Source organism: Pseudonaja textilis, chromosome 1 (genome assembly GCF_049901715.1).
Source record: "Pseudonaja textilis isolate UNSWEBS1 chromosome 1, rPseTex1.2, whole genome shotgun sequence".
Lineage (NCBI taxonomy): Eukaryota > Metazoa > Chordata > Lepidosauria > Squamata > Elapidae > Pseudonaja > Pseudonaja textilis.
This window is the reverse complement of record NC_141990.1, coordinates 37,526,171-37,629,523: the sequence shown is the minus strand read 5'-3', so window position 1 is coordinate 37,629,523 and position 103,353 is coordinate 37,526,171. Positions and strand designations below refer to the sequence as shown.

Genomic DNA, 103,353 nt, shown 5'->3' with positions numbered 1-103,353 from the left:
TCTTATGATCTAAATACTTTTTATTTCGAGATACTTAAATTATAAACTTTTCTATTATACAATATTCTGGGTAAATGATTAAATGGTATCTTAAGCTACTCTTAAGAGACGAACTGCTCTTTTAGAGATAGGTCAATCAAGAATTATGCTACATTTTTCACATTAAAAATGGATAACGGAAGGAGATGTCTATTGATGAGCTGATGAATATTTGGAGACATGGAAAGTTTCCTATAGAACCAGTTCATATAGGAGCACTGAATAACCATCTTGAATGCTTGATTTAAAGATGGTATAGAACCAAATCTATATAACATGTACTTTTACACACTGTAGCTTTTGTATAGCATGCAAGGTAAATTCTGCCTGAAGTTTAGTTGCCAAAAGTTGTGATAACCCACAATTCTCTAAGATTTTGCATTAACATTTCATAACCAATAAACTAGCATGGATATAAATGCAATGGTAGGAAGCCCTTACTTCTGCATAATGGGAGTAAATAAATGTTGGCAAATTTATTTGTCTTTGAATAACTCATTTCTTTTTGAAAAGTTTGCGAAAGGAACTGCGAAAGCTCCTTTTTTGTTCTTGCCGTGGTGGATGACTGCTGAAAGATGTTTGCTCATTGTCATCTCTGCAAGAGAATCGGATATCTTCTAAATGCATATCCTGAAAAAGGAAAAAATATATTCTCATTCTGTGGAACAAAAGCAGTAGAGAAAATAAACCTCTGTAGCAAAGCTTTAATGTTTGTTCTGAGACTTATGAAGTAAGAGTAGGAAACTTTTATAAATGCTAACCAATCACAGTTCCCAGGAGCCCACTTGGCACAGTGAAGACTGCTACACATCACAAGAAACCAATATTTGGGGGGAATGTGAGGATTTGGATAAGATGGGCTGAAGAACATTTTGTTACAGACTAGTGTAACTGCAATTGTCAATGCTCCTAAAAAAGGTCATAGGAACCAAATCCATTTTAAAGACTAGGAATTGCTTCTCAAAAGTCCTTCCTGCATTTCTAGCAGGAAGGCAGGCAAGAATCAGCCAGGTCCAAAGGCCTGCACTACCCTGGAATTATTACTTAATAGTTCCTTGATAGTTAATAGTTATTACTAATAATAGTTACTACTATTCATCTTTATAATCTAATCATCTGGTTTAGAAAGGCTCGCCTCACTGTCACAGTAAATACCTGGCTCAGCAGCAAGGAGCATCTAAGCTAAGGCAAATGACTTTTTTTCAAGGCATGGCTGATATTTGTAGCAGGCTGCAAAATCAATCTTAAAGCGGCAAATCTTTAAAAGAGTCTACCTAAAATTGAACAGTACAACTAATTTGCAGCCATCTCATGAATCCTTAATTCTTTTTAATGCTAATTCTCGGTTGTCATGGTGTCCTAGTCTGTATTCAAGACACATACCGATATAAATTGGCCAATCGTATTTTCTCATCCTACATTATGTGCATTCAATCATGGTTAACTTTGTCATGACGATGCAAACCATTAGATTAAGTCACTAAACCACAGTTTATCATGTATAAGGGTGTTGTGTGAAGTACTCCCTCCATTACTGTCCGTACCATTCAAAAAATTAGAAACATTCTTTAATTTGGCATCATTTTAAAATAAACTTTTTAAAAATGAAGCATATTCTTCTAAAAAATGGGTGTTCAACCTTGGCAACGTTAAGACTTGTGGACATCCAATTCCTAGAATTCCCCAACCAGCATGAGGGAGATGAGTTTTTCTTTGGGTTGAAATCCTTAAGTCTTAAAGTTGTTATGATTGGACGCCTCTGATTTAGACCGAGGCAAGAAGATACTCTGGAGACTGCTTTCAACTAGCACTCCAAATGCAGGGTACATGCAACTACTAGCCAAAAAGGACTAACTGAATGATATCCCTGTGGGACAGAGCCCTGACCCCTCCCGTCTTTGCCTTTGAGTCAGTAGCCCGCTTACGTGTTTCTCAGACCCTGGTGGGAAGTGGGTTTGCCCTGGCCTTTTGCTCTCCTTACTTCTACAAAGCTTTGCTTTTCACCCACTCCTCGCTGTGGAGGAAAGTAGTTCCAATAGGAGCTCCTGGAGGTGGCAGAGGCCTCGTGGGGCTGGAAGCCTCTCTCCGGCAAGTTGGATAGCCGACTCCCACTGCTGCTCCTTGTGCTATATAGCCTTGTGCTGATGATGCCTTCAGACCCGCTCCGGGGAAACTCCTTCAAGGACTGACTCAGTTGTTTGCCCCTGCTCCGAAAAGCTTCACGCTTGGAGGTGCTGCTACCGATGTGTTCTAGATCATTGCTCTTAGGAAGCGGTTGCAAAGTGCGCTGTGCCTTCTCTGGTTCCTTTGTGAAGTTCACAGGTCGCAAGAAGCAGATGTCAATGCTAGATTCAGAAGAGGCTGGTGAGCAAGTCTGATGGATAGCCAGAGGTTCTTTCTCATAGAATCCAGGAATGGAATATGTATTCCCTTGGTATTCAAAGTCTTCAAAATCAGGAGTAAAGCTTCTGCTGTCTTGCAGAAGCTCCACAGCAGCTTTGTGAGGCTTTTCCGGGTTTTCTTTCATATCTGATGAGGCAGCATTGAACTCCATATCTGGAACAGGCTGCAGAGAAGCCGCCAGAGCCTTCAAGTCCTCTTCGTTGAACTGAGATGGAATTAAAGCACTCTCTGGTCTGTCATGCTTTCTTCCATCAGCTTCCCACTCACATGGTTTCCCTGGGATATTTGCCATTTCTTGCTGACCCTTTTTTATGTGTGACATCAAATGCCTTAAAATAGTGGTAAGAGAATACAGGTAAACAAGGTTAAGTAAATACAGTGTTCCCCCTCTATCCCAACAGAAATGAAAGCTCCACTTTGGATGATTGGGGTACCAATTTTGTGGGAACCCCCTGCCATTCAAGTAAATTAAGTGCTTCCCCCCAAGCAAGTTGCTAATATTTATTTTCTAATATGAATAATTCACAAGGAATTGGAGAATACATTTCTTTTTACTATCTTAGATTGAGTTATCTATGCGAACGAAATCTGAAATATTTGTGAAATATATTGCACCAAAAAGTTTGCAAAACATAAGAATAGACAAGAACAAGAATGAACAAGCTGAATAGCAATAGCACTTAGACCTATATACCGCTTTATAGTGCTTGACAGTCCTCTAAGCAGTTTACAGAGTCAGCATATTGCCCCCAACAATTTGGGTCCTCATTTTACCCACCTCGGAAGGATGGAAGGCTGAGTCAACCTTGACCCTGGTGAGATTTAATCTGCCAAATTGCAGGCAGCTGGCTGCAGCAGAAGTAGCTTGCAGTACTGCACTCTAATCACTGCGCCACCGATGCTATAATGTACATTCCTGAATTAGTATCTTCTGATGCTATCTTTGTACTCACATAGCAGTTGTTCCAGGAGCAGAGGCTGATGGGAATATATGCACTGTCTCTTCAGAATGGATTCCACTATTGTGAAAGGAAGTTGCACTTGGTGTTGGAGATGCTGTTTGTCCACTGCTGGGACACTGAGTGGCCAGACCTTTATATAACTTTATGAAGGAAGATCTAGGAAAACAGAAATGTAATACTACCGTGAGTTCAACAAGAATGCAGCCACACCAGATTTTCTTAATGCAGGGAACTAGCCTTGCATTAACTTCAGCAACAGATAATTTCATATCTATAGTGCTTGAATACCATTATCACTGATCTAAAGTCTCATGTAAGGTTTAGAAGTATGATAACTAGATCACAAGCAACTTCTGCTTTCATTAACAGAAATACATTTTTGGCCCTTACGTAGGCCAAACAACTAAGGAAAGTACACTGCATATATCAGAGAGGAAACAGGCTTATAGGATTGATGTTTGGTACTAGAATACCAAGTTTCACCAACCAGAGCCTGGTGCAAAAGAACCACATAAAGAATTATGAATGTATTTTGAACTTCCTTCTAGATTACTACTGCAAATTATTATATTCTTCTAAGATATCTACAGGTAGGTTTACTTTATGTTCCCAGGTCCTATATCAATCTACCACTAAAATACTTCATGTTCATTAACAAAACTATGTAAATACCAGTAGTACCTATACTATAACAGCAAAACAAACAAAAATGAAACTCAGACTGATATTTAACAAACTCTTTTGGAAGTTCAAGAACTGGTGCTGCTTTTTCAAGAAATGTCACTTAAGTATAACTGAGACAACCCAATGCATCTCCAAGTGGAAGTTAAGATTGTGTAAAAAAAATCTAAACAAGGATTCAGTTCTTGACAAAGTAGTGAGCAGATCCACCTGATTCTTCATTTACATTTTTTTTTAACAATTTTGGCTGTGGAAATAATCCCAGCAGTAGGGAATAGTAGTGGCACTTTTTAATTTTCATTATCCATGCAGGCTTTTCTTAGAATTGGGCAATTTTCAAAGCAGGAACAGAAAGAAACAGGAAGAAATCCTCCATGGAAAGGCACAACTTCACAGAACTCATTTGGCGCTAACATTATCTCTGAGGTAAGTCTGGGAAAAGATGACTTACTATATTTGAGGAGCCTCTACCAGTTCCCTCCAGACAGGCAAATGAAGGTAGCAGCAGCAGGTACAGCAATGATGCTGAAAACGAAACTGCTCCATATGTCTGATATTACAAAAGAGCTGTGTCATCATTAGTCCCATTATTCTGGGCCTCCACTCCTTGTGTATTAGGAGCAAGAGCATGGGGAAGGATTGGAAATAACAAAGACAGCAATGGCCAGGCTATTCACATGTCTTTACACAGTCAGGTTATGAAATATTTTTATGTCTTTTTAAAGGGCACTGTGATTACCCACAGGAGTACTAATGCTTCCCCCACTACTTTGTGTACTCTACTGGGCATAGCCAACAAAGCACTCTCATATTCTGTGATGTAGCGATCAACTAGGAGTTGGGAAGATCAGGTTAAAATTCACCCTGAAACTCTCAGGATGATCCTGGTCCAGTCATTCAGTCAACCTCTCTTTCAGACTAGTTGAGGAGCTCAAAGGAGAAGAGAGATGTTATCTAAACATCTTTTGCTCTTGGAAAGAAAGCTTCATAAAATGTGCAAAAAGGCTACAGTTCGGCATCAAACTCACTTTCTCAGTTTCTTTCGTTTCTGTATTAGCAGATCTTCATTGCACTGGAAGAGAAGACTGTAATGAGAAATGAATACTCGCAGGCGCTGAACACAGACAAGTAGAAGATAATAATCTGGGTGCTCTTGCTCAGTATACTTCAGGATGTTCTAGTACAAAAGGAGGAAACGATAAATCATGATATTCACCTTACATTGATTATCAGGTCAAAGCCCCCTTTTTCTCCCGGAGTTTGGGCTGTAATGTACTGGTATAGCACTTGCTTTGAATGAAACCTTGGGCATGTAATGCCAATTGCTATATTGTACATCAGAGCTGGCTGGAAGTCACAATTTCCATTCTTTCAATGTCTAGAAGTTATAGGAGAAATGGACACTGATTGTCCCAGTGATAGAGTCATAGGCCAAATAGAGATTATTTGGCCTATTGTTTTGCTTATGGTATGGGTGAGGGAGCAAAATATATAGTTTGCTGTTTTGTTTTTACATAATAACTTTATTATCAAAAACAGCAGTTTTGCTACTGAAGTTTGGTGCTATAATCTGAAGCCTTGTGATGCTAGGAAAAACAAGAATTGGGTTGGGGGGCAGCCTGCAAACACTTCCAAGCTAGAGGGATCCATGGTCTGACTCAATATAAGGCAGCAGTCTACAGTCTTCTGAAAGGGCCAAAGATGTATGGAGAATTATATGATGAAATAGACCCTCTTACAAAACACTGTAGCAAGACAACATATTGTAGATTCCTGTATTCTAAAACCCACATTATCTATGAGGAATTGAGATATTTCCTAATGTATAACCATTAACACAGGGATGGGAAACTTGTGACTCTTCAAATGATGAGGCAACTCTCCCACTATTTCTAGCTACTGACCATGGTATGAACTGTGATATGATACAACTGCATCTGGAAGGGCTAAAGCTTTTTCACATTTTAATTAAAGAAAGGTCAAAGAAAGTTATTAGAACTTACTTGCAAATGAAGAAGATATTCTGGGATGCGTTGGACAATATGGAAGAAAAATAGATAAAGATCGGACTTGGTTTCTTCCTCAACCTGTTGATGAGGGAAAATAAATTTAAAATCATTTATAAATTAGAGATGTTCCGTTAATTGCAGAAATAGATGCATATTTTTTTCTAAACAACAGTTATTAAATTAATGCTTGAAAACATGTGGATTTAGTATCTAACAATTAGCAGATCAATCTCTATTTAATTATTTCTAAATCTCTATGCTTAAAAGAACTGTTCTAAATGTCTGTGTACCTGTAACTGTGAATGTGGAAATAGAAAAACAAAAAACATGATATGAATATTGTATTTTAGAACCAAATAAAAATAATGTAAAGGTTATAACCCTTGCGATGATAGAGATCCATCCACAGCCCACTTTTTTAAGATTGCCAGAGGAATGAGATCATTAACAAATTTAAGCTATTTTTCCCAAACCAGCAAAACTCTGATGGACATATTCCTCATTCTCTTGCTGGAAATGGCAGAAACATACCCATATGCTCCTATTTGTCTCTAGGACTGGTCTTTCTCTGAAATTCATGAAAAATTTCCACATTATTCATGCAGAAAGGGGCCTGGATCAGAAACAACTGCAGTGTTTTCTCTTAAATGATAGAATTGCAAAAAAAAAACCCACAAATTATTTAACAAACCAAAACTCACCTTTTTCAAAATCACCACATGTATCAAAGAGATATATTCTGGCAAGTCCCTCAAGTAAGCAATATAATAGTCCAAAAAACTGTTCTGAGAAGAGAAATTAAAAAAGGTTCCTCAAAATTCTTAGGCATGTACCTGATACCAATTTCCTGATTGTCCTTAAATCTACAAATACAGGTCAACGATTGGATTCTGTTTCTTTGGATTTTAGGTACAGAAACCAATGCCACACTCATATGAAACTGTTCTATTATCTAATTTCTGGCCTCTACAAGCAGCAAGATAATAACAAATCCACATTCATCTGGATTAACAGTATTCATTTTTAAAACATATCTAAAATGAAAAACAGCTTGTATTTGACTTGATTTACAACCACAGTTGGATCCCAAATTTCCATTGCTAAGCAAGATAGATGTTATAAGTTTTGCCTGATTTTATCACCTTTGTTGCCATGGTTGTTAAGTGAATAACTGCAGCTGTTAAATTAATCTGGCTTTCCCATTGATTTTGCTTAACAGAAGTATATTGCAACCATGATTAATACATGCCAGTTGCCAAGCATTCAAATTTTGATCGTGTGACTATAGGGATGCTGCAACAGTTGTAAGTGTGAAAAATGATCATGTCACTTTTTTCAGTGCTCTTATAACTTCAGTCAGTAAACAAATGGTTGTAAGTCAAGCACTACCTGTGTGCTTTTCTGCTCCAAACAGGAACTACATATGCACTATAACACTATACAAGGAAGTTTCAAAATGCAAACAAATTAAACCTCTTAGGAAATATAAAATATATGTCCAAGTTTGAGAAATACTCAAGTGTCAACTTGTAAAACATCACTATGCCTGTTTCCAAGTTGCCATGAGAAAGAGGCGGCGGGTGGGGGGAGACCTGAAGGAGCAAATAAAATCAGAAGCACCTTCCAAGCTTATCTCACAAAGATTGTAACTTTTCTTGAACTTGATTTGAGTCATTCATAGTACAATAATTCCTTGAACAGGTATTATTTATTTTCCTTCAAAATATACCTCATCATTGGTCAGTCTGAGAAATATGTCTCCTAGGATTCCTTGTTGAGGCCAACTCAACACTCTTTCCTGCAAGGCATGAAGTAACTCTACGTGTTGTTGGACCAAGTATCGCAAAGAATTGGGAAACAAACTGCAATCAGAAAACAGGAAAAATGGGGGTTTTTCACAGATATATTAACAAAAACACAGAATAACATAGCTAAAATAATATCCAGTAGGAAAGCTGCAAAAGCAGAGGTAATATTCAGCAGGTTCTGACCAGTTCTGGAGAACTGGTTGCATAAATTTTGTGTAGTTCAGAGAATTGGCAAATACCACCTCTGACTGGAGATTTTACAGTATCCTTTCCCTGCCACACCCACCAAGCCACGCCCACAGAACCGGTAGTAAAAAAAATTGAATCCCACCAGTGTGCAAAAAGTATATGAACTGAGATAGTACAGATAGTCCTCGACTTACAATAGTTCATATGGTGACCATTCAAAGCTACAGTGGCTTAAATTAATTTAAATTTTATTTAAATTTATTACATTTATATACTGCCTTCTTATGGTTACTTTCGGAGGTTTCAATGTAACAAACCATATGTAAAAAATTATAAAATATTAAAATGGCAAAAATTAAGAACAAACTAATCTGTTGTTTAGTTATGCTGGCCACATGACCACGGAGACATCTTCGGACAGCACTGGCTCTTCGGCTTTGTAACAAAGATGAGCACTTCCCCCTAGAGTCAGAAACGACCAGCATATATGTGCAAGGGGAACCTTTACCTCAATCTGTTATTAATCTTTCTCCCCATTCAAAAAATCATTTGTTAATCTAAGGCCATATACTCAGTAGTGGTTTACTATGCAGCATTTTATATCATCAGCCAGTCATAACTGGATGGATACTCTCATCTTTGTGTCCCGTTATTCTCCACCTTCTTCAAACACACGTTTGGTGCTCTTTGTAGCTGATAACTGTGCTCCTTTTGAGCCCAGGTAATAGCTGGCCAATGCCAGAAATCTCCCTGCCATTTCACAGTGCAATATTCTCACCTCTTATCAGGTCCTTTGAAACAAGATTTAGTATTATTTTGAAAGCATTTCTCAAACCCAACCACAATCAACACCATCAGTCAGTTGCTATTTAGGCTGATCACTCTATCGAAGCCCAGTAAGTATCAGCTCAGAGATTTAGTAGATACAGAAGCATAACCTGGTTTGAAGGAGCAGAACTATCAGGTTCTCCAAAACAGAATATCCCTAGAACAGGGGTCCCCAACCCGTGGGCTATGGCCCACTACTGGACCGTAGCCTATTCGCAAATGGGCCATGTGAGTAGTGGGCCAGCGCGTGCACACAGCCCAATTTGTGGCTGGCACTGGCAACCCCACTCATGTGAGCAGCAGATGCTGGCACTGGTGTCCCCACTTGTGCAAACCTGCCCCTCATACAAAACCATCCCCTCTTTCCCCACCCCACCCCAGGCCAGGCCAACCCAGAAAGGTTGGGGATCACTGCCCTAGAAGGTAGAGAAACTACAAAAGGAAGAGGACATGCCCACACTAGCCTAGAATAGCCAATAGGCTTTGGGTTTGATTCTTTAGGTGTCCTCTGACTGTATTACAGTTGGAATATTTGATGAAGTGCATCAGATTGCATTTTTGGCAAAATGCAATTTTGGTATCAGGATAAGAAGGGGCAACACTCATTTCATAGTGGTACAATTAAAGATTATATAAGCCAGTGGCAGGTATGCAGCAGGATCCAGATCCCAGAGTTGTTCTGAGTTTTTATTAAAGAAAAGTGGGGAAACAGCAGCATTAAATACAGCCATGGGAGAAAGCTCTTCTTCGTGGAATTCCTTTTTAAATTGTGGCATTGCTGTTGCCACAAAAGGGAATCCTGTCCACAAGAAACTGTTGGTAATTTAGAGAAATACTGAAAAATCCTCCCCCAATTCTTCTGCTCATAAATGTAGTTGGGAACTCTGAAAAGCCATTTGGGCCCATCTCTATAGTAATATTAGCAATAAGATGAGTCCCAACAGGTAGGTACAGATGGCCAGTGAAGAGAAGTCTAGAGAGAATGAAATACTGATATTTTAAAAGAAAATGTGATTCAGATACCCCCAAAAACTCATAGTATATAAGAAAGTACAAGGAATACTGTACCTTTCCTTTGTATTTCTTTTCACTTCTGTTCCTTGCAATGTGGATTTAACTTTCAGAATAAGTGAGAGGCTGACAACATACTTTCTTTCAGATTCTAGTAAATCCAAAGCAATATTTTGCCTTTTAGCTATGACAGAACAAAGATAATTTTGGTTTGCTAGATTAATACACATTATCATGCCACTTTAAACAGATTCTCAATATAAGAGAATATTAGCAAATGGGAAAATCAAAGACTTAACCAGTTGCCATTGCAACTTCTTTCAGAACACTGAGATCTGCATTACAGATAGTTCATTTAGTGACCGCTCAGTTACAATGGCACTGTAAAGGGTGAATGAGGACCATTTTTCACACTTACTCCCACTGCAGCACCCCCATGGTCAGGTGGTCAAAATTTGGATGCTTGCTAACTGGCATGAGTTTATGACAGTTGCAATGTCTCAGTGTCATTTGAATCATTTTTTGTGACCTTCTGACAAGAAAGGCAATGGGGAAGTCAAATGGGGCAGAACTCACTTAACAAATGTCTATATCAACAGATATTTAGGGCTCAATTGTGGTGATAAGTTGAGGAATACTTGTATTTTTAATTAGGAAAGAAACTATTGTCTACACAGACCTGCAATTCAAATAAAAGGTATGTATCTGTTTCTTCTTGCTTCTATCTCTTATATACTACAATAGTCTGCATGGACCCAGGGGTGGGATTCTACCAGTTGTGTCCACTTCTGTAGAACTGGTAGCTCTGAAGAGCAGCAGAGAGCATACATAGAACCGGTTCTATGTCTGCTGCTGGTTTGCCCCCCTGCCTGCCCAGGTTCTTAGCTGACCTTTATTTCCTGCTTTTTCAACCACAGTTGCTTTGTGCGACACAGCTGCGGTTGAAAAAAACAGGAAAAAAGTTGAGGAATACTTGTATTTTTAATTAGGAAAGAACTATTGTCTACACAGACCTGCAATTCAAATAAAAGTGTTTTTTCAACCGCTGTACACCCGCGCACAGCGCTGCTCAGCTGTCCAGGCAGCTAGCTGATGATGATGTACACGTGCACGCAGCGCAAAATGTAAAATCACCGAATCAGTAGTTACACCGGTCGGATCCCACCCCTGCATGGACCTTCAGTTATTTATAACAATAAAACAAAAACACATTAAAACCAAGACAAAGATATAATAATATAGTAATGCTACAGCATATATCATCTTCCCCCACAAATTCTCAGCTGTATGAGCTTTCATTAGAGTGAGTGCTGATCTTACCTAAGGGAGGAGATTGTTCCATAATGTAGGGGGCCACAACAGAAACAAAAATGTTCTCAAAGCCCCTTGCCCTCTATAATTTCTTGGCAGTGGCAGGGGGACCCTTCATTGATTTGGTTAGCAAGAACATGCCAAATGAGTCAATTCCATACAGAGAAATATCTGGAACTGAAACTGAACTGTAAATCATAACACACACACACACACACACACACACACACACACACACACACAATTGACACCAGAGAGAATTCTTCGGTCTCCTGGCCATCTCTATTTTTCTCACCTGCAACAGAAGAGTCCCACATCAAATTCTCTACTGAGCTATATCTACTTGGAGCCACATCCCTCTGCCGATCACTGAGGTTCTTTAAAATATGTTCATCATTTCTCTCTTTACTGTCTTTGGCCTGTTTCCATATTGTTGACGATGCCTGGCCCTTTGATGGAGCATTGCCTGAAGAGGAAACTGTGAGGTTCTCTTCTCTGTCCAGATTTGTACTGGTTACAGCTAAAATTAGAACACAGTGTTAGCGGGGATAATTTTACTGGCCATTTGGCCTGTTAAACTAGTCTAAAAGCTATTGTGCAAACCCTTGAAGCCATGTCAACCTTTGGGGTGCAAGAACTTTAAATACATACCTATTTCACAGCTCTCAATCTATCTAAATTTCTCCAGGAAAAGAGAAAGCTAAACAGGTTGCCTATGCCAAAACCAATATCTTTTATTATGACATTTGGAAGGCCCTGTGAGAGTTGTGCCATTTTCACAGTATTTCTTGCTTTTTGTAAAAGTTCTGAAAGGAGTTTGTGTAGATCAATTGTGACTTACAATCAAGATTCAGTTTATGATTTTCACACAGTCTTTCCTATTTTATCTTTGAACAACTCCTGTACCTGTCCTTTGTTTAAATGCTAGTATCTACATAAAAAAGCTACATCTGCATGCAAATTAAAATAAACCCTAATTTAGAGAAGCACAACAACCCAGAACACCAGAAAAAGGAATAACTGAAAGACTGTCTATACAATATTATCTAAAAACTGATATCCACACAACTTTATCAAAATGTGCCTGACCACACAACCCACTACAGCACAACCAATACAAGCTATTGAAATACATCAAAATATCTCAGAAAGGCATCACCATAGCACACAAACCAATTAAAGCCCTCTGAAACATCTTTAGTAAACCAAAAGACCCAGTACCCCAAGAAGAAGAAGAAATATTCCATGACAAAATACAACGTAAAGACTATAACAGCCACTATGTAAGACAGACAGGAGACTAGCAGCATCAATGAACACTAACTAGCAGTCAGAAAATACAACACAACTTCACTCTAAACTGCAACATTTCAATAATTGTAATTTTTCCTTATAAAGAAGCCTTCAAGGAAAGTAGCTAGATGACAGATCTGGCAGCAGAATCCATCATAAGTCCCTTGAACCCAAATGACTGAAACTCAAGACTTGAAGAATCAGCAATTAGTCTAAGAAGCTTCTTAAAGAAAAATAATTTCATAAGCAAACCCACTGAAAAATACTGTTATGTCCTGAGGACTCAAGGAGTTCTCACTCAGGTCCACTCTCTTTACGTGGGCGTTATTCCCCCATTCCCATTGGTTGGCTCTCCCCAGCAGCCAGCTATAAAAGCAGGCTGCGGGGTCCAACCGGTTGCTGATTGCTGCGAGCCAGTTCCAGGCTTGGCAAGCACGGTCAGCCCTTTATTGTAAAATAAAGTATTGTTGCACTCATGCTCTGGTTCAGCCTCTCATTGCTCAAACAAAACACTGGCGACGAGGATGGGATGGCTACCAGAGGCACCATGCAACCGCTGAGTCACTAGCCACCGATCCGCAGCCCAGAGAGAGCGATCGGCTGGCGATAAGGGAAACGCTGATCCGCAGCCAGAGAGAGCGGTCAGCCAACAAAACGAGCGATCAAAAAGAGCAAACTCTGATCCGCGGCCAGAGAAAGCGGTCTGGTTCAAAAAGTTAGAAGCGTCTGTAGCCGCTTGTTAGCCCCGCTGCAGGGAAAGTGAAGCGCTGCGAGCCGCAGCCGCTCTGTATTTGGCGCGAAATTCAAACAGGTGTCATTTGAATTTCGAGCCAGTAGGAGACACAGCACAGCGCTGTAGGAAGTCATTAGCGCCCACTTTTTGGCGCGAATCAAGACACCTCCAACGGCTAGCAGCCAACGTGGTAACCCAGAGAGAGAAAGAGAGGGTAGCGAAAAAACCTCTCCAGAGCTGATATCACTCACGAGCGCCCGTAGTCCCAGAGAGATTTTTTCCGCAGGTAGCCCAGCCGTTCCAGCACCATGAGTTCCAACCCAGTATTCCCGGCGTTTAAACCAGATGAAGAGAAGTGGGAGTCGTATAAGAACCGCTTCAATCATTACATCGATGCGGTCGGCTTGGCGGATGCGGGAGAGCATCGGAAAAAATCCTATTTCCTAATCTACTGCGGAGCCACCGTTACGATACCGCCGCAGCACTCGTAGCGCCGAGAGAATTGAAAACGTTCCGTGGTCCGAGTTGCTTGAGATCCTCACTAACCACTACGCTCCCAGGCCTTCACAAATCGCCAGGAGGTTCACGTTCCGTATGAGGAAGCAATCAAGTAAGGAGACCATCAATCAATATATGGCCGCCCTCAGAACAGCAGCCCTGCACTGCGGGTTTGGAACATACTTGGAGGACATGCTCCTCGATCAATTAGTTTGTGGGGTCAAGGATCTCAACCTACAGAGACGCCTGCTAGCAAAAAGACCTCAACCTCGCGCAAGCGGTCGAGGAGGCCCTAGCAGCCGAGCTAGCAACGAACTCAGCCACCGAAATTCAGGGCCCAAGTGCCAAGCTAGCATCGTTCCCAGTCCATTCCGAAGAGGTGGAAGCGGAGGAAACCCACAACGATGAAAACGACGTCCATCGCCTCGCCAACGACAGACGGTCGCAGGTAGGGGCCAAACAAGAATACACCGGTCCACCCAAGCACATCACACTGTGCCTAGCCTGTGGTGATCGCATCAAAGGGCCACCTGCAAGTTTAAAGGAGCCACTTGCAACAACTGCCATAAGAGGGGGCACATCGCGAGAGTCTGCCAAGCCCCCAAAGCGCTACACACAGACCCCGTCCTCGCACGCGGGACCACAGAGGCAAGTATTAAACTGTCGCACGCACCGCCTTGCCAGGCGTACTTGCCACGCTGTTAGTAAAATTTCTCTCTCCGTTTCCCTAGAAGGTAAACCGTGCCACATGGAGGTTGACACAGGGTCAGCGCTCTCAATAATCTCGTGGAACACCCTCAAGAGACTCCACCCCAGCCTATCTACTACCCGGCTTCAGAGATGCCAGTTCGGTCTGAAGGACTACCAGGGGAAGGCCATTCCGTGATCGGCAGAGGCAAGTTCTTTGTCAGTTTTAGAGCTTTTAAAGGCCACCTACCTCTAGTGGTAGTTAACGGCAATCTACCCACCTTATTGGGGCTCGATTGGTTTCCCCACCTCGGCCTAGGGTTAACAGGAGTCCATGCTGTCTCAACCTCAGACACTGACTCCTTATTCGCTGACTACGCAGATGTGTTCAGCGAGGAGCTGGGGTGTTATAATGGAACCCCATCTCGTTCTCCATTGACCCCCAGGCAGTCCCAATCAGATTAAAACCACGTAGAGTTCCATTTGCTATTCGACCAAAACTAGACGCTGAATTGGATAAACTACTAAAACAAGGGGTCATTGAGCCAACAGATTTCGCCAAGTGGGAGACGCCCATCGTTACACCCCTTAAAAAAGATGGTAGCCTGAGAATTTGCTCGGACTACAAGACAACAATCAATAAATATTTACAAGTTAGCGCCTACCCTGTGCCCGTCATTCAGCACTTATTGCACACATTCGAGCCGGGCAGTATTTTTGCTAAATTGGACATGTCGCAAGCATATCAGCAGTTCCCTGTTGATAACCAAACAGCGGAACTTCAGACCATCGTCACTCACAGGGGTGCCTTCCGATGCAAGCGTCTCCAATTTGGCGTAAGTGTTGCCCCAGGTATTTTTCAATCCCTCATGGAGCGGATTTTACAGGGCCTCCCTGGTGTAGTACCCTACTTCGACGACATCTTGGTCTCGGCCAGGGACAGACCCCAACTCTTCCAGAGAGTGCGAGCAGTGTTAGAGAGGTTCAGACAGCATGGCCTCAAGTTAAAAAAAAAGAAAAATGCGCCATTGCCACTAGACAGGTGGACTTTCTGGGTTATAAAATTGACGCCTCTGGCATTCACCCCCTGGAGTCCAAGGTTAGAGCAATCCACGAAGCTCCCACACCAACCTCCAAAACGGAGCTACAAGCTTTCTTAGGGCTGCTGAACTTTTATGCATCCTTCTTGCCCCATAAAGCCTCAGTAGCCGAACCCCTACACAGATTACTAGACAAAAAGTCACCGTGGCACTGGGGGCACAAAGAAGACCAGGCGTTTAATGCCGTCAAATCACTACTTACGTCAGAGGCAGTGCTCATCCAATTCGACCCCAACCTTCCTTTAGTACTGGCAGCAGACGCATCTCCTTTTGGAATTGGGGCGGTCCTTAGTCACAGACTCCCCAATGGCGCCGAGGCCCCCATCGCTTTTTTCTCCAGGACGCTCTCGGCCACGGAGCGTAATTACAGCCAAATAGACAAGGAAGCCCTAGCAGCTGTTGCAGCCGTGAAAAAGTTTCACGAATTCCTTTTTGGCCATTTCTTGAACTGGTCACCGACCATAAGCCCCTCCTGGGCCTACTGGCGGCGACAAACAGACACCTCAAGTCCTTTCCCCTAGAATGACAAGGTGGACGCTTTTCCTAGCGGCCTACTCATACAAACTTATTCACCGCCCGGGCAAAACTCTATCTCACGCCGACGCTCTCAGTCGCTGCCCCTTACCCGCTCCGGCTGAAGACCCAGCTCCTGTCAACGCCATTTTTGAAATCACCCAGTTGGACCTGCCCATCACCGCCCTTGACATCGCCGCTAAAACCAAGGCAGACCAAACGCCGCCCAGGTGCTCGACTGGGTGAGGAGGGGGTGGCCGGGAGGCAACGTTGATAACAAATTCGCACCCTTTAAGACTCGCATGCAGGAGCTGTCCAATTTGCAGGGTTGTCTACTGTGGGGCACTCGAGTGGTCATTCCGACCTCGCTGCGTACCCGAGTCCTGGAGGCGTTGCACGAGAGACACCCCGGCATTGTGAGAATGAAGGCATTAGCACGCAGCTACGTGTGGTGGCCGGGTCTAGACGAGGACATTGTCAATTGGGTAAGTTCCTGCAGCATTTGCCAGGAATCCCGTCCTGCTCCCCCCATCGCCACCCCTACCAGATGGGAGAGTGCCAACGCCCCTTGGTCTAGAATCCATATTGATCTGGCAGGCCCCGTGCATGGAAAGATGTTCCTATTGGTCGTGGACGCTTATTCCAAATGGATAGACGTGGCACAGCTATCCACGACCACCACACTAGCAATCACCAACGTGTTAACGCGCCTGTTCGTTACACATGGACTACCCGACTCCATTGTCTCCGATAATGGCCCACAGTTCGCATCAGTAGAATTCAGCCGTTTTGCTGCCAACCTGGGCATTCGCCACATTTTCACAGCCCCATTTCACCCTGCCAGTAATGGGTTGGCTGAAAGGCCGTCAGGACCACCAAAGAGGCCCTCGCTAGGTTTGGCAGGGATGACTGGCACCACAGACTCGCACGGTTCCTGATGAGCCAGCACTCAACCCCTGTGCAGTCACCAATAAGTCCCCAGCGGAACTTCTGATGGGCCGGCGCCTGAGGACTGTATTGGACAGATTGCACCCACAATACTGCCCTGACTCTCCCCTCGCTTCTACTTCGGGGTTAGACATTTTTGTTACAGGAGCCGATATTCGCAAGAAATTTCGCTGGGGACCCACTCTGGATTCCAGGCGAGGTCATCGCCATCACCGGGCCGAGATCGTATAGAGTCAGGCTGGAGGATGGTCGCGTCTGGAGGAGCCACATAGACCAGCTTAGAAGGCGCCTCAGCACCCTTGCCAACAAGAATCCAGAGTCTCCAGTCGAAGGGAACCGCCTCATCCGCCGCCCAGCCACATCGCACCCAGCAACCAGTCTGCACCAGCGGTCGTTCCGGTCAGCCCAAACTCGGACAACAGCGCCCAGAGAGTTGACCAGCCTGATCCAACCCACGAGAGCTCGACCCCAGTAACCAACCCGGTGGTTCCCGAGGATGCCCAGTCCAGAGAGAGTGTTGGCGACACTATGCCAGCTCGACCATCACAGACTGGTACCGAACAGACAGACAATGTTCCCGAGTTGCGCCGTTCGGGCGCCAACACAAACCCCCGTCTACCTAAAGGACTATGCATGTTCGCATCTGGGGGGAAGGGGTGTTATGTCCTGAGGACTCAAGGAGTTCTCACTCAGGTCCACTCTCTTTACGTGGGCGTTATTCCCCCATTCCCATTGGTTGGCTCTCCCCAGCAGCCAGCTATAAAAGCAGGCTGCGGGGTCCAACCGGTTGCTGATTGCTGCGAGCCAGTTCCAGGCTTGGCAAGCACGGTCAGCCCTTTATTGTAAAATAAAGTATTGTTGCACTCATGCTCTGGTTCAGCCTCTCATTGCTCAAACAAAACAAATACCTACTAATTATTAATAAGCCAAATTACATCATAGACTGGCAGGACTTACCTAGATGATGGTATTTGGAAATAGTTGTACAGATGCTAAGAAAACTTGTTTCTCTATATCAGCAGGAAAACTTTGAAACCCCAGTTCCTGGGCCTGCATCTTATAAAGTTTGCTGCCTTTGTTTAATAGGCAGAACATACAGAATTATACAACACTATTCATCAATGATGTTGGTGTTTTACAGGTTTCTTGAAAACAGTTATCAGAGAACATTATTATAAAAAAATGCATATCTACTCACCTCTCATATTGCTTTCTCCTAGTGTTCTAGGCATGCAATCAGAAACTGAGCAAAAACAGGAGATTATTAGGTTACATGCAAGGAAAGATCAGTAAAACAAATTTTTTACAAAGGCTTAGATTTAAATTGAGAAAAATCATTTCAAAATTTTGGTTTCTAGAATTAGTTTCTGTGAATTTCAGGCTTGACTCCTCATTACTGATTGCTTGTGTGAAAAGACCAATTGGAAATAACGTATCTAAATTAAGAAAGTGCAAATGTGGACAAAATTTGGACAAAAAGTAGAACAAATGCACTTGAAAATTATCTGCCAAATTGATGTTATCCAGGAATCTTGGTTCCTAACTCTAATAATTCCAAATTAGTTGCTTAAGTCCAGCTCATCAAAATACCCGATGAAATTTGTTATAGTAATGTGTTCTAAAAGTTATTACTGCAATACATTTTACAGTAATACCTATTATGTATCTAGTACAGCATTTCTCAACTTCAGTGCTAACTGGGGAATTCTGGCAGTTGCAGTCTATACATTGTAAAGTTGCTAAGGTTGAGAAACTCTGAATGAATGGAAAATTCTATTTCCTAGAATGGCCGCTCCTTTATAAAGACTTGCATGGTTGTATAGTTTATAAAGACTTGCATGGTTTATAAAGACTTGCATAAGATTGTATCCAAGCTGCTACTGATACCCTTAAACTCACTTATATTAAATTATATTGCTATTGATACCCTTAAACTCACTTCATTTCAAGGAATGATACATGGCTCTATTACTGTAATCTTTTTGCTGGGCAATTCAGATATTGTCTAATTAAAAGAATAATATATTAATCTGCTTGGGAAAATAATTAGAAAGTTAATTAATAAAGAGATAAGGGACAAGGTCACAACTGTCCTGTTATCCAATAATGCAGGACTTTTTCAAAGCATCAATATCCAAACGTCTTCTGTTTTGTGAATAGTCACACTATTATATGCAGATGGTAACTAATACTCTGGAAATGTTGAGTGATTTCCTGCAAAAGGACTTTAAACTGTACTTAAATTTCTCTATCTTTACTAAAAGAAAATAAGCTTTTATTCCTTTTTAGTAAAGAGAGCCATGATGACACAATGGTTAAAATGCAGCATTGCAGGCAAATTTGCTGACTGCCAATTGTCAGCAGTTCAGCAGTTCAATTCTCACTGGCTCAAGGTTGACTCAGCCTTCCGTCCTCCCAGGTCAGTAAAATGAGGACCCAGATTGTTGAGGGCAATATATTGACTCTGTAAACACCTTAGAGAGGGCTGGAAAGTACTGTGAAGTGGTATATAAGTCTAAGAACTATTGTTAAGTGCTATTGCTATTTTCTTTTTTAATCTTTTGGAAATTCCCTTTTTAACAACACTACTCCCTTTTGTGAATCTTGCTTCAGCACAGGTATTCACCAGTACAGAACTAGGAACTACATTCTTCTTCTTTTGGGGAGTCCTTTGTTAATTTTGCTCTCTTTATTTTACTTTCCTATCAGATTTCCTGTTGTTGTTATAGTTTCTCTTCCATATGCACTCTCCAAAGCCAAAGCAATAGTTTCTCTGTTGTACATTTCTTAGTATTTCTTCCCTCCTCCCTCGGTAGTCTAACTATCTAGCCTTTTGTTTTTGTTATATTTACCTAGGAAAAGAAGTCTCTATCAAAAAAGGCTATATTTTTCACTGTTTGTCATCCCCCCCCACAGTCCCCTATACATACAAGGCAACCTCTGTAGTCTGAATTAAATGTTCCTGTGTTAGAAAGTACACATTGTACCATACTAAAACATATTTTGATGGCAGCTGTACTCGGTTTAACAACAGCCTGTCCTTCAGCAAATATTAGCCAAAATTGTTAGGGAAAAGAGTTCCCAAAGAGGAGCAAATGTGTATGAAAAGAATTGTACACCATGAACACAGTCATTTTCAGATGGATATAGAAGTATGCATCCTAAGCAAACATTGCAATATGAAACATCTGCAAGAAAACAAGCTCAGAGAGCACCAAAGGTCCCCTCATTTCAACCCTCACCTACAAATATTCTCCTTTATTGAAACATACCATACTTTATGCTATGCGCCTCTCATTGAAGAGACAGATAGGCATCTTTTTGAAGCAGTGGGGATATAAAATGTTTTTCTTTATTACACATATCAAAGCATTAAAATGGCCCTTTGTTTCCCCGAAGATTAAGCTCCAATAATAAACAAAAATACTGGGCAATTTGCTGTCTCAAGATTACCATGCCTAGTGTATAGCTCCTCCAGATAAACAAAGGCTCAGGAGAACAGGAGAACAGAAATAAGGGAGGAAGGCCCTTTTGTATACTGTAAATCGCTCTCTAGTATACATAATAGAACAGGATATATAAGCCAATAAAACCAATACCTTTCTCATACGTTGCATTGTGCAACAGCTTGACAAAATCTTCATTAATTAAAACTGGCTCTGGAAGTTTCAGGGCTCGAAAGGGGCTTCCTTGCAGAGGAGTAGGCACAGTCTGGGAACCATGCTCCTCTTTTTGAATCCTTCTGAGGGAAAAAAAAATATTAAAAAGCAAGAAAGCCAAGAGATTTCTCTTAGAAGATACAATGGCTGCCTTGGATCTCAGATCAATGACACTGTAGTACTCTAAAAGTTGTAGCAATATCAATAAACACAATTTTGGCTCCTTATATGTTACAGTATATTAATAGTAATGTTCCATATGAAACTAGAAAATTAAATCCATTGATTATGGCTAACTTGGTATTGCACTGCTTTCTTCATGCAGCACAGCATCTAATCGGAGACCAGGAGCCACAATGATCCCTCAGCCACTTTCTTGAACATGTTGCCAGTCCTCTTGTCAATTTAGCTGAATAAATGTGCTAAATTAAATATATAACTTCATCAATATGGCACCCACCCTTGTGTTCAACCAGCTAGATGGACCCCCCCTTCTTTTCTCTTATAGAATATATTGGAATCAGACTTTGTAGGAGCTGGGGTTCAGTGGAATAAAGTTAAATATTACATTAAATACTTACTTTTTCTTATATTCTATCTCTCCCCCCAAGCTCCTGAAAAGTCTGGTTCTAATACATTAGATAAGAGAAAAGAAGAGCTGTAAAGCAAAGCTGTCGTGAAATTATAAAGGGCTTTGAAAAATATTGGTCACTTACTTTACTTTGAGCTTCCGAGATTCCTTCCGTTTCTCTTGTTGCAGCTGCTCAATTTTTTGCTGCATCTCTTCTTGTTTGGTGCTAATTTCCTCAATCATAGATTTGGCATCATTAAGCTCCTCCTTTTCAAAAAATAGCAACTTTTGATGGGTGACATGAAAAAGTTTGCAGCTTTGCATTTAAACTCTTTCTTACAGGAAAAACAATACAGATTTGTAATTATTTACACCAAGTCAGAAAGAAGTATTTATAAATATATATCATTTCAGTAGTAAATCTAATTACTACAATAAAAACACATATCCTTCCTCAGCTCCCATTTTGGAATTGTACTGAAAAGCTGAACTATTGTTTTTTAATAATGGTGTGGGTTCCATGGTCCGTCTACTTGTCGTATAAATGATAACGTCATCTATCCTAGCATATCCTAAAAGGATTTTAAAAATAGGGGTGTGCCCAATATTTAGTTTGCTTTACATTTGTCCCATTTGTAAAAGGAAGGTGAAGTCAGCATGAGATAGAAGATGACAGGAATTCAAATGGAAGATGAAGGGTTGGCAGGACAGAGACCACTGTGTTTTCTCTGTGGCTAGTGGGTAAATTTCCTTTCCTTCTTTCACTTTTGTGCGTGTTGTGTTGTAGAAGAAGAAAATAAAATACAGTAGATGCAGCAGCCATGTACCACCTCTTTCTCCACTATTATTTTTGGAATTATTTTTTTTAATGAAAGAGACGAGAAAAAATTAGTTTCTCTCATCAGCAGCAAGTATTATGCAATCATTGGGATCTTAAATTACCCAAATATTACTAAGCTGTATATTGAAACATTTTCTTAGTTGCGAATAATTGAGTTGATAAAAAAAGAAAGAGACTGCCTGAGTTATGGATAACTAAGAAAACTCAGAACTATGAATCATAGGAGAAAGAGAAGGAAAACAGCCCACTTTGCAATAAATCTGTCCACTCCTTTTTCAAATGGTTCATGTTATGTGAAGAAGGCTGAGAGAAGCTAATTTATCTAGGGATAGCATAGAATACTGTTATAATTAAACACAAAGGTAAATTAGTCTATTGTTTGCTACACTAATTGTTAATAACAATTGTTCAACACACACCAGGCCATCTCCTTGTCAGTAAGTAGTCCTTTTGTACTTTTTCAACCTTCTGCATCGCCATGCTTCCAAATGCAAATATCAAACGCAGTGCATCCGTCCTGGCATTACTCTGCCATACATACTAGGGCACCGTTAAACAATTAACATTCATATTATTTGTACAATATTGGTTTTGTTATAGTTGTTTTGACCATCCTATTCGATTAAATCCTCTATCACATCACATTCTAGATCTATTGATCCTGATTGCTTTTTATTCCGACCTCCACGTCTCTTTTGCAACCACTGACAGAACTTATTCCAAGTATCATGGTATTCTGTTTCCCCCTTATTTTTCAATTCTAAAGTTAGTCTATCAAGTTCTGCATAAGCCAGTTTTTTTCTTATTATCTGTCTTTCTGATAGCATATTTTCATTCTTTCATTGTTGTGCATAAACCATTCTTGCCATTGTCAGTTTATGTAGTATTAAATATGTTGAGCCTTTACTGTAACTTTCTGTTATTATTCCTAATAGGAATAATTCTGGCTTAAATTGTACATGTTCTCCCACCGTTTGCTCTAGCCATTTCTGAATCTGTTGCCAATATTTCCTTGCGTGATTGCATGTCCACCACATAGGATAGTAAATGCCTGGTAGATCCTTGCATTTCCAACATTTTGGTGATAAATTTCTAGACATTTTGGCCAGCCTTGCCAGAGAAAGATGTCACCTATAAAATATTTTGCGTAAATTTTCCTTATATGATGTGGCCAATGTTAATTTCCTATTATTTTCCCAAAGATTCTGCCATCTAGCCAATTCAATATTATACCCAAAATTTTTGGCCCATACCACCAGTTTCTTTAACCTCTTCTTCCTCCATTTTATAGTTTAATAGGTGATATATATCACCTTAATGAATTTATCATCAATCCCTACTAACAGTTTTATCTAATGCTGTTAATTCTCTATTGATGCCCCATGTTTTTACATCCTGTGTGTATCACGACTGTATTTGTAGATATGACCACCACTGCAGTTCTACCCCTTATGCTATTAGTTCTGATCTGGTTTTCAATTCTCCTTTTTCATTGTATCATGTAGCAGACCATCTGTTTTTGACCTTCAAAAACTAGTGCCCCAGAATACTTGCATGCCTACCTTGAAATCATTTAGAGAATTTTTCATCTCGGCCACTTTTTCCTCCATTGCACACCGGCAGCTTTGAACTTTCTCCTCAAGAGCATACTCTCCATGTTGAATTCTTGAAAGTTCCTGCATTGCTTCAGTGAAGCTACTTTTAAGTTCAGAAGCCAGAGCCTGCAACTGATGAGTTAAAACCCATATAAATTCTCAGTGACTTGGAAAACAAGATGGATTCTATTATTTAACTCATATAGTCTTCTCTTAATTATGACATTTCCTCTATAATGTGCAACTAGCGACAAGGGGCTTGATATAGTATTTTGGGAGGGTGAAGGCAACCATTAAAAGTGTTAAGGTGGCATGGCTTTTATTTTGTTCTTTCATTTAAAAACATTGCCTTAAACCTATTTTGGGTCTTCCATAAGCCCTTTTGTTTCTCATGTCAAAATAACATTTAATGTTCCGTTTAATTAATAACAGGAGTAGCTTTGGGGGTTATAGAAATGTGGGTGGAGAGCTATAATCCAGGAGTTCATCAAGTCTATAATTATTTCCACCATTATTCTTCCGCAAATACTGGCTTACAATTTCATTAACTCCAGCAACAACACTAGTAGGCCACTTGTGGTTTACGGATGTTACAACCAAAACAAATTTTCAGGCAGAGTAAAAAAGTCTGAGCTGTGATTTTCTAGAATCTCTACAGAGAAAGATCTTATCCATTATCTTCTCTCCAACTTTTCTATTTGACATATCAGGAAGTGAATCTGATTTCTACAGCATGTCTTCTCCCACAGAATTAGACATTTCTTACAAACGGTACTAATCTTACTGAGGTGCAAGTTTTTACTATCCTACCTCTTTTTCTAGTCAATTACCAGCTAAGACATCTTGGCTTTTCCTTTCCCCCTGATGGGGGTAGGTCAGTGGTGACTAACCTTTTGGGGTTCCTATGCCGAAAATTGCAGACGCACTCATGTGCCAGCACCCAGAAGGCAACGTGTGTGAGGATCCCCCACCCCCGGCGCATGGGCGCACAATCCCCCCTTGCCACCTCCTTACCTGCACTGTACATGCACATGTCTCCAAGCTGATTTTCGACTCGTTTGAGGAAATACCAGAAGTGATGAAACTGGCCTGTTTTTTGGCCTCCAAAAGCAGCAGAGGCTTTTCTTGAGCCTCTGGGAGGCCGAAAAAGACCTCAAATGGGCTGAAAATCAGCTGGGAGACACACGCATGCGAAGTGCAGGTAAGTTTGGCTGGGCCTCGCATGCCCACACAAATGGCTCTGCGTGCAACCTGTGGTATGTGTGCCATAGGTTCGCCATTATCGGGGTAGGTGGTCCTCCATAGCCAATCTTATCTCTATAATTCCTCCAGCAAAATGTATTTCAGTGTTTAACTTCAACCAGTCATTTAAGTATATTAGAAATAGTTTTCACACTGAAGAGGGAGGTTTGCAAAGGCTGATCAAAATGGAGAGATTTCCAGATCTGCCTCTAAACACACTCCTTGCACTCTCATTACCACCACCTGCAATTCAATGATGGTGTCTTAGTCGTAACCAAAAAAGTTAAGCACCTAGCAAATCACAGGAAAAAGGTATCTTCCCATAATCATGCTTCTGTTTCAGGAGAAATGCATATATATGCCTTCCACTCTTCATTCTCCAGATGGAAAAGATAATTTTCTACCATGTCTCAAAAACTTCCAACCCACAGATTACAATCTGTACCAAATGTAGCAAGACTACTAGATTCTGTAACAGCTTTGTTCCTTATGCCATCCATCTTGTAAATTTTCAGAATCGTTTTTTTTTCCACCATATATATGTACACATTAGAACTAGACTGTGATATTCCTCTATGTCATATATATGTGTGTATGTGGGTACATGCATAATGGTTATCTTTTGAGAGCTGAATGCAATGAAATTTCATTTTTAATGCATGCTGATTAGTATACATTTAAAGTGACAATAATGTTTTATTCTATTCTATTCTAAATGAAAGCAATATGGAAGAAAAGAGTCATCTTATAGGGGAGACGGCTGGCATAATAATTTAATAAATAGCAATAAATAATAAAAGGCTGGGCTTATTGCCCTCTAGGATGTGGTATGCACTGTCATCGTCTCTCAACTATAAAGTATTCCATAGCTTTTAGGAAGCAGCAATACTATGAACAGATGTAGGAAGCAGAACGCTGTGCAAGACAACCTGTTTGCCTGATCAGCATCTATATACTTCAGGTGTTCCCAGTAAAAAAAAAAATACTAGAGTGATCCTTGAAAAATCATTTTGTGTTTTTATATTTTAATATATATCCATTTTTTCTTCATAGCTATAAGAACTAGGAAATATCCTGAAAAAATATTATTCTCTTCTTTTAAATCTGATATTACTTTAAATCATTAGAGTGGTGCAGCGGTTTAGAGGCAGAGCTCTTGCCTCACAATAAGGAGGCTGTGAGTTCGATCCTAGGTAGCGGCAGATATCTCTCACTCTCTGGGCACAATGAGTAAATATCAGCTGGGAACTCTGCATTGGAGACAGGAAGGGCATCCGGCCAGTAAACATTCAACTCCATTCAGTTGCCCCAACTCCACCCCGATGCAAGGGATTACAGGTTCATTAAAAGACAACATTACTTTAAATCATTATTTGTTAAATTTCTATTCTACCTTTCCTTCAGGAACTTAAGGCAATATACATAGCAATCCTTCTTCCAATATTTTCCCCATAGCAATCCTGCAAAGTAGGTATGGTTAAGAGTGCATAACTGGCACAAAGCCATCAAGTGAACTTCTGTGACCAAGAGCAGACTTGAACTGGGATCTGTTAAATCGCGGGAATGAGACTCGGGACACCAGCATGATAATCAGTTGTCTTTACTTCCTTCTAGGACTCAGCACCGAAGAAACCATGGCAGCCCTTTTACAGTTGGGCTGCTTGCAGCTGTGGCCAGTGACGGCTCTTCAAATTTCCTGCTGCCACGGACCAACCAATTGCAGGTAAGTTTGTTAATACATAACACCCCTCCCCACCTGGTCCGGTCCAACTAATCTGAGCCTCGCCTACCATATGTAATCACGTAGGTAGGCAGGGCTTTTATGGGTCTGACTGGACCTGCGCAGCTAAGTCATGGTTTGGCTTCTGGACTGTTCAGGCAGATCTGTTGTTTCTCCCGTCCGTCTTCTTGGAACCTCCTGGAAGGTTGAGTCAGCCATGCCTCTCCCACCAGAGGCTGCTTTCCCACTATCCTTCTGGACCTGTTCCTGTCTCCCCGGTCTACCTTCTTCCCTAGTCTCAGGTACGTGTTTGCATTTTCCAACCAGGACTAATGTTAGTAGTGGTTGTTGTATAGTTGTCAGGATTTGTTCTGTTGTTTTTCTTGCTCATGGAGGGTCTCCCCTTCCCTCTCTACTTGTGTTTTGTTTGCTTGAGGGATCTCCCCCCTCCCCTATGGTCATGTCTGAGGGGTCTCCCCCTTCTTCCCTGGATTTGTTTTGTTTGAGGGGTCTCCCCCCCTCTTCCATGGGTCGGTTTGGGTCACCCTTCGTAACTCTAGATCTGAGCTGGTCTATGTGCCTCTTCCAGCTCCTCCCATCCATGGTGTCTACCCTGTACGAATGGGGTCCAGTTATCTGGGTCACTTTCACTGGTTCCCTCCAGTTATCTGGGTCACAATGGTTCCCTCGTAAGATTTTTTGCATATACTGGGTCCCCTGTTTGAAATGTGCAGCAATTACTGGGGGAGTCTGCTGCTTTTTCTGGGCTATATGTGGGGTGTAGTCTGTCTAGGTGTGATCTTAGTTTCCTCCCCATTAGTAACTCCGCTGGGCTTTTATTTGTTGTGGCACTGGGTGTCATGTGCTGTATGCTTAGAAGCTTATCTATCTTTTCTTGTGTCCCCAGGCTGCAGCTTTTGTAATGTTTCCTTTGTGTAATATACCATGCGTTCTGCATGTCCATTCGTGGATAGGTGCCCCGGCACTGTCAGTGCATGCCTTATCCCATGTTGTGCTAGAAATCCCTCGAATGTTGTTGCCATGAATTGTGGCCCGTTGTCAGATGGCTGTATGATGGCTTCTGTTGTGGTGGAGTGCATGATGCTTACCTCTAGCCATTTAGACTAAGCATCTACAACTATTAGAAATGTGTGTCCTTTGGTTGGGCCCTCAAAATCAATGTGTAATCTTGACCATGGTCCCCTTGGTGTTTCCCATTCATGTTTTGGTGCTGTGGGGAGTTTTGGCCTAGATTCCTGGCAGTGTTTACATGTTGCCACCCAGTCCCCTATTTCCTTATCCATCCCTGGCCACCATACATAACACCTTGCCAGGGATTTCATTTTTACAATACCCGGGTGTCCCTCATGTAACATCTCTAGTATGCTTTTCCTTAAAACGTCCGGTATGACCACCAAATCCCCCCATAGTATGCACCCCTTCAGGATTGAGAGTTCTGTTTGTCTATTCCGGAACTGTTTGGCAGTCTTGTCGATCTCAGTTTCTGGCCATCCTTTTCCTACCCAATTAAAAATTTGCGCCAGGGTTTTGTCTCTAGTTGTTTCCCTAGCGATGTCTGCTGCTGTTATGGGTAGGTTTTCTAATGTCTCTATTTGGAGGGTCAATGTGGTTGGTGCTGGGTCGTCTTCTATGTCAGGTAGAGGGCAACAGCTAAGAGTGTCAGCATGATTTATGTCTTTTCCAGGTTGGTATGTTAATTTGTAGTTGTAGGCAGCCAAGAATTCTGACCACGGGGTCATTCGTGGTGACAGTATGTTAGGTGTAGCTTTGTTTCCTGAGATGACGCCCAGGAGTGGCTTGTGGTCTGTGACTAGTGTGAAAGTTCTCCCATAGATATATTCATGGAAACGCTTTATTCCGGTGACAGCGGCCAATGCCTCTTTGTCTAGTTGGCTGTAGTTCCGCTCCGGTTTTGACAGGGTTTTTGAATAGAATGCTATGGGTGCTTCCTTCCCATCTTGTAATACGTGGCTGAGGATAGTGCCAACGTTGAAAGGTGATGCATCGCAGGTTAGGGTTATTGGGAGTGTTTCGCTGTATTGTATTAGTATGCGGTCTGATGTGATCAAGTTTTTTATTTCCTGGAATGCCGTTTCTTCCCGTCGGCCCCAGGCCCAGGTTGCTTTTTTGTATAGTGGTTCCGCAATGGTTGCTTTCTGTGGTAGGAATATATTATAAAAGTTAATGAGTCCTATGAAATCTTGCAGATCAATTTTATTCGTGGGTCTGGGGGCTTCCTTGATTGCTCTGATTTTATTTTCTGTGGGGTGGATTCCTTCTCTGTCTATAAGGTATCCTAGGAATTCAACTTTGCCAACAGCTAATTGGCACTTCTCCTTTTTTACTTTTAGTCCCGCCTCCTTGAATTTATTTAGGACTTCCCTTAGGTGGTCTCACAATTGTTCTTTGTCCTTGGCTGATATGAGGACATCATCGAAGTATGGCACCACCCCTTTTATCCCTTGCAATAGGCGTACCATTAAGCTCTGGAACACCTCTGGGGCAACGCTGATGCCAAATTGTAATCTGTTGCATTTGAATACCCCCCTGTGCATCACAATTGTCTGGGCTTCTGCTGTTTCGGGGTCAATGGGTAATTGTTGGTAGGCCTGTGTGAGGTCTAGTTTCGCGAGGATTTCCCCCAACCTAGGGAATGTAATAGATGCTGTACCACTGGGACAGGGTACGTGCTTTGTTGGAGCGTGTGGTTAAGGGTTGCTTTGTAGTCCCCACAGATGCGCACAGACCCATCTGATTTAATTGGTGTAACAATTGGGGTTTCCCACTTTGCGTAGTCAATTGGTTCTAGAACCCCTTGTGTGATGAGTTTATCCAATTGCTCATCGATCTTTGGTTTTAATGCAAAAGGAACCCACCTCACCTTTAACCCTATAGGGGCTATGGTTGGGTTTAGGTGAAAGGAAATTGGGGACCCCCAGTACTTGCCCAGCTCTCCGTTGAACACATCTCGGGATTCTTCCATTAGGTCCTCTTCCCACTCTGTCTCAGTGATGCTGTTTATCCCTGTGACTTTGATTCCTAATGGTGCAAACCATCTGAGTCCCAGTAGGCTTGGCCGATTCCAGTCGACTATAGTTCGTGGGAGGACTCTGGTGTATTTTTTGAATGTTACCTTGAATTGTCCAGTGCCCACTATGGGTATTTTGTTCCCTTGGTCGTCTTTCAGCGTCAGTGTTTGTCTTTCGAGTTCTTCCCGGTTTATATTGGGTATCAATCTTTTTATAGTGTCCCATGATACCATTGATAAATATGACCCGGAATCCACTTCCATCCGACAGGGTTGCCCCTCTATTGTACCTGGACATATACTTTCCTGGCGTTTGTTGTGTTGGAGTATCCAATGGTCACTGTCTGGTGTGTTTCATCTCTTCTGTTGCTTGTCTCTTTCCCTCGCCTGTTTCTGTTGTCTTGATTCCAATGGCTCCCTGTTTGTCTCTCCCTCTCTTGGGGGGTGTATCCATCTTTGTCTAGGGCCATAGTTTTTTCTTGCTCAGCATGCCCTAGAAATATGTCCCTGCTGTTCACAATGTTTGCAGGTTGCATCTAGGAAATGGCACTCAGAATGTGGATGGTTCCCCTCGCAGCCGGCACAATGAAATTCCTTTCTTTTTCTGTTCCAGTCCCTTCTGCCCTGTTCCGAACTGAGTTGATTTACCCCTTCTTCATCCTTGTCGTCTTCCAATGTGGACTCGATGTCCTCATGGTGGGTTGTGGTGGTGTTTTTAGGGTTTTCCGATGGTGCTTTATTCATTTTCCGCATGGCGGCTGCTGATTTCTGCATTGCTTCTGCTGCAGTAGCCTCTTCTATTGCTTCTTTGAGTGTTATTTTGGGTTTTGTTAATAATCGACCCGGTAGTGTAAGATCTCTCACCCTCAGGACCACTCAGTCTCTCATGGCTTCATCCATGTTTAGGAATTTGCACGCTCCGGCAATCTCCCTCAGAGTTGCAACAAAATTGCCAATGCTCTCGTCTATTTTTTGGTCACATGGATAAAATTGGTGTCATTTGATGAGGCAGGAAATGGTTGGTGTGTAGTGAGCCCTCAGTATTTTTTCAAGGTCCGGCCAGGCCATCGTTTTCACATCGGTGGGTGCCGCTAATGCTTTGGCCATCTTGAATACCGCAGGACTTCAATGTGTGAGGAAGATGGCTCTTCCTGTGTTTGGATATATTATTGAGGTTGCTCCCTTCAAGGAACATGAGGAATCGGTCGATGTACGATTCCCAGTCTTCGGTTGCTGGATCGAACAGTGCTGGTGGCTTGTTGTTTCCGGCCATTTCGTCTCGATACGTTGCCGGTGTTTGTCAGTCACCACATGCTCGCTGGTTCCCTTTGTCTCAGAATCCCATCCTCGTCGCTAGTGTTAAATCATGGTATTGAGACTCAGGACACTAGCATGATAATCAGTTGTCTTTACTTCCTTCTAGGACTGAGCGCCAAAGAAACCATGGCAGCCCTTTTACAGTCGGGCTGCTCGCGGTTGTGGCCAGTGACGGCTCTTTAAATTTCCCACCGCCACGAACCGACCAATTGCAGGTAAGTATGTTAATACATAACAGGATCTTCCCATTACTGGTCCAACATCTTAACTACTACACTACACTAGCTAGTTTCATACCTAACCAGGCGGCATAGCAGCTCATCAGCTATGCATAGTGGACTTCTAATCATGGAACAAAAATGGTGTGAAAGTCTAATCAGGATGTAGATTATCATGTCCTTTTTTAAAACCTTCCATTCAATTATGCCCAATTCTTGGAAACTGCCTGAACACTGCAGTATTCTTGGCAGGTTTTTCAGAAGTAGTTTGCCATTGCTTCCTTGCTAGGGCTGAGAGAAAGTGACTGGCCCAAGGTCACCCAGCTGGTTTCATGGCCAAGGGAACTAGAATTTATGGTCTCCCAGTTTCTAGCCTGATGCTTTAACTACCACACTGAATTGGTTTTCATCATGTCCTTAGGAGGCTGCAGTTAAAAGTTGCTCAGCTGGGTTCAATTTACAGGGAATAAACTGTACAGGTCTACACTTGTAACAAGTAATGCATAGTCCAGGCTAGTAGATTCAAAACAAGTTGATAGCCTTGAATTACAGACAGGATGACACAACTATCTATTGCAATATGACCTTTATTCACAGTTTTTATCAGCCTTCTGGTGGCTATACTGAAAGTAAAGACTGAATAGGCAACATTTGTGAATGTTCAGAACAGCCACCTGCTTTCCTTTACATAATTTAAATCCTGAGTGAAATGTGCACATATCTGACAGACAGACATACACATATAGAATTATATGTTTTAATATATCGAAACATAAATTAGCAGTCAGATTTTGAGCAACCAAGAATTAGCATGGCTACACTCAATGCAAAAATGATTTTACATATTTGATATCAATTTGTCCGATTTATTATCTTATAAAATTTATCAGACTATAAACACATTGAAATAAATGAAAAGGGTGAGATGGGAAAAGCTGGGATATCTACAAGAGGATGAAAAAAATCAGTGTGGCTGTTGCAATCACAAGATCTCTTTTTAGGTGTGTTGCATATATCACACACACATACACAAACATAAATAAATAAATAAAAAGTGATGGAGCTTCAATCTTGACTCTTTTACCATGCCACAATACTCTTAAGTGGAAGGGTTAACATCCGTTTTACCTATTCAGTTAAAATTCACACTAGAAACTGCTTCTATTCTAGAAGCAGCAGCCTTTCTTGGGATTGCATTGAAGCGCTGCATTCTTTCTAAAATATTTATTTATTTATTTAAACAAATAAATAAATATTGTTATATTATTTATATATAAATATTGTTATATTATTGTTTTTCTACTAGTTATTGCAATCTCAGCATCAGACAGATTTGATGACTCCAAATTCTAGCAAGGTTCCTCACCTGAAATCAATCACTCCAGAAATTAGTAAACATCCATCCTATAGTACAATCCTCTCTCTAGTATCCAGAACTCTTGTGTGTTAATGGAGAAAATAATGCATGTAAACTGCCACACACCCCAGGTGTCTTCAGTCATCCAATCAGGAAGCTAAAAAAATTGACCAAGCATGAGCAAAATGAAACAATTGAAATCTACTATGCCCTGTATCAAAAGTAATCCTCTGACTCATATATTGAAGGTTGCCATTTATCACAAGCTACTAATACTTCAATAATGCTACAGTACAGTTGCCAGGTTTTCCTCATCCCCTTTTTTTTGGGGGGGAAGTTGATTTGGCTTTAAAGTGTTTCAACTTTGGCCCTTAGATAGCAGAAAAGTAGGTGAATAAGTCAAAGGTGGTGGTGGTTGGTTTTACTGTATTTTTTTAAAATGACAGTTTTAACTATGTCTTAATTAAAATCAGTTGCTTTTTATGCAATAGGAACCCAAATCCTCAAAAAAAAAAAAAGCAACCCTTTTCCCTTTGCCACATAAACTCAGCTAAAATGTACCCTCCTAAACACATATTTTCCCTTATTTCTTACAACTTTCTTGAAAAGCATTTAAAACCATTCCTAGTGCAAGGAATAAACAACATATACTGAACTTCACTAATAGTTGCTAAACTCCATTCAGGACAGCATAGTTAATGGGGAAGTCCAATAAAAAGTACAGATACATATGTATTACATGTCATCCATCATTTTCCCAGACCAAGACTACTGTGATTTATGAAAAAAAAAATTTTTAAATAAATATTCTCCCCCTATTCATTCTACTTGTTTCTTTATCCATCCCTCTGTTTCTTTTTAATTACAAACCCCTGAAAAATGTGCCAGGGGTACCTAGAATCTTAAACCACCCTACACAAAGTCCTGCAACAACAAACTTGTAATGTGAGGCTTGGTGCTCAAGATTATTTTGAGGGCACATGCATTTAGGGTTATCACCTATGTTTACAGAGGTATTGGGTTCTATTTGTCAAATGTATTCAAGAAGAGGGTGGACAGACATTCTCTGCTGAAAGCTGTAGTTTAGGTATCTCCTGATTCTATTCTTCCCTTTTACTGCCTCTGCTTCAATAATCTCGTCATGATTTTAATAGCCTTAAATCCAATTGAAAATAGTGGATTTTAAACATTACCCTTTCTTGAGATTTCTGTGCTACCTTGCTCTGGTAGATATCCAACGGGGTAGCTTTGTGTATATGCATCAGAATCCCTTCCTACTTGGTATTATAGGAAAAGGGCAATATACCCTAAAAAGTGAAGTTATAGTCTAGGTAAGCTCCATAAAACAGAATGAGAAAGGATGATATTTTGCATATAAAAATTATTTCTTATTAGTGTAATTAACATATCAAATGATTATGATTAGTTTGTTTTGTGTTGATTTTTTAAATTTAGTTTGAATTATACTTTGAGGTTTCAAAAGCCTTGCTAATTCTTATATAGTTGGGATTCTTTACAGCATTTTGCTTTTTTTTTTACCTGGGCAATCTGTGTTGCAGGGTTAATCACTGGCACACTTTCAGTTTCTCCTGTGGGAATAAAGAACTTCAGTCAATTAACCTGACTTATTAGACTTACTATAAATATATATATATAAGGGAACAGAGTGATTTGCAATTTGTTCAAATGCAAAGTTCTCTTTTTTGTAGAACACACAGTCCTTTTTTGAACCTCTGATACCTTTCTATACAATCTATCACCATTACAGGATTTTTTTGTATGTGTGTGTACAATATACATATATAGATGCTATAATAATCAAGATGGCAACCACACGATCAAAACCTTATACCTTTTCTATGGTGTGTTGCACCAAAAAAGTAGCAGGGTTTCAATAGTGAGCTCACCCCCTCCATTTTGAATTTTTTAAACACCCTGTGGATATCCCTGCAGCTGTGCAGAAATGGCCAGTATTGTGATGGAAGACTTATGCTATGAACATGCAATGGAATATGTAATTGTTTCCAGTGCTCACTTACTCCAGTTAATTTTTTGTAAATACATGGAAAAAGAATGGCAGTTTTTTCCCCCTCATTTATTCCAATTTACTTTTCTTATCTCAGTTATATTGTAGGCAGGGGTGGGATTCTACTGGTTTGGCCCTGTTCTATAGAACCGGTAACTCCGAAGAGCAGCTGACACCAAACTGGTTCGCTCCGAAGATCCTCTTTTCTTTCGTTGGGCCCACCCACCCGTCCGGGCTCTAGGCTGTCCTTTATTCCCTGCTAAAGCAACCTTAGTTGCTTTGCATGGCACAGCTGAGTGCTGCGCATCAACAGAAGAAGAAGTTGATTTTCAAGTATTGTGCACACGCACGCAATTCAGCAAACCAGTTATTATGCCAGTAGGATCCCACCCCTGATTGTAGGGTTAGTACCAAGTAGTGCCTCTGTGGCAAAAAAACAACTCCATGCTTTTGCTACCAAAGGTCAGATATTAAATTAATGAACCCAGTTTTCTGAAGATAACTATAAGTAATGATATTCCATGTGAGATGTTTCCATATTGGGATGATCTAGAAATTGCCCCAGAAAAGTTACAATTTACTAGATTTCCGAACACTTTAAATTTAGTTCTAATTCCTTTCTGGGATTATTTATTCCCAGATGCCTAAACATGCACCTAAAATCCCTTTCCCATGTTTTTCACTTTCCAAAACCTTCCTCCTAAGATATGGACTGACAAGCCTACTGCTTTAATATATTTAAAAATACAATTTTTCTATCCATGTAGAAGACAAAAACTGGTGCACAAATGTTATTAGATATTCGTGCAATAGTTTTACAAGAAACACTGTATGTAAAATAATTCTAAATACTGTGCTGCATGGTAAACTTTAGAAAACTGGAAATGACTATTTGGAAATCTACATCTTTTATTACACTCTACAATGATTAAGCCTGGTTCCTGTGGGGATCATAAAATAAACCACCGCTTTATATATATATATATTTTCAGGAATATGACTTGCCATTGACGTCAGAATTATTTTTAGAAATCTAAATAAATAAATTTAATGAAGTTGTAACATCATTATTACTTATTATTTTTCAAAAATATAAACATGGGTCATAGTAGGATTGCTTTAAAAATATACCCAACTAAGCAGAAAAAAGAGAGTTTAATAGGAGCATCTGGAGGCAGGGCAGGGCGGAATAGGAAAGAAAAGGTAGCCATGATCATCATATCAGCCATTTTTTTAATGTGCCAATCTCACAATTTAGTCATTTTTCATTAAATGCCCAATATGGATACATGCATAGTTAAAACATCGTAAATATGTGCAGCATCCCAGAAAGCGTCTGACTTTAAAAAAAATCAACACATCAAAATATACAGAGATAGTTATCATTTTAATATAAATCCCATGTCTTACTTCCCACTGGGACCTCAGTTAATTGAAAACATCCTAAAATTAATTTCCACTTCAGCCCATACTAGCAAATGGGATTTGCAGGCACAGTTTTTTTATAATATCCATCTACCCACTAATCTAAAATATCTTCCAAAATATCCTAATTAAAATAACACACAAAATCTAAAACATGTATCAGTACAGTACAAAGCATAGCCCTAGGACTAAAGTAAAAACCTGGCAACCACTAATCTCCAAATTACAGGAGAAAGATGCTCACAACATTTCCATCTTCAAAGCCTGTAGAAAAATCCAGGTTTTGATGGCATCTTTGAAATCTAGGATTCCACTCAAATTAATAAACACAAGGCATTTAACCTGCTTCAGCTCTTCTGATTGTTTGGGGATTTACCACAATGATCAGAAACTACCTGGAGAAAGAGTTTTTAAATTATGAACTATGACAGCTTTCTCTCACTTAAAATGAAGACTATAAGCAGATTCAAAATTACTTGGGACAGGTTAGCAGTAAAAATATGTAATACATACTACCCTTTTTCACAGATATCACACTTGAGTCTTATTTATCATGAAATATTTTTGTTTTAATTCTGAATTTTACATTTGTGGAATTACATAATCGCATATCTTTGATTCTATCTTTGATTCTATATGTACCATGCCCTCCAACACTCATGCCTTTATCTTTTTGTACGTTTCTTTACTATAACAGCCCATAATTTTTATTGTTTTTCATGTTACTTGTTGATGCTTTTAAAGGTACTATTTGCAACAGTTTGGTTGTTTGTCTGATATGTCATTAGAGATGTTAACATTTTATATACCAATCAATATGTTTTTAATCTATTGGAGAAGAGTGTTTTTTTTCAATTGTAACATGCATAATCTTCACAAATCAATAACTTGTTTTTGTAATCATTTTCAGTAGACAAAGAAGTTTGATGCCGGCATAAATGAAATATTAATACATAAAAAAACTTGAATCCTACCTAAAAAACTGAGTTCCTTCTCTTCCTAGGATTAGTGCTTCTGATTAATGAGATGACTTGTTTCTCCTGTTAATCAGCTCCCTCATCCCATTCCTACTAAAGAGGCCTTGGAACAGGGGAAGAAAGCCTGTCTAATAAGGATACACAAAAGTCCTATGTCTAGAAGTACAGGTCCTCATTTAACTCTTAGAACTGCAACAGAAATTGGCTCACCAATGCATGGTTCATTGTTATTTGTCTATTCAATCTCCCAACATTTGAACAACAGATACAGGAATACAAAATTTATATCACTATCTTCAATTATAATTTGCATTTTAAGCTTATTGTTTCTCCTCTCATTAAACAAGGGCTACAACATACCTCTAATAACATTTATATCAAATTGGATGTTAGCCAAAATTTGTGGGTTTCATGTTAGCAATCTCTTCAAATGAGTTTTTGCTCAGGAATCAATTGGCCTTTACATGCACAGCATTTTGCTCCCATATGCCAAAGTCATGGTTTTTTGCTAGCATTTTCCATCACAGATTCCTTAAGCATCATTGTTTCTAATCTCTATGTCCTATATTTTGAATGTTTTTCTACAATTTTCTAAATACAATATTATGTAAGAATAAAGAAGAATTTAAACAATTTAAATATATTAGTTACCTTCTCTTCTATTTGAGTCCATGTTTCTTAAATATGTTGGATATTGCTTCAAGTTCAGTCAATATATTTCCCACTTTGAAATTTTACTGAGGGGAAAAATCCATCCCATTGTTTTAAATAACTTTTATATATAAATTAGATGAAAGAATTCCTAATTTTAGCAGAAGAAAAAATATGAGGTTATTGATTACCAGTGAAGTATACCGTATTTGGCTCATCTATGAAAACTTTTATTGAGAAGAGAAAGCCAAGATGCTTCTGGTCTCAATGAAGCTCTTCAAACCAAGAACCAACCTGCTTAAATTATTAAATCCTCATTGTTTTTACTTATAGCTCAACAAGACTCTGTACTATTCATAGTATAATCGTTGTGCTACCTCTTTGATTAATTATTTTTATATATGACTTTGATGGATACTCATCTCACAAGAGTAACTGGGTGGCATACAAAATCAAAACAAAATTTTACCATTCTAAACCATGACACCCAAAATTAAAACAATAGACCCAAATCATAAAAGTGGCATTACCAGCAGAGGTTGCTTAACTTTCTAACCAAAACACCTGGAATAATGCCTGATCTTCAGAGGCTTAAGAAAGGCTAACAGGGCTGAGGCCACCTAGATGTCTGGAGGGACATGGTTTCTTGGGTCTGTTTATCTTTATATTCTTTACTGTACAACCTAAATCCTCCAGATGCAAGTGCAAGAATAAGAGTCCTATGACCTTACTTCCAGAATCTCTCAGAAATGGTTTATATTATGGAGAAAATAGGTATATATCAATAGGTAGGTAGACGTGAATATTTTGATGTGATGAATGAAGGCAATATATTGGTCTGAGCCTGGAAGCAATTAAGAGCCAAGGAAGGTGATATCTGTATGATACATGCCTAGTACAAAACTCAGTTTAAATTCTTGTTTTTGTATTCAAACATCCATATTCTAATAGCAGCTCTATACGTAACACATTGCAGTAATCCAAATGGAAGGGTACATCATTAAGATTGGAACGTCAATCCACATTCAGAGCAAGCATGGCTACGATACTTTGCCATAGAAAGATCTCTAATTATACCAATTCTAAAAGAAAGGGAATACTATTTTTTCATGTTTTATTATTTGCCCATTTTAGTCCTCAACAGCATTTTTAGGACACCAGAGGAGAAGCATCAGCTGGCATGCTAAACATTACTGTAGTTCCAGGTGCTTTGATTATTAATTCCCAGCACTTTTTCATACATTAAGAAAGATAAATGAACAAAGCTTGACAATGATCTGTCAATTGCTCATATAATTATTTCCAGTAAGTGAAATATAAAGTTTCAGCTTTAAAATGATGCTGAACATTTACCTAATGTATCAGAGCAGATGTCTTACAATCTTTTGCTGTTCGTATGTGTCACATAAGGAACAAGTTGATTCTCAATTAATATTACATTTAATTATTAATTATTTAAATGTGGAAATACAGTCAATTTTAAACTTACCATTGGCTGTGCTCTCTTTCTCTCTCACAGTATCTATCAGGTCCTTTATGACATTGAAAAAATTACTGTCTCAAATGAAGGGAAAAGGTAGCTATAGAAGCTGATGATTTCTGAAGTAGGTCTTTCACGCAGTAATTATTCATTTAAAATCCAGGCATGTCTAATCTAAACTTTCTAATTATGCAATCCTCAGGTCACATTCTCCCTGCTGGTTAAAAACAGCAGCTACATTTCTTAAACCAATGTTTTCACTATTTAACCCTAGAGGAACCTTAAAATAATATACAGGTTGCAAGGAATCTCTATAAAAATTGCAAAAAAAGCTAAATCTTTATAATACAATTCATCTTTAACCTACACAACTTTAAATATTAGCACTGTACACTATGAAAATTAAGAAATGAAGTTTGATATTTTTCAGTCACAATCTCTTGTGGAAACTCCTAGCAATCTCTCAAGGAACCTTAAGGTAATGCAGGACCCCAGTTGAGAAAAGCTGGCTCAATTATAAAATTCTACTTCATTTTTTTTAACTTTTTAGTAGCAACAAAAATGTATGCATTAATTGTACTTCAAAGCAATGCTGCTGGTGTTTCATAAATGGGAAAGTAAAGGATCTAGCTAGAAGGAAGCAGAACATGCACTTCTCCAGTATTTTTTATCCAGCAAATGTGACCATGAATCAGTTCAATTTACTAACCTTCCCCCAATCTGGTTGTGCACTATTTAATGGACAACATCACCTGTCCATGTTGACTTGACATAATGAAAGCTTCCCTGTAGTAGAGCCAGAAAATGCTATTTTGGGAAGTCTGTATGGCTAGGCAAACTTGGTAAGACTAGGAGGCATTGGACTATGAGATACCTCAGGTGGTAATGGAAGGGGCACTTAATTTAGAGTTTATTTTTTATTGAGTGATCCAGTAATATTAAAATAATCTAAGTATTCCACTAAAAATGGCACTTATACAGTGTGTTTAATTTCTAAATGGAAATTGCTTTGTGGAAGTCTCAGTCGTCAGGGTTCTTTTTACCATAGTGCACTGTTGATCAAGTACCAACAATGAAGTGTTGAAATCCAGCATTAGAATAGAATAGAATTCTTTATTGGCTAAGTATGATTGGACACACAAGGAATATCACAGCAAATGTGCATTCAGCCTAGTATGTACTTCCTCATCCTGGCCCATAATTATCTATTGTTTAAGGATATTTAAAGAATGAAATTACAGTACGAATTTTAAATCTGTTCATATCAGTGGTAACACAATTATTCTTTCCATCATTGTTATTAGAATTATTTTAATATATAACCAGAAATGAAAGTGAATAGCAGATGATATTAACATATAGGTTCCATAGGCTGCTGGAAAGTTAAACTCATTGCGTTCAGAAATTATGTTGCTAAAATATTGGAATAGTTTAACAAATCTATTTGTTAAAGATATTTGTTAATTCTGAAATAAATTGTATATTAGCAAACTTCCAATGTAAATCCAATTATCTCGGTGAAGGTCTGGCCTACACTTTACCTCAGATTTATGCAAAATTGAAGATTAGTAATCCACTAGAAGCATTGGTGTAAGTTCAATTCATGTTTAATGTATTAATTGAAAATAGACTGATAAAAATGGCAGACTTTACTTATTTATATACATGTGTTAGATTGATTCAGTTAAATTTTACCTTGGTTTGCAAACTTCCTATTCTTCCCAAATATCTAAACTACTAATATTGAACTATTCATATTTTTATAAAGATTAGAAACATTTTAAACATTAGTATGTTATATGTACAAGTATATTTACAATTATATATGTACGATATGTACAATTAAATAAAGAGAAAAAGATGAAGAATTTCTGAAAGCTAAAGAGATAAATAGACCTTTATTTTTTATTTTTAAAAACAGTAATTTGTTTCCATTAAACTATATAAAAAACTATTTGCTTGAAAACTCTATAACGGAGATTTGATTTCACTCTATCAGTCCAAACCATTCTACATTTCTAACTTTAGCTTCAGCCCTGGTGCTGCTGTATAGTGGAAGGTGCCATCCCATTCCAGCCCTTGTGTGTCTGTAAATTCTCCTTTCCCTTCCAGCCTGAGATAAAAACAAAAATAGCACGTTAAACAGAAGCAATAAACTACCCATAATCAAGTACAATCTAAAGGTGTTTTGAGACACAATTTGCTAAAATAGTAATATTGACTTATTTTAGTTAGTTTCTTTATACTGTCTTTTTGTATAAAACAGTAAGATGGGGTGCAACAAATTAAGAAAGATAATACCACCACTACAATAAAATTATCCAAACAATGATAGAAGAAATATAGTAATAAAACATTGTAAGGAGTTTCAACAGCAAATTTACTAACTCTAGAAATATTAACTGAAGAGATCATACTCACCTACAAAGATCGGTTAACACAGAATGCTAGGCCATGGCCTGTAAATTAAGCCAGACTTTTCGAGGTTGACACAACACAGTAAGCCAGAAACAAATTAACTATATTTTGGATTACATACAGAAACCAAGTTACATAAACCAAGACTAAATTTCTAATACAAACTAGGCATATTACTGTAGTAAAGATACTAAGATGTTTTGCAGTAATTTTTTTCAGCTTACTTGTTTTCATTGAATTGTCCAGTATACTTGGATCCATTAGAAAATACATAAGTTCCTGTTCCATGTAACATGTTGTTCTTGAATTCACCTTCATAAACTGCACCTGAAGGATGTTCTAGCCTTCCTAAACCATTCATCTAATTTAACAAAAAGTGGTATTAGCAAATGTATTAATAAAATTACTCCATTATTATTTTCCTAATTTTAGTAAATTTAAAAGAGCCATCCTACGCATAATTAACTCAGGACAAGTTTAGCTGAATAAAGTTCAGCTTATAGTTTACTTTATAGCAAGGGAGTATATTTGTGTATATACACATTTTCATAAATGTGGAGATCTGTTTTTTTAGATTCTCCATTCCTACTTACTTAAATCCCCATATGAAATTGCAATGGAAGGCTGAGAGGAAATAAGTGAGATCAAATAAGATACAGCATGGAGGGTTCCAAGATGTTCAAGTGGAGGTACTTTCAGTAAAATGAAACTATCATTGGCTGTAGTTCCAAGTTTTATTTATTCACTGAGGTTTCTTAAGGCAATTATTTGCCATCAACTCCAAATTCTGTTCACTGAATGTTTTGTTATCTATATTTTTCTTCAGTACCACACTTCCAGGTAATCCCAATTATATTTCTGATCTTTTCCTTCTACTTCTTTCAACCCTGATATACACAATCATTTCCCCCAATTGATTATTTATTTGTATCACTCAAAGTATGTGAGTTTCTGCTCACTAATTATGGCTTCATTGGAACAGTCAGATTTTTTTTCAGAACTGACTTAATATTACTGTAACAGAAGATCTTTAATTATTTGCATGTTTTAGATATTTTTTAAAAACAAATATACCTTATCATTCTTCCATGTTCCACGATAAATAATTCCACCTGCGGTTATATGAACTCCATATCCATTTCTCTCAAGAATTCCATCAGGTGTTCTTGTACAGTCACCATCTAATGAATCAAAAGGCAATGCAGGAGGGAAAAACTCAGTAACAAGTCACTCAGTAGTATTAATGGTGTGTTTTTACTATGCTATAATTTTTTTTAAATCGGGCCACATGGTATCATGTGTCTTGAGAGTCTTGAGCTAAATTTGAACTGACAACCTAAAGAATACATGCTGAACTAAGTCTCTGGGAAACTCTTGACAGAAAGTTTTAGTTTGATTGCCCTCTCCATAATTCCTCCACTACACAAAAGGAGAACCATAACACGGGATCAGAACAATGGTCATTGAATCCTTTTAGAACTGAGTGATTATAAATAGTTCGTCCTTGGTTATAATATCAGAATTAGGTGGTTATCCAGATGAATCAGCTAGCTCAGGTTATGAACCAATTAGCCCTGCAGATGGTACAAACTTAAGTTTTAGGGAACCCTTGACAAAATTTTACCGCTGAACCTGACATTAATCATACTGCTAAGTTAAATTCAGCACGTCATGTAGACATGGCTTCTGATAATGCTATATTTTATTTTCAGTACTGCTTTCAACAATTGTAGTATTCACAGTGCAACATGATTTGATAATATCAGTCAAGAAATGTCATACTTTAGGATATACAATTAAATGCAGCTAAATGTTCACTAGCTGGAAATTTCTTCTTCAACTTTCCTATCTTCCTCAAACAGAATGAGATTATAATTGAGAGAAAATTGAGGAAATCCAACTCTAAACATTCCTGATATTTAAAAACAAACTCATCTCAGGTTATCTTACTAGCATAGGCAGGCATAGATTATATTCTAAACTAAATTATTTGCATGGTAATGCCCAGACTATTATGTCATTTACAGCATAAACCTTTTTTTCAAAAATAAGAACTGTTGAATTTATGTTATTGCAAATAAGTGCAATACAACCTGAATTGGAAATAATTTGTATACATTTTAATAATCTTTCACCAACACATTATAATATAGTATCTGTAAATATTTACCATACTTATCTTGATTTGGAAATGTAAATGATATTTTATAAACTTCAGACCCTGTTGAGAAAAGAACATATACTTTTACCAATCTTTAAAAGTATCCTCCAGTCTAAATATAAAATATAGATAGAGTGAGTTTAATGTAGTGGTTAAGGTACTGGCATAGAAACGAGGAAATTCTTGAGTTCTAGGCTTTTCCTTAAGCATGAAAACCGGCTAGACTGAACTTTGGGCTTTTGTTGCTTTCATTCTTAGTTGCTTCTTATCAGTCCAGTCTCACAGGGTTGTTGTTATACACACACACATACACACACACACACACACACATACACATAGGGAGAGAGAGAGAGAGAATAATCATCATCATCTGCTCAAGCTTAGTTCATCCTTCCATCTGTCACCCATAAAGTATTCTACACTTAACTGATCTTTTGAGTGCAAAACCATTTTATACGTTAACAGACACATCAACATTTCACTGGAGAGGTGCAAATTCTTCGTGTACTGAAACATCACTTTTCGATCAAGAAATACCTTCCCGTTTTTGTTTTTAAACAATCATTGCACTGGAATCACTACTCACCGGACATAACTCGGAAGGTGCATACGCGGTTGCTATGGCGACAAGATTTACAGGAAGCGAAAGCTTTTTTACTTCCAGGGGATCGTCGAGCTTTGGTTTCGACTGAGATTCCGGGCGGGAGCGGATGTATGTGCTGAGGATAATTAACAGGAAAGACAGAGGTTTGTTATTATGGGGAGGCAGGGGTAATATTTACAGTGCCTTTCGGGCGATCTTTTCTAAGGCGGCAACCTTCCGTTGACTTACTAGTTCCTTAACAAGAAGGCAAATGTACGAAGAGTTTAGGGACGGAGAAGGGTGTTTTATAATACATATGCAGGGAGGCTGTGAGTTTTCTAAAAATGTCTTTGGAAACGCTGAAAATGAGATGCCTGCAAGTATTGAGGGAGACGAGGAATTTCAGTCCAGCATATATTGTTTAAGTGATGTAATGTGGCTTTTTATAATAATTGCAGTGGAGTGTTCTTTGCAGAAGGATATCTCAGGCTTGGCCCCTTAAATTAGTGGCACTTAATTGTAGATCTGACTTAAATTAACAAGCTTATGCTACATTAGTTGAATAAACTGTGTGCTGGTCACCAACTATAATTCTCTATATGGTTTTTCATAATTTCTCTGTGAATACTGAGGTTCTCCCCATCCCACCCCCAATAGTGAGCATTGATATGTTCAGTTAGGGAAAACATAATTTATTGTGATTTATTATAACTTATACTAGGGTGATGTATTTAATATAGTATATAATGTACATTATAATTTATAATACACTTGTACAAAATGTATCGTTTTTAAAAAAACTCTTTTTTACCTTGCGTTTTGCCCCACCAATCCCAGAGTTCCTTGCAATTTGAATAAGAAAACAACCATATTTGCAAGGCTTTCCATAACAGGAAAAGAGATAGAAAAGGAGAAACAGACAGATATAAAAATCTCCAAAAGTTTAGTTACCAAATTCAGCAAAGTATAATTCACCCAAACAATTGTTGCTGCTCTTATGGTGACATTGAATGTAACGCATTGCATGCAGTGCAATTATATTGTATATATACCTCTACAGATATAATTTAATTAATTTTATTGATTTAAACTTGATCCAATGGAGTATGATATACTGTTGCCCATGTCATAAGTGGATCCTTATTGATAACTATACTCTTAGAGATAACATACAAATACTGTGACCAAAGCAAATTTACTAGAAAATAAATTCCACTGTATTTGTTATTGGTTGTAGGTGAGAGCTGATCAATGAATGATGTCAACGGATACCTTTACTGTGTGTTTACATAATAAACCTAGTGCTATACTTCACTCTTGAGCATTTTGTTTCATGTTTTTTCCCCTTTAGCTAAAAAATGAGTTCAGCAAAGAGAAGAGGAAGACCCAAAAGTAGAGGAAAAGGAGGAGGTAGTGGAAGCAAACATCAAGGCAGTGGCAGCAAACATCAAAGCAGTGGCAGCAAAAAAGGATTGGACGAAATGTGGGATGATGATTTCTGCGTTTTTGATGAAACAGAAGATGCATACAGGTTAGCAAAATGAATTATTCTTTAGAATATGAACTGAATGTAGCATCATAGAGTTAGGAATGAGTATTTAGCTGGAGACCAAATAAATTAAGGAGATTCGAGTTTCATTTTGAGTTTATGAGATAATGGGATCTAAACTTTATTTTTTGGGTCCAGCACATATATTTTTTTCTGTGCAGGGAGAAGAGGTGCTTGCCTTCAACAGGCAACTCTTTTGCTCTGTCTGCTTAATGACCAACTCAGTCTCTTGGCGACCGTATCTAGGAGGGTGGTAAAACGGTGTTGCGGTTATTACATGTGGGTACTTTGCTTAACCTTAACAATTTATAACCAAAAATTGAGAGCTTGTAGGTCAAGGACTACTTGCATATGCTTTTCTCTTTGTTGCTTTGGCAAGAGATCTCCATATTCTTCCTTACTTTCTCCACTCTGTCTGAACATTTGCTAACAACAGAAGATGGATCCTGTACAATTGTCATTTTAATCATAATTTTAACTAATGAATTTTTATGTATTTGAATATGCATTTTACACTACTTGACTGTATTTGTAAATAATATACTTCTTTCTTTTTAGTACATCAAGTTCTGTTAATAGAGGAAATGGACAGACCAAACATGCATCCAAGATCAAAACACCTCTGCATACTCTTCATATGACTTCAGAAAATCAGAAGAGAGTAAAAGAACTTCTTTGTGAGCTCCAGGGGCAGGAATTGGTTTCTGGTTCGAAGTGAGTTTTTAAAAAAACACAATGTACTTATTCTTTAAATATGACATGCCACAAAATTGTATATGAACCCCTTTTATTTTTATAACTGAATAGGCTTTTCACAGTATGTAATTATGGAATAAAATTTAGCATATCTAGACTGATTGATTTGGCAAACAAGATTTTGTACCCATTCTAGAAGAAGAAGCAAAGTGTTTGTTTAACTCAAAGTGTTTGCATGTTTTGCATAACAAAGACAGTTAATTTCTACCTTTGAACAATTAAATAAAACTACTTCTGGACTGAGAGAGAAAAGTATAAAATAACTTTGTATAATCCTAATCCTCCAAATTAATTTATTGGTTGTAGTCCTAGAAATATCTTATGCTTTCAGGACAGTAATGTCAGGCATAGCTGATTGCAGTGAGTCAGATGATGAGCAGTCCTGGTCAGATGACAATGCATTCACTAAAACCAATTCAAGAGCTGCTTCTCAAGCAACAGTGAACCATGTGCTAGAAACGGAAGTATCATCTTTTGCTGTGCATAAGCTTTCCAGGTAATTATTTTTGCATCTATTCTAAACTGCATAATTTAGAAATTGTGATTGGAATGGATAGTTGCAATTACTTGAAGGAGTAACACACTGACCTCAGAATCTAGCAACTCAATAGTAAGACAATTTTTGCTTTGATTTAAAAAAACACATTTCAGGTTGTTTAATTATCAAATTATTGTCAATGGGTGGCTTTTTTCTAGAAATTCCAATTCTTTATGTTATTATTAAGTGAGGGCAGGGGAAAAGAAACAAGTTCTTCATTCAAGTCAATTTCCTATCAACCCAAATCCCTTCCTGGCTCTTTTATTCTGCCGTGGAGATTTTTAGGAATTCAACTTTGCTTCATCAAACATTCAAGCCATTGGTGTATCTTCATAGAATGCAAAATTTCATATTCTAAAAACAACTGCTGACTCAGATAACAATGTACATTCTAGTTGTAGAATTAAAGTGTATTATGCAATCCAGAGTAGCTTCTTCTCATATGATAAAATAGGCTAAAATATTCATTTTAGAAGTAGTAGAACTACTTGCTCTTGCCTAGATGGCACTTGTATACACTGTTTTTCTTCCTCCTAGGTATGGCTTTGATTCTGAGCATTGCCAAGCAGTACTGAAATCTTACAATGGTAACATTGGAGCATCTTTGGAACATTTACTTTTGCAGTGCTTCACAGAAAAGTTTGGAAAGAGAATGCAGCTCACAGAAGCTTCTGTTCAAGCAAATATTAAAGATTGTTTTGAACAAAGGCAAGAAGAAGCTTTAGCCCTCCATTCAATTTGTGGAGATAAATTTGTTGAACGAATTCAAAATCGAGTTTGGACTATTACATTAGAATTGACCTATCTAACAAATATTCTCAGCAAAACAAAACAAGGAAATAGTATCACCAGTAACATAGTTAATACGAATTCCCAGGGTATCTGTAAATATTACCTTCGCGGAGATTGCAAATTTGGATCAAGATGCAGATTCAAGCATGAAACTTCACACAATGAGAAATCACTTCCCCCCATTCGAGATGATGCTCATCTTAAACTTAATGCTCCTGTGTATGAACTTGAAGTAAGATTTCCAGAAGATAATAAATACCCATATCAACCACCTCTTGTGGCCTTCTATTCTACTAACGAGAACCTGCCCTTATCTTGTCGATTGCACTTAGCAGAATTCCTTTATGAAAAGGCCTTAATTTCAGCTGAGTCTAATAAACCTGTAGTATATGATTTTGTAACATGCTTAAGGGATGAAGCTCAGGTCCTGAAATTGCTTAATAAGACATTCCACAAATACAGTGTTCCTCCACTGCCTCCAAAACAAAAGTTTCCAAGTAGCTGTAATAATCCATATCAGACTTCTGTAGGTATGTTCATTTTTATAACTCTTTATTGGGATCTTGAAAATGTTGAATGCCTCCATTTTGCTTCCAGAATTATTTTATATATTACATTATTTAGGTGTTATTCCTACTCTGTGGGCTTGAAGAATATTATGAATAAGTTTCAATAAGAAACCAGGGGTGGGATCCTACTGGCATAACAACCAGTTTGGAGAGTATCTGCATGTGCGCTAAATGCACACTGCATGTGCATGCATGCTACCGGCTCCGGCGAGCATTTCTCCAGCTGGCGAGCGGCACTCAACTGTGTTGCACAAAGCAGTTGAGGTAAAAGCATAGGCTAAAGAACAGCCTAGAGCACGGGCAGGCGGGTGGGCCAAACAGACAACCAGACGGTTGTTGCAGCGAATCAGTTCGGTGTCAGCTGCTCTTCGGAGCTACTGGTTCTATAGAACTGGGCTGAACCGGTAGAATCCCACCCTGGAAGAAACTTTGTAACTGATTGGATCTTTGTTTTTGTTTTTTTAGTAATTTGCTAACATGGATAGAACTAGGCAATTTTCAGTTAGAGAGAATTGTGCTTCAAGGAATGAATTGTGTGTAAGTACAGAAATGTCAGATAACACCAAATAACATCAAATAACACCAAATGTCAAAAAGATATAACTATTCTTAATGTCATATTATATAACCTGGAGTCTTTCTAATGTATTGAGTTCCCAGTTTGGAACTGTAGAATTGAAAGACACCAACCTAAGAGGACATATTTTCCCATTAAAACTTGCATTGGACCTAATCCTTCAATTATCATTTTATTTTGGATTAGCACTTTAGCCTTTGTTGCTCATTAATCCAAATCTCATTTACAGTACTTATGGAAAGTGTACTATACTCTTTAATTGATGCCTTCAAATACCCTACAACATTGGTCCCTGATCTTTCCAGCTCTGAGAACCGGGGGGATGGTTTCATGCATGTGTGTGTACTGCTTGCACAAGTTCAGCTTTGTGCGCTCACATGCTTGCGACCACCTGTGCGTGCTGGGTGGGCAGGGGCATGAATGTGTATCTTCAACAAAACATAAGAAAAGTGTATCTAATAAAATCACCATTATAAACCTGAAAAGGCATAACTTAAGAAAATTGGTAAAAACTTTGTTTTCATCACAAAGAGCATTGGAATACAATAGATGTTAGAATGACAATATCTACTCAATAACAATAACTTTTGCCTGACTTTATTTGAGAAAAGCATGATACATCTAATTACAGAAGTAAATACAGCGTGATATTCTTCTAATGAATAGAACTTCAAGTTCCATTATCGTTACCCAGCACCTGACAGGAAAATCCATATTATAATAGTGTTGTTTTAACCTGTATAAGCCTCTTTTAAGAGAGAAATCAATACTAGGATGTTTAAAACGCTAAAATGGGCAAACATAATTCTGATCATGAGGAAATTAAAAAGGTATTTGGTAGGGAAAATCTGCTAAAACACGATGGAATCCATAATTTAATAGAATTCTTAACCTGAATTTATTTAATGTATGATGTATTTCTCCCATGTATATCAGTATGAATTCAAGGAACGGTGGGCAGGATTCCTGAAAAGAAATTTGTCAAATAAATAAACTAGCCATTGGTATGGTGATCCCTGTATCAACAGTATTCATGCCTTCCCCTTTCACCCCAAGTTAAATCAGTGTTGTAGAACAGAAGTGTCAAACTCCCAGCCCGGTGCCGAATGCATCATGTTCTGGCCACGCCCCTCCCAGTTTAGGGAAGGGGGGGAAAGTTGTGATATGTCACGTGATGACACGTGAGTTTGACACCCCTGCTGTAGAAGGATCATACTAATTGTTAAGATTTTTTTTAAAGCATCAACAGAAGTAGAAGCTGAGGAGGATGAGAATGACCAAAGAGGCCTACAAACAGTTAATATAGAGAAAGAAAGCTATGTGAATCTCAAAAAGAAACTTTTATTGAAAAGCAGCACTCCATCAGAGCCCATTACCAAAGAAAATCTTAAAATTTGCAAACAATTCAGCATAAAAAAGGTATGGTTAGCTTTTAAATTATTTTAACTGTGAATATGTGTGGGAATGTAGACTGGTATATTGTAACTTTCTATTAAAAAAAATCAGGCATATTTATATTCATGTAATGATCCTGGGTTGTGATTTTAAAAATCAGCCATTAGTCAAAATTACTTTAATTACTAATTAAATGTTGCAACCCAAACTTGTGATAATTAGCAGTTGGATCCTAATTGGAATTTGTTCTACTTTTGTGAGTTCCTTAAAAAGCATGATTTTGTGTTTAAAATGCTTCACGTACTTTTATTCATGTTCATTGCCTACTTTAGTGAACAGTAAATATATTGTTAAATCATTATTATTCACATATTTGAGGCTAATCATGGTTGCTGGTAACTTTATGTATGTTTTTGTCAGTCTTCTAGGCGTTACCAGACCATGTTACAAGAACGACAAAAACTTCCAGCATGGGAAGAGAAAAACAACATTCTCAGCTTGCTGAGCAAGTATCAAGTCCTAGTTATAAGTGGTATGACTGGGTAAGTGTACAATCTATACACAAACTTGAATAGAGGCTGCATTCCACATCATGCATGATGTATCAGTAGGCCAGTATTGCTTTTCATAATTAATTATAAACAAAAAGGAGAGAAGCCCAAAATCATATTCACAACAAAGGAGGGATACTTTTACCATTTTTCTTAGATTAAGATTCTCATTTAGACTGATCAGTTTTCTTCTTGGTTTAGCTTAGTTGAAAAACAAATGGGAAGAAAGAAAAAAGCCAGACCAGTGTCTCTTTCTCTGTGTTTATGATTTATCAAGCCTCCCATTTCTAGTTAAGTCTAGACAGACCAAGAGATCAAGCTAAAAAATAAAAATAAGAATATGAGATTTATTTAGTTGTTAGGTTGTAACCTGCCAGCAATGCAACTACTGTAGGATCAAATGAAAGATTAATCATACAATCTTTACATATTTCTGTTAATTCAAATTATAATATAACTTTAGTAGTAATTACAGTTTAAAACTTCAAGTACAAACACAAGTATAATATTCTAACATTTTTTAGAACATTTTAAAATTAAAAAGTTGGATTCAGTTTTGTATAGCCTCTATGTTGGAATTGTGTAAAGCAGAGTTTCCCAACTTTTCTGCCTTTGCAGATTGGCAGGGAGAAATGGTTCCATGCAAGCAGCCAGCAAGCGTGCACGTGCAGCTTCATTTGCATGAGTAATGGGTGTGCACATCTGCCGTTGCTCATGCAAGTGGGGATGTGTGCGTGCTCGCCTGCCACTTCTGTGGCCGGGTTCCAGACAGCTCATGGCCTAGTAGTGGTCTGTGTTGGGGACCACTGGTGTAAAGGAACCTCATACTTTCCCAATGGGAAGGCCCTTGTTTGTTTGTCTGCTTTGTAGAAGCCTGACAAAATCTGATCCTCAAAAAGAAGGCTCCATTTTGGCAATGCAAGAGAAATTTCTGCATATATTTTTTGGCCTCAAATTGTATTGGAATTTGTAATCGTCCCATCTGTTTTGTACAGTTCAAGTTGTAGTCCTCAACAGAAAATCTTTCATGAGGCTTAGATTCAGTCTTCTTTTTTCTAACTTCTGAATCAATATTAGCAAATAGGAAAATGTGTTTTTATTTCAGTGAATATGTATAACTATAAAGGAGAGGTTTGAGGCCAAAAAAACCTTTATTTTAACTTAGATTTTGATACTTTTATATTTCATTGATTTGTGCTCAGTCTTGAGACATACACAATTCTTTAAAAGAAAAGATATTATCCATAAAGTGCAGCTTAGAATGCAATGATTGATTATGTGCTATTTAAGGGATGGGGTGATTTTCCCACACACATTTTTTTCCTTGCAGATGTGGAAAGACCACTCAGGTACCTCAGTTTATCTTGGATTCCTCTCTGGAAGGCCCTTCTAATAAAGTAGCCAACATCATTTGTACCCAGCCTCGTAGGATTGCTGCCATTTCCGTTGCTGAACGTGTGGCCAAGGAACGAACAGAAAGAGTTGGAATTACTGTTGGATACCAAATCCGGCTAGAAAGTGTCATGGTTTGTTTTTTTCATTTTACATTTGTTGAAGTGGTAACAGTGATAATGTGTTTCAATATAACTCTTTTTAGTAAAGATTTACTATTTTAATTTCCCCTACATATTCCTTATTAGATCTAAGGATGTTACCAATCATTAGAACACATTTTGGCCAATATGTAATATATAATGCTATAATATATTTTGTTGTGCAACTCCTAGAATTATAGGCAACAAATTAAAACAAATTAAATAATTAAATAAAATTAAACTCCATTGGGTTTTTTTGCCCAAGTACAGACATTCTTTTTTCCTCTGTTTAAGGAAATACTTCTGAAACAATACTAATAGGTCCCAGGTTGCTTAGTTATAATTATATTAGACATTGGCTTTCACTGTCCTTTACCATCCAGAGTCCAATTTGCAATACTGAAAGATCTATTGCTTCATTAGTCATGAACAATAGTGAATTGAAATAGATAGGATAGAATTTAATAGGGAGAAGTATAAAGTTCTACCGTGCATCTGGATAGGAAAAATGTAAAACACAAATATAGCATAAGGAAACCTGGTTGAACCTGAGTTCTTTTTTGAGTTCTTTTCTACTATAAGATGAACATGAGCCAGCATTGTGGTATCACTGAAAAGGTAAATGCTATATTAGGAGGTATTATGAGCCCAAATCGTGGGAAGTATATGTTCCACAAGGCTGTATTCTGGTCCATCATTTGTTTTATAGGTATCACAATTCTAAAAGGGCATGACAAAATTAAGCAAATACAGGCAGGGCTACAAAGATGGTGAAGGGTCTGGAAACCAAACTTTATGAGTTCGCTTCTAGAAAAGACAACTGAGGGGTGATATGATGGTGGTCATTAAATATTTGAAGGGATGTCTCGCAGAAGAGAATAAACTAATTCTCTGTTGCCCCAGAGGCAGAGGCAGAGCCATTGGGTTAAACAAGAAGGAAAGGGGAACCTTCCTGACTACCCAAGATGTCAGCCAGAGGACATGCTGCCACACAAAGTGATGAGTTCTCCTTTGCTAAAGGTCATCGAACAGAACTGATAATCAAATGTGTTCTGATGGTTCTTGAATTGAGCGGGAGATTGGACTAGATCTCCAAGATACATGCCAACTCTATAATTATAAACAGACTGCCATTTTATGATCCATGGAAAACAAAATAATCTGACAGAACAATAATTTTCTTGGCCATTTTAATATTTTATCTTTTTATGCAAGTCTTCATCAACACGGCTATTGTACTGTACTACTGGAGTGCTTCTGAGAAGACTAGAAGGGGATAAAAAATTACAAGGAATAACTCACATTATTATTGATGAAATACATGAGAGAACAGAAGAAAGGTAATCAAACCTTTAAAAGTGGGCAATTTTTCATTATTGTATTTTATAACCTTTCTCTAAATTTATTCTATTTATATGCAAATGCTTCTGTTGAATTAGCATTCCATTTTTTATTTTAATATTCCATTTTTGCTCTGCTAATCTGGCCTATCCAGAAGTGGACCAGCATTTTTCTTTAAGCTGGAAACAACTGAATTCCTGGAACAATAGATTTTGGGGTTTGGGGAACTGATTCATTGACCGGTTCCACTTTTGCTGTGGTTATCAGCTCTGTTAAAAGTGAAGTCATCTTCAGTCCCAGAAGTCCAAGGTTGTAAATTTGTACATTTCCTTTTCCCCCATCTTTGTTGTATGCAGAAGGAAGAATTTATTTATTAGATTTGTTTGCCGTCCATTCCATTTCAACAACAGAATATGTATCCACATTCTATTTTAAACTGCACTGTTGATCAAGTCAGCAAAACAATCTAAGGATTATTCCTAGCTTCTTCAACAATTAATCAGGGTTCAAATCATGATTCCTAGCATTTATATAATCATATACCAGGCATTGGAGAAGATGAATAAAATAAACTACTATTCAGTCTTCCAGTGATTTATTTTTATTTTCATTTTTTGCTTTCTCATGGACTTAAAATTTGCTTTCCAGCGATGAGGACAAATTATCCCCCCTCCAGAATAACAGAAGTATATTGTTCATTTTTCAATTTCTGCCATAATATGTAATATATTTACAGCTTTGGGACTAGAACATTAAGAACTAAATAGGGAGTGGACACCCAAGAATCACTTCTAATACTGAAAGAGGATGCAAAAAGATGCAACTATTGGAAGAATTTTAATTTTTCCCTTTTTTTTAGTGACTTCTTGTTATTGATTATGAAGGACTTAATGTTACAAAGACCAGAGCTACGTGTTGTACTAATGAGTGCTACTCTGAATTCAAACATCTTTTCACAGTATTTTAATTCCTGCCCTATTGTCAATATACCAGGTGAAAACAGCTTCTTTTACTATTAATTCCTTCACTGTTTTACTTTCTGCTGATTTTACAGCAAATATCTCCATTATAAGTTTCTATATATTTGCATCATATTGTATTGATAGTAAAATATTTGAGCTGAAGAAACTATACCAGTCTTAAAAATTTGAAAGACATAGTAACCATAGTAAAAAGCAATTTTAATATTTATCAATAGTTCAATGCAATTGCTTTTCAAGTACAAAAAAGCAATCTAGAACGTATTTGTTTTACCAATTTTATCTGTTTTTTTCTGTTTTTTTAATATAAAGTAATGTGCATTTATTTTAAATAATAATAATGGTGATATCAGTGTGAATATTAATGTTTATAGTTTTATAGTGTTTTTAAATTATTTTAAAAGATATGTCTAGTTCAATATATTTCATAATATTCAATGTAATAATTATATGAAATGTTATGACAATTGTAGATTCCCTGTTTATTTATATTTTATTTTTCAACCACAATGTCCTTTTTCATTTTTTTCTTTTTTCTTTTATGTAGTAGTTTGTTCTTTAAATGGATTAAAATAATACTTTATTTAAAAAAGATTTTTGCTTGATGCCCATTTTGCAGTAAAATTCAGGCTGTAACTGTATAACAGCGCTTCAAATTTGTTGGAATAAAGCTTCCAATTCTTTGCTCTGTTGTGCACATATTTTGAGTCTATTTCACTAAAACTATTTTCCTATCTGTTTATTATTGTTTACATCTCTAGGAAGCACATTCCCTGTAGACCAGTTTTTTCTAGAAGATGCAATTGCAATGACTGGGTAAGAAGTCTCTGAAACAAGTCTAGCACCAGCAACCCTTTTACATAATATAAGTTTTTTTTTTAGACTGAAAATTCAGACTGTTTCTTGGATCATCTTTGCAGAATAACACAGTTAAACCCCAGCTAATAATGTAGACAGCACTACTGCACTGTATCAAATAGGATTTTAAACTAGGCTCATAAGAGAAAAAATAAAGCCAAGTATTACTAAAATCTTAGTATATTTCAAGAATCTGTCAGACTCATAAACTTTATATCATTTAGAATCTATAGACTAGGGAAAACATAGTACAGTATGTTTATGTTGAGGTACTTTCATTTGTTTTGTAGTGTGAGTTTTAATATTTATTAGATGAGCATTAATGTGCATAAGAGCAAGAAGTTTAAGATAAAATTAGAAAGTATGAAATGGAGTGCAATCTCAGATTAATCACTGGATTTAAAAGGGCTGCAGCTTTCTGCCAACCACATAGCAAGTCTACAGGAATCCTCAACTTACACAACCATTTGTTTAGTGAGTGCTAAAAGTTACAACCGCACTGAAAAAAGTGATTTATGAGCAGTTTTCACCTTTACAACCATTGCAATATCCCCATGGTCACATAATCAAATTTCAGGCAGTTGGTAACTGTATTTATGCATTAATGACAGTTGCACTGCCCTTGGGTCACGAGGTCACCATTTTTAACCTTCCCAGGGACTTCCAACAAGCAAAGTCAAAGGGGAAAGCCATGTTTCTGAACAACCACATGGTTCACTCAACAATTTCAGTGATTTGCCTAACAACTATGGCAAAAAAAAGTAAAATGGGCAAAACTCACTTAACAATTGTGTTACTTAGCGATGGAAATTTTGGGCTCATTTGTGGTCATAAGTTAAGGACTGCCTATATTTATCTAGTCCATTTTCCCAGAATCCAATAAAAAAGAATAAGTATCCAGTCATTGCAGAATTGAAATATATGGTAAAATGTACAGGCATAATCCTATGTAATTTTGTGAGGGGAAAAACACCTTCTCTTCCTTTCAGTATATATAACCTTTTATAAGTAATTATAGAGTTACAACCGGAATGGAGCTGACCACCATGGTCATAACTATTTTACGATCTGTTTTGTGGCTGTTAAGCAAATGCCATGGTTTGCTATCGACTGCTTTTTCCAAAAACTGGAAGTAAAACACAATCATATCACTGGGGGGACAACCCTCAGAACTTTAAGTCCAGGTCGTAATGACCCCCAAGTAGGGATGCTGGAACTTTGAACATTTTTAAGTCAAGCAATCCTTGTATTAGTGATATGAAAGATGGGGATAAGCACTGAGTCTTCATCCATTTCAACCTAATTTTTGACATACTTTAATTGAGGAATTGCTATTTTCTAAATTGGATATTTAGACCATGAGTAACCACTAGCAATAATGACAGAAATTAATGTTTCTTTCTTTCTAGCCTGATGCTTACAAATATCTCTTAAATTTTTTCTTTTACTTTCTTTATTGATTAGCCCTTGGGCCATATCAAAGTGCAAAGTTCCAAAAACAAATTATTACTAAAATTTGATAAAAGCAATTTAAAATGGAATTGGATAAAATAGAATTTAAAATGAAAATTTGAATAAAATATGATTTAAAATGAAATTGGAATAAAATACAATAATTTAAGATATAGATAAAATATGATAAAATTATATTTTGGTGTCACCTCTGCAATCTACCCCAATCAGTCTCACATATGCAGATCCCAGCTGAACCATTTTGCTTAAATACTGTGATGTGTGTTATTTTCAGATTCTGGCCCCACATAAGGTAAGTTGTTTTGATATGGGGAGTCCAATAGGTCATTCATTTGGCATATAGACCGAAGTACCTGTCTCTCACCCTTTTATTCAGGCAACAATCAAATAGGATGTGAGCCAGGTCTTCTATCTCTGCCACTCTGCAAATGCAGAGATGTTCTTTGTAGGGTATAGAATAGAATCTCCCATATCTGACAATTGTGTCGAGCTGTTTGAATCTTGCTCAAATAAATATCTCCCTTAGATGTTTGGCAGTTGTAACTTCTAATAGCAGTCTATTTGAAAAAGATGTTTGTATTTGCTCAGCCATTTCAACTTACATAGCTATGTCATTTTGTGTCTCTATATCCTTAATTCTTTGGGCAGCTCTTTTTTTAAATCATTCTGCTGTTATGCAAGAAACAGGAAGGCCACAGCTTCTTACAAAATTTGTTAGTTTGGTGATCCAGGATATTTGTGATTGTGATTTTATTTGCTCTAGTAGACATAATTTGGGGAGTCTATCAGTCTCCATTTCATTGACTTTGTGCCAGTAGTTACATGCTCTGATTTTGGATAGTGCATGAATTGTATGAATTACCAATTCGGCTCTAACTGCTGCAGCAGATGTTTTTACATCTACACCCAAAATACATCTCAAATTCTGGGACTGTGTTCTAGGACTGTGTGTGTGTACGCGCACGCGCACACGCGCGCGCGTACACAGAGAGAAAGAGAGAGATGCTACATTTCTGAATGTTTAATATTGAATTGCCATATCATTTATTTGTATCAGAAAGAAAAGTTAAGTATACAAATTGAGCACATGAAAGGGAAGACCTTTTTAAAATGTTGATATTTTTAACTGAAGTTATATAAATTGCTGTCAGTTTTCTGAATTAATTTCATTCCTGGATCTGTGTAATGTAAATAAAACATGTGAAATGTAACTAAAAACTCAAGTTATATATAATTCATTTGACAAAGTAACAAAGCACTCTTAAAACTGGAAAGGGTGCTAAGTACTGCATTCATTTCATTTTTTCTTAAAAATGTGTTAGTTTCTCTGCTAAATTTCCCCATCATCACATCTCCAGATCTTTTACCTTTTTGATTGCACTCCGAATGGATCACTTTGAGTTCTATATTTGAGATAGGATAAAGGCCTGGCATACTCTGCTAGACTCACTGTCCAGTCTGGTCTTGAGCTGAGCTCAAGGCAACCAACAAATGTGTCAGAGAGTCCACGCGCCAAAAGATTTCAAGTAATTCTGACAAGCTTTGCCAAGTGCAATGAAATCTATGATCTATTTGATTCCCAAATGCTTTCTTTATAGATGTTAACATTTTGTTTATAAAAAGCCAATTCTTAAGATGCAGTGCTCTTTATCAAATTCCAAATGTTGACATTTGTGCAATAGCGTTGCAAAATATATACACAGCCTTACCCATAAAAAGCTTTCTGGCCAATAGTCTAGTAGTTTATCTTAATTACACAGCACCATCCATAAAGTATAAGCTGGGAAAACTGTTAACTGAAAAGCAAAGATAACTGCTTGCTTTTTTCCCCATGACCTCTCTCGGCATGTATTCAGGTATGTTTTGGAGCATAGCAGTCCATATATGCGCAGAGTAAAACCAACTGCACACAAGACAGGAAGGCACACACGGACTGCTGCAGAAGAAGTAGAAGAGACTCTAAAGTATACTGGTTTGGTGAAAATTACAGTCCAGGATTCTGCCCCAGATCAAACACTGACTTTCCAACAACTGCTGATACGTTACAAAGGTATCCCTCATGATATAGTCATTGGTTTCCAGGCATTCTTTATATATGAAAAATATTTGGTTTATTACCTGAAAGTTGTATTCAAAAATTGTAAGAACTTTTTGCATATCTATCTATACTAAGCTATATTTGTGCAAAATTTTCAGGTCTTTTTGGAATTTTCAACAGATTCCAAATCCTGACCATTATCTTTCATAAAATAAGAATTTAATAAGAATTTAAGTTATGCTAGTAGGAATACTGAATAATAGTTAAAATGATTTCCCTTGGAATATGATTGGTGGTGAGCAGTTTGGAAATGTGTCCGTCTTAATTTATTTTTCAATATTTTCTGGGCAGGAAGAAAAAAAATCAAAATTTTAAATTCAGTAAATTCATGCTCTCACAGTGGATAGAGGACATGGTACTGAATGAAATGTATACTAGGGATAAATAGGTGAGTGAACAAGCAACCTGCTATAAGAGATAATAGAACTCTATATGTAGCCCAACAGTGTGATTCAGGTTAACTTTTAGCAATAAAGCTATTGTATGTCCAAGTGGAAAGTCAGGATTTTATTTATTTTAAATAAATGCCATGATTTGTACTCTAATGCCCTAATTGAAATGTCTGTTGTTTGAGATTTTAGGACATTGCAAAGAGTCTGTGAGGGACAGAAGGACAAAATTTTATTTTTAAAAGGTTGAAAATGTATGTAATACTTTAAAAGTGTCAGAGAAAGTTTTGCTACATAGGAAATACATCTATTTCTCTTGTCAGTTTTGATATATCTTGCTGGTTTGCATTTTTACTGACTAAATTAACTTTACTACATTTTACTGGTGGGATTGTTTCTTTTTTTGCTTATGCATATTTCTTTTTTCTTTTTTTGTAGGTGTTAGCAAATCAGTATTAAAAACCATGGCAAACATGGATTTAGACAAAGTAAATCTTGAATTAATTGAGGCCTTACTGGAATGGATTGTCAGCGGCAAACATTTATATCCACCAGGTAACTTAAAAACAGTTTAAATCTCTAATCTGTTTTACAAATTGATTAAACTGAATAGTTCCAATCAGGGATGGGATCCAACCGGTGTAATAACCCGCATGCTTTGCTTTCTGCGTTTGAAAATGTAAAATATGAAGCAGCAGAGAGGAACTGAGAAAAACAAAGATAAATATGGCAGTGAAGGAGACAGAATAGCTTCTACTCCAGTGGTGCTATTCTACCGGTTCGGCCCGGTTCTGGCATACTGGTAGTGCCGAAGATCAGCAGAGACCGAACCAGTTCTCTCTGAGGAGCTGCTTTTGGGCCCGCCCTCCCAGCCTCCCATTCTGACCTTTATTCCCTGCTTTTGAAGCACAGCTGCTTTGTGCGGCATAGCAGATTGCCGCGTGTCAGCTGCTGAAGCTACAGGGAGAGTGCAGGATTGCAGGAGTAGGAAAGCCTCTCTGTGTGCGCAAAGTGTGTATTTGGAATGCACATGCGTGCAAAGTGTGTGCGTGTTCAAAGTGCGCCTGCCAAGCCACACCCACTGAACTGGTGGTAATCTACTTTGCAACCCACCGCTGTTCCACTCATTTTATTATTTTAATTCATGTTTAGGTGCAGTACTGATATTTTTGCCAGGCTTAGCAGAAATCCAAGCATTATATAATCGGTTGCAGTCTAATGCCATGTTCAACAACCGGCACAGCAAACGGTATGTCTTTTTAATATACTTTTAAAAGAAAAGAAAAATAGAAAGATGTTTTAATCTTGTCAATGAGTTTAGGCATTTTATTTAATAGTTATATAACATTTCTTCCCTGGACATGAATTTTCTGCCCTGGAATATAGCCACTGTGAATGCTTGTTTACTAATATTCTATACTTCCAAGTCAAACTTTTGAAGTATTGGAACTGGAGATGGAACAAATGCTTACACATAATTTTTTTTTCAAACCTGTTCTCTAATCTTTTAGCTGTGTTGTGTATCGTCTCCATTCAACTCTTTCCAGTGAAGATCAGCAGTCCGTATTCTCCCAGCCTCCTCTTGGTATCACCAAGATCATCATATCTACAAACATTGCGGAAACTTCCATAACCATCAATGATGTGGTCTATGTGATTGACTCAGGAAAAATGAAAGAAAAAAGGTATTTAAAGAATCTGGAAGAAGTAGCGAATAAAAACTCAGAACAATAGGCCATGTAGAAATGACCTGTATTCACATTCTGGTTTTGAGAAACAGGATTTCGATTACAAAAATCAAGGCAATTCTGCAACATCTGCAACACTCCATATTAAGTGAAGGATAGAGACAAGAAGTATACAAGTTTGAGGACCACATGGAGGGATTCTAGAGCCACATAAATGTCCATAAGCATCATACTTTCTCAATGTTATACTTCATTACCTATCATGTATTTTAATACTGCAAACACGGTTCTATATTTTCCCTCTGGTAGATATGATCCAAGCAAGGGCATGGAAAGCCTGGAGGATTCATACGTGTCCAAAGCCAATGCCTTGCAAAGAAAAGGACGAGCAGGTCGTGTAGCTTCTGGGGTTTGCTTTCATCTTTTCAGTAGTCATCATTATAATCATCACCTTTTAAAGCACCAGTTGCCCGAGATACAACGAGTGCCTCTGGAACAGCTTTGCCTCAGGTAGATTATTCTTTTGCCAGATATTGCAGGTTTTCCAACTAAACTTCAATACCTTATATGTAAATACAAATCATCTTCTGTTCTTACTTCCTTTTCCTCCTATTTTCTTACTTCTGTCCCTTAATGGCTTGATTCTTGGCAAATGTGCAAACTAATTGCCAGATTTATCCTGATTAGCTCACTGTAAGTAGCCGTATCAAAACATTTCTAACTCTAAGCTGGCAGAAGTGTGCAAGTGCCACAAATTCAGTGCCTGGGATTTCCAATTAAATGGATTGAGTAGTAATGTTAGAAGCAGCCTCTATCTAGAGATGTGCAATATTTAGATCCAAAGCAGGCAAATGTTCTTCGTATCAATGAAGGGTACTCCCACTGTACTCAGCAACAATTCCTTAAAGGAGCAGTAAAGTACTTTTTCTGAGCTCTCATAATACTTATATATTAGAAATTAGTCTCCTGCAGTCCCTAATTTTGTTGGGATGTTAATACTATAGGTCATTCATTCTATAGGTCAAATAGGTTTATTCATTCCCAAATGATATCATAATTCCAATTCATATCATAACCAATCCGATAAGACAACATTTATAAGAACAATCAGATAATAAGCAACTGACAATTTGTGGGGAATATATTACAATGAGTTATATGAATCTAGCAGACAAAGCAAATAAAGGCAGTAATTTATGACAATTTAGTTTATTACAGTACTCAATTCATTGCAAGAAAGGCAAGAGGTTCAGAGTAGCATGTTCCATTTAATGAGAAAAAGATGAAGCTGGTATTGAGAAAGTGGTATAAAAAGGGAAAGGTTTCAAGAATCTATCCACTTTACCCTATGTTCAGTACAGGTAGTCCTTGCTTAGTGACCATTCAAAGTTATGACAGACACACGCATCCCAAGCTAAAAGCTATTTACAACCCAGTTCTACACGTCCAACGGCTCCATGCAACCCTGGGATCACATGACTTCATTTCAGGCACTTGGTAACCAGCTCACCTTTATGACTAGTTGTGTTCCATTGTCATGTGACCATGATTTTCAATATTTTTTGCCAGGTTCCATCCTGTTCATCTGTTTCTGGGGAAAATGGTTTTGGAAAGGGCAATTGCTGTATGGAAGTCAGCCCTCTTTTTTCCTGAGCTAAAGTCTTTCCCCCAAATACTGTAGCTATGTCTGCCAGATACTTTTAGTGCTTTAACTGCATCAATTTTGCCTGAAAAGGGAACTGTTCCTGGAAATCACTATTTGGGGGAGGTGGGGTTGGCTAAAATTAGGTTTTCAGAAACCTGGAGCTAAACTGAGGGTACAGCTTGGAGGACAGGAGCAAATTCGGTAGTAACTTAAAGAGATAGTAAAAGCACCTCCACCCATCCCCTACTATGGCCAGGATCTTGTTATCTGTGAAAGCAACATTTGAACATATAACCATGGACAATAAAATCACAGGTAATAGGATTTTTAACTTATGGAGGTAGGTTTAGATTCTGGAACATTGAAACATGGAAAAAAAATATCTCAAATACAAGAAGCAATCAGAAATAAGTATTGTATACTGTACTTTTTGAACTTTGAACAAAGTAAGAAGATTGAAAATCATTGGAGAAATTGAATGCTGAATTCTTGTCAGCCTCGTTAGATTAAGAATTCAACTCCACAAGAAAGCTAAAACTATTTTTATTTGGATTAGTTATAATAACAGAAGATTGCAAGTCTGATTGTGCTATATCTTCTCTCCTTCTTATAGTTCAGTGAATTAAAAATGTGTCTGAGCCACTTCCAAATATTTTCTGTCTCATATGGCTATAAAAGATGTTTCACAAAATCTTGTGTATGGATCTTGTATATCTGCATCAGGGCCATTTTTCTACTTTCTACAATTCTGTACTTCTTTGCATGCCCCATATAGCAGAGGATTGGTAATTTTCTTTGGCTGAACTATGTTTTTTTTTCCAGAATAAAGATTTTGGAAATGTTTTCCACACATAAACTTCATTCAGTGTTATCACAACTTATTGAGCCACCAACAGCTGAATCTATAAATGCATCAAAGAAGCGGTTGCAGGATGTAGGAGCCTTAACATCAGAAGAAAAGCTTACTCCCTTGGGGCATCATTTGGCCTCTTTGCCTGTTGATGTGAGAATTGGGAAATTAATGCTTCTTGGCACCATCTTTCGCTGTCTGGATCCTGCACTAACAATAGCAGCGAGCAGAGCTCACAAGTCACCTTTTGTAAGTATTATTATGATAATCTAGGATTCCCAGACTATGGGTTGTTACAGTTTCAAGAGATAACAATTCTTGGTTCCCTTTTACTTGGACTGTCACTGAGCCACTGGATGTAGGTGTTGGCATCGTCCTTCAACAGTCTTTGCACTTACAGCAGCAGTTCCAGACTCAACATGCTCCTAAGCACCAACTCAGCTAAGATTAAGGTGTTTGTGCCTAGTTTCACTTTCTCCTTCTTTCAAGGGTGGTTCTTTCTGGATGTTTTCTTGGGAGGCATCACACTAGGTTCTGGCATCTGTAGACACTTCATGCTTGCCTTTTGTCATGATGGATTGTGTTCTCTTACAAGAAATAGAAGAGGTGCTGTGCTTGGGTGCCTGTGCATCTGTAGACAGTTCATGCTTGCCTTTTGTCATGATGGATTGTGTTCTCTTACAAGAAATAGAAGAGGTGCTGTGCTTGGGTGCCTATTTATTTGGAAAGCCCTGGAAAAATGCAGCCTGATAATAACAACAAATCTTTATTATCTCATTTAGGACAGAACACACTGGTACATAGATATACAGTATATACACCTAAATTTATTGATAAGACTAAAACGTTAGTATAAAATATTAAAATTACCTAACAATGAAATGAATATAACAATAATACAAATATCAGTGATGATCACCAGTATTAACACTAAACGTTAGTCATAGGTGGGATAAATGGAGCCAGTAGAAGTCCATAAGAGGGGAACCTAAAATGTTATATGGAAATCCTGGTCAAATTTTTAAAAAACGATAGATAAGTATGGTTCTCTCTGCCTGTGATGACCGAGGGTGGGATACAAAATAAACACTGTCACAAAAAACAGGTGAAGCTCCTTTTATTCCTTCATTTTGCTTCCAAGCTCCAAATATCCTTGACTGGAGACAAAAACTCCCACACAAGCAGTTACAAGAAGGAGGAAATGCCGTTTAAATGACAGAGAGTAAAAAAAACACAAACCAGGCAAGATAAGGGCTTGAAGACGTCCACAGATATCAGAACACACACTGGGAAGGTTGCCAAACTCAGAGAGGAACAATAAACTAGAAATATTTCCACGCTTTGTTTCCAGCACTCACCCGTACGCAGGTCCGTCCTCTTATCCAGTTGTCACAGCTGCAGCCATGAAGAGGATCAAAGCCCTCTCCTCCCCAGTAGACCACATCTCTCCCTTATCCTCTCCTTTCTGTGTGCCCTAGGATGGAGAGGGGATGGGCCTGGGTCCTCCTCTGACTGCCCAGCCGGCCCTGTGCCCTTCCCTAGCCTCCTCCACAACCTATGGAGCCATACTTGCACTTCCTGTCAGCTGTTCCTCCTCTCCCTCAGAGTCAGTCTCCACCAGGGGCATGACGCTGCCAGTATAGTTCTTTCAAATTTCATCTTTAATAGAGGTACTCCTTGCTTAATTGGGACCAGACTTTCTGTTGCTAGGTGAAACAATGTGACATGATCAATGTGATGTTGTGACATTACTTGGTCATGGGATATTCCTACCTGTGTGAGCCAGTTGTCAAACTGGATTGTTATCTCATGACCACAGGGGTTGGTGTGATAGCTGAAACTACGGGTACAGGTTATAGGTATCACTCATTCAGCAGTGTTGCAACTTTCAAAAATAGTTGAACAAGTAGTCGTTAAGTGAAGACTACCTGTAGATGAATGTCTTCTGAGAGTCTCTGTATAGAAACCATCTCCACATGGATCTGTAGGCTGCTGAACAGAGGTGTTTTTTTTAAATATCTGCATAGGACTATGCTACTTGGTCTTTGCTGAGGTCAAGTATAGCCTGACAGTTTTTTTTAATGAGGGAGGCAGTCAATTAATCTATTATTTTACAGGGTTGTAACACCACCAGTTTTGAGAAGTTCTACTGTAATTCATTCCTATGTATACACAGATTTTAGATAAATTCTATACAGCTGAGGCTGAATTTTAATTTTAAATATATTAGCTATGTAATGGAACTTTTATGTTAATTATTAAGATTTCTCCTTGGGACAAAAGAGAGGTGGCATACAAGAAAAAGCTTGAGTTTTCCATAGGAAACAGTGATTATCTGGCTCTCATCCAAGCATATAAGGTAAGAGTTGATAAGTTCACTTTGATCATGTTAAGATCCTTTTAAACTTTGGGGATTAAATAGTAAAGTGATATTTTAAATTTCCACTTTTTAGGGGTGGCGCCAGTCTTCAAAAGAGGGCTTTCAAGCAAGTTCCGCATTTTGCAGACAAAACTTTTTATCAGAAAATGTTCTTCAGGTAACATAATATTTTTAGTTTGTATTTTTACCTTTAAAAGTGTTTTACTGACCTTGTAAAATAATTTGTTCCAATACCTACCTCTTGTTGTGCCATATCTTTTTCACCTGCACAATTTTAGATCAGGTTTGTTTATGCTATTATTCTATTTCATTTCATTATGCCTCTGCTCTGGATGGTGGACCTCATGGTTCCAGGGAAAAAAAAGGTAGATAATTTGCATTTATGTAGAAGTCATTTTGAATTCATACAGCTGATCATCCTCCTCCTTTGCACCACATTGTTGCCCCATTTGAGACTATATTCTCAAAAAGCACCCAGTGTGGTGCATGTTGTAAAGGAAGGTGCTGGGAAGAGGCAAGATGAAATACAGGTAGTCCTTGACTTATAGCTGTCAATGAGCCAGATCATTGTGATTGCAATTTGTGACAGTCATAACACCGTCACATGACTGACCTGATTTTATGACCTTTTTTGTGCAGGTTGTTAAGCAAATCACCACACAAGTTAAGCAAATCCGCAGTCATTCAGCAAACTCCACAGTCATTTAGTGAACCACTGGTTCACTACATGTGCAGTTTTGCCAAAAACCAGAAGTATTTGCTAGTTTTTGCCAAAACTGCCCTAAAATGCAATCATGTGACACAGAATGCTGCAAATAGTAATAAATGCAGCTGTGTTGCCAAGTGCCTGAAGTTCAGCCACATGGGGGACCACATGGGAGAGCTGACCATCAAACTTGAAGTCCAGGTCTTAAGTAGTAACCCCAAGGTAGGTCTATCATAACTTCAAATGGTCGCTAAGCAATCAGTGATAAGGACTACCTGTAATACAAGTAATACATTTTGGTTGCTGTTATTGATCTTCACATTGAGGAAACAGTTGAAGATCATTAAGATTTACCAGAAATAATTCAGAAATCACCACCCTTAACCACATATGGTTATAGTTGGGAATTAACATACTAAGAACCCAATAACTATATTGACTATATAGTTATTTTTATACCAGATAGATATATTTTCTCCATATCTTCCAACCACAATATTCTCTTTCAATATCAGCTTTATTATGGTCAGAGTGAGCAAAACGAAGGCATGAGCAGGCCAGACCTATTCTATCAGTCTTCTGGGGCTGATCTACTGCTGTATATCACCAGTTCATATATTGGTATATGCCAAATGGGAATAAAAGAGTAACATTAATAAACTACTAGTCGCTCTTTAGAATTCTGTTTTCAAATTCTATTCATTATTAAAAGAAGTCTTTCCCATTTTTTTTAGGAAATGGCACGTTTAAAAAGGCAGTTTACTGAACTATTGTCTGATATTGGATTTGTGAAAGAAGGACTCCGAGCCAGAGACATAGAACAGAGATTTTCTCAAAGGGGGGATGGTGTTCTTGAAGCTACAGGAGAAGAGGTAACTGGCTGGCAAGTTTTTTTAATCTGTTAACTTTTCTACCCACCTCTTCCATGTTTCCTTTCTTCCTCAGCGACATTCTTAAGTAAAGATGGTTACATTTTACCTAATTCCCATATTATAATACTAATAGTGATTATTTCTGGAATACTTCCTTTCTTGTTAAGATCTAGTAGACTGAAGATGCTTTTCAAGTTGCTTTCAGTGTTATGAAAAGTCATTTTTGACTTTCTTACGTACTGGAAAATTATCTTAGTCAGGTGTGAACTGTTTGTCTGTTTAGTCCAGCTGGTAGGTTGATGAAGCAGAGTTATTTGAAAACAAAACCTATGATTTATATATATTATATAGTTAAATATTAGTGATGTATTAATATAAATAATAATTTCATTGTAATTGTAACTTTATTGTAATTCTAACTTTATTAAAGTAGGTGCTGACATGTGTTTTTGGGCAGCATAAAAAACACAGAAAATTCAGAAACAAAAATTATAATGTTGAATTCATTTGTAGATAACTCATTCCAAGATGTATCTAATAGGAAAACAGCTCACTTAAAAGTAGTTTCTATGAAGATCTGTTGATGTATTTCAAGGGACTGGAGATAATTTTTTTTATCCTTCCACTGGGATATTTTTAAAATTAGAATTTAAATTTAAAATTAGAAATGTTAATTATTTGTTCCTGGGGTTTTTCATGTGTGTGTTTTAAAAGTGCTAAAATGGAAATAGCATTTATAATAACTTATTTCTCAGGAATGTGTATAGCAACAGCAGATTATACCTGGGACTTTGTGTTCAGAAAGTCACAACTTCAGTCAGCGCTACCTCCAATAGAAAAGAAAGAAGCAATAGAAAACTTTTAAAAACCTACTGCGGGTCACACAAGATTTCATTGGCTTGTGGTCTGATTTGGCATAAGGCTGTCATATGTATTTCAGGCAGAAGATAGAGGCCCAAATATTTCCCCTCCATCCTAAAACTTCTGATGATACCAGTATGCATTACCTTATTTTCAAACATATTTCTCAAACATAAGATTGAGAAATCTCTTTTAAAAGAAACCTGACACCGAAAATATTCAGGATTTCTTCCCAGTTGCTGCTGCATGCTACATAGTTCTTTGCCAATGCCTGCATAAGGGATAGTCTTCATACTCTTTAACTTGTCATCTATGTCACAGGCAAATGCAAATGCAGAGAATGTCAAGTTGATATCAGCCATATTATGTGCCGCTATGTATCCAAATGTGGTTCAGGTAAGCATATAAAAGTAATCATCATCTGCTTGTATTAATATCTATTTCCTGACTCTGGTCTGTGAAAAAGAATTGATTGCAATACCAGGACATTTTAAGGGGGGAATTTATACAAGAACTTCCTTAAGCATTAAAACCATTTCCTTTCTGCAAATTATAGATATATTTGTAGTAAATGAATGTAATTGACACTAATAGATATATATACACTGTTATGATAATGCTGCAAAATGTGAAAACATGTTTCTCTTTTTAAATCTTTTTTGAAATTTTGAATAAACAAATCAAAAACAAAAAAACCCACCATTTTCTTTCTGCCTGGAACCTAGTGCTCCAATCCTCCACTGTAGGCATAGTATTACTGATAGCTTAACTCTGCTTTTAATACACAGCAGGGCTATTTTTCCTCACCCTATCCCAAAGTCCTACACTAGGACTTAAAACATATTTGCAGAAACTAGCATTGTAAAGTTTCGTGGAGTTTTATTGCACTGGCTTGAGATGGGGACATTAGTTAGTTGGTGAATGACTTAACAGTAGTTGTTTTGCAAAACCAGTCTGTGTTTATAGCTGCTTGGTTCTAGGCAGGTTTGGGTTTAGAGGACTTGGCTGAGGCTCAGAGAAAAGTACTGTAGCAACAAGAGAAGTGGTTACTGACACAATAAGGATTTCTTGGGGAGAAGGGAAAAATGGTAACCTGCCAGGAAATACATAGTGTTAGAAATGAAAGCTGGTGCTTAAAACAATGTGCTTTCCAAACACCAGCTAATGACTTCAGGGTTGGGTTGGATTTGCACTGATTTCACATACATTGATCATGTTCACAAACATGGCGCTCCAGTTATCTTGTCAAACAAAAACATCTGGGCTATGGCTTTGTAATATGTGCTACTACCAAGTTTGGAATAGATTTGAGGAATGAGGTAGTCTCTCTGGGTTCTTCCCCCCCCCCCCATTCTTTCTTTTCTTTTAAATTCCACAATATCACCATGTTGATTTGTTAGAGGGAAGCAGTTTAGTAGAAATGTCTCTTTCTAGGCATATCTGTTGAAATAAATGGGGATTGTTTGTGGATATTCAATTCACAATTTTTATTTACCATTTTAGATAAAAGTACCAGAAAAGAAGTGTCTGAAGATTATTAAAGGAGCTGCTAAAATTAATCCAAAACCTGAAACACTGATGTTTGCTACAAAAAGCCAGGGTTACGTTCACATTCATCCATCCTCTGTAAATTATCAGGTAATTTCTAACCTCCAGTCAGTAAAGTATTCTACTCCAACTTATTCTAGCATATATAGTCTTCTTTATGGAAGGAATAGCATGCACATTAGACAATAGTTGCCTGCTTATATACTATAAGCCTTGTTGAAACATTGAATATTTCTATAGACACCAATACAAGGATATGTCTTTCTCTCCTTTCTCCTCCAGCTTACTAGATTCATATGAAGCCTGCTTAGAGGTTTTGAATATCATCTCCATGTCCTCTTCAGGTCTGGCCATTTTATGCTGGCAGAGTACCCATTTTTGTTAGCAAAATCTAGGTGGCAGGTGTATAGTATGATACAGATGATATTTATATAACCAAAGTTGTTGTTCTTGTTTTAAATGTTCCATAATTATTCTTTGGAATTCTGTATTTCAGGTAAAGCAGTTTGATAGCCCCTACTTGGTATACCATGAAATGGTAAAAACCAGCCGGATTTTTATTCGAGACTGCAGCATGGTGTCAGTATATCCACTGATCTTGTTTGGGGGAGGCCGTGTGAACATGCAGCTCCAGAATGGGGCATATGTTGTTTCCTTGGATGATGGGTGGATTAACTTTGTTGCAGCTTCACGTCAGGTAATGAATTAAGCAACACAGCAGATCCATTGTTTTTTCAAGCTGTTCTCCAAATCTCTTGGATTATAAATGTTGTAACCCCTATACACTTAAAGGACAACATCTTAAAAATGGTTGATATAAATAGTTCTCATAATAAAATTAGCTAGTCCATGACTCACAATCGTAGTTGAACCCAATTTTTCCATTGCTAGGCAGGAGAGTTCTTGAGTGAGTTTTGTCCCATTTTACAATATTTTTTGCCACAGTTGCTAAACAAATCACTGCAGTTGTTAAGTGAATCATGCAGTCATTAAGCCAATCTGGCTTATCCTATTGATTTTGCTTATCAGGCTGGCTGGGAAGATTACAGATGGTAATCACATGACCCCTGGACAGTGCAACTGTGAGAAATACATGCCAGTTGGCAAACACCTGAATTTTGATAATGTGACCATGGAGAGGATGCATCCGTAATAAATGTGAGAACTGCTCATAAGTTAAAAAAAAATTTCAGCTCTCCGGAACCTTAGAACAGTCACTAAATGTATGGTTGTAAGTCAAGGATCATACGTACTTTCATTTGCAGTATTGGATGATGTTGTCTTGTACAACTTTCTATATCAAAATAGAGAACAGGTTCTGTTCCTTAAAGAAAACCCCCTTCTGGACACTTTGGTCACTGAGGCTGAAATGGAAAAATGTATCTGTTCTAGAAGGCACTTAATACAATGAGCAGCATTTTATCTAATTTTTTTAAATTTCCTAAATTGAAAAGGACCACTTTCCTTCTTATGGCTTTATGGCCTCAAATCAAACTCTATGGGATGGGTGATTTAAGGACAGCGCCTCCTTCGTGAATATAGATGCCTTCATTGCTTGAAAACCATTGTTTCGCAGTTCACTGGTATAATACAGACCAATATGGTACTGTGTATATGTCTCATGAAGTTGCAACCTTATACAGTAAGATAAATTGTATCAATGAAGTATGCCTATCATGATAATATATGCCTATCCTCCTGATAGAATTATCATCTTATGGCCAGCGTCTTTCAGATAGGCTTAGGCTGGATAAAAGTAGGCCAGTATAGAGGTATGTTTTTGAAGTGTCACATGAAAGAGAGGCCCGAGAAAGGTCATTATTTGCCTGCTACAGAATTACCCTCTCACATTTGGTTGTGGATTCTGGGCATTTGTGGTTTGGCTGCCAGAGAAAACCAAGTTTTGCCCTGCATCCAGAGACATTTGGGCAGGAGGAGGGGGTCTCATAGGACGAATGACATTGAGGAATGGATTCCTCTTGGTAACCTCTGCTCCTATTATGATAATCCCTACCCTTCCCTCCAGCCTACTGCAGCTGCCCTTCCTGCCTGTGTTAGCAGCAGCAGCGGCAGCAGCAGCAGCAGCCACTGCTGCTGTAGATAGCCAGTATGACTGCCTCCTTCAACCATGCAGCTATTATTGCTTCACACATTCCAGATATTTCCGCATAGGCGTAGGTGATCTTCAGTGAGAGGCCAGAAGAGTGGCAGGTAGAATCTCTTTCCACTTTTTTCCTGCCCGCTCCCAGAACTGCTGTCATTTATTTCATATGAGGGGAACAGCTTTGCCACCTCATTTCTGCTGTGGCAAAAAGAACTCTGTAGGGTCAGCCATTTCCCAAGTGACATACTTTCCTCCCATTGAAAGATAGAAGGAAAACATGTTGCAGGTGTGAAAAACAACCTTTCACCTTCTGAAAAATTAATTTCTTGTGGTATTTTGATTGTATGATGCAATAACTTGTGCAGGTAGATAAACTAACCCTGTAAACCACATAAAGAAAAATACTCAAGACTGAATAAGTGTGTTTAACATTTCTGTGCAGAGCATAAAAATTCCAAGTTAATATATAGAAAACTTAAGCACCGAGAGCTTGATATATATAGCCTTCCATGTCTGTGTTTTGCATTTCATTCTCTTTCTATCCTAATTTGGAACATTGGGATACATGTAAGGACAATGTAATTATCATAGTTTCACGTAATACTCTATTCAGTGGGACTTGTTCAAAGATCTAGTTACAAGCACACTAAGAATCAAACAAGGTGTCTTTCTTGAATCATTATCCCCCTGCCACACAAAAAAACTGAATATTTGCTGATGCAATGTATGGTGTAGCTATTCAGAAAGAGGAAATAGTGAATAGACCTTCCAGAGTCAGAGGCAGCATAAAAGAATGGCTATGTCCTTCACACTGCGTTTATGGAGTGCTTTGAGTGGCTGTTATTAGAAACCTTATCCAGAAGAAGTTTATTTTAAGTGCATATTTGTGATTTCAGGTTGCTGAACTAGTGAAAGAACTTCGCAATGAACTTGACCAGTTACTCCAGGAAAAAATTAAAAACCCCAGCATGGATCTGTGCACTTGCCCTCGAGGATCTCGGATTATCAACTTGATTGTAAAACTTGTGACCACACAATAGCATTAGCTACTGAGGATGGCTGTCTTCTAATTTTAATGACAGAATAATAAAATGTAGCACTGGCTCTTGTATAGTTATTTGGAAGCCTAAATATCCAATTTAAAAGCCTTTTTAAGTACTGTAGCTCAAAATAAACAAGTTTATAATTACAATAGAAACGGATACAGGTTTACATAAGGAGCTTGAATATTTAAAATAAAACTTAAGGTTTTTTTCCCCTTTTGAATAAGAGGTAAGCATTCAGAAAATAATTCATGAACAGATCACACATACATTTGATGTTTAATGATTCACCATCCCCTTTTTGTGTCCAATAGTCTATGATAATCTGGCAGGATGTTAATTTGTCCTTCCCCTTCCAAAAAGGCAGTGCATGAAACATACCATAATCATGGTTTCTACATTGCTCTGCATCCAAAAATGATTCCTGTCCAATTTCAGTAAATGTACATCTCTTTTCATTTAGTCAAATAATCAGTGTTGGCTGCTAGAATTCAAATATAGCAATACAAATTATGGAATAATTTTAGCATAAAATTGCCCTAAGCTGTATTACTCATTATTCTCAAATAATAAAGTTTTGGAGCCTGATGTAGGCTATATACTTTATATAAATATTGTAATAAATAAAGGCATTCTCAAAACTAATAGCTGTCATTCCTTTTAAGAAAACTATAGTCTGTTTGAAATTGCTCAAAGCATTGTGGTTTGATTTGTGAATATGGTAAGAGGGAGGGAAGTTTTGCAAAAATGATGATGAAAGTATACATTTTATATTGGGAAACAGCTACCTCCTGATTTTTTTGAGCTTGATTCTATCCAGGACAGAAAAGTGATTGACAAATTTAAGCATAAGAAAACTTAATTTATAATCAACTGATTGACTTGCGAATTTCATCTGGCACCTTATTAACAAAGCCCAAAGTTTTTGCAGACTTCTATCAGAATAAGAAAAATCTTATGAATTTCAGTCAAACAACATTTTGGAAATACGTCAATAAAGTTCCTTATGAATTTCTCAGAGTTTAAAAATAAATATTTAGGACGCCTATTAATACTGAATTTATATTTTTACAGTATTTCACCTCAACTACTTATTATTGTCATGGTTCCAAGTTATGCTACCGATTAGTTCAAGACTCAGAGGCTCTTGCTTTTTCAAATATCTTGTTTATTGGGTACATCATATGGGCACGTTCAAAGTCAAGCCAACTCTGAATGGTTCCTATGCTTTGGCATTATTAAAAGATAGATACTGGCCACCCCCTTGTGTCCCAGATCGTGTTAGCCAACCAAGCAGGTGATGAGCCTCTTAGTACTCCCCTCCTGCCTGGATACGCTGGGTCAGCTTCAGTTCTTAGGCGCTTCATCAGTGTTATGTCTGGCACTCTGAAAGGAAACATTCTACATTCCACAAAGCTCCCTCCCCACTAAGCATGGCAACTGAGAAACAAAACAAGAAACTTTTATGGCTTCAGTTAGTGTCATTTCAATAGGTGACAATTATTTGAAAATGTGACCAGTAAGTTTCATGAATGATCAAGGACTTTGTAGATAGTGAGCATTGGGTCTTCACATATACAATCATTCCCAAATGCCACATTTGGAAAGACAATTGTCTACTCAGCCTTTTTCAACATGATGCCCTGCAGCCATGCTGAACTACAAATCCCAACAGATGTGACCAAAACATGTTTTAGATTTCTATCAATGGTCTGACCATTCAAAGGAACATACATGTGCACATAAGTGGTTTTGTGGTAGTAGATAATAAAGTCAAGGAAAATATTAACTATATTGCATCTGAAAAAGTCTTACATAGAAAAATGCCCATTTTCAATATTTTAAAAGGACTTGGGTATGTACAGAAAATGGACTTCTAAAATTTACTATATGGTACTTTCAATTGGGAAACAGGCTGCATATTCATAGGAGGAACTGTCCAAAATATTGCTTATACTACTGTCCCATGTTCTTCAGAAATGTTAATATTTTGGTTTCAAATTAAGAGACTGGAAAGAATAAGAATGACTTATTTTTAACTTTATTTTATATAAACAAATCAACTTTGCAGGAATTTGGTGAGAAAAAAAGTTATTTTTATATAAAATATAATTATCACAACTACAATTGCTATTTGTATACAATACAAAACAACATTTGGAAACAATGGCTGAGCATTAACCATTAAGCAAAGTGTTTTAAGTGTAATGAAATCTATATGCCTCACTGCTGAAGCGCAAGGTAGTTTTGAATCAATCCTTGAACTCTACACAAAATTATTTCATTAGAGCTATTGCAATTTTCTGGTCCATATGGGGGATCAATGGTTAATACACCTGCCACACACAGCGTTGGTTGTGATTCTCCCTGTTCTTTTACAGGGATGTGGTTTTTCTCCAGCCAACTCTTCAAGGAGTTTTTCTTTCTGTCCAGCTCTTCTTGATTATAAGTTTGACTTTTTCCAGCCATAAAGAGATGTGCAAGTTTTTCCTTGATTTCATCATCTTTTTCAGTCACTATTTCAATATTCTGCACAGCATGTCCTAAAACAACTACAACAGACACTCTTCCATTCTCAAGGGGATTTGCCAGAAGAATGCTGTCAAAAGTAAAAGGTTCATATGAGGCTATGTTAAATGATCACATTGCTAGTTGGCTTTTTCATGCATGCTAGGCCTTTCTATCAGTCTCTTGATACTGATGTTGTATCAAAAAAGTTTAAATCAGAATGAAACAGCTGCTTTCCCAATGAAAAAAAAAACACTGAAATTGTATGGCATTACAAGCTGTCCCACAAGTTACCCAATAAACCTGGGGCTTCAGTTTGCATTAGCAATCCCTGAAGTTTGTAATAACTAGATCAAGATCAAAAGCCGGAATAAGTGAGGACTCTCCAGTTAGACTTATAAAATATTTCAGTCACATCATATACATAATGCATGTTGCATTTGGGTGGAATTATTTTTCATCAGACTTACATTTTCAATTGACATCATCCTAAGATGTAAAGTCGATTACCACACATTTTACATATACTCTAAATATTCTTATACCAAATGCTAATATTGTGCAAATCACTTGATGAAGCATTTTGATCATGAGCAAAATATCCCCCAGCTTTGGTCCTTAAAGTCATCATGAAGTTGTTTCAAGTCATTTTCATTATGTGTGCCATGAAGTGATTACTTCATCAGCTATCCCAAAGGATGTCCTTCAGTGCATGCACACAATTGCCAGTTAACAGGAGGGTCCTTGACTCAGCTACTTTGCAGTTTTGGGGGACTGATTTCTTTCTTTCTTTCTCTCTCTCCCTCCCTCTCTGTGCATGCACATGCACTTTTCCTGAAATTACCTACATATTTTCAAATGACTATCCAGAGAAACATTTAATATTTTTATTAAGAATTCATTTGTATTTGTTTAGGCGTACAATCTCCCAGTTTAATTTGCTTTTCATTTTATACAATATAATCATTCATCCGCTTCATTTTCCCTTAGCACACATTTCTCAAAAAAAAAAAATCTTTATAGAATTCACTACATACTTGGCAGAAACTGGGTCAACTGTTAAAACCCATCCTTTGTATTGGTGTTTCTCAGCAGCCAGTACTTTGACTTCTTTATCCACAAAAGCCTGCCATTCCAAAGGAGTTTTCCTCTGCCATTCAGTCATATTTTCTTTTTACTGAACCTAATGAGAAAAGAAAACATCATTGCTAGCAATATCCTCTGCCTCTGTATTAGGAAAACTTGCCTATTTCCATGACTAAGAATAAAATGGCCCTGTTGAATCTAGTCAAGATTCATATTAATCCAGGATTGTTTATCAGAGTGGCTAATAACTGTCTATGAAATGCTCACAAACAGCGGTTATATCCATCTCTGGCTATCGTTCCCCTGACATTGATAGTTGGAATGCTGAAGTCCAGTTGTAACATTGAATCTCAAGATTTAATAGGTCTTGGTAGACCAGCACTTCAAAAATTTACCCAAGAGTGGAGCAAAACAGGGCTTCCTTATTTGTAGCCCAACACCATCACCATATTGGCATATGTATAATTTTTTGACATAAGCTCAATTTTTCTTTTTCTTTTACATTCCTTATTAATGAATCCATTTTTCTCCTTCCAAAAGGGTTCTTTTTTGATAGAGTAAGGCTTTTATTTCTTGACAGATGCCTTTAGCTGCTAACCCCAAGTTTTGATCGCAAAAATACTTATTTTGCCTACTTATTTTTCATTAATCAGAAATATAAGCACATTATTATAAGAAGGTAAAAGTACAACCAATACATATCTATAAGTGGGGTGAGAGTTCACCTTAACTTATTCCCAGGCAAACGTGTATTGGATTGTAACCTTCATTCAACCTGCTATCTCAAATTAAACTAATTTATAAACTAATTTGATAGCACTTTTTCACTCTTGATCACAGGAACAGCAACAAGATGGGCCTGATAAACCTCAGAAGCTGAAGGAGGAATATTAATATCAACTGAAGTTGGCTTTTTACCCTAAATTAAAGCAACTGGAGTGTGAACATTTAAAACTCTTATTAAGTTATAAACAGCAGCACATGGCCTCTAATTTCATAATATTAATAAATATAATTTCAATATTCTTGACATTAGGTTATGTTTTAACATACAGCTTTTACACCGAAGGTATAGTGATCAAGATTCACAGTTAATGTTGGTCAGTCGCTATTTATCAGCAATTCACCTCACATATTTCTTTTTGGAAAATATGTCCAGAATGCTGCACATACTTTGCTCCAAGGAAAGTCGGGCATAACCTTATTTAGAAAATATATATAGCCGCCTACTCTCAAATGGCGACTCCAGGCAGCTTACAAGTATATTAAAAACATATAAAAGAAATAAAAACCAAAATAGTAACCCCTACCCACCCTACCCCGGTGACAACACGTATACTATAATAAAGTCATAATAATTATGATTTTAGCAATCCGTATTATCGAAATCTTTTTGCTAATCGCTCTTCCGTATCGAAGATATGGTTGCAATATCATTCCACCGAATAATCTTTCCGCTAGGCTATTGTCCGTTAGTACTGAACTCAGCAATGTTCCTAAAAGAATGAACCCCAAAACATACATTAATTTCAGGTTCGGAAAAACCTGCAGTTTACGAACGCACCGTTTAATAATCCCTCGCGGTTCTTACGGCATAGTCAACTCCATAAAAATACAGCGCGTTGATTAAAAAAAAAAGAAAGCTGGACTGCAAGATTGCAGTTATTCTTGTCATTTAAGTAGAGGCAGCACTCATATACATCCTCGAAAATAAATTACAATCCGGATATTCAGCTTCGGCAGCCACCACTCAATCAGAAACGCCTTTAAAGACAGCGCGAAGCCACCTCGCTCCAGCCCAGCCGTCCTTTCTGGGACCCAGAAGGCACTGCGTTCAGGGGGCCTCTTTATTCTTCTTCCGTAGCCGGATCTTTCCGAGGAGTCTTTCAAAAAGGACGGAACTGACGGGAAGAATCCCTTTAGCAGATTTAGAATCGTAGACTCGCTCTATGGTTAAAATAAATAAATAAACGTTTTGAAAAACTGGTTCACGGCGGACTTCACGTTTCATCTGTTTTAGAACACAATTAGGAATTTAACTAAGAAGCCTTTCCGTTTCCATGGTTACCTTTTTGATTCCTTCTTTTTCTGCCCCGGATTTTTAGGATCCAGCTTTTAAAAGGTTTATCTTCTGGACCTCATTATAAATTGGCTATCTTGTTTTGGATGAATGTGAGTTGTGTAAGCTGCTTCGAAAGGATAATTACTTTTAAAGGTAGAAATTACGTTTCCCGTCGCTGGATCTCGAGTTTTGGCGGCTTCATGGATATCGTTTTGACAAGAGCAGGAAGTAGCTTTGGTTGGCTTTCTTCTTCAATTCTTCCGGGTTTGGTCCGCAGTTTTAGAGTGTTTAGCGATCGCCCTTCCAGGTACTATGTGCGGGGTTGTGTTGTTTTTGAGGCACTGATAACAAATAATTAAACATAGGTAAGGGTTTTGATAAATGTTAGAGAATTTGGGAAAAAAATCATTGTTTGCTTTTTCTAGCGCTCTACAGTCTGCTAGAATCCCGAATGATCCTCAAACGATTTTTAAAATACGTATTAAGTACTGAAAAATAGCAGCCGTACATCTCAAACGCTTTTAACATTAAAACAGGCGATATTTTAAACACGACTCTTTGTGAGGCCCTAACGTCGCTTAAAATAGCGTCACGTCCTATTTCCCATCTTCTCCTCCTCCCTTTTTTCAGCCTAACGTTACTATGGCAACACAAACTCTCTTTCCCGCCTTGCCAGTCCGCGATGGTCTCACAATTATAGTGCGCGTGCGCAATAACGGCGCAATCTATTTAAGGACTGCAACCCGCATGCGCTTGGCGACAGTTGTGTTTTTTTCTTTTCCGATGGTGGAAGGATGTCGCGTTACAGCCGTTATGCCGGAGGTATGTTATGCGGGTTCAAGCGCGGTACGAGGAAGGTCTGTATCTATTCTCCGTATCAGGCGGGGTAGCTTCACTTTTTTGACGACACCAAGCTGTGTCGATAATCAAGTTAAGGCCCGTTAGGAAATGACCCGGCGCCATTTTGCACATGTTATACTCTCTGGATGTACCGAGGCGAACTTCCTTCGAGTTGGAATTGTTAAGCCTAACGGCGTAAATACGCTGCTGGTTTGCTTGAGGAACATTTTAGTGCAGGCAGGCAGGCAGGCAGGCACTTGATGATTTTTCATTGATTTTTTTTTCTCTTTTTATTTTGCTAATGCTACTATCGGTGTACGGGTAAAATGGAGGCGGTGCTAAAGATGGCGGCGCCCGTGATCGGCGGGGCAGGAAGACGGTGGGGGAAACGGCGGCATCAGGCGAACTTGCAACGGAGTAGCCGCGTGTGTGTCCGCCGCCAGGAAGCGGTGGTGGCCTAGTGCGCACGCGCGCGATGGAGCATGAGTGCCGCTACGCCCTCTTGGCCTTGTGATTCAGCGGCTTCCCGGGCCTCAGTGGGTGGAGTAGTTGGCTGGAGCGCCGTGTGTGAGTGGAGGACAGCTACTTCTGCTTTTTGGTGGAAATAAAGCCAAATGCACGGCGAATAAACTGCTGTAAAATAGACTGCGGTGATAGCACAGCGGTGATCACAAAAGCTAAAAAATAAACCACCACTCTACTGTGTCCAGTGTGCTAGGAAACACTTTACAGGAAGCAGATAACATGGTTAAATTCATCTGGAAGCCTTCTTGTATTGTAAAAGAAGGGTCCTCGACTATAGTGGAACCATTCAGCATGTTTGTTCTCCTGGAACTATAACCTAAAGATGACTTAAAAGTTTGGGGAATTACTGTTTTCTATTTTTGCAGAAACAAAAGTATACGTTGGCAACTTAGGAACAGGTGCTGGTAAAGGAGAACTTGAAAGGGCTTTTAGCTACTATGGACCCTTACGTACCGTGTGGATTGCACGAAACCCTCCCGGATTTGCATTTGTTGAATTTGAAGACCCAAGGGATGCTGAAGATGCTGTTCGTGGTCTAGATGGAAAGTACGTAGGAATTCAAATTTTATTTGTGAAATAACTTCCATTTTTGTAGTGGGATTAGTATGTTGACTGAAATGTTTTGCTGTTGTTAGGGTGATCTGTGGTTCCAGGGTTAGAGTGGAGTTATCAACTGGTATGCCTCGTAGGTCTCGCTATGATAGACCTCCAGCACGACGACCATTTGATCCTAATGATAGATGTTATGAATGTGGCGAGAAAGGTCATTATGCTTATGATTGTCATCGCTATAGTCGTCGTCGGAGAAGCAGGTACGTAAGATACGAGTAATTTGTTTTTAAATTGTATGTAGTTTTGGTTAAAATAAAATCACAATTTTTTAAAATGTTTTAATTAATATTGGTATGTTACATTTGTTTATATTTTGTATTAAAATGTTAATATGTTAATAATCAACCTGGTCAAAACCTTTCAGGTTTCTTCGTTTGAGTCAGTCGCCTTGATTCAGAATGTCACGAGCCTTATGATTTCATGCTGAGGCGCCTTGCAAATCCGACAATTAAGATCCTCCTAGACCTTGAGGTGATCAGCATAAGAGGCCAGATCCCCTCGAGCCATCTACACCTAGCTTCACCTTATTCTTAAAGGGCAGAAAAATTGAGACGGTGACCGCCGTAACAGTAAATTTGGCTTTCAATTGGGCCCCCCTCCGGTTTAAAAAGAGGAACACCAGATTGACCACATTCCCACCTAGAAAAATCTTCTTGCGTCAATCAAGCCTCACCTGGCTCATTTGGCTGTCAGTTTGATCGTCGTTAGATTGAAGAAAACACCTAGATGCAGCGATCGGCTATAGATACTTCTAGATCGTCTAGATCTGCTAGACCTTGGGCCAAAGAGGGTCGACCTGCAAACTTGCAAGGTTTATTTTAAATACACATTACAGTGTTTTATATTATTATGTAATTCTAAATGTTATACATTTTAACATCTTTATTAGGTAGTAAAAATACTCAAGACAAATAGGCCCTAAATTTTTCAACTGACGGACACTAATTTTTAGATAGCTGATGTTTTGGCTTCAGCGAGGGCTCACATGCTAATTGTTGAATGTATAATCTAATTTTTTTCCTCTAACTAAAATTAGGTCACGATCTCGGTCTCATTCAAGGTCCAGAGGAAGAAGATACTCTCGCTCACGCAGCCGAAGTCGTGGCAGGAGGTAAGCATTTACATATGTGGAACAGTCTAGCTTTAGTAGTCAAAGAATAGTATAACCAAGTCTTATTTCCATTTAGATCCAGATCTATCTCAGCTCGCAGATCTAGATCTCTGTCTCCTCGTAGATCCAGATCTATATCGCCACGTAGATCCCGTTCAGGTTCTTTAAAGAGATCAAGGTAATTTGGCTAATATGATTGTAAAATAGTTCTTAAGTTTTTCAATTCTGAAATGTTTCTATGCGTGCAAATCAGGTTAATAGCTGTCAGTATTGTGAATATGTATAGTACAGGGAGTACTCAACTTACAACCATTCATTTAATGGTTGTTTGAAGTTACAATATCACTGGGAAAAAAAGGGAATTATGATTCTCTTTCACACTTAATGGCCATTGTAGCACTCTCATGGTCACATGATCAAAATTGAGATGCTTGGTAACTGACTCATTTATGATCCAGTGTCCTGGGGTCATGTGATCAGAAAGTTTGGGCTCAATTGTGGTCATAGGTTGAGGATTCTACCGCTAGTGGATGATCTTTTTGCATCTTGTGCAAAATTCATTTGTTAAGGATTAAGTCATTTATGCAATGTTAGGATGAATCTCTGGCTCAGCCAAGTGGTGGCTTGCTTTTGGAGTAATTTGGTGATTAAGAATGCTCACTTTATATAGTTCATGCTGGCTTTCCTGCTTTGAATGCTCTTAGTGTACTGAACTATACTATTCATCAGATTGCTTATAATGAGAATGGAATTGCCAGATACTCTGGAAATCAGTAGCATCCATTGCCACATTGAGAGATTACCCATCATCACTAGGTGCAGGGAGCACTAGCATCCAGTGGTGTGAGAAGCTCTTCACTGATACAGTGAAAGATAATGGAGCATAAAAATGGAGCATCATTAGTGAACCTGTCACTGTCAACAAAACAAGCCATATGAAGCCTTGCAACTGTCATGCCCCTGTCAGAATCAGATTCCGAGAAGGAAGCCAGATGGTTGGCAGGGAGTGGGAGTGTGGCTATGTTGCTGTGGAAAAAAGTGGGGAAGGGCAAAGTCCAAGGGAGAGTGAATTCAGAGGAAGACCTAGCCCCACCCCCTCTTCATCCTAGGGAGGAACAGAAGAGAGCAACATGGATTGCATGGCTTATGGGGGAGCAAAGGACCCTGATTCCCTTCATTAGCTGCAGCTGGGAACAGTGCAAGCTGCGTGCAGCAAGCTGTTGGGAGCAAACATTACTTTTTCCTGTGTTGTCGTGGCTTATCTGTGTTCATGGCATCTTCCCAATTGAGTTTTGCCATACTTTCAAGTTTGAAATTCCTGCTCCTGCCCTGCCAAACTAATTACTTCAGTTTGGTTTGTTTGGACTTTAAGTTAGTTTGTGTGTACCTTGTTTTGGACTGAATTTTCTAGTCAGGCTGTTAGTGGAGGAGTTTTTCTCCAGCCTGAAGGTAACCTGGACATTGGGGGCAAAGTTGGAGATAATAAAGGGACTCTTATTGCTTATCTGACTGGGTTACCTTTGTGCTACGTCCCGGATCATCACAGCAACTAGATCTGTTGTGACAGAGTGAGTAGAATTAAATACTTTTGTTGCCAAATTACTTGGGGGGGGGGGGGAACACACACACCATATAGAGAGTTCTATAGATTTGGAGTCTTAAAATTTGCAGTTTCTTGCTGTTTTAAACTAAAAGAGCTCCTGGAAAATAGTTGCCTGTATATTATAGCTGCCTCTGTAGAATCTTGCTTTAATGACATATTTCTATTTACCCAAGTAGTAATCTGAATAATCACATTTTCTACCTATATGAATATTCAGGAACTGGAACACTGTAATATTGAATTTCTTTTTTTTTTTTTAATCCAGGTCTCGATCAAGATCCAGGTCCAGGTCGAGGTCCATTTCACGGCCCAGAAGCAGGTAAATTTCCATTTGTGGACATTCACAGCAACAATTAAATGCGAAATTTGTTTTGGGTAGCTAACCCTGAACCACTGCTAGACAGTTTAGCTTAATTGAAAATAACAAATTCTTCATTTATTTTGCTGTATTTGAAAAAAAAAATTGCCTGTCTTTGTATATGTGCACATGCACACAATTTATAATATGAAGACAACTGTATTATGAACTTTGTACTTGTGGAGTGTCATTTTTGTTCCAAATGTTTGATATAGAAACCATTGCAAAATATTTACAGTCGGATCAAACCTGCGTTTTGTAAAATAGGGCTCATGACTGTAAAGTAAATTAGTATGTTAAATGTTAATCAAGATTAATTGATATTTCAACAGCCGCTCTAAATCACGATCACCATCTTTAAAGAGAAGGTAAGTTGAGTCTATAGGTTGAATTATTTATATTGTTAGTTAACTAAGAAAAAGTAATTTATAATGGTCTCTGCATAGATCTGTGGAGAATACAGAATATTGTATTGTGAGGTTCTTCATCTAACTCAGGGGTGTCAAACCCGATCGCATTGTGGGCTGTATAACATGATGTATCAGAATTGTTTTTGCCTTAGCAGGGCCGCGCTGGGCATGGCCCACGTTTGATACCCCTGATCTAAAAAAAAAAGTTCTAGATACATAACAGTAACATTTTGCAAGTTTTATTAGTGTGAATTAGTATTCAGAGCCTCATTCCAAAATTGGAAGTTCTTACATATGTTAAATCATTGAGCACATCTTGATTGTTTTAATGGACAATAAACTTAAATGGCTCATAGTCAGACTGAGAAGGTATAGAGTTAATAACTGGCCCTGAATAAACTTTGCGGGTAAGTCTGCTATAGTGCAGAATATAATCAAATCTCTGTTTTGAAGGACAGTTATCCAAGCAAAATAAATCTAGATGTTTTATCCAAATTAGAAATGTATTTAAAAGCATTTTACTTGATTTAATCTTTAGTCTTGCTTTTTCAGTTTTGATATGAGCCATTTATATCCATTCTCCATTAACTCACGGTAAGTATGCTGCTTCTTGAATGCTTTGAAAGCTTGGCAATACTTTCTTGTGGGAAAGGGGGTGCATGAATTGTGGAAATTCTGTTTTGGTAGTTCACATTAAAAATTACATGGTTTCCACTTGATTTCTAACATGTTCTTTCACAAGAATAACCCAAATAATTTAAGCATTAGGATTAAATTTATTATTGCCCTAGATGTAGTAATGGGCCTGATTATAACACTAATCCATTAATTTAGTCAAACTTTTTATTAAATTAACTTCTTGTGACTTGGTTTCTCCTTGCCCCCACCCCCCTTTTTTTTCTTTTTTTTTTTCCAGTCGTTCGCCATCAGGAAGCCCTCGAAGAAGTATCAGTCCTGAAAGAATGGATTAGAATGGCAAAGAACGTGTTAGGAAAAGTATTGTTTATGTAATTTTAAGGGATTTCTTTATTGAGAAATAAAAGGATTTAGTTCGCTGAAGAAAATCTTTTCTAGGGTTAATGCAGCAAGGACCTGGATCTTTTAGTAAAATCTGTAAAAGCTGCTACAGTAGACTATAGTGCACAATTTCTTGTATGTAACAACATCCTATGATCTGAAAAGTGTCTTTTTATGGGCACGTGAAATAAAATGTGTTTCTAACTTTGTTATAATGTTATTTGCTTCTGTTAATATTTCAAGTGCATGTTAAAAGCAAACTCCAAACAGATACTTAGTGTTATCCAAATGCTGTGCAAGGGTATATTAACTTATTATTAAGCTGCCTGCAGAAGACTTATGTGGTTTAGGCACAATCCTAACGACTTGAAATGGTGGGTCAAGGAAGCTGCCTGTCTGATTTTGTAATATAGATTGATTTGGTCTGTTAATTCATACTGCAGGATACTATTGTGTCTTATCCAGGCACAGTTAATTATTTAAAGACAAGCCCAAGATAAATTCAGATGGCAACTTGGCCACAGTTTGGAATTATTTAATGAAGTACTTGTTCTCTGTCAGATAAGGTATCTTGAAATTTGGGCAAGAGCAGTATTATTCTCCAAAACAAAATATTGAGACACAATAGATTTAGTCCCTTGTACAGAATTCACTGAGAAATTTTGCTGTTATCTGTCAAAATTGTAAGGAATTTAAGCAGTTAAACACTGCTTTTACAGAAAAAAACATAGGCTCAAGTATTATTCCACATTTTATTTTCTTTGTATCTTTTTTCATGAAATTCAGTATGAAATTGGTGCCTCCCATCCCTAGATTAACCTTGTAAATTAAATGGAATAAGAAAGTGATTGATCCAAAATCACTCAGAGATTCTATGGCTAAGGGAAACCTTAAATCTGAGTCTGATCTAGTCTTACACACACTGTAGCACACACACAGCCTCTTAATATGAGGAATAAACCCAGATTACTAAAATTATTTTGTATTACTTGGTGGAAGAAATATAAAAACAATTCATGTAACATGCAACATCTTAGTACAGCTATACTGTTTCCCCGGATTGCTTGTATCTGCTTTAAGGAGCAATATGCCTCAAAGCACCTTTTGGAGTTTAAAGGCAAAATGCTGCATGCTCCCAGTGTCAATGTTTTGATTCAAGTATTTCTACAAAGAGACACATGGCTTCAGCTACATTTCATACATTTTTAGGATTGCAGGGGTTCTGCAGCAAAAGGCAGGAATTTGCAAGGGAATTAAATAAGTTGCAATGCTTTTAAGGGATGCTGTATAGTTTAATGCTTAGCATGGCTACAGTATCTCCCCAGTTGTCTGATTGCATTTCCTTGCCATTTTTATAGTCCTTCCTATTGGCCACTGTATTCCTATAAGCTGAATAAATTATAAAAGGTGAAGTACCCTTCTGTGTTGAGAACAAACTTTTTTATTGAAATAAAGCTGCTTTAGTTACTTTGGCACAAATTCATTTCTTTCATTAATTGCATAGACCATTTTAGCTTTGTTCCTAAAAACTGCCATTAATTGCAGACAATCTAGCATTTCATACTACATTCATATAGTGATAGAATATATATTGCCATATCTATCGAGCTTTTTTTTAATGTGAAAGAGTTCTGCAAATCTCAATTTGAAAAATGAATTGCTTCATAAATCACTTGAAGTGGGAGTGGTCTGCCTCACCCTTTGTGATGCAAAATCCATGGGAGTCTCACTATTGATAAATCTGGACCTCAGTATTGTATGCCAAAATAAATTCAATTTAAAGTGCCAATTTACCAATTTGGTAAAGGCGAGATTGGCTTCAGTCAATTTTTAGATTGGCATTGAGACTGAATTCCATTGGTCTTTTTAAGTAGTAGATTCTCTCCCCTCAACCTTTATATTGTACCCTTCTGGGGATATGCCATCTATGAAATACCACTTAAAAGATTAGAGATTATTGTGGAAGCGGTCTGGCCTAATCATGCATTGATGGCTGGAATTTGATATGCTTTGTAAGATTCATTGCAAGTCTAATGAGAAATCAGACTCAAGCCCCTTTAAGCATACTAGGTAATATTACAGCGTATCTATTCACCATATGAACTGTGTTCCATTTACAAGTAGAAAATTAAGCCATATTGAAACTAGCAGTGCATTAAGGATATATGCAACCATTCAGAACTGTATTAGTATATTCACATTACATCTTTGGCTCTGCCTCTTCCTAAGTCTGTATGGCATCCTTGTCCCAGAAAAAGGGCTTTGGTGCTTACCTGATAAGCCCGTTCTCTTTGAGCTGCGAAGAGCATCCAGGATTGGGAGGTGCTTCAGTCTGCATTTGTAGGCTGAGCTTGAATTGAGGAACGCTCCTCCACCACGTGACTCCTCCGTAGCGTTCCCCAGTTTTGCGAAGACGAGAGGAAAAGAAGGTGCTCATCCCTATTACCTAAAGGGGGTTCCTTGGCCGAAAGTAGGTCCCACCAGAAGGGAAAAAAGGGGCTGGATGCTCTTCGCAGCTCAAAGAGAATGGGTGTATCAGGTAAGCGCCCTTTCTCCTGTGAGCTGCTCTGAGCATCCAGGATTGGGACATACCAAAGCTTGGCCTGTCCTACAGGAGGGATTCCGCCTGGTCCAGAATCTCAGGGTCCCTAAGGACCCGTTGCAGAACCCATCTGCCAAATGAAGCCTCTGCAGATGCAAACTCGTCAATTTTATAGTGCCTGATGAAAGGAGATGGGGAGGCCCAAGTCGCCGCCCTGCAAATCTCGATTATTGGTGCCTGGGTGGCCCAAGCTGCCGACGTTGCCACACTCCTAGTTGAGTGCGCAGTTATGCCTCTGGGCAACTGCAGGGCCTGGGACTGATAAGACTTAGCTATGGCCGCCCTAATCCAATGGCCTACAGTGGATGGTGATACCCTATGACCCTGTGTTTTGGGTTGAAAAGAGGAATAAGGCCTCCGATTTTCTGAAGGGTTCCGTGCGCTTGATGTAGATTCGCAGAGTGCGCCTTACGTCAAGTTTGTGCCATTGCCTTTCCCTTTCCTGAGATGGCCTGGGACAAAAGTTTGGAAGGATGAGCTCTTGGGCTCTATGGAAGGCTGAATTCACCTTGGGCAAGAATGTGGGATCGGGACGGAGGATCACCCGATCTGCATGAAAAACACAGAGGTCCTGTCTGACAGACGGCTGCTATTTCAGATATGCGCCTAGCGGATGTGATGGCTACAAGGAAAACTACCTTATATGTCAAAAATTGGAGGCTTGCCTCCCTTAAAGGTTCAAAAGGTTCTTTGGTGAGAGAGAGGAGGACCCTGTTAAGGTCCCAAGTGGGGTAGCGGTGCACTGCTGGAGGGCATAGGTTAGTGGCCCCTCTGAGAAAAGCCCTTATGCGAGTGTGATGGGAGAGGGAACTGAAACCCTCACAGGAAAGAACTGATGACCCTGCAGCTACTTGTCATTTCAGTGTATTAGGAGACAGTCCCTTATCAAGTCCCTCCTAAAGGAATTCTAAAATCTGGGTGACAGAGGGGGAAGCTGGGTTAATTTGAATTTTGCTGCACCATCTACAGAAAATGGCCCATGTGGCGTTGAATAGCTGTGGCCTAAAGAGGCCCGCAAAGGCGGGCTGGTCAGGGGAGAGCCCCTTGTCCTCGGACATTTCGTTGTCTAGAGGGTCTACTTCTGATAGGGGCTCGCTGTAGTGCATAGACCCCAAATCAAAGTCGTGTGGTTCCATGAACTGGTCGCATTCCTCCTCCCCCTCTTCCACCTCCTCCTCCCGCCCTTGAAGGGGGGACTCCCTATGCAAGGGTACCTGAGCCAGATATTGTTCCGACCTGGGCAGGGACCTCATCGAGTGAGATTCCTGGTTGGAACCCACCGGAAACTGAATGGGCCTGACAGCTTGTTGGATGCCAGCTGTGATCCCTTGGCGAATAGCCAACTCCATCCAAGATCTTATCTTTTCTGGGACCTCTTCAATGAGAGACTCCTCTTGACGGAGGCCAGCAGCTGTTGGGGTGAAGGTGGCTTCTGGAACCCTTCTGGCCGATGTTCCAGGAACTGGAGCCTGTTGTTCCTGTGAGGGCAAGCTGTGCCTGGATGAGAAGGAAACATCTGGGGGAGGGGGAGGTTGAGCAGAGGTAGAGGGACTGGAGGATGGAAGAACCTGAGGCACCTTGAGTGCTTCTTTAGATCTCCCGTCAATTTCTTTTTGCAGGGCCTTGTGGCGCCTTAAGGCGTCCCTCTGGGCAGCTTTGGAGGTCTCCTTAGCCTGCTTGCGCAAGTGATGGGTTTTGGCTTTTGCCTTCAAAGAAGGTCCTCTAGAGGTGTTACCATCTGCCATTACAATGATTTGGAAGTAGTAGGTTAGAGATCAATATGATTGATTGGCACGCCCAGGACCCGATCTGCAGCAAGGACGGTTGCCCTGATCAATATTTACATCCCCCTTTTAGTATAATTTTTTTTGTTTTCTTTCTTTTATATATATATATCTATGTAGAGAGATGAATATGTAGCCAAAGTGAAAACAATTGAGTCGTACCTCAGTGATAATATTGTGAGTATGAAAATATTATACTGTCAAATATGAAATCAATAATATATTTAAGATGATATATGGGTTGCTATAATTGTATCCCTGTTCCTGGGATAAAGAAGAGAGCCAATTAGCCAAATTTCGAAACGCCTAGGCCTGGTGGAAATTAAGGCTAGGGCCTTCAGCAGCCTCTCTGCACAGGCAGACACAAGGCCTGGGTGCAGCTGCCGCGCTGCTGGAGTAAGCTGTGGGGATGAGCCAACGAGTGTTCCAATTGAATCAAAGCAGAATTTAGCAAATGGAATAGACTGTTAAAGAAAAGCCAGGCGGGGGCCTGTTACTTTTCACAATATCAATTTAGAGGAAAACAAAATGGCATGCGCCACGAGGGAACCTCCAAAATGGTGGCCACTAGAACGTCGCGCCTCTCAGCAGCGTTTCCCCACCTGGCAAATCGAAGCCGAAGCTCTACCTACAGAGGTGGCTAGGGAAGGAGAGAATAGGCTTTCTCCTTTTAAGTAAAGGACGGCGTTCGAAGGTGGGGGGGAAAAACGCGGTACGACTCGAATGGAGCAAGCAAAAACAAACCACTGTGAAACGGAGCAACAAACAAAGCGGCAACGAATTAAAGGCAGAGAGGGGGGGGGGATTTTTGGCTATGGGAGGTGGTGTGAGGATCGCTCCTTCGCCTCCCTAGTGGGCGAAAACTGCACTTCCCCTTAGTGGCTAGAGTGCCAATCTTAGCAATTGCGCAGGCGCTAAGGAGAAGGTAATTCAAACCTGAAATAAAGCTGATCTAGAGCTGATTGAGAGAGCTGAGAGAATCGAAAATTTCCTGCTTCAGCCAAGGAGCTGAGAACAGAACAGTCTGTCTCGCACGAGGCTGACCAAAAACTGGGGAACACTACGGAGGAGTCACGTGGTTGGAAGAGGAGCGTTCCTCAATTCAGGCTCAGCCTACAAATGCAGAGACTGAAGCACCTCCCAATCCTGGATGCTCAGAGCAGCTCACAGGAGAATGGTTGAATTAAAGAAGTGATGATACAATGTTAACTATCCAAACTGCTCAACAGTAGCCCACATTTGGAATCGATCAGATTATTATGTCTCAGTAATACCTGCATCGTCAAGGAACACTGCCACAGACCACCTTAATGAAAGTCTTCATGATTTTAAATTAGGACTTCACTTCTTATTTACATGGTGTCATATTAGATAAAATCTATCAAAAGGTGGAAACCGCAGATAGAGATGATAATATTCAATCTGTTGAGTGAACTTAAGTGTTGTTACTTGTCTACTATGAAGCGGGGACTTATCCAAATACTACCTTTTTAATGGTTTTCTTTTATGAAATTTGTGCTATAAAAATTAGGATATTCAGAATCTTCTTTAATCACTTAAAATATTTTTGCAAAATTAACTTATAGCAAGATTTCATTTAAGATACAGAAAACTTGAAACATGTTGTGGTATTGTATTCATCTCCTGGGTACAACAGGACATCTGGAAAATTAGGCTATAAAGAAAAAAAACACTTTAAAAGAACCATACTTGTACTCAATTATCTTAAAAACAGCTTCAGAATACTTGTGATCAGAGCTCAGAAATTTTTCCAATCTTTCTATAGTCTGAAGTGAAAAACATTTCCTACATGACTGGAATATTTGTAATCTCTTACAAAACCTTTTTTTTTACATTTTTAATAACAAACTTGAATTGCATGGAAAGATTGGCTAAATGGACACATTTAATGGATAAGTGCTTGATGGCTATCTACTATTTGTTGGCATTAAGAGCTAGTCAGGATATAGAGAAATCATGGTTCTCCTTTGAAGGTTGAATCAAATTTCAACTGGAGGGATCACTTTTTGAATGCAATTTAAAATTGGGGGGAGTAGTAGCATATAAAAATTATTCTATTATATGACAATGTAAGATTTCTCTTAGCTCCAAATGGAACAATACTTCATTAGCTCAACCCATTATACCCCAATGGCAAAGGTTTCAATATATTGGTGTCCAAGACTTATGTACTCTCTTATAACATCTAAGAAAATGTACCTGATTGATGGCATTTGGCCAATTTTGTGTTTCAAGGCAGAAGCCAGAATGCTTGAAGTACACATGGCCCTCTTTACCCTTTAGAGTCCCATCCAGGAAATTTCCTGTATAAAACTGAATGCCAGGTTGAGTTGCATAAACTTCTATCATTCGGCCACTAGGGGGATGATAAGCTCTGAAAAAAGAGTAGATGGTTACGATATTTTCCGTATACTCCTACATGTAGAAACTCCATTTGTCTTTGATAAAATGTTACACTTTTAAAATAGAAATATTAACTGCCTTAGTCTTAGTTGAACTTTTATTTTTGGGGGGGATAAAATGAGGTCATTCCTTCATACTTGGATTTTAGAGAAAGATGTGCTAATTCAAATAAAAGAAGTTGCCCTTTAAAATATAATCTATGAACCTTATTTTCAGATTTGATATAAGATTGCAACCTTAGATTTGTTGCCACAAACATTGCCATATTGCATAATTTTAAGAGATCATAAAATTTATTTAAGAATTAAATTTTCTTCAAAAATACAGCTGTATATTCATCATTTTAAATAAATTATGTGATAGTATCGCTTTATACTGTACTGGTGATACCACACTTGGAATACTGTGTCCAGTTTTGGTTGCCACGATACAGAAAAGATGCTAAGATCCTGGAAAGTGCACAGAAAAGCAACAAAGACAATAAAGAGCCTTGAGGCTAAGGTATGTCTAGTCTACGGGTCTTCAAACTTGGCAAGTTTAAGACTTGTGGACGTCAAATCCCAGAATTCCTGAGCTAACATGACTGGAAGAGGAATTCTGGGAGTTGAAGTCCACAAGTCTTACAGCGGTCAAATTTGAAAACCCTTGAGCAGGGACATCTTCCAATACTTCAGAAGCTGTCGCAAAAGAAAAGGGGATTGACTTACTCTGCAAAACACCAGAGGGCAGACAAGAAATTATTGGTGGAAACTTTTTAGAGATACTAGAAGTAAGAAATTTTCGGACAGTCCAAACAATCGGTGGAATAGCTTGCCTCTTAGAGCTGTAGGTGATCCAACACCAGAGGTTTTCAAAAACAGACTGGAGAAATATTTGTGTAAAAAAAAAAAGAGCTCCTTCCTTTAGCAGGGAATTGGACTAGAAAACCTCTGGGGACCCTTCCAGCCTATGATTCTTACATTCTACTTAAATAATAGAGACAGGCCAAAGTTGCCATTATAAAGTAGGTATGAATCTCATCAGACACAAACAGAATTAAATGGGAGTTATTCTTTCAAAATCAGTTGAGAGCCTTATTTACATAATCCTTAGTTTTATTGTTAAAATATGAGCAAAATCCTGAATCATTTTAAAAATAAGTGCTTTAACACATTCCAAATCATTGTGATCAAAAGAACAGAAATAAGAATAAACAATACCTGTTTCCCACCTTCCTTGATTTTTTTAAAATCCATATTCTAAAGGGAAATGAAGCAGATTAGAACTGCCATGTTTTGTATGTAAAGTGGGGGGGGCGGAGGTCAAAGTATAAAAGCCTTGCATAGCACTTCTTGGCACTCCTTAAAACAGTGGCATCTTTTCCTGAGGTTCATGTGATGGCTGCTGTTCAATAGCAGGAAAAGTGCATTTGGTTTAAGGCCGTGATGGTGAACCTATGGCACGCGTGCCGGAAGTGGCACCGCAGAGCCACTTCTGCTAGCACACGAGGTCACCCAGAAGAGTCCCACTGCGCATGTGTGTGCGCTGCCTGCCCAACAGCTGAATGTCGGGTATTTGGTGTGCATGCACCGGGGGAAATGGTGTGTAGAAGATGCATGGGGGGGTCTTGCATGCGCAGGGGGCGTAGAGGCATGCACATTGCCTTCTGGGTGTTGGTATATGAGCGCGCGCAATTTTCGGCATGGGAACCCAAAAGGGTTAGCCACCACTGGTTTAAGGGATTCAGACTGGATCCACATGCAACCTCCAAAATACCTTTCCCCCTTGAAATCCAAAGCTCTGCAGCTCTCTATTGCTTGGCTATGTTACAGTACATTTACAGCATTCTCTGTCCAACCAACAGGAGCAAATTATATTGTAATATGACAGAGCTGTCACCAGTGACAATTTCAATGCGGAACAGAATAATGTCAGACTCGGCTCTTGATAAATTTAACATCTGGTTCAGAATACTCATTTTCTCACATAAAGTCATAGTGGTGATTATAGCAAATACAAGATTTATGATTTTGCTGACTTCTATCAGATAAAAATAATTCTTCTAACCTCTTGATAACCTTGTTGACTTTCTGACAGTGAAATTAATCCTCTTGACAATTTTGCTGTATTGTTGTCTTACCTCTTTTCCTTTGGAGTTAGGGACTCGAATTTTAATGAATTTAAATTGGCATTTAGTAGTTTTTTTTAATAGAAAACAGTATATTAATAATCAAAAAAGAAAAGCATAAAGCAAAGTTAGAGTGAAACTTTCACAACTATTCATATAGAGAATAAATGAATTAAACCAAATGTTTACCTGGCACAGAAATGTGGTTCTTTTCTCTGGACCAAGCAAAAGTTGTGATCAAATCCATCCAGCTGAAACTTCTGCAAATGTTTCCCAAGTTCTTTAGGCTTTCGCAGGTCAAAGGGAGTATCCTGCACTGGCATGATCTTTCCTGATTGGCGAGAGGAGAACAAGTCAAAAGAGGATATAAAGGAACTGAAATATTCAGGTGTATAATTATGGTTATAAAAACGTGAAAGGACATGAAACAAAAATAACAGTGACTGCTGGCTTTTCACAGTTGCTACTGTTAAAGACAATAATCCCTGCACTAAATACACTGTGACATATTGGGACTTTCCCCCGCTTCACTAAACCAGGCATGGCCAACATGTGACGTATCTGGCCCATGGGCTCAGTTTGAGAGCCCTGCTCTAAAATGGGACAACAGTTTTTTGCATTTGTTTTGAAAAGGAAAACTGCTGAATATCTGCCCATCTGGGATCCAAAGACTGCATTCCTAGTTTTGCAGATCCACAGCAAAGAGAAAATATATATACACATATACGTATATGCTCAGGCTATGTGTTCTAATTTCTATAATGTTACAATAAATTTGACAGTCATTATCTCAACAATTCCCCCATAATTTTAGTTAGCATATTATATAAACTGTTAAATGGTAATTTGGAAGCAGGATCTTTAATTTATAACAAGCCCAGTATTTTTCTCCCTAGAATACAGCTTCACTTTCAAAGGCACTCAGATTAACCAACCTGTTGGAATCAGAGTTTCATCCAATGGCAAGTAACAATCTGCCTCTATTGTAAATTCATGGTCATAGATATTGGATGAGCCCTGAGTTATAAAAACAAAAAATACTATAATACTAGATACAGAAAGACAATATATTAATATTGTTTTGACATGGATCTCATTTTTAATATATTTTTCATTATGAAGTTTGTTACAATGGTAAAATCTGATACAATCTAAACTTAAAAAGAATAAAAAAGGAAAAAAGAACAAAATAAAGAAAAATATGTTACTTCCAACCTTCATCACAGAAGTAGAGGCAGATATGTAGTAACTCTTCGCCCCCTATACCAGTGCTTCCCAAGCCTTTTTTTTACATTACCCAAAACCACTTATAAGAAAGAAAGTGTTATCAAATTTGGAGGACCAGCCATAAATCCCTTCCTTCAGCACCAGAATAACTTCAAATGGTTAGGGTTAGGGAATATCCGTAATGGTTATGAAAGACACTTACCTGACCTCCAAGATTGAAGTAAGCATGGTTTGTTAGATTGACTGGTGTAGCCTTACTAGTTTGAGCTCTGTAATTAATTGTTAACTCATCATCCTTGAGTGTATATGATATCCACACTTTCAGCTCACCAGGATATCCCTCTTCACCATCTGGACTTATTCTGAAAAAGCGGACACCATCTGGTAGGATTTCAGGGAACCAGATAACCTAGAATAGAACAGAACAGAACAGAACAGAATAGAATAGAATAGAATTCTTTATTGGCCAAGTGTGATTGGATACACAAGGAATTTGTCTTTGGTGCATATGCTCTCAATGTACATAAAAAGAAAAGATACATTCATCAATAATCATAAGGTACAACACTTAATGATAGCCATAGGGTAAAATTAAGCAATCAAATCATACTAGGAAACAATATAAATCATAAGGATACAAGCAACAAAGTTACAAAGTCATAAGTGGGAGGAGATGGGTGATAGGAACAATGAGAAGATTAACAGTAATAGCAATCCAGACTTATGAGGAAAATAGTGGACACTGCTCTTAAAGATAAAATTACCAAACAGTTGAAGACACAGACAGGCCTTGCTAAAGGATAACACAACATAGCTTAACTAAGGGAAGTCCCTATTTAATTAATCGGGGGGTTGACGATGTTAATAAACAAGGACAAGCAAATTGACATCATCTCCTAGGAATTTTCAAAAGAGAAAATCTTAGATTTTCAACTACCCAGTCCTTAAGGTGATATGATGTAGAATGTGAAAATGAAATGAAATGAATAAACTGGCCTTTCATAAAGTCTATTATCAAAGACTTCTCAATGAACATAAGAACTATGGAACAAAAGGACAAGGATAAGCAACTGGCCAAAGAATAGAAGAGTAAGATAGGAGTAAATGGGGATACTGGGATTCCACCCCCACAAATTTCACCCCACAAATAGCTGCTGCTCTTGGCAAGATTCTAAGAACAAAAGTCTCCCTTGCTTTTGCGTAAGAGGACAGAAGTTGCTTTTGCTCAGACTTCCCACTAGTCTTCCTTACTAGACATGGAAGAGTTTAGACTACATGTCAATTTTGTGTGTATTTTGATCAAAAGGATTTGTAGCAACTTGTATTGCTAGAGTTGCCTGTAAAAACTGGTATCTGGCACCATTGCCTAACAACGTAAAATCCAGCTTGATTATTCCTCACAATGAAAAAACAACAACAGAATAATACCTTCTGTCTAATTTATCATTAACTTCACTAGCGGATCTACCTTGTCAAACCCTTTGACTCCTCCATGCAAACTGTTGGAGCCGTCATTGATGGCCAGCTGGTAGTCATGTCCTTCCACTGTAAATTTCCCTTTGGCAATTCTATTAGCAACTCGTCCAATGGCAGCTCCAAAATAGGGGTGCTCGCTGAGGTATCCTAAGAAAGAGAATAAAAGGGAGCAGGATAATATACATTTTAGAATTTAGTGTAAAGCTAGTCAAAATTAAAAACCATTTGAGAGAGCATTTCTTTCCTTGGTGTGTTACCCAATAAATCTTAATTGAGCAATATCTTATGAAAGAAGGTACTTCTTTGTTAAGATGTCCATTTATTTCAATGGAGGTACCAGTGCCATGTCTGCAAAGAGCTCTGCGCAAAGAACTTCTACCCTGAAGTTAATACTTATTGGATTGTACACTGGCAGCGTTTGTCAACCTTGGCAGTTTTAAGCCATGTGGACTTCAACTCCCAGAATTCTTCAGCCAATATTCTGGCTAGGGAATTCTGAGAGTTGAACTCCATACAGCTTAAAGCTGTCATGATTGAGAAACCCGCTGTCTGGTAATGTACTGTAGTATTGAGTTCAGATCCACATACTTGGGCCAGCCACTCTTTTTCAGCTTAATTTAGTACCCCTCTGTAAAAAAAAAAAGGGGGGGGGTAAACATAGAAGTGCATGTTTTTGACAAAGGGCAACTCTATATTATATACATAAGTCAAAGAAGCAACAAGAAAAAATATAAATTATTCAAAAAGCACATTTTCATTTACCCAAGTTTGTTTTGAAGTTATTTTTTTTAATGGATTCTCTTCCTTTCTCCAGAACTGATTCCAGTGGTGTTGGTGGAGGGGAAGAGATCACTCTGTAGCGGGATACTACAGGGTTGTATTCTGTCTCACCTTTTCAATAGATACCTGAAACTGCTAGATGTGTTCCTTTGCTGGTTTGGGATTTGATATCATCTGTCTGTTGATGATGCCCAATTATATATTGCAACCCCAACTGCCCAAGTAAACACTTCATGTTTTATCCTAATGCCTGGAGACTGCATGTGTTTGGAATGTAGAAGTGTGGGAGTGAAGGACATGCCTTGGTACGTCCATGTAACACCTTTGTTTCATAAACTGCTCTGGTTTCCAGTTTTCTTCCAGGTGTGATGCAAGGTGATAGTTTGAGGCCTGGTTACTTGAGGGACTATCCAGGGGTCAAATTGGCAGCCTGCAGGCCAGATGCGTCACGTGCAGGCCACGCCCACCCCAGCTCCGCAAAGGGAAAAAACACTGGAATGGCAACGTGACGCAGCGAGTTTGACACCCATCTCCCATAGTGTCTGCACAGCCATTTTAGTCTAGCAGGGTTGGAACAATCTGGTGCTATTGATTAAAAATGCCATCTATCATCTTCTCAGTAATATTGCTTCCCAACCCAAATTTGTTGGGAGTCGCATGAGATATCATATCAATCATATTCATAGTAAGTTCCAGACTCTGAATTGAAGATTAACAGCAACAACAATAACATCTTTTTGTGATAAGCTATTTTATGAAACCATATTAGAACTAAAAATTATAAAAAATAGATAAATGGTGTCTACAAGATTAATAGTATTTTTAAGCATTTGAAATCTTCTCTTTGAAAATGTCCTTTTATGTATTAATTATAAATAATGCTAGAATAATTTTAAGAACAGTAATGAGCACCTTTTCTGCATTAAACTCACTTTGGAGTGTAACAAACAGTGGAATTTCCTCCTTTTTACATGATAGGAAACAAAAGTATATTTGTTGATCATTATGAAAGAATGCAACTGTCTTTCTTGCAATGGAAAGCCAAGTTGCTACCAAACAGTCATTGCAAAAGAAAGATTATCAAAATACAATTCTGTTTCTAGTAGTGTAGCTATGTTAATCTGGTTCAAGAAAAACAATCTAATTGGGTCTTAAAGGCTAACTACATGATTCTGGCATATGCTTTTATGGATTAGATTACTTCCATCAGATATGATTAATGAAGCTTATTTTCATAATGTTTCATTTCTTATGGTCCTCAAAAATATTTACCTACCTATGTAGCTTATCATGGATTTAATCACTACAACTCCAAACAGCAGTTAGCCAATACATGTTTCAGTCTTTACTAGGCTTTGAAATATTCCCATTTCTAACACACAATATGGGAACTGCTGATTGATAACTACATACTTCCAAGATGGGCAGAATTACTACAGCCATCCAAATGTATTGGGCTATAATTTCCATGCTACCCAAATAGTGTGAATACAATTGACTGTATTTGATTTGAAACCTTTGATTTCCTTCTCTAATTTTCAAGTTTAGGATAGCTAGAATGCAAAGGGAAACAGCATTCTCTCAGCTAAAGATACCAGGGAAGTCTTTTACCTTCCTATAAAAATGAAACACACTTGTGAAAATTACTATAGTTAATTAAAAGAACTGGACTGTACCAATTTGTGACCTGAATTCATCCAAAGGGAAGTTGTTGACTCAGAAGAACTCAGCTCTTATGCAAATTGTTCTCTCGTATAGTCTTTGAAGTAAATTAATGTGATAATATATGTTGTGATTTTACCACCTGTTGTTGATGGGACTTCAACCAAACTTCAAGGTTTACCTGTCACTACATTTTAAATTGGGGCAGTTCCCACTCTAAGCTTGCAGGAACCAAAATGTAAAACTAGTGTCTGGCTTTGATTTCATATATCAACTTCCTCAAATCACATATTGAACTGAATACTTTATTTGGCCAAGTGTGACTAGATACACTAGGAATTTGTCTCCGGTGCAGAGTATGTGCAAAGCAATAGAATAATGACAATCATAATCACAATCACAATCATAATCATAATAATAATAAAAGGGAGATGTAAGGATAAAAACAAGGATAAATAATAATGCTACAGCCATATTACTTGGGTAAATATATATAGACATTAGACACCACTGTGAGAATTAGGTATTTAGCAGAAATATAAACTCTTCAAAGCCTGAAGGTATCTGAAGATACCTCCAGAATCCTCATATCTTGGACATAAACTTTTCCCTCAGTCTGAGGGAAAAACCTGTCCCTGTGTCTAAATGTCTACAGAGATTCTCAGTCATCCAGGCCTTTGGGTAGTTCCAAAGGTGCTTTTTCAAAAGGAACTGAAGAAGCTTCTTGGATGAGAAGCAATATGTCTTCAATGAAAAACAAAGAAAGTCCAGTTGCCTTTTGAAAAGGCACCTTTGGGACATCCCTGTTTCTAGTTGTTTTGCCCTGCAATGCCTTGTAGCACCATCCCAAAAGGAAGAGTTAAATCAGTTTATGTCCAGGATATGAGGATTCTGGAGGTATCTTCTCAGCCCGCCTTCTGGCCTACACAATATACAGGTGTTCTATGGTTGGAATTATTCTTTCTGCAATCTTAACTATCTGTTGAGTCTGTGCCATATGGCAACTACTCTGAATTAATATGGCATACACCGCCTCAGGTAAGCTTGCAAAAATTGTTAAAAGAGCAGCACATATCAGAGAGACAACCAGCAGTGGAACACTTCTACTATTCTTAATCTACTATTAAACTTTAGCCGGTTCCCTGAATGTGGCTTAATAGAGAAGTTTAATACAGAAGAGAGAACTATGTAAAGGGAAGAATTCAATTTCTCAATTATGTTACTACATGCTTATGAAACTAAGCACAAAGAAACCACAGCTATATGTTCCTTAAATTTGTGAAGTCAAAACATTTCCAAACAAGAACTTGAGTGCCTGAATTACTCATCTGTGAAGGAAAGAGTAGTTTGGGGGCTGGGTTCCTTCCATAAATGAAAACAAACTCAATTAGGCAGCTACTTGTGAAAAAACTTCAATGATTTAAATGCAATGAGAATGAAATATAACTAAAAAGATCAGGATTCCCTGTTTTGTTTCATTCCTCTTTCCACTTAGACTCATATCTAGTATTCAATCACACTTGACTCAATTTTATGAATTCCCTTCCCCACCATAAAAATATCTTTGATCACATCTACTGCAATATATATCTAGTAACCAAAGCTACAAATTCTACCTATGCCTCTACAGATAGGTGGAACTTTCTCTTGGAGATCAAGTGTCACTGGTTCTACAGAAACTGCTAAAATCTGTGTGCCAGGCCTCCTCTTGGTTTAAGTCTTTAGGAGGAACCTCAAAAAAACACATTAATGATGTAACTCAGAGGTCTCCAAACTTGGCAACTTTAAGACTTGTGGACTTCAACTCCCAGAAGTCTCCAGCATAGCATAGCTGGAAGTTGAAATCCACAAATCTTAAAGTTGCCATGTTTGGGGACCCCTGGGTAACTGAAAGCAGATTAGAATTCCCCTTTGTAAATAATCTTATAAAGTTCAACCAAACCCACCTTCCAAATGATCAAAGCCTAGAACAATGTCTGAAAACTTTCCGCCTCTGTCTTTAGTCTTCAAGGAGGTGATTATGCAGCCTAAGGATATGATTTCCACTTTGACTGTGTTGGATGTGAGCAGGAATTTTTCTACGGTTCCTCCGCCAAGAGGCAATTCACCAAAGGCTTCTTTCTTCACCTCAAGCATTGTTTGCGCTAGACGGCGATCAGCAGCCAGTACTGGGAAGGGGAAATGAGACGGATTTGGGGCAAACGGATTCCGTTCACAATTAACTGTCCATCAGCTGACGTGGAGAGGCAAGAAAAATCGTGTTAAGACTTGCCGCCGACTGTGATGCATGCAGAAGCACGTTTTCTGAAGGCTGCTAACCTATGCTCCAAGGACGTTTCTACAGAATTTCACAACCTACCCTCGGTTATTTAGCGCAAATTCACTTAATTCCCTGAGATGTCCTCCAGAGTAAACAGGAAGAGAACAACCCGCACACCACGTTCTCTCGGTCCCTCTGTTTCCACTTTCCCTCAAAACGTTCACACCCCTCTCCTACGCTTCTGCAATGCAAAATATAAAATTCGAAAACTAATACGGAAGTATTCGCAGAGGTGAGAATTCAACTACAGGGTGGAGAGTGGAAAAACCGAGAGAACGTCGCGATAAAAACTGAAGCATTGCAAAGATGGAACTCGTAGTTTCTTCGGATTGCTACGTTAAAGCCAGGTCTCAAGGGTCTTCAAACTTGGCAAGTTTAAGACTTGTGGACTTCAACTCCCAGAATTCCTGAGCTAACATAACTGGACGACGAATTCTGGGAGTTGAAGTCCACAAGTCTTAAAGCTGTAAAGATGAAAAAGTGGTATTTTAAAAGTAGAATAAAATAGTTATGCGCTTTAGAATGAGAAAGGATATCGATCACGTAGCATAGTTATTGAGTGCGAAATTAAACTTTTTAAATATTTTATTATAGGATTTTTATGTTTGGGACTGCATTTATCGGGAGCGGAAGGGCTATTTTAATGTTTTGAATTCCAAAAGATTCAAACAGTTCTTCCGTCTGGTGTCCGGACATTCTGGGTCACCAGCCAATATTTGCACTCCTTCAGTCATATGATCAAGGAGGAGAAAATTAAGAAAAAATAAGCGTAATGATAAAGAGGATGTTATTAAGTCTGTATCAATTCTTAGCTAGATATAGCAGGTGGATTTTCTGGATTTATTTATAAATAAATAAAATGAATAATTGTGATAAAATGACCATCTGGCCCAAACAGTAGCCAAAGGGTCTTTATCACAACAGTCTATTTTAAATACAGCATATAGAAATTTAGATTTAACTCACTAAATTGACATATCATAAACTGACACCTCATAAGCTTCCTAACAGACAGGAAGCAGCAGGTGAAGCTAGGCAAAATCACAGGAGCTCCCAAAGGCTGTGTACTCTCTCCACTTCTCTCTATACACCGATGACTGCATCTCAAAAGATCCCTCTGTTAAAGTACTGAAGTTTGCAGATGATACAACAGTGATTGGTCTCATTCGAGACAACGATGAATCTGCATACAGACGGGAGGTTGAACAACTAGCCTTGTGGTGCGACTGGAACAATCTTGAACTAAACATACTCAAAACTGTAGAAATAGTGGTAGATTTTAGGATAAACCCTCCTATACTACCATCTCTTATAATACTAGACAACACACTATCAACAGTAGAGACCTTCAAGTTTCTAGGTTCTATCATATATCAAGACTTAAAATGGATACCTAACATCAAAAACCTCATCAAAAAAGCACAACAAAGAATGTTCT

General features: G+C 38.3%; 6 protein-coding genes across 16 annotated transcripts; 2 read left to right on the top strand and 4 right to left on the bottom strand.

The window, feature by feature from the left end:
• Window positions 1-495: 495 nt before the first annotated feature.
• On the bottom strand, window positions 496-39,360 carry ARHGEF33 (Rho guanine nucleotide exchange factor 33). Of its 7 annotated transcripts, none has more exons than XM_087931290.1 (16): window positions 39,151-39,360; window positions 37,662-37,812; window positions 34,122-34,171; window positions 23,647-23,811; window positions 21,389-21,510; window positions 20,613-20,755; window positions 18,212-18,256; window positions 11,537-11,761; window positions 9,988-10,114; window positions 7,824-7,956; window positions 6,796-6,879; window positions 6,089-6,172; window positions 5,114-5,262; window positions 3,396-3,560; window positions 1,965-2,771; window positions 496-669 (listed from the first exon to the last, which is right to left on the bottom strand). In XM_087931290.1, exons 2-16 carry the CDS (start codon window positions 37,681-37,683, stop codon window positions 657-659), a joined length of 2,334 nt encoding a protein of 777 aa, XP_087787416.1. In that variant the 5' UTR covers window positions 37,684-37,812; window positions 39,151-39,360; the 3' UTR covers window positions 496-656. The 7 variants fall into 7 exon arrangements, with proteins under 7 accessions (XP_087787416.1, XP_087787401.1, XP_087787438.1 ...); XM_087931275.1 differs by having other exon boundaries at window positions 2,021-2,771; XM_087931312.1 differs by having other exon boundaries at window positions 5,114-5,157.
• A 1,660-nt stretch (window positions 39,361-41,020) lies between these two features.
• MORN2 (MORN repeat containing 2) lies at window positions 41,021-44,349 on the bottom strand. Its single transcript, XM_026695962.2, has 5 exons — window positions 44,307-44,349; window positions 43,730-43,780; window positions 42,634-42,740; window positions 41,784-41,920; window positions 41,021-41,254 (listed from the first exon to the last, which is right to left on the bottom strand). The coding sequence occupies exons 1-5, from the start codon at window positions 44,311-44,313 to the stop codon at window positions 41,152-41,154; spliced, it is 405 nt and encodes a 134-aa protein (XP_026551747.1). The 5' UTR covers window positions 44,314-44,349; the 3' UTR covers window positions 41,021-41,151.
• Window positions 44,350-44,389: 40 nt separating this feature from the next.
• Window positions 44,390-74,046, top strand: DHX57 (DExH-box helicase 57). 2 transcript variants are annotated; one of them, XM_026695958.2, is made up of 24 exons: window positions 44,390-44,467; window positions 45,655-45,834; window positions 46,420-46,566; window positions 46,940-47,104; window positions 47,684-48,468; window positions 50,325-50,503; window positions 50,900-51,021; window positions 52,361-52,556; window positions 53,781-53,905; window positions 54,766-54,899; window positions 55,648-55,702; window positions 59,074-59,267; window positions 60,143-60,259; window positions 60,857-60,953; window positions 61,216-61,389; window positions 61,702-61,902; window positions 63,860-64,136; window positions 66,151-66,246; window positions 66,341-66,424; window positions 67,708-67,845; window positions 69,028-69,102; window positions 70,210-70,344; window positions 70,751-70,951; window positions 73,255-74,046. In XM_026695958.2, exons 2-24 carry the CDS (start codon window positions 45,662-45,664, stop codon window positions 73,396-73,398), a joined length of 4,014 nt encoding a protein of 1,337 aa, XP_026551743.1. In that variant the 5' UTR covers window positions 44,390-44,467; window positions 45,655-45,661; the 3' UTR covers window positions 73,399-74,046. The 2 variants fall into 2 exon arrangements, with proteins under 2 accessions (XP_026551743.1, XP_087787360.1); XM_087931234.1 differs by having other exon boundaries at window positions 46,411-46,566.
• Window positions 74,047-74,550: 504 nt separating this feature from the next.
• On the bottom strand, window positions 74,551-78,696 carry GEMIN6 (gem nuclear organelle associated protein 6). Its single transcript, XM_026695961.2, has 3 exons — window positions 78,560-78,696; window positions 76,947-77,092; window positions 74,551-76,000 (listed from the first exon to the last, which is right to left on the bottom strand). Exons 2-3 carry the CDS (start codon window positions 77,072-77,074, stop codon window positions 75,625-75,627), a joined length of 504 nt encoding a protein of 167 aa, XP_026551746.1. The 5' UTR covers window positions 77,075-77,092; window positions 78,560-78,696; the 3' UTR covers window positions 74,551-75,624.
• A 1,116-nt stretch (window positions 78,697-79,812) lies between these two features.
• On the top strand, window positions 79,813-85,745 carry SRSF7 (serine and arginine rich splicing factor 7). Of its 3 annotated transcripts, none has more exons than XM_026695964.2 (9): window positions 79,813-79,879; window positions 80,788-80,968; window positions 81,058-81,234; window positions 82,071-82,145; window positions 82,222-82,323; window positions 84,014-84,067; window positions 84,439-84,474; window positions 85,069-85,110; window positions 85,433-85,745. In XM_026695964.2, the coding sequence occupies exons 1-9, from the start codon at window positions 79,852-79,854 to the stop codon at window positions 85,485-85,487; spliced, it is 750 nt and encodes a 249-aa protein (XP_026551749.1). In that variant the 5' UTR covers window positions 79,813-79,851; the 3' UTR covers window positions 85,488-85,745. The 3 variants fall into 3 exon arrangements, with proteins under 3 accessions (XP_026551749.1, XP_087787548.1, XP_026551750.1); XM_087931422.1 differs by having other exon boundaries at window positions 79,813-79,914; XM_026695965.2 differs by lacking the exon at window positions 85,069-85,110.
• Window positions 85,746-91,446: 5,701 nt separating this feature from the next.
• GALM (galactose mutarotase) lies at window positions 91,447-102,329 on the bottom strand. 2 transcript variants are annotated; one of them, XM_026695963.2, is made up of 7 exons: window positions 101,542-102,329; window positions 97,146-97,300; window positions 95,880-96,086; window positions 95,386-95,467; window positions 94,640-94,781; window positions 92,140-92,314; window positions 91,447-91,594 (listed from the first exon to the last, which is right to left on the bottom strand). In XM_026695963.2, the coding sequence occupies exons 1-7, from the start codon at window positions 101,729-101,731 to the stop codon at window positions 91,517-91,519; spliced, it is 1,029 nt and encodes a 342-aa protein (XP_026551748.1). In that variant the 5' UTR covers window positions 101,732-102,329; the 3' UTR covers window positions 91,447-91,516. The 2 variants fall into 2 exon arrangements, with proteins under 2 accessions (XP_026551748.1, XP_087787518.1); XM_087931392.1 differs by lacking the exons at window positions 91,447-91,594; window positions 92,140-92,314 and adding an exon at window positions 93,497-93,581 and having other exon boundaries at window positions 101,542-102,006.
• Window positions 102,330-103,353: the final 1,024 nt, after the last annotated feature.

What these genes read in the sequence shown, in the direction of transcription:
- MORN2 (XM_026695962.2), bottom strand. An exon ending in TCCAAATCAAGATAAGTATG is followed by an intron (nt 42,741 to 43,729) that starts GTAAATATTTAC and finishes TTGATTCATTAG; the next exon opens with ATGGTGACTGTACAAGAACA. An exon ending in GAACATGGAAGAATGATAAG is followed by an intron (nt 41,921 to 42,633) that starts GTATATTTGTTT and finishes TTGTTAAATTAG; the next exon opens with ATGAATGGTTTAGGAAGGCT.
- SRSF7 (XM_026695964.2), top strand. Translation starts at nt 79,852, where the DNA reads ATGTCGCGTTACAGCCGTTATGCCGGAG. An exon ending in GGTTCTTTAAAGAGATCAAG is followed by an intron (nt 82,324 to 84,013) that starts GTAATTTGGCTA and finishes TTTTTAATCCAG; the next exon opens with GTCTCGATCAAGATCCAGGT. An exon ending in CCATTCTCCATTAACTCACG is followed by an intron (nt 85,111 to 85,432) that starts GTAAGTATGCTG and finishes TTTTTTTTCCAG; the next exon opens with TCGTTCGCCATCAGGAAGCC.
- GALM (XM_026695963.2), bottom strand. Translation starts at nt 101,731, where the DNA reads ATGCTTGAGGTGAAGAAAGAAGCCTTTGGTGAATTGCCTCTTGGCGGA. An exon ending in AGGCTTTGATCATTTGGAAG is followed by an intron (nt 97,301 to 101,541) that starts GTGGGTTTGGTT and finishes TCTCTTTCTTAG; the next exon opens with GATACCTCAGCGAGCACCCC. An exon ending in ACTTCAATCTTGGAGGTCAG is followed by an intron (nt 95,468 to 95,879) that starts GTAAGTGTCTTT and finishes TTTATAACTCAG; the next exon opens with GGCTCATCCAATATCTATGA.
- ARHGEF33 (XM_087931275.1), bottom strand. Translation starts at nt 37,683, where the DNA reads ATGGACTCAAATAGAAGAGAAG. An exon ending in AAAAGAAATACAAAGGAAAG is followed by an intron (nt 7,957 to 9,987) that starts GTACAGTATTCC and finishes TTCTGATTGCAG; the next exon opens with TTTGTTTCCCAATTCTTTGC. An exon ending in ATGTGGTGATTTTGAAAAAG is followed by an intron (nt 6,173 to 6,795) that starts GTGAGTTTTGGT and finishes CCTCATCAACAG; the next exon opens with GTTGAGGAAGAAACCAAGTC.
- GEMIN6 (XM_026695961.2), bottom strand. Translation starts at nt 77,074, where the DNA reads ATGACTGAATGGCAGAGGAAAACTCCTTTGGAATGGCAGGCTTTTGTG. An exon ending in GTTGACCCAGTTTCTGCCAA is followed by an intron (nt 76,001 to 76,946) that starts GTATGTAGTGAA and finishes TACTTTTGACAG; the next exon opens with CATTCTTCTGGCAAATCCCC.
- DHX57 (XM_087931234.1), top strand. Translation starts at nt 45,662, where the DNA reads ATGAGTTCAGCAAAGAGAAGAGGAAGACCCAAAAGTAGAGGAAAAGGA. An exon ending in TCCGGCTAGAAAGTGTCATG is followed by an intron (nt 52,557 to 53,780) that starts GTTTGTTTTTTT and finishes TTTTTATGCAAG; the next exon opens with TCTTCATCAACACGGCTATT. An exon ending in GGAAAAATGAAAGAAAAAAG is followed by an intron (nt 61,390 to 61,701) that starts GTATTTAAAGAA and finishes TCCCTCTGGTAG; the next exon opens with ATATGATCCAAGCAAGGGCA.